Source organism: Muntiacus reevesi, chromosome 5 (genome assembly GCF_963930625.1).
Source record: "Muntiacus reevesi chromosome 5, mMunRee1.1, whole genome shotgun sequence".
NCBI lineage: Eukaryota > Metazoa > Chordata > Mammalia > Artiodactyla > Cervidae > Muntiacus > Muntiacus reevesi.
The window spans coordinates 17,575,728-17,677,586 of NC_089253.1; the positions used below are offsets into that span (position 1 = coordinate 17,575,728).

General features: G+C 39.4%; 1 protein-coding gene, 1 non-coding gene and 2 pseudogenes across 2 annotated transcripts; 2 read left to right on the forward strand and 2 right to left on the reverse strand.

The window, feature by feature from the left end:
* Positions 1-2,038: 2,038 nt before the first annotated feature.
* Positions 2,039-100,382, forward strand: INTS4 (integrator complex subunit 4). Its single transcript, XM_065937194.1, has 23 exons — positions 2,039-2,192; positions 5,856-6,050; positions 14,987-15,104; positions 24,222-24,328; positions 38,707-38,892; positions 39,553-39,603; positions 43,525-43,613; positions 44,723-44,843; positions 47,891-47,962; positions 50,783-50,957; positions 56,242-56,447; positions 59,473-59,615; positions 63,730-63,845; positions 67,489-67,622; positions 68,845-69,002; positions 73,658-73,751; positions 76,298-76,378; positions 78,898-79,028; positions 86,262-86,321; positions 88,565-88,724; positions 88,941-89,084; positions 94,081-94,201; positions 98,006-100,382. Exons 1-23 carry the CDS (start codon positions 2,139-2,141, stop codon positions 98,182-98,184), a joined length of 2,895 nt encoding a protein of 964 aa, XP_065793266.1. The 5' UTR covers positions 2,039-2,138; the 3' UTR covers positions 98,185-100,382.
* Positions 17,412-18,030, forward strand: LOC136168764 (peptidyl-prolyl cis-trans isomerase A pseudogene; annotated as a pseudogene).
* LOC136169439 (proteasome activator complex subunit 1 pseudogene) lies at positions 63,903-66,212 on the reverse strand (annotated as a pseudogene).
* LOC136170041 (U6 spliceosomal RNA) lies at positions 66,660-66,766 on the reverse strand. The gene has a single exon (XR_010663501.1). It is a non-coding gene; the product is annotated as a U6 spliceosomal RNA (small nuclear RNA).
* Positions 100,383-101,859: the final 1,477 nt, after the last annotated feature.

The window sequence follows — 101,859 nt, forward strand, 5'->3', positions numbered from 1 at the left end:
CATTGTAGTACATTAGCATATGCTAAATGACACCCCTACTAGCACCATGACAGTTCTGAGCCCAACCATAAAAGGCCAGAAAGTGGGTGGTGGCCCAGTTCCTGGAAATTCCATCCCTGCCCCCAAATAGTTGGAGTAATCCTCCCACTCATTAGTCTATGAGATTACTTAGGCCATAAAAACTAATCACCTCATATTTCAGGGATTCTCATCTTATGAGTTGACACCCACTCTGTCTGTGGAGGCTGTTCCTCCCAGGGTTGCTCTTGCCTTTTGAGAAAGACCACATTCTGTTTATGGGATGTGTATTTCTCTAAATAAATCCACTGCTTACCTATCACTTTGCTTCTTGCTGAAATCTTTCTATGCTGAGACATAAAGAACCTGAGCTTCAGTAAGTTCTGATACAAGGTGAGCAATTTTAACTGAAAGACAGTGGGTTCAAGTCCCACCTCATGGGTTCACGTCCCCATCAGAGTTTTGGCTGAGTTCAAATCTCATCTGAGTTGTGTGATCTGAAGCTTTGTTGCTTGATCCTTGGCCTCAGAATTCTTTCCACTCTCCCCTAGCTATCAGATGATGGCTTGATTCCTTAAAGGATAGTTAGCTTTTCAACAACTGGAGTGAAAGAGCAGGAAGAAGTACCCTACACCAGGAGAGGTTTGGAGGGGTGGCATACAACTTTGTAAGCAGATAGGGTGGCGGGGGGGGGGGGGGTCCCTAGAAAAAGATGTAAGAAAAGCCATTTTGGGCTTAAGCCATTGTTTGATCTAAGCCTGACCACAATGCTTGTCCTTGAACAGGTCTCAGTAATTAATTATCTTGAGAGAAGTGAGGGAATGCAGGAACAAAAGAAACAAGTTTTCTTGTTCCTTGCAGTCAAAACCCAGCTTTTTCCTTAAAAGATATATGTAACAATCTGATATATGTCTTTGAGTTCTCTAAGAACTAATGTTCCCCACTCACGTGTTAGATGGAATGCCGATGTCGACCCTCCTGACTTCAATCAACTAAAGCTTGGGCCCTGTAGACCTCTGCCCCAATCCAATGCTGAATTCTCCTCTGCTCAAGCCCCTTCATGAATGAATATGCATGCACCCTTAGGCTTCTGAGGTAGGTCAGAATCTGCCTACAGTGCAGGAGACCTGAGCTGGATCCCTGGATCAGGAAGATCCCCTGGAGAAGGGGACAGCAATCCACTTCAGTATTCTTGCCTGGAGGATTACATGGATGGAGTGGCCTGGTGGGCTACAATCCATGGTGTCTCAAAGAGCTGGACACCACCAAGCGACTAACACTTAGCTTAAAGCGTCCCCAATTTTGCTGTTTGGAGACACTGCTTTGGGGGAAGATTGCTTGTGCTCTCCTTAATTGCTGCAAGTAATATGTCTTTACTTCTTTGGAACTTTGGTTAGTTGGGTCTTCAGGCTTGACACCAACCAGAAGGCAAACTCAGTTTTTGAGCAACAGCTCGATCAAAAGGCGAGCACAGGGGACAGATAGCAAACACTGAGAACAGCAATGGATGATGGAGCTGTCAGTTTGACCTCTTTATGTTATCTTCTGAGTCAGAATCCTCACACTGCTACTGCTAAGTCGCTTCAGTCGTGTCCGACTCCGTGCGACCCCATGGACTGCAGCCTACCAGGCTCCTCCAGCCATGGGATTTTTCAGGCAAGTGTACTGGAGTGGGTTGCCATTGCCTTCTCGAATCCTCATACAGCTCCAGGTTTTCTCTCTAGCTCTGGATAGCTCCACCTCTGCCCTTTACACTGTAGAACTCACCCCCCTCCCTCCACCCCGGCTCCGTTTCCAAACACTGTTATTTTCTCCGTCACTCAAACCCAACAGAAAGCTCCCGTTGGCTCCTCCAGCCTTTCCGGCCCGCCTCCTTCTGCCAGAAGCCCCGCCCCCTGTGCTACGCTCCGGCTCCGGTTTCCGTTCCTCCCGCGCAGCAGGCGTAGGTCGCTAAATCCGGACGCACAGCCACAAGGCAGTCGAGCGGCCGGAAGCGGCCTCTCTTTCCCGGAACCCCACTGCCTTGTGGGACAGCGGCTGGTTCCTCCCTTCTGGGCAAGTTTTTCCGTATCCTCTGCCCCCGCTAGCCTCGTCGGGTACGGAAGCTGAGAAGGACAACCATGGCGGCCCATCTGAAGAAGCGGGTTTATGAGGAGTTCACTAAGGTGGTTCAGGTAAGCTCTAGAAGGAAAGGTCCCAGGACTGGTCTGGGAAAGGGGAAGGTTATCCACGCCCCAGACACTTTGCCAGAACTGGCGCCACAAAGCTGGGTAGAGTGCCCGTGTTACCAGAGCTTCGGTAGGCTGCCTCTCTGACTACACTGTAGTGGGCGTGTTCGTTGGCCGCTGCTGTTGTCAGTATTAACATGTGCAGTCTGACACTAAAAAAAACTATTAGAAGAAGCAAACAGCACCTTACAATTTACCAAAGTATCTTATCTGTTATCTCATTTTATTCATGTTTCATTCAGTTCAGCAGCTCAGTCGTGTCTGACTCTCTGCGACCGCATGGACTGTAGCACGCCAGGCCTCCCTGCCCATCACCAACTCCCGGAGTTTACTCAAACTCGTCCATAGAGTGGGTGATGCCATCCAAGCATCTCATCCTCTGTCGTCCCCTTCTCCTCCTACCTTCAGTCTTTCCCAACATCAGGGTCTTTTCCACTGAGTCAGTTCTTCGCGCCAGGTGGCCAAAGTATTTGAGTTTCAGCTTCTGCATTAGTCTTTCCAATGGATATTCAGGACTGATTTTCTTTAGGTTTGACTGGTTTAATCTCCTTGCTGTCCAAGGAAGTTTCAAGAGGCTTCCCCAAACGCTACAGTTCATTAGCATTTTTCTTTTACAAATGAGGTCTTTGAGACTTCTAGTAGGGTATTGACAAATTTCCTCCCAACTCTCATTACCAAAAAAGCGTCCAAAGCCAAGTTGGCTGTGTGCAGCGCTCTAAGGGGTTGGAGAGGAGTCTTTAGGAATCCTCAAGACCCAGTCACAGCAGGCAAGGGTCACAGGCATCATAGGGGTTGAAATGTTCTTTGGTGGAACAGCTCACCACCAACCTTTTATAGCTCACCTGTAAAGGAGGGCAGTACCATCCTTCCTCCTTTGGAGTTGTTTCAGGACTGAGGGGCCCAAACTGTGTCCACAGTCAGCGATTCTCTATGTATTTCCTCAGAGAGATCGCCAAAGTAGAGGTTGATCCCAAGTCATACCTTGTGTCCTGCTTCCCTGACTTTGTGTATCCAAATCACCTGGGCTCTTGTGAAAATGTAGATTCTACTTAGTAAATGAATTGGCTGGGGGAGGCAAGGCAATAATCTGCATTTCTGAAAAGCCCCCGGTTAATGCCAGCCAATAGCAGGTTTCCATCCATAGACTTGTGGCCTAGCAAGATTTAGACCATGCAGCAGGACGCTTGATCCTTAAGTATTTCATTTAGTATTTAGTATTTCATTCTTCAACAAGAGTTTATTGAATTAGAGTGGTTATTATGTTTCAATATTAGGTATGGTGAAAGGTGCTGAGCTATAAAATCCAATACACATTAAGGGTCCCTGTCCTTTTGGAACTCACAGGCGAGTGGGAGATGTGGAGCACCATGTATGAGAGTGTAGTATAGAGAGATAATTACATCGACAAACCAAGTCTCTGTTACTCTTTTACAACTACTTTTTGTGAAAACTAGCCAAACTCCCTTGCCCTTCATGATTTAACAGTTTTCCTTCACTGCCTTTTTTGTTTTTTTGTTTTGTGTGTGGCATATTTCCATTGTGTGTAGGGAAGTTAGTTGGCTTCTTATTCTTGTTTTTTTTCCTGAAAATAACTTTTATACTTACCTTGTCACTCTTGTTGCTCCTTTTTATGTGAAATTCGTTTTCTTGAACTTTTAGAATGAGTCAAGATTCAGGAAAGCTTTACAGAGCTCCCTCTTCCGTGGCTTGCTTTTAAGTGTGGAGTTCAGTGACATTAAGTACATTCACTTTGTTGGGCAGTGTCACTTCTTTTCTTTATTCTGTTGTTCCCTCTTACCAAGACTACTCATCCCTCCTCCAGCACGCCGTGTGTTTGGACCTTTTCAAACATTTGTATCTGTTGTCTCTTTTACGTAGAACGGATGTCATTCTTCGCTCTCTTTTTGTTCTCCACCCAGTGGACTTACATTTTTGCTTTAGTCTCTCCTCCCCTCCTTCTGTAGCACTCATCTATTTGTACTTATCACTCAGTGCTACTGGAGTTACTAGTATTTGTTTCTCCCTACCAGTTTGGGCTCCTTGAGGGCAGAGGTAACGCTTGGTTCATCTGTGTTCCCTGGATAGACCATAGGACCTGGCGCACTAAAATATTGATGGTTGAATGATAGCAGATGTTGGTTTCTCCTTCTCCTTATGTGCTCCTTAGGGGAAAAAATCTTATAGTTTTTTGGCCTAACTGCTGATAACACTGAAGAATGAATTTGTGTGGAATAGGATGGAAATGGGTAAGGATTTTAAGAGCTCATTTTTTCTCTTCATTGCTTGTGAATGGTTACCACAGAGTAATGAAATGAGATCTTAGTGCTTCTGTTATTTTTCCTGTGCCATGAAGATGAGAGAGAGAATTGATATGAATGTGGTGGATATGATGTGTTTGTACAATAAAGCCATTGTAGTTTAGACTTCTCAGGTATATCTGTGATGTAAGTATTGTATTCCTTTTTATAGAAGGAGAAGACCTCTAGCTACCAAGTGATAATTTAACTCAAATTTGTTTGATTTCAGAGCCCTTAGTCTTATTATCATGCTGTGCCATGTTCCCGTCTAGAATAATCCGACTCTTTAGTCTTTGTGGAGGTGTAATTTTATAAAGAGATGATTCTTCAAGGTATCATTATGATGCATCAAGTGTTAAGGAAAGTTATTGATTACGACTTTGATCTTATGTTGTGATCCTCTCTATGTTTACCCACCAGGGCCTTACTTAAGCCCTGGAGTGAAGGTTCCCTTTTACATGAACTTTTGGACACTCATATGTAACAGATGTGTCTGAAATAGTTCTAGTTATGCACTATCCTTGAGAGAATCAAGAAAATAGTTACTCAGCTAATTTTGTGTGTTCTGTGGTTCAGATGAGGCTTAAGAAAGGCTAGCGGTAGGTCATCATTCCTATTTTATAGATGATGAAACTGGGAATTATGACATCCTTAGAAGAGAGCAGCAGAGTTGGATCTCACGTAATTCCACATCAGTCATTTAGTAAACATTTATTAAGTAGCTGCAGTTAGCTAGGCATATGGCAATGCGTTTTTTCCCTACACGGTCCATTCTTCTGATAAACGTAGAATGATTTGGGTGAAAATAGTCATCTGTTGTGAGAAGACTTTTTCCCTTAGTGTAAGCTATAGGCTGTTCCTGTCAGTTCTGGGTTTCTCAGGAGGGAAGGTGAGCCTAGTAAGTGCTTTAGTACAATCTGAATATATTTGTTGAATTGAGATTTCTCTTCTAATAAAGAGTGGAACAGATCCTCTGTGTCCTCTTAACCCCGAAGCTACAGCAATCCTAAGAGATAGGCAGAACAAAATATTATCGATCTACCTTATGGAGAAAGAAACTGGGACTTGAAGAAATGAAATGACTTGCCCAAAGCCACTGGAGCTAGTGAAAAGCAAAATTGGGACTCAACTTTGTCTCCAGTTGGCTCTTTTCCCGGTTCATAACGCTGCTTTTTTGGTTAGACTAGGTCTATTTCCCAAATACATTATTTGGTGTAGGAAAAGTTAATTTTCATCAGATGAGGCAAAGTTAGATTTGCAGACTCTGTTTTCAGCCAGGTTTTCATGTTTTATCTTCCTCATCCTCTTGCAGCAACAACAGGAGGAGGTTGCTACTAAGAAGCTCCGACTGACAAAACCAAGCAAATCTGCAGCGCTGCACATAGATCTGTGTAAGGCCACCTCCCCAGCAGATGCTCTGCAGTACCTGCTGCAGTTTGCCAGGAAGCCTGTTGAGGCAGAAAGCGTGGAGGGAGTCGTCAGGATTCTCCTGGAACATTATTACAAGGTAAGAAAGTCTTGGGGCCTGATGGCAGTATGTATGAGAGTTGTATTCTGTCTGCAGAATGAATTAAAATGCACAATAAATAAGGTGTTCATTCAGCAATCTTTTTCTGAGTATCTTCCATATGCTAGGCACTGTGGATACCGAGATAAAAAAGGTCCAAAAGATCCACAAAGATCCTATCCTTAGAAGCTTAGAGCAGCTAGATGGAAACAGTTGTGAATGATAAAATGCCTCAAATTGCTGAGGGTACTGAGAGTGCTTTGGAGCAGAGAGGAGGAGTTAACTTCAACCAGGACTCTTCTGTAACCAGATTTGCCTCTGGTATACGGTCCTCTCTCTGCTGTTACTGCTTTAATTCAGGGCCCCAATATCTTAATTGCAGTAGCCCCTCTTTTTTTTTTTTTTTTAAAGTTACATATCATTTTATTTCTCTGTTTTCATAGGCTAGAAAAAAGCATCAACTCTTGCATGATTAAATACAGAAAATAGTTTAAAGAGAAAATGAAATTCACCAAATGCATTTCTTTTTCAGTTTTTGTTTGTGAGATCTGAGGTAAAAGAAGAAATGATTTGTAAATATTTGAATCACAGATGACTTAGAATTTGAAACTTTAGTATGAAAATTATTAAGCTTATAGAAAAGTACAGACAGTACTATAGTGAACTCCTAAATAACCCATCTTTGGGGTTTAATAGTTATTAATATTTTGTCAAATTTACTTTATTTGCTTTCCTGAAGTTTTTGTTAAAGTATCATAATATTTTCCCCTGAACAGTTCATTAAATATCTCTTAAAAAGGTACATTGAAAAAAGATATAACCATCTAACCACCTCAGTATAATTCAGTTATTCCTTAATGTCATCTAACAAATAGCTCATATTCAAATTTCTCTGGTGGTGATGGTTTAGTCACTAAGTTGTCTCCAACTCTTGTGACCCTATGGGCCGTAACCCACAAGGCTCCTCTGTCCATGGAATTTCCCTTCCACAGAGGATAGTGGAGTGGGTTGTCCTTTTCTTCTCCAGGGAATCTTCCCAGGGATTAGTCCCACATCTCCCACATTGGCAGGCAGATTCCATGCCACTGAGCCACCAAGGAAGCCCCAAATTTCTCTAGTTGTTCCCAGAATATCTTGTTATAGTTGATTTGTTGAAATCAGAATGCAAACTGTGTCCACACATGGCATTTGCTTTTTGTAAAATTTGGAACAGTTTTTATTATTTTGGTGATATGACCTGTTAAAGAAATTTGCTCAGTTGTTTTGCAAGCTGTCTTGTTTTCTGAATTTGTTTACTTCCTTGGTTAACTTGCTCCTCTATCTCCTATATTTACTCTGAACTGGAAGTTAGATCAATAGACTTTGTTAGATTTTTTGAAATTTTTTGAAAAATTTTTGAAATTTTTAAAGTTAAAAAATTTTAAATTTTAATTTAAAAATCTTAATTAAAAAATTAAAAATTAAATTTTAATTAAAAATTAAAATTTTTATTATTTTAAAATTTAAATTAATTAAAATTTAAATTTTAATTAATTTTAATTATTTAAAAATTAATTAAAATTTTAATGATTTAATGAATTAAAAATATTAAAATTTAATTTAAAATTTAAAATTTTTAAAATTTTTTGAAAATTTTGAGAATACTTATAGATGATTTGTACTTCATATTTGCATCAGTCAGGATGTGTATGTACTGAAGATCCTCCTTGCTTCTTATCTTTTTCCCTTTAGTCTCTTCTTTTTATAAACTATTTTTATTTAAATCTTTTATGTGTGACCTAAAAAGTCCTTTTCTTCATGTATATAATGTTCTAGCTTAAGAAGAATGGTTGCAGTTTTCCAAAAACCTTATGTGTTTTCAGAAGTCAGTGTCTTTTCCCATGTTGTTACTTCAGCCTAGAACCCCTCTCCTTGACACGACCCTGGTCTGGTCTGCCATTTTCTCTGTCAAGCATATTCCTTTCTCAGTCTTTCCACTTATCTTTCCTTCTGCTTGGAACACTTCCCTCAGGTGTTCATATATGTCTATTTCCCACACTCCATTCAAGTATTTGCTCAAATGTTACTTTTTCATTAAGGTCCTCTTTTATCCCTCTAGTTGAAATTGAAACTGCATATCCCACTTCTAGCAGTTTTCTAGCCCCTTCCTTGATTTTGTTTCCTCCAGAGTACTTACCATCTTCTAATATTGTATTTAATTTTCTCATTTATTTTGTTCCTTGTCCATTTCCTTGTATGAGGATGTAAGCTTCTCTTGAACAATATGGGACTTTTTTTTCCCCACTTTATTGCAATATAATGGACATACAGCACTATTTACATTTAACATTGCAGCATAATGATTTGACTTGCGTAAGTCATAAAATGATTACCACAGTACATTTAATGAATATCTGTCATCTCATATAGATACAAAATTAAAGAAATAGACAAAATTTTTTTTTCTTGTGTTGAGAACACTTGGGATTTACTCTGCTAACAGCTTTCATATGTAACATACAGCAGTGTTAATTATATTTATCATGTTATTCATTACAACCCTAATAACTTACTTATCTTATAACTAAAAGTTTGTACCTTTTGACTACCTTCATCTAGTTCCCTTCTGCCCACCTCTGCTTCTGGTAACCACAAATCTGATCCCCTTTTCTATCGATTCTTTTTTTTTTTTTTTTAAGTATAATTAAGGGCTTCCCTGGTAGCTCAGCTGATAAAAAATCCACCTGCAATGCAGGAGACCCCGGTTCAATTCATGGGTCGGGAAGATCCCCAGGAGACGGGAAAGGCTACCCACTCCAGTATTCTTGGGCTTCCCTGGTGGCTCAGCTGGTAAGGAATCCGCCTGCAATGCAGGAGACCTGGATTCGATCCTTGGGTTATTATCTTGCCCGCCCCTCCCCCGCTTCTAGTAACCACAAATCTGATCTCCTTTTCTATGAATTTGTTTGTTTTTAAAGTGTAACTGACCTGCAACCTTATGTTAGGTCCTGCTACACAGTATAGTGATTCAGTATTTCTGTGCATTTCAAAATGACCACAATAAATCGAGTTATGATCTGTCACAATACAAAGATGTTAGTTATTGACTATGTTCCCAATGCTGTACATTATTCTGTATCTTGGCTATTGTTATAATGCTGCAACAAACAGGGGTGCTCATATCTTTTGGAATTAGTATTTTCGTTTTCTTCTGATAAATTCCCAGGGGTAGAAACTCCGGATTGTATGGAATATTTTTTCAACTTTTTGTTATGGAAGAAATCTATATACAGTTAGAGAGAATAGTTTAATTAACTCACATGTAATTATTATCCAGCTTCAGCAGTTATCATTTCATGTCCAGATTTGTTTATTCTCACCCCCACCCCAACTCCTACTGTCCACCTCCATTTCTTCCACTTTCACCCTCTGCACCAGATTCTTGTGAAAACAAATTCCTAGCATCATATCATTTTACTCTTAAATTTCAGTTTATGTCTCTTAACAGTAAAGACTCTTTTTAGGGATGTCCCTGTTGGTCCAGTGGTTAAGACTGTGCTTCTACTGCAGGGGTCGTGGGTTTGGGCCCTGGTTGGGGAACAACCTGCATGCCTTGTGGTATGGCCAAAAATTAATAATAAAAAGATTCCTTTTAAAAAATTACTGATACCATCTCTAGAAGAAGTGTTCTTATATCAGACCCTAAGCTGTTTAACGAGGCCATGCTGCTTACCTTAGTCTAGTAGATTCTAGCCCCAAAGGTCTAGCATATTCTATCGATTCTAACGAGCGAAAACAAGTCGGTCCAGATATAGATTGATGACCATAGTGTTTTATTTATCTTTCTTCTATTTTATTCAGAAATGTGGTATCTTGTATTTTAATGGATAACTACTTTGGCTTCTGCTTTTGTACTACAAGTTTTTCTGTGGCCAGGTAGCAGTATCTGAACTTATTTCATATGAGGGATTCTTCCATTTATTCTACTGTATTTATTAGTTACTTTGGAGGATGTTATAGAACTGTGAGACATGTTCTTTGTCCTTTAAGGACTAGTAGTTTAGTTGGTAAACCAAATAATACATGTGATATATAGATAGTTAAGGGCTAGAGTTATTAATTTAGTCATTTTTTTCATTCATTCAAAATGTTCTGGATAGTAATTCTGCCAGGCATTTGCTTTATATTAGTGATACAGAGATTAACATACGATTCCTGATCTGAGTCTGATTGGGTAGATTAGATAATAAATGGATAATTACACACTGATTTCCCAGGCAAGACTACTGGAGTGGATTGCCATTTCCTTCTCCAGGGGATCTTCCCGACCCAGGGATCGAACCATGTTGCCTGCCTTGGCAGGTGGATTCTTTACCACTTAGCCACCAGGGAAACCCAATACAGTGTTACAGGTATATGAAACCTGGGACAGGTTATGATGTAACTTTTAAAGAAGAAGGTAATCAGTTTTACGTGGGAGCATAGATCTAGAAGGGCATCATAGAGTAGTGATGCTTGATGGTGGTTTAGTCACTAAGTCGTGTCCAATTCTTGTGACCCCATGGACTGTAGCCTGCCAGGCTCCTCTGTCCATGGGATTCTCCAGGCAAGATACTGAAGTGGGTTGCCATTTCCTTCTCCAGGGAATCTTCCTGACCCAGGGATTGAACCTGGGTCTCCTGCATTGCAGGCAGATTCTTTACCGACTGAGCTAGGGTGATGCTTGAGGTGCATCTTAAAAAACAGATTTTGACTAGTTGGAAAACAAGAGGAAAGGCGTTTTAGAAAGAAGGAAGAATTGTGAGCAAAGACTTGGAGATGTGAAATAATCTGTCACATTAGAAGAGATACAGATAGTTGGGCTGGTGTCGATTTTAAATTGAGAGCTCTTTAAGAGATAAGACTAGAAATCTTATCTTATGGAAGGTTCTTGAATTCTGCCTTGTGGGTTTTTGTTTCAGATGGATCACTCTGGGGGTGGTATGGTGGATGGAGGAATTGAATGAGGGCCAGGTAAGAAAGGAGTTAGAGTGACCAGCTAGGAGACTCCTAAGTCTATAGCAAGATGAGAAAAGCCTGAACAAGGACAATTTTAATGGTGAGAAGAGCAGTTATTAGAGAGGCTTTTGACAGAGGCAGTTGTAAGCTTAGTTATGGGGATAATTTCAGAAAGTAGAAAAACTTGAGTGAAGTATCCAGATGAAGAAAGAATGTTACTGGGTCAGATACTCTCATTCTTTTTTGTTTCGTTCTTGCCTTCCTCTTATTTGCTAGATTTAGTATTTCTGCTTTCTCAGCTGCTCCCTATGTTTGGAGGTCTGTGACTCCATTCCAGACTGTAGAAAGACTATGTAGCTTTTCTGTCCTCTCTTACTACAAAATTAGGGTATTTGACTAGTGCATTGTCTCTGAAAGACAATTACTTGATTTGATGATGTTATTTCAGTGATTTGAAGTCCATAAAGAATTGACTTTTATTTGTATTCAGAACTGAACTTGGTATCTCCATTCATTCTCCAGTCTGCCTTATAGTAAGAAATGTACCACCATCAATATAGACCCTTACATTAGAAACCCAAGAAAGGTACCACCCTCACCCTTTGCTCTCCCCATATTCCCTTCCTACCAACTCATGTTGATTTTACCTTCTAAATATCTCCTGAGTCCATCTCCCTCCCTGTTTCCACTATTACCCTAGTAATCTAAGTAACTGTCATATTTTTAGAACTTTATTATGAACTGTAACACAAAGACTATGTAGAAAAAATTCATATAGCCTATTGATCAACATGAAAACAGTATGTGACTGCCATCCAGCTTAAGAAATGCAATATAATCAGCCTCTCATAGGTCCCCAAAACACTTTCTGATTATTTTTCCTCACTTTTCTAAAGATAACCATCACTCTCTTGACTTTAAGGGTAAAAGCTTCCTTTAAAATTTTCTTTCTTTTTTAAAAATCATTTAAACCTGTACTAAATGCAACCCACCCTTCCTTCCTTCCTCCTTCCCGCCTTTACTTTCTGTGTGTATCTTTTTATGTGTAACTCTTGCTCAAAATTGTATCTTGAGATTTATCTTTGTTGTTAACTAGCTATAGTTCATTTATTTTTACCATAGTGTAAGATTTCATTGTATGAATATACCATTATTTATTTATTCATTCTATTATTGATGGACATTTAGATTGTCTCCAGTTTTTAGTTACTAAAAGAAGTATTCCCATGAACATTTTTGTACAAATCTTAGTATGCATTGTTTGTGTTTCTGCCTAGTGTATTTGTCTATTTTTATGCCAGTACTATGCTGTCTTAGCATCAGTTCAATTCAGTTGCTCAGTCGTCTCCGACTCTTTGCGACCCCATGAATCGCAGCACGCCAGGCCTCCCTGTCCATCACAAACTCCCGGAGTTTACTCCGACTCATGCCCATCGAGTCGGTGATGCCATCCAGCCATCCCATCCTCTGTTGTCCCCTTCTCCTCCTGCCCCCAATCCCTCCCAGCATTAGGGTCTTTTCCAGTGAGTCAACTCTTCGCATGAGGTGGCCAAAGTATTGGAGTTGCAGCTTCAGCATCAGTCCTTCCAGTGAACACCCAGGACTGATCTCCTTTAGGATGGACTGGTTGGATCTCCTTGCAGTCCAAGGGACTCTCAAGAGTCTTCTCCAACACTATGCTATGTGTTAGCATAGCATAGACACTATGCTATGTCTTAGCATAGCATTATAATAAATTCTGACATCTGATAGGGTAACTTCTCCTACTTTGTTCTTCTTTAAGAATATATTAATTATTATTGGTCTTTTAATTTATTGATAAATTTTGAAATCAGCTTGTGAAAATCTGCCTGAAAATAAAATTTCTTATCAGAATTTTGATTGCTGCTGCCGCTGCTAAGTTGCTTCAGTCATGTCTGACTCTGTGCGACCCCATAGACAGCAGCCCACCAGGCTCCCCCATCCCTGGGATTCTCCAGGCAAGAATACTGGAGTGGGTTGCCATTGCCTTCTCCGGAATTTTGATTAGGGTTGCATTAATTCTGTAATTAAGATGCAATTTGCTGATTGACATTTTATAACATTGAGTCTTACAGTCAATGGACATGGTATGTCCGTTATTTAAATGCTGTTTCCTGCGTAGAAGTTTTGTACATCTTTTTGTTAGTTATTCCTAGATAGTTAATATTTTGTTATCATAAATGATACATTTAAAAATTCTTATTTTTAAGTCGTACATAGAGGATATTCAGAAATTCAGTTGCTTTTTGTTTATTAAACCCTGTATCAACAACTTTGCTAAGCTCATTTAACAATTTTAATAAATTATGTGTAGGTTCTTTTAGATTCTTTACGAATAACCTTGTCAGCATATAATGGCTTTGTCTAATATATGATGATACCAGCTATCTCTTTTTTTTTTTTCCAATTATTTTTATTAGTTGGAGGCTAATTACTTCGCAACATTGCAGTGGGTTTTGTCATACATTGACATGAATCAGCCACCAGCTATCTCTTGATTAAAGATTTCATGATATACCTATTTCTACCTTTTATTTTCAAATCTTTTTTTAATCACTTTTTATTTTGTGACCCAACAGCGTATAGTTAGTTTTTTGAGAAATTTCACTTAACAGTGTTTAGTTTTTAATTGGAACATTTAGTTCTTTATAATATGTGTTTATTGAAAGATATGATTTTAAATTATCCTCTTATGAAATGCCTTCTATTTATCTTACCTGCTTAATGTTCTTTTTTTCCTCTCAGTTCTCACTGTCTTTTTCATCGGCTCTTTTAAAAAAATTCTCTCCTTCACTGCTTTTTATTAGCTTGGGAATTATACATTTTTTTATACCTCTTTTACTGGTTAACCTAGATATTACGTTAATTCTTTTTAAAAATTAATTTTATTTTTGACTGCTGTAGGTCTTCATTTCTGTGCATGAGTTTTCTCCAGTTGTGGCACGTGGGGGCTACTCCCAAGTTGCAATGTGTGGGTCTCTCATTGTGGTGGCTTCCCTCGTTGCAGAGCACAGGTTCTGGGTGATTGGACTTCAGTAGTTGTGGCACATGGACTCAGTAGCTGCTGCTCGCAGGCCCTAGAGCACAAGCTCAGTAGTTGGGGTTGCATGGGCTTAGCTGCTCTGCACCATGTGGGGGTCTTCCTGGACAAGGGATTGAACCTGTGTCCCCTGCATTGGCAAGTGGGTTCTTAACCCCTGAACCACCATTCACTCAGTTGTGTCCCCATAGCCTATAGCCCGCCAGGCTCTTCTGCCCATGGAATTCTTGCCCATGGAATTCTCCAGGCAAGAATCCTGGATTGGGTTGCCATATCCTTCTTTTAGGAGATCTTCCTGACCCAGGGATCTAACATGGGTCTCTTGATTGCAGGTGGATTCTTTACCATCTGGGCCACCAGGGAAGCCCAATAAATCATTTCTTAGTCTCTTTTGCCCTGGTACCGCGATCCAGGCCCAGGCCTCAGACCTACACTCAGACAATTAGATCTACCTGCCTTGGACTTCTGATCCGGATCTAGTGATCCAAAAACACAGAGCAAAAATTTTCTGGTGATAGCAGCGGTAGCTGCAGCACCCAATTTCTGGAGGCTCCAAAAACAGTGGCGCTGACATCAGTGTTGGTGCAAGTTGTTGCAGCTCATGCCAAATGTGACTGTACAGTGGAAGAAAGGTTCTTTTAATCCCAGAAGCATACATCTGGTTAGAAATTAATGACATCGAGAAGGCATGAAAATATTCTCATTCACGTTGCATTATTTGGATGTAACATACAGATTGAGAAAAACTTTCTCCCCCAAAGCATATATAGCTAATTTTTCAGAAATAAAACTTGAGAATACTTGGATCATTGAATCTTTTTTGAGATATTTCCCATGTTCCTGTTTTTGGTTAGCGGAGAGCAGAGCATCAAGGTAACAATAGCTTCTTTTGTTGCAGGAGAATGATCCATCTGTGAGACTGAAAATTGCATCATTGTTGGGTTTACTGTCAAAGACTGCAGGATTTTCACCAGACTGCATTATGGACGATGCCATTAATATCCTGCAGAATGAAAGTAAGTTGCAGTTTAAAAGCTGCAGAGGGAATTCCCAGGTGATCCAGTGATTAGGACTGTGCACTTCCATTGAAGGGGCAGGAGTTCCAGCCCCGGTTGGGAAACTAAGATCCTCTATGCCTCGCTGTGCAACCAAATAAATAAATAAAAGTTGTATAATTAGAGCAGAAATCTTTAGTTCCTTTTATATATAGTGTGGAGCAAAGTTTTGTTGTTTTGGTGGTTATTGAAAAGAAATTTGAGGATGATTCAGTAAAACCATGTACATATATTTACCTTAGAGTTAAAATACAGGTTTGTCCCTTAATAGCTATCATTTATTGACCTCTTGCTAACAGCCATATACCTAAGGTAGTTTACATATGACATAAAATAGATACTATTGTCCTTATTTTATAGGTGGGGAAACTGAAGCTCAGAGAAGTTAACTGACTTGTTAAAGGTTAGGAGTCTGTAACAGAGTTGATGTTTTGTTGACTGTGCCTCCCATCCCAGCAGGGGGTTCCTGGGTGGCTCAGTGGTAAAGAACCTGCCTTTACCGGCAGAGATGCAGGAGGCACAGATTCGATCCCTGAGTTGGGAGGATCCCCTGGAGAAGGGAATGGCTGCCCACTTCAGTACTCTTGCCTGGAGAATCTAACTTTTTTGATATTTATTGAAAGGCCAATGTAGTGATATTAAGGGAAAAATTTAAAAATATTCCTACTGCTACCATAAAACTGTTTTACATATTACCTTTTACTTACATAAGTTTTATATGGTTGTACTTACAGTGAGTGTATTATTTTATCTTTTAGTATATTTACTTAATATTATATATAATTTTCCCATTTTTATTCATTACCTTCATAAAAATTAGGGTGTTGATAGTATATTAAATACTAATAGATATTTCTTTGCTCTTGTAGGTAGTGGCAAAAAAAATACTTTTAAAAGCACCAAAGCAATTACATTGCCTCAATATCCTTTTTTTCCCGTGGAAAGTTCTTATATGAGCTATCCTTGGAAGAATTTCTTACTTTATGATTGGGGATTTAATAGAGTCATAGACTATTTGAGATATAAATGGCCTTCTAGTGATCATCTTTTCTAATTGCTGCAGTTTGCAGATGATAAGACTGTTAAGTCCCAGAGAACTGAGATGAGTTGAAGTGAGTTGATCTAGCTAAAAGCAGTAGCAGAACTGAGAGCTTAGTGTGGTGCTCTTTTATGGGCTGAGATTTAACTAAAAACTCTCTACCTCTAAGACAGAAACATTATGACAGAGGCTTAGTTTTAAATCAGAACTCATTATAGCCAAACTATGCAGTATTCATGGAAAGAGCTGTTTTACTTTAAGTATTCTAATGTTTCTTACTTAATTGTCTCTAAGAGATCTGGTCTAGGACTCTCCCTGGTTTCCTGTTCCTGGCCCACCTAGAGTCATAGAAGATAGAATTGGAAGGGGCCATAAGTTTCATCTAGTTCAAGCCCTTTGTTTCAAGGCTGAGGAAGATGAACTCCAGGGAATTAAAGTGACTGCTGAAGTCACTTTGTATTTTCGGCTTAAAATTAAGAGTTTCCCAATTATCAGTCTTAATATTACCAAATCCAAGACTGTGGTCTGCACTTTGGACCAGAAGTCTTTAAGTTAAGTTCATCAAATGCCTGAATTTTATAACTCTTTGGCAAGCATTGCTTCTCTAGTACATGCTACACCACTAGTGATAACGTCAAGCTTGTTTTAGAGGAGGTTAATTAACATACTGTGGGAGCAGAGGAGAGAATGGGATCAGTGCTGACTAGTGGGCTCAAGAAAGGCTTAGTGAAAAGGTAGGTTTGGAAAGTCCAAATCCTCCAAATTTGGGGAAGAGTGGTACCGAGAAGGAACATGTTGATAGAAGATAAAAGACTGGCAAAGTATAAGAGATGTTTGAAGAACTGAGTTGTTTGAGAGATCAATAGGAAGTAAGTAAGGGGCTTTTGGAAGAAAAACATTGGTAAAATGTTCTGAAGCCAAAGGGTAGCAGTCTTGAGTGCTGAGAATTTTAAATGTTATTTTGTAGGCAGTGGGTACCTAGTTCTCCTTGAACATGGCATGAAGTGATCAAGTCTAGTTTTATAAGGATAATTTAGTGGTTGTGTGGAATTTGCTTTGATGAACTGGGTGGTTTAGAGAAGAAATGTGGAAGATTCATTTATTCTTGTGGCATTGTCCATCTAACCTGAAGTTACAATGTAGGCCTGGAACTCAGCAGAGAGACCAGGATTTAAGATTTAGATTAGATTTGTGATTTATTAGAGTCAAGAGTTAAGTTCAGGCCTTGCAGACGCCACCACCCCGGAGCCTTCCTTGCTGTCTTGCCATGGTCAACCCCACTGTGTTCTTTGACATTGCTGTCGACGGCGAGCCCTTGGGCCGCGTCTCTTTTGAGCTGTTTGCAGACAAAGTTCCAAAGACAGCAGAAGACTTTCGTGCTCTGAGCGCTGTGGAGAAAGGATTTGGTTATAAAGGTTCCTGCTTTCACAGAATAATTCCGGGATTTATGTGCCAGGGTGGTGACTTCACATGCCATAATGGTACTGGTGGCAAGTCCATCTATGGCGAGAAATTTGATGATGAGAATTTCATCCTGAAGCATACAGGTCCTGGCATCTTGTCCATGGCAAATGCTGGCCCCAGTACAAACGGTTCCCAGTTTTGCATCTGCACTGCCAAGACTGAGTGGTTGGTTGGCAAGCATGTGGTCTTTGGCAAGGTGAAAGAGGGCATGAATATTGTGGAAGCTATGGAACACTTTGGGTCCAGGAATGGCAAGACCAGCAAGAAGATCACCATTGCTGACTGTGGACAAATCTAATAAATTTGACTTGTGTTTTACTTAACCACCAGACCATTCCTCTATAGCCCAGGAGAGCACCCCTTCACCCCCATCTGCTCGAAATATCCCATAATCTTTGTGCTCTCGTTACAGTTCTTTCGGTTCCATATTTTCCTTATCCCCCTCCAAATTAGCTGGATTGCAAAGTTAAATTTATGATTATGAAATAAAAACTAAACAATTAAAAAAAAAGTTAAGTTCAGAAAGGTCTAGCTGTCTTTTTATGAGTGTCATGCAGAATCATCTTTTTGAAGAAATAAATTTTAGAGCAGTATGGTGGTATTGATTTCTTCACCTCTCTTCTGTTTTCTCTTAGTACCTTTTTTTCTCTTTGTGACCTCTTTCATATTGGAGACTTACCTTTCCTTTTTTAATCTATTCAACTTAAAAAAATTCTTATTGGAATATAATTGATTTACAGTGTTGTGCTCGTTTTGTTTTGTTTTTCCATATTACTTGTTTGACTGGGCGGGATCTTGGTTGCTGCCCGCAGAATCTTCAGTCTTTGTCGAGGCATGCCCCATCTTTTAGTTGCAGCATGTGGGATTTAGTTCCCTGACCAGGGGTTGGACCAGGCCCTGTGCTTTGGAAGCATGGAGGACCACCAGGGAAGTCCCCTACAGTGTTGTGTTTGTGGAGACTTTTCTTAATGATCTTTGGCTTTGCATTGAAGTTTAGGATGAGGCACTAAAAAGCTGATTGGGAGTTCTTTGTGAATGGATGGGGCTGGTCAGCTGGTAGGCTCCACTCTAACATGTGTCTTTGGAGGACTATTAAATAGTAGTGCCTCCTGCTGTTTTTTGTGGGCCTGTCAACTTTTGACTCTCCTGCTGGGAGGACAGTTGCCTGACTGCCATGTTTTTTTTTAACCAAAGCAGCCAAAGAGTATTAGGGAGGGAGTCTCATTTTCAGTATGTTGATTATCTCTTAAGTTCTTTATTATCAGTTCAGTTCATTCCCTCAGTCGTGTCCAACACTTCACGACCCCATGGACTGCAGTACGTCAGGCTTCCCTGTCCATCAACTCCCAGAGCTCACTCAGACTCATGTCCATTAAGTCAGTGGTGCCATCCAACCATTTCATCCTCTGTTATCCCCTTCTCCTCCCACCTTCAATCTCTCCCAGCATCAGGGTCTTTTCCAGTGAGTCAGTCACATCAGGTGGCCAAAGTATTGGAGTTTCAGCTTCAACATCAGTCCTTCCAATGAATATTCAGGACTAATTTCCTTTAGGGTGGACTGGTTGGATCTCCTTGCAGTCCAGGGGACTCTCAAGAGTCTTCTCCAATACCACAGTTCAAAAGCATCAATTCTTCCTCACTCAACTTTCTTCATAAACTGTCACATCCATACATGACTACTGGAAAAACCATAGCCTTGACTAGACGGACCTTTGTTGGCAAAGTAATGTCTCTGCTTTTCAATATGCTGTCTAGGTTGGTCATAGCTTTTCTTCCAAGGAGCAAGCATCTTTTAATTTCATGGATGCAGTCACCACCTGCAGTGATTTTGGAGCCCCCCAAAATAAGGATTGTCACTGTTTCCATTATTTCCCCATCTATTTGTGATGGGGCCAGATGCCATGATCTTAGTTTTCTGAATGTTGAGTTTTAAGCCAACTTTTTCACTCTCCTCTTTCACTTTCATCAAGAGGCTCTTTAGTTCTTCATTTTCTGCCATAGGGTGGTATCATCTGCATATCTGAGATGACATTATTAATATTTCTCCTGGCAATCTTGATTCCAGTTTGTGCTTCATCCAGCCTGGCATTTCTCATGATGTACTCTACATAGAAGTTAAATAAGCAGGGTGACAATATACAGCCTTGACATACTCCTTTCCCGATTTGGAACCAGTCTGTTGTTCCATGTCCAGTTCTAACTGTTGCTTCTTGACCTGTATACGGATTTCTCAGGAGGCAGGTCAGATGGTCTGGTATTCCCGTCTCTTTAGAATATTCTACACAGGTCAAAGGCTTTGGCATAGTCAGTTAAGCAGACATAGATGTTTTTCTGGAACTCTCTTGCTTTTTCGATGATTCAACGGATCTTGGCAATTTGATCTCTGGTTCCTCTGCCTTTTCTAAATCCAACTTGAACATCTGAAGTTCATGGTTCATGTACTGTTGAAGCCTGGCTTAGAGAATTTTGAATATTACTTTGCTAGTGTATGAGATGAGTGCAGTTGTGCAGTAGCTTGAGCATTCTTTGCCATTGCATTTCTTAGGGATTGGAATGAAAACTGACCTTTTCCAGTCCTGTGGCCACTGCTGGGTTTTCCAAATTTGCTGGCATATTGAGTGCAGCACTTTCACAGCATCATCTTTCAGGATTTGAAATAGCTCAACTGGAATTCCATCACTTCCACTAGCTTTGTTCATAGAGATGCTTCCTAACGCCCACTCGACTTCACATTCCAGGATGTCTGCTCTAGGTGAGTGATCACATCATCGTGATTATCTGGCTCATGAAGATCTTTTCTGTATAGTTCTTCTGTGTATTCTTGCCACCTCTTCTTAATATCTTCTGCTTCTGTTAGGTCCATATCATTTCTGTCCTTTATTGTGCCCATCTTTGCATGAAATGTTCCCTTGGTATCTCTAATTTTCTTGAAGAGATCTCTAGTCTTTCCCATTCTGTTATTTTCCCTTATTTCTTTGCACTGATCAGTAAGGAAGCTTTTCTTATCTCTCCTTGCTATTCTTTGGAACTCTGCATTCAAATGGGTATATCTTTTCTTTTCTTGTTTGCCTTTCACTTGTCTTCTTTTCATAGCTATCTGTAGGACCTCCTCAGACTACCATTTTGCATTTCTTTTTCTTGGGGACGGTCTTGATCCCTGTCTCCTGTGCAATGTCATGAACCTCTATCCACAGTTCTTCAGGCACTCTATCAGATCTAATCCCTTGAATCTATTTGTCATTTCCACTGTATAATCGTAAGGAATTAGATTTAGGTCACACCTAAATGGTCTAGTGGCTTTCCTTACTTTCTTCAATTTAAGTCTGAATTTGGCAATAAGGAGCTCATGATCTGAGCCACAGTCAACTCCTGGTTTTGTTTTTGCTGACTGTATAGAGCTTCTCTATGTTTGGCTGCAAAGAATATAATCAGTCTGATTTTGGTGTTGACCATCTGGTGATGTCCATGTGTAGAGTCTTCTCTTGTGTTGTTGGAAGAGGGTGTTTGCTGTGACCAGTGCGTTCTCATGGCAAAGCTCTGTTAGCCTTTGTCCTGCTTCATTCTGTACTCCAAGGCCAAATTTGCCTGTTACTCCAGGTATTTCTTGACTTCCTACTTGTGCATCCTAGTCCTCTGTAATGAAAAAGACATCTTTTTTGGATGTTAGTTTAAGAAGGTGTTTTAGATCTTCATAGAACTCTTCAACCTCAGCTTCTTCAGCATTACTGGTCGGGGCATAGGCTTGGATTAGTGTAATTTGAATGGTTTGCCTTGGAAACGATCAGAGATCATTCTGTCGTTTTTGAAATTGCATCCAAGTACTACATTTCAGACTCTTTTGTTGACTGTGATGGCTACTCCATTTCTTCTAAGAGATTCTTGTCCATAGTAGTAGATAAAATGGTCATCTGAATTAAATTCATCCATTCCAGGCCAGTTTAGTTTGCTGATTATTCCCAAAATGCCTATGTTCATTCTTGCCATCTCCTCTTTGGGCATTTCCAGTTTGCCTTGATTCATGGACCTAACATTCCAGGTTCCTATGCAGTATTGCTCTTTACAGCATCGGACTTCACTTCCATCACCAGTCTCATCCACAACTGGGTGCTGTTTTTGCTTTGGCTCCGTGTCTTCATTGTTTCTCGTTATTTTTCCACTGATCTCCAGTAGCATATTGGGCACCTACCGACCTGGGTAGTTCATCTTTCAGTGTCCTATCTTTTTGCCTTTTTATACTATTCGTGGGGTTCTCGAGGCAAGGATACTGAAGGCCCTTCTCCAGTGGGCCACATTTTGTCAGAACTCTCCTCCATGACCCATCCATCTTGGGTAGTCCTACACGACATGGCTCATAGTTTGATTGAGTTAGACAAGGCTGTGATCAATGTGGTCAGATTGGTTATATTTATATTTATTATATATTATCTTTATTATATTTCCTTCCTTTCCTCACCTAGCATCTGCCAGATTAGATCCTTTCTGTCTTAATTTTTGGAGGGAAAAAAACCTCTACTTCAGTGGTTGATTAACCTGTTGTGTAGCATAGGGAAGGAGGTGGAGGTCCAGCTACTTCTTATAGAAACTTTAAACAAATTCATGCCTCACCCCATTTTGGGGTGTTTTGTGGTTGTTTTTTTTTTCTTTTCTTTTAAATCTATGATTCCTGAATCTTGCTTGGCATATGGCTGGAATTTATTTGCTCTGTTGTGACGCCCTCCTCAGTAGGCATTTAGTGTTAGATTTCTCAGTTTTGCATAGACTTTCATTTGCTTGCCATCTCTGAAAAAATTTGTTGACTTTTCTCATCTGCTTACTATTCTCCTTCTGTTTTCTTAGTCCTTGTAAGTTTATACTTTTACGGTTTCTTTATATGTTAATGAGGTTTTAAGAAAGAATTAGTGATAAAGAGAGGTGTTCAATCTAGGGTATCTTACTGGAAGTGTTTTTAAGAGGTGATTTTCCCAGTGTTTTATAAGGTTTTTTTTTGGTTTGTTTTAAGCTTTTTTTTTTTAAGCTTTAGTTGTTTATATATCATTATCATTTTTGACATTTGTTTCACATCTATATTATGGATTTCTTAATGTTTTTCTTAAGTGGACAGTTATTTTTTTTAGTTAAATAAAATTAATTTAAAGAGACTATATTAGTAATAGTAAAAGGAAATTAATGTCATCAACATAGTAACTATAATTTTTATTTTGTTCTTAGTAAAACATATACATGCATACCTCTGAGATATTGCAAATTCTGTTCCAGATGATCACAGTAAATTAAATATTGCAGTAAAGCGAGTAACCTGAGTTTTTGATTTCCTGCTGCAGATAAAAGTAATGTCTATACTACACTATAGTTTATTGTGTGCAATAGCATTATGTCTAAAAAGAACGTACTACCTTAATACTGTACTGTTTAAAAATGTTAACCATAATCTGAGCCTTTAGCAAGTAGTAATCTTTTTGCAATAGTAACATCAAAGATCATTGACTACAAATCACCATAGCAAGTATAGTAATGAAAATTTGACATACTGCAAGAATTACCAAAAGGTGACAGAAACATGAAGTGAGCAATGCTGTTGAAAAGTGGTGCAGAAGACTTGCTTAATCAGCAGGATTGAGGCAAATCTTCAATTTATAAAAAGCATGGTATAGTATCTACAAAGTGCAGTAAACGAAGCACAGTAAAACAAAGTATGTCTGGACAAGGTTGTCATCATAGAAATTACTTTCTGCATGCCTCCTCGATCCGCTTGTATACCACTAGGGTAGAACCATAGAACCGTATTTTGGAACAAAGAAGAGAATCTGGTTAAGGTGATTGATAGTGATTTACTTGGAATTGTCTGTTTTTCCGTTTATTAAGCATCCGTTGAGCATATAATGAGGCATACTAGATTCTGAGAATACAAAGGTGAATAAAACATAGTCCTTGCCCTTAAGGATCTTTCAGTTTCCTGATTTTGTCTGATATTCAAATAAGTATCATCAAGTTACAGTTTATGTAAAGGGTTCAGTGGAAACATGAACGAAGAAATGGTCAATATTTTTAGGGGAGGAGTGAAAAGCACCATATAAGAGGTGACATTTCAAGATTAGGAGGTGCTCTCTGGGGAGTAGGGCTGAGGATGGAGCAGGATGTAGATGAAAGCATTCTCGGTAGGGAAGTGGGCCTGAGCAAAGATAGGGGGACGTGGAATCGTAAGTAATTGGGGAAAAGGCAGCTAGGGAAACCTGAAAGAGATGAGGCTAATAAAGTAGGGCGAACTAGGCATCGTGGAGGGACTAGTATGTATGTGTGTCCTGCTAAGGAATTTAGACTTTAATTTGAAGGCAGTGAAAAGCCTTTGAATTAGTCAAGCACTGAACATTTTTGGAGCACTATGTCACATCCTGTGGAGGACTCAAATTTTTAGACATGATCCCTTTAGGAACTTAGCTTTCAGTTGAGGAAAATCAAGAATCAAACAGCAGAACTCAGCTGACAAAAATCTGCATTCTTTATACCCAAGTAAATTTAGTTTCTATAGTAATCTCCTTTTGAAATTCTAAAACCTAACTTTCCATCTTCCTTTCTAGAGTCTCATCAAGTCCTTGCTCAACTGTTGGACACTTTGCTTGCAATTGGCACTAAACTCCCAGAGAATCAAGCTATCCAGATGCGATTAGTTGATGTAGCCTGCAAGGTAAGAATATAATGGTTAGACACAGGATTGCCTCTTTATTGAACAGTTTTGCATTATCTGGAGAAGTGACCTGAGCTGTCAGATCTGCTTACCTCCATCCTAAGTCTATAACTGAGAATTGCCAAAGACTCTTAAATAGCTTTAAGAACTGCTTCATTTTTTGTTTGTTTCTTGATGTTGGATTAGGAATAAAGTTGAGTAACTTGTTATAAAATGAACTTCCTCACTGTCCCAAAAGAAATGAAAATAATTACAGGAACTACCATGTATTCCATGCCTAACATATGCTCTCTGCTTATTATGGTACTATTTTTTACTTTTTTGAAAGAAAAGTAATTTTATTCCTATGGTGTATGCTCATTGTTAAAAACAAAGTTAACTAATACAGAAATAAAATAAGTGAAAGCCACTCCATTTTTCCCTCCTAGTCCCTCTTCTCAGGCATAACACCTGTCAACAGTTAGGAATTATGATACTTTCATTTGTTCCTCATAGAACTGCTGTTATATCTGTTTTACTAACATGGGAACTGAGGTTGAAGGAGTTTAGTTTGTCCATGTTTTCATACTTAGGAAGTTGCAGAACCAGGGCATAAACTCTTTTCTGATTCCAAAGCCAAATTCTTTTTAATTTGGAACTTTTAATTAGCTTCTTTTTGTGCATAGCACCAGCTCCTAAACCTTGTAGAATTGGCTTTACTTTTAATCTTTTTGATAAATTTGTTTTGAGAATATAAGGAGACAATATGTTTGAATTGTGGAAGGGTTACATTCATGGAATTAGAAAACTATTTCTGAACCCCAGGAAAGAGTATTTCATTTATCTTAATAAACAGTGACAACAATGAAAAAACCTGCAACACTTTGAGAAGTACAGTATTAAAAACTTAAGTGGAAGAAAACTAGGAATTACATGTTTGAGAGAGTAATCACATTTTCCATGTGAGAGAATATTTGTATCTGGGAGGTTGTGCTTATGAGAGAGGTGTTTTACTTAGTGGATTAATCTGCTTGAAGCAATAGTTTCTTAAATTTGTTCTAAAGAAATCTTTAATTGTAAAAATTTATACTCATGGAAATTTGGAAAGAAGTATGAAAGAAAGAACTACACTCATAATTCACTATGTAAAGGCAACCGTTTTTATTAGCCTTTTGGTGTATCCTTTCTGACATTTTTTCTGTATACAGATTGTTTGCTTTCTTTTTCCTCATGTAGCTATAATCATATTCTGTATTCAGTTTTGCTTTTTGACTAACATAACAGAAGTATTTTCTTTATATTGTAACTGTTTTATAAATATTTTTAATGGATGCATGATATTTTGTCCAGTAATCAAGCCATAGTTTGGCCTAACCATTCTCTTAATAGTGGACATTTATATTGTAGCCATTTTTTAAAATAGTAAATAATACCACATAGTGAATGTGATTAGTCTAAAGTATTTCCTGTATCTAGGGTTATTTCCTAAACATACATTGTCACAGTAGAATTACTGGATGAAAGCATTTAGAATTTTTGTTTTTAAGGCTTTTGATACTTTTGGCAAATTATTTTCTACAGTATGCTAAGTTTAAGCCTATCCACAGTATATGAGAGTGCATAATTTCACATATTATTCTAGCATTTGGATATTAATGTTTTAAAAGCAAGATATAAACCTGTTAATTTGATAAGAAGGAAATGGTATGTCCTGTCTTCAGTTCAGTTCAGTTCAGTCGCTCAGTTGTGTCTGACTGTTTGCAACCTCATGGCCTGCAACACTCCAGGCCTCCCTGTCCATCACCAACTCCCAGAGTTTACTCAAACTCATGTCCATCGAGTTAGTGATGCCATCCAGCCATCTCATCCTCTGTCGTCCCCTTCTCCTCTCACCTTCAATCTTGCCCAGCATCAGGATCTTTTCAGATGAGTCAATTCTTCTCATTAGGTGGCCAAAGCATTGGAGTTTCAGCTTTAGCATCAGTCCTTCCGATGAATATTCAGAACTGATTTCCTTTAGGTTGGACTGGTTGGATCTCCTTGCAGTCCAAGGGACTCTCAAGAGTCTTCTCCAACACCACAGTTCAAAAGCATCAATTCTTTGGCATTCAGCTTTCTTTATAGTCCAACTCTCACATCTATATATGACTACTGGAAGAACCATAACTTTGACTAGACGGACCTTTGCTGACAAAGTAATGTCTCTGTTTTCAATATGCTCTGTAGGTTGGTCATAGCTTTTCTTCCAAGGAGCAAGCGTCTTTTAGTTTCATGGCTGTAGTCACTACCTGTAGGGATTTTGGAGCCCCCCAAAATAAAGACTCTCACTGTTTCCATTATTTCCCCATTTATTTGCCATGAAGTGATGGGACCGGATGCCATGATCTTAGTTTTCTGAATGTTGAGTTTTAAGCCAGCTTTTTCACTCTCTTCTTTCACTTTCTTCAAGAGGCTCTTTAGTTCTTCACTTCCTGCCATAGGGGTGGTGTCATCTGCATGTCTAAAGTTATTGATATTTCTCCTGGCAATCTTGATTCCAGTTTGTGCTTCATCCAGCCTGGCATTTCTCATGATGTCCTCTTCCTGGAAGTTAAATAAGATACAGCCTTGATGTACTCCTTTCCCGTTTTGGAACCAGTCTGTTGTTCCATATCCAGTTCTAACTGTTGCTTCTTGACCTGCATACATATTTCTCAGGAGGCAGGTCAGGTGGTCTGGTATTCCCATCTCTTTAAGAATTTTCCACAGTTGTTGTGATCCACATAGTCAAAGATTTTGGCGTAGTCAGTAAAGCAGATGTTTTTTCTGGAACTCTTGTGCTTTTTCGATGATCCAACGGATGTTGGCAGTTTGATCTCTGGTTCTGTCTTGGGAATGAACTTTGCGTATTCTTTTCTAGTTTCTCATATGGATTTTTTGTGCATTTCTTCACCATTTGTAGAGGCTCATAACTGGGTAGAAATCTGCCACAAGCTTTTGCAAATTCAAGTAAATAAAGGCTGTCTATGATTCATAACTATAGTTACTGTTTCTATTGCTTAATGCTATTTTGTCTGTGATTTTTGGCATACAGTGAACTTTGAGATATGATTCACATTAAAATAACATTCCTCCTTTTAATAGAAATAATGCAGAGTATGTTTTCCAACTATAATGGAATTAAATTAGATGAGTAACAAAGAAATTAGGAAAATCACAAATATGTGGAAATTAAACAACATGCTCCTGTTTAACCAGTGAGTCAGAGAGGAAATCAGCACGTAAATTAGTAAATACTTTGCGTACCAAAACTGGGCTGCAGCTACTGCATGCTTAGAGGGAAATTTATGGCAATTAGTGTCCATAGTAAAAAAAGAAGAAAGATCTCATTCTAGTACCTTATTATTTTACCTAAGATGCTGGGTAAAAAAGAGCACATTAAATATAAAAGCATGCAGAAGGAAGGAAATAAGAAAGACTAGAGTGGAAATGAATGAAATCAAGAGTAGAAAAACAGTAGAGAAAAATCAAAGAAGCAAATGCTTGTTCTTTGTAAAGATCAACAAAATTGAGAAACCTTTATTTTTGGAAAGGAAAAAATGAGGGCTCAAAGTGCTAGAATCATAAATGAAAAGAGGCTATTTCTGCTGACCTGATAGAAATGAAAAGGATTATAAAAAAAATACTATGAACAATTTTATGCCAATAAATTAATGCATGTAAAATGCACAAATTCCTACTAATTCCAACAAAGATACAAACTGCGAAAACTATCTCAAGAAGGAGTAGACAATCCAAATATACTTATAACAAGTAATTAAATTAGTAATGAAAAGAACAAAAACTTCCTACAAAAAGCAGCTCAGGCCCAGATGGCTTTGAATCAAACATTTTAAATAAGAATTCATACTAATTCTTCACAGATTTTCCTAAGAAGTAGAAGAGAAGCAGCATTTCTCAACTGATTCTATGAGACTAGTATAACCTTAGTACCAAAACCAAACAGAAACATTTTAAGAAAAGCCAGATATGTTCTAGAGAACTTATTGGACAAGAAGCCAGTTAGGTTGTTATTGCACTGGGCTTCCCTTGTGGCTCAGATAGTAAAGGATGTTATTGTAGTAGCCTACATGAAAGGTTATTGTAGTTTGAATTAAAGTGATAGAAAGATGGGAAGATATGGATAGATTTGAGAAATATTTAGGAAGTAAGATTGGCAGGACTTGATAATTGGTGAAGGAATTGCTGAGGATATTTTCCATTTCCAGCTTATGTGCCAGATTAGATGGTGGTGCCTTTCACTCAGAGAATTCCGGGAAAGCATTTGGTTGGGTGTGGGAGAAAGTCCAAATAACCCAACAATTTCAAACTTACTAAAAAAAATTGTGAAAATAGTACAAGAGATTTCCATATACCCTTCTTTTTGATTCATCAGTCATTAACATTCTCCTGCATTTGCTTTATCATTCTCGCTCTGTGTTGGGGGCTTCCCTGATAGCTCAGTTGGTAAAGAATCCGCCTGCATTGAGGGAGACTGGTTCGATCCCTGAGTTAGGAAGATCCCCTGGAGAAGGGAAAGGCTACCCACTCCAGTGTTCTGGCCTGGAGAATTCCAAGGACTGTATAGTCCTGGCAAAGAGTTGGACACAACTGAGCAACTTTCACTTTCACTCTCTCTGTATATATTTTACCAAACCATTTAAGAGTAAATTGCAGACATTATGCTTCTTGTCCACTAAATACTTAAATTTTTATTTCTTAAGAAGGAAGAAGTCATTTTTATAAACCCAGTTTTCAAAATCATGAAATTTAACTCTGGATTTTGTCTGTTTGTTTTTTTGACTGCGTGGTCTGTGAGATCTTAGTTCCCCAACCAGGGATTGAGCTCATGCGCCCTGCACTGGAAACCTGGAATCCTACACTGGACTGCCAGAGAATTCCCAGGAAATTTAACTTTGATATAATGCTAATCTGTAGTAATATTAGTCTATTCAAATTCTACCTATTGTCTTTCATATTATATTTTATATAAATTTTTCTTTTCTGGTCCAGAATCACACATTGCATTTAGTTTTCATGTCCCTGTTTTCTTTAATCTGGAAAGGTCCCTCAGGCTCTCTTTGTCTTTCATGACCTTAACTTGAGTATAAGGTGTTTACTTTATAGAATGTCTTTTTAAGATATTTATTTATTTATTTTATTTTTTGGCTGCACTGGGTCTTCATTGCTGAGTGTGGGCTTTCTCCAGTTGCAGCTTTCAGGCTCTAGAGCGCAAACTCAGTAGTTGTGGCACACACGCTTAGCCGCTCCACAGTATGTAAGATCTTCCCAGACCAGGAATCAAACTGGTGTCCCTTGCATTGCAAGGCAGATTCTTAACCACTGGAGCACCAGGAAATCCCTAGAATGTCTTTCAACCTGGATGTATCTGGTATTTCCTCTGTTTAGATTCAAATTACGTATTTTGGTGGGAATAATACATAAATAATACTGTGTCCTCAGTGGATCATATCATAAGGCACACGCGAGGTCTGACTCATTGGTGTTAACTTTGATACTTGGTTAAGGTAGTGTCTGCCAGGTTTTTCATTGTAGAGTTATTTCCTCCTGTGATTAATGAGTAATTTGCGGGGAGATACTGTGAGATAATGTAAATGTCCTCTTCCCCATCACACTTTTATTCTCTATTTTAGCAACTATTAATAAATCTTGCTGAGTCATTTATAACTCTGATTATTGCAAAATGGTGATATTCTAGCACTGTTATTCCATCTATATTTTTTACTTGGCATGCTATTGTAAGAAAGTTTTCCTTCCCTCTCTTTCCCTCCCTCCCTTTTTAGCAATCTCCTATTTATTCAAAATATTATAATCTGTTCTATCCTTGTTATTTTTTGAAGTTCATATTGTTCCTTTGTATATTTTTAAAATATGAGATATGAATCTTTCATTGTTTTGTTTCATAGTAGGAAGAAAGTCATACTTTGGGTATTCTTAACATCTCAAAATTCATCTCTGTCAATAATTATCATTCTGTCAGTAATCCTTTGAGGTACTGTGTGCCGTATTATGCTTAGTCACTCAGTGGTGTCTGACTCTTTGCAACCCCATGGACTGTAGCCCACCAGGCTCCTCTGTCCGTGGGATTCTCCAGGCAAGAATACTGGAGTGGGTTGCTGTGCCCTCCTCCAGGGATTTTCCTAACTCAAGGCTCGAACCTAGGTCTCCCACACTGCAGGTGGATTCTTTACCGTCTGAGTCACTAAGGAAGCCTAAGAATACTGGAGTGGGTAGCCTGTCCCTTCTCCGGGGGATCTTCCTGACCCAGGAGTTGAACAGGGGTCTCCTGCATTGCAGGCATATTCTTCAGCAGCTGAGCTGTTGTACAGCTAATCCTCATTTGATAGATGATGAGATTTAAATTTGGCCAGGAAATTACTAAGTCTTCTATAGAATCTGCATAACTGAAATTGGAGGTCTTCTACTTTTTGTGAAGATTTTTCTAGGAAATAAATGTCTTGTCATTTTTGTGTGTATGGCTTCCTTAGAACCTAGTTTAATTCTTTGTTTCTCTTTTTCTGTCTCACCTCTTCTGGTCTCTCTGTTTCTCTTTTGTTCCTTTAATTCTGTGGCAAAAGTACATTAAGCTCTTCAGGCAACAGAAGCACGGCAACATTTTAACATTTATCAAATACTACCTGAGCAAATACTGTGTGTTCTTTGTTAGGAGAGGTTGTCTCTTAGAATAATTTCCATTGCTTGGTATGTTAAATTTTTATTTGTGCTTAAAAATAATCCATGTTGATGGGAATTCCTTGATGGTCCAGTGGTTAGAACTCAGCGCTTTCACTGTTGTGGCCCAGCTTCAATCCCTGGTTGGGTACTAAGAGTATCACAAGCTGTGCAGTGCTCAGCCACCGCCCTCCCCAACCCCCCCAAAAAAGGAAGAAAAAAATCCATTTTGAAACTGAATAAGTCAGTCAGTTATTTTTGTCTTATTTAACCTCATTCTTGGATTTTCTTGATATACTTAATCATTGATTTTTTGTTCTTTAACAGTACTTTTAAACTGATTGGTTTAGCTTATTTTTGACGTGGATTAGTCTTATGGGTTATGTAGTTTGCTTACTCCATTAATATAGAAATGATGGTATTTTAATGGCCTAGGTATAGCACCAAAATAGCATCATCTGCAGAGCAGGCACTAGACATCTATTAGTGATGATATCCGTGATGTAAGTAGTGACCTGTGGGGGAAGGATATCATAAAACTAATTGCTGCCCTAAGGGTGTGATTTAGACTTACCGTTTCTTTGAGGCTAACATTCAGTGTGTGGTAACAGGCTGGTTATGCGTCAGTGTTGCCTTGGTTACCTTAATAGGAACTAGAAGACTTTAGTTTGTTGTTTGAAAATCAAATAAAGGATTTGTAATAATGGTAGCAACCTTCTAGGGGATGGTGATTCAGTTGACTGTTCAGTTATGACAAATGATGCTTCCATACTAAATAAAAATAGTTTATTAAACAAATAAACAACATTGCTGTATTAACTGTGACAGTGTCACTGTCAGCTTCATATCTGGAAATTTCTCTTCTCACTTTCACTGTGTCATTGTGTTGGATAATTTTGAGCATTGTGAACACTTGAGAGTGTTTATGTTTCACATTTCTTTAACCTAAATAACTTGGAAACATCAATTAACTCTGATCTCAAATGTTCTATTGAGTCATTTTTATAAGGAGACAGTCCCTCTCTGAGAGCCCCACCTTTCCGCAGCTGCACTTCCTTACTGGGTTTCCTTTGTTCTCTCCTCTTGGTAAGCCTGCCTGCCCTGCCCACCCTCTTATAGAACATAGCTTCTATGAGAATGTCTAGGTCCCATTTAGTTCAGGAGTCTTCTAGAGCATTCTGGTGTGAACCATCAACAGATGCTCAGTACCTCTCTGGACAGATTGCCTCTTGTTGACAGCTATCACTAGAAAACCCATGCTTGTGTATTCCAGATCAGCGGACCTGTTTCATCCAGGTGGCCCACTTTTACCTCTGATTCTTCTGTTTTCTATTTTTTGCCACCACCTGCCCTTTTCCCCACCTGCTTCCCTTTTCTTAAGCAGGCTGGGTTTGTTTTACTTTAATTTTGGCTGCACTGGGTTTTCGTCTTTGTGTTGAGGCTTTCTCTAGTTGTGGCACGCAACTCCTTACTGTTGGTTGTGGCGTGTGGGCTTTTCATTGCGGTGGCTTCTCTTATGGCAGAGCATGGACTCTAGGCAGGCTCAGCAGTTGCCACACGCAGGTCCTCGAGTGTGTTGGCTTCCAAGTACAGCGCAGGGGCTCGGTAGTCGTGGTGTGTGGGCCCTGGAGTGTAGACTGGGCTTAGTTGCCGTGCAGCCTGTGGAATCTTCTGGCCAGGTATCGAACCCATGTCCCCTGCATTGACAGATGGATTCTTTTTTTTTAATTGTTTATTTGGTTGTGTTGGGTCTTAGTTGAAGCAGGTGGGATCTTTTCGTTGCGGCACGTGGAACCTACCCTTGTGATGTCTGGTCTTGGTAGTTATGGTACATGGGCTTAATTCCCCCTCAATATGTGGGATCTTAGATCCCCAACCAGGGATTGAACCCACATCCTTTGCGTTGCAAGGTAGATTCTTAACCACTGGACCACCAGGGAAGTACTATTATTCCTTCTTTATAAATGAAGAAACTTAGACTCTTGAGAGGTCCAGTGACTTGATCAATATTACACATATAGGGTCAGAACTGAAATTTGAAGCTAGGTCTTGTTTTTCAACTTATATATATTTTATAATATGGAAATTTTCAAATTATTCTTTGCAGTTTTTGGTGTAAATTTGACAATTATTTATATTTTGCAATCTTTTTCATCTGTTTTTTTCTCTCACTTTCTGTTGTAGCCTGCTGTAATATTTTAAAGTAAATCCCTGATATGTTATTTAAATCATACATAGTTCAGTATGTATCTCTAACTAATAATAACTAATATTTTTTAATATAGCCATGATGGAATTATTAAGTTATTCCACATCATCTCATATCAATTCATATTAAAATTTTCTTAACTGCATTAAGTATCTTTTTTCATTTTTATTTATTTATTTTTTTGATTTAGCATATGTTATATTTGGAGAGTCTCTTAAATTTCTTTTAATCAATATCAGTGCCCCGTTTTTTTTTTTCTTTAAATACCATAGTTTTATTGAAGAAACCAGATTGTCTTGTCGAATATCCTACATTCTGGATTTGTTTGATTGCTTACTTTTGATAAAAATGTTGACAGTGGGAACCCCTACAGATTGGTTTCTTTGTCTTTTTGATCTGACTGTTAGTCCTTGATATTTTCTTGCTTTTTGGCACAAGATGTCCCAACTTCTTACGTTATTTCTTGCCTAGTTTTGAGACTAGTCATTTCACTAAAGTCTTTTCAGTTCTTGTTACTGCATTATGCAAATAGTTTATTTCAATAGCAGTGGGATGATGAGAAGTGCTAAAAAAAGATGGACAGTACTAAGTGTTGACAAAGGTGTATCATATCTGGAACATTTACATATGACTGGTGAAAGTGTAAATTACTTAAATTAGTGCAGCCACTTTGGAATAGTATTTGGCAGTATCTTCTTAAGCTGAACATATATATTTTCTGTGACCCAGCAGTTTTACTTCCAACTGTATATTCAACAGAAATGTGAAAAAGTATACCAAAAACCACATTCGAGAATAATTATAATAACATTATATTTAGAATAACCCCAAACTGGAAATAGCCCAAATATCTATCAACAGTAGAAAGGATAAATGGATTATGGGGTATACACAAATGGAATACTTTATAGTAATGAGAATGAACCAACCATTGCTATATGCCGTACTATGGATGATTCTCACCAACATAATAGTAAGCAAAGGAAGCATAGCACTATTTGATTTTATAAATTAAAAAAATAGGCAAAATTTTGTGTTAGAAGTCAAGATAATGGTTACTTTAGTTGTTTTTTAATATTGCATTAGTATATCTCAATATTATAATTGATTTGCAGTATTATATTAGTTTCAGGTATACAACACAGTGATTCAGTATTTTTATAGTTGGTTGTTGCTGTTCAGTCACTAAGTCGTGTCTGACTGTTTGTGACCCCATGTGAACTGCCGCATGCCAGACTTCCTTGTCCTTCACCATCTCCCAGAGTTTGCTCAAACTCATGTCCATCGAGTCAGTGATGCCATCCAACCATATCTTCCTCGAGTCAGTGATGCCATCCAACCATATCTTCCTATGTCATAACCTTCTCCTGCCCTCAGTCTTTCCCAGCATCAGGTTCTTTCCCAATGGGTCAGCTCTTTGCATCAGGTGGCCAAAGTATTGGAGCTTCAGCTTCAGCATCAGTCCTTCCAATGAATATTCAGAACTGATTTCCTTTAGGATGGACTGGTTGGATCTCCTTGCAGTCCAAGGTACTCTCAAGAGTCTTCTCCAGCACCACAGTTCAAAAACATCACTTCTTTGGTGCTCAGCTTTCTTTATAGTCCAACTCTGACATCCATACATGACTACTGGAAAAACCATAGCTTTGACTATGTGCTAAGTCGCTTCAGTCATGTCCGACTCTTTGCAACCCCATGGACTGTAGCCCACTAGGCTTGTCTGTCCATGGGGTTCTCCAGGCATGAATACTGGAGTGGGTTACCATTTCCTTCTCCAGGGACCTTTGTTGGCAAAGTTATGTCTCTGCTTTTTAATATGCTGTCTAGGTTTGTCATTGCTTTTCTTCCAGGGAGCAAGCATCTTCTAATTTCATGGCTGTAGTTACTTTCCACAGTGGTTTTGGAGCCCAAGAAAATAAAATTTGTTACCTTTTTCACTTTTCCCCCTTCTGTTTTCCATAAAGTGATGGATGCCATGATCTTAGTTTTTTGAATGCTAAGTTTTAAGCCAGCTTTTTCACTCTCCTTTTCCACCCTCATCAAGAGGTTCTTTAGTTCCTCTTCACTTTCTGCCATTAGAGTGGTATCATTCGCATATTTGAGGTTGTTAATATTTCTCCTGGCTATCTTGATTCCAACTTGTGAGCCATCTAGCTTGGCATTTTGCATGATATACTCTGCATATAAGTTCAATAAGCAGGGTGATAGTATACAGCCTTGATGTATTCCTTTCCCAATTTGAACCAATCCATTGTTCCATATCCAGTCCTAACTGTTGCTTCTTGTCCTGCATACAGGTTTCTCAGGAGACAAGTAAGGTGGTCTGGTATTCCCTTCTCTTTAAGAATTTTCCATAGTTTGTTGTAATCCACACAGTCGAAGGCTTTAGTGTAGTCAATGAACCAGAAGTAGGTGGTTTCTTGGGAATTCCCTTGCTTTTTCTGTCATCCAACTGATATTGGCAACTTGATCTCTAATTCTTCTGCCTTTTCTAAATCCAGCTTGAACATCTGGAAGTTCTTGGTTCACATACTTTTGGAGCCTAGCTTGAAGGATTTTGGACATTACCTTGCCTAGCATGTGAAATGAGTTCATTTGTACGATAGTTGGAGCATTCTTTGGCAGTGCCTTTCTTTGGAATTGCAATGAAGATTGACCTTTTCCAGTCCTGTGGCTACTGCTGAGTTTTTCAAATTTTCTGGCATATTGAGTGCAACACTTTTACAGCATCATCTATTGAGGATTTGGAATAACTCAGCTGGAATTCCATCACCTCCACTAGCTTTATTTGTAGTAGTGCTTCCAAAGGCCCACTTGACTTCACACTCCAGGATGTCTGGCTCTAGGTGTGTGACCACACCATAGTGGTTATGGAGGTCATTAAAGTCATTAAGACCTTTTTTGTGAAGTTCTTCTATGTGTTTTTGACACATCTTCTCAATCTCTTCTGCTTCTGTTGTGTGCATTCGTGCCAAGTTGCCTCAGTTGGGTCCACCTCTTTGCAACCCCACGGACTGTAACCCCCCAGCCTCCTCTGTCATGGGATTTCCTAGGCCAGAATGCTGGAGTGGGTTGCCATACCCTCCTGCAGGGGATCTTCCTGACCCAGAGATTGAACCAGCATCTCTTATGTCTCCTGCATTAGCAGGCAGATTCTTTGCCACTAGCCTCACCTGGGAAGTCCCCTTCTTCTGATAGTTATCCTTATATTATCTTTGGCTTCCCTGGTATCTCACCTTGTGAAGAATTCGCCTGCAATGCAGTTGACCCAGTTTGATTCCCGGGTCAGGAAGATCCACTAAAGAAGGAAACGGTTACCCATTCCAGTATTCTGGCCTGGAGAATTCCACGGACTGTATAGTCCATGGGGTCACAAAGAGTTGGACACAACTGAGCAACTTTCACTTTCACTTTATCTTTGTAGCTTATTCATTTTATACATAGTAGTTTGTACTTCTTAATCTCATACTCCTCTTTTGCTTCTCCTTTTCTTCCCATTGATTCCCACTAATTTGCTCTCTGTAAGTCTGTTTCTGTTTTGTTATATTAATTTATTTTTTTAGATTCCATTATAAGCAATAATATCCAATATTTGTCTTTCTCTGTGTGACTTATTTCACTAAGCATAATACCCTCCAAGATCATCCATGTTGTTGCAAATGGCAAAATTTGGTACTTTCTTACAGTTGAGTAATATCCCATTATGTGTATATGTGTTTGTGTGTGTTCATTGTGTGTGTATATATGTGTACACACAAACACATACACTAGGTCTTCTTTTTCCATTTTTCTGTTGATGGACACTTGAAATTGCTTCCATATCTTGGGTCTTGTATCTAATGCTGCTATGAATATTGGATGCATGTGTCTTCTCCAAGGTGTGTTTTTGTTTTATTCAAATATTTACCCAGTAATGGAATCGCTGGATCATACGGTAGTTCTATTTTTAATATTTTGAAAAATACTGTTTTCCATAGTGGGTGTGCCAATTTTCATTCCCACCAATAGTGTAGAAGGGTTCCTGTTTATCCACATCCTCGCCAACATTTGTTATTTGTATTCTTTTTGATGATTGCCATTCTGACAAATGTGTGGTGATATTTCATGATGGTTTTGATTTGCTTGTCTCTGGTAGTTAGCTCATTTGAGCATCTTTTCATGTGCCTATTGGCCATTTGTAGGTCTTTGGAAAAATGTGTATTCAGGTCTTCTGCTCAGTTTGTATCAGGTTGTTTGAGTTTGTTTTTTGTTTGTTTTTGATATTGAGGTATATAAGCTGTTTACTGTTCACAAATATTTTCTCTCATTTGCTTGGTTGTCTTTTCATTTTGTCAATGGTTTCCTTTGCTGTGCAAAGGCTTTTAAGTTTAGATAGGTCCTATTTGTTTATTGTTGCTTTTGTTTCCTTTGCCTTGGGGGAGAGATCCAGCAACAACAAAAAAAGCTGTGATTTATGTCAAAGAGTGTTCTGCCTGTATTTTCTTCTGGGATTTTTATGGTTTCTGGTCTTATGTTTATATATTTAATCCATTTTGAGTTTACTTTTGTATATGGTATGAGGAAATGTTCTGATTTCATGAAACACCTGATTTACATGTAGCTGTACAGTTTCCCCAGTACCACTTACTGAAGAGACTGTCTTTTCCACATTGTATATTTTTTCTTCGTTTGTTGTAGATTAATTGACTGTAAGTTTGTGCGTTCGTTTCTTGGCTCTCCTTTCTGTTCCCTTGAACTCTGTGACTGTTTTTGTGCCATTAATATACTGTTTTGATCATGGGAGCTTTGTAATATGGTCTAAAGGCAGGGAGCACGATTCCTCCAACTTTGTTCTTTTTTCTCAAGATTGCTTTGGTGATGGTGGCTATTTTTGATGGTGGTAGAGTAGTTACTGGGGTGGGACATCAGCATTTTTCATGTTTACTTCTTTATCTAGATGCTTATCTGTGTGTGTTCTGTGAAAATTTATTGAACTGTACATTTAATATTTTTCCATGTTTCTGTATGGATATTAAAATTAAAAAATTTTTGTTCTGTTTTTAGATTGATAGTAAATAAAATGCAGTTTAAGGGATCACATTTAAAGTAACCTATTGTTTACAAGGCCAGGTGCTTGCTGTTGGGAGTATGATGTTGAATAACTGGGAGTCTTGAGGACTCCTGCTTCTTTTTGGAAGATATATACTCAAAGAACATGAAGGGAATTCACTGGCAGTCCAGTGGTCAGATTTGCCACTTTTACTGCTGGGGCCTGGGTTCAATCTTTGGTTGAGGAACTAAGATCCCACAAACTACACAGCATGACCAAAACAAACAACCCCTCCCTCAAAAAAAAAAAAAAAAAGGAAGAAAATGAGACCTGACTAGTGAGAATGTAGTGTTTGAAGTCATTCCTAAAGTTGATGCAGTGCTTTTGTTTCTGTGTTTTGTTTATTTTTAAGATATCTTGATCACGTCCTTTTGTTCTCTCTTTTCATAGCACCTGACAGATACCTCTCATGGTGTAAGAAATAAGTGTCTGCAGTTACTTGGAAATCTAGGTTCTTTGGAGAAAAATGTCACAAAAGATGCAGAAGGCCTAGCTGTCAGAGATGTCCAGAAGATTATAGGGGATTACTTTAATGACCAGGACCCACGTGTCAGAACAGCAGCTATAAAAGCCATGGTAAACATGTTGATGGAAACTAAATGGAGTCTGTTTTTTTATTTGTACTTTTCTTTTTTCTTTTTTTCTTTTTTTTAAGTTAATGGCTAATACCCCCTGGATAGATACATTCTGAATCTCCCCAGGATAACACTTTATCCACACTCTCAGGAAGGTGTTAGTGGCATCACAGAACTCAAAGACACACATTCCTTTATAACAATTGCTTATCTTGTGGGCTTCTATGGCAGCTTTACCTGCATTTATGAAACCTGGAAGGTACAGCTTGTATCCAAGGTCCATGGGAGGGATGTTACTTGGTACTGTGGTACAATAGGTACATATTGTACCCTTGTATTTCAAGAGTATAGGTGAAAGTTATGGGGGAGGAATGCTCCTTAGGGAGAGATGGTGTCAACCGTTTCTTCCTCAGCCTCCTTATTATTTCATATTCTTCCTGGTATCCCCTTGGGACAGCCCATGGGTTAGATTTATTAAGCATTTGAGCGTTTCTGTGGAAAAGTCCAGGTTTCAAATTTCTTATTTATATAGCACTGACTTTGGCCAAAGGGAACCATGTTAATGGGATGTGATGGGGAAAAATATGTGAGATTGAGGGGAGACTTTGGAAATATTGACTTTCCCCTTCCAAGTACTTAAACTGTTATCTTTATTGTGTAGTTGCAGCTCCATGAAAGAGGACTGAAGTTACACCAGGCAATTTACAATCAGGTACCTTAAATGCTTGCTGTCTGAAAGGAGGGAGGTGAAGATATTGTGAAATTGAGAGGGGTCACAGTGGTTGTCAGAATTTGAAAACATAGAGCTTCATCTGGCTAACAGTGGCAGTATTAGTTGTGATGATGTATCCACAACATACATTCTAAGAAGAGAATGGAGATGTGTAATGAATAGCACTGGTATGTGTGAGGAGGACATTTAGGAGGATTTCAGTAGCTTAGTGTGAATACCAGAGTATACAGAGCTCAGAGTAAGGAAAGTGGTAGTCGTGCTGATGTCTGGTTCATTGAAATTGACTTCAAACCTGAAGTCAATTCTGGGCACCACGCTTGAGAAACTGAAGTACTTCTGGAGGAGGATGACCAAGACCATGGGATCAGATGAAAAGATATCACATGATTATTGTAGCATTGACAAGGAAAAGCACAATAAAATTATAGTATCATTAGGACAAGCTGATTGAGTGCCAGCTAAAAGGCCTTACAGTTATTCTTGTAGAATAATTGAATGTATCCAGAGACAAGAAGTCTAAATCTGTGCTCACAGTCCAGATTTTGTTAGCCTATTGAGTGGTTTTAAGCCTTTAGCGGTAGCTGATAATAAACCCAACCAGTATGACTGCAGTGTAAACCAAGTATGTTCTTTTACAAATGAAATAGAATGAGTTCAGAATGGTTATGATGGTGTGACCTATAGGAAAACTGTGAGGGAAACCAAATAATTAAAGGAAACTTGTAAAGACACAGAGGAAGAAGAGTTAGTCAGATGATTCAGGTGTTTAGTGACGTAAGACTGTGTTGGTTAATTAGGCAGGCAATGCTGAGGGCCTCAAGAGAGTGAGGGTAGAATGCTGGGGGAGGTTCTGAGATATGAGGCAGCAGTAGTTGCTATACTGAGTTCCCTTTTGATTATGTTGAATTTGAGAAGTTGATGGGATACTCATGAGGAGGATTTCAGGTCTGGAACTCAGGAAAGATCAGAGCTGGAGGTGAATATTTGGAGTCATCAGTATTCAGGGAGAGGAAGAAAATTGGAAGAAATGAAGGATGGAGCCAGGGACAAGGCCAGACATTTAAGGAAGGAGCCCTAGAATGGAACTGAGGAGCAGCTTGATGGGGGAAGAGGAAAAACATATTCCGGAAGAGAAAGGAGGGCATTCTCGTAGTCAACAGTGTTAAAATGCTGGTGAAAGGGCATTTAGGATAAGGCTGAAATCTGGTCATTAGACTAAGCAACAAAGTGGCCATTAGTGAGTTTAAAGAGAGCAATTTCAGTAGAGTGGTGGGATTGGGGAGCGCCAGATCAGGGTCTGTTGAGGTGAGGCAGTTTAAAGTGATTATTGACTATGAGTAAGAAAATTGACTGATGTTAACGTGGGGTGGAAGTTGGTAGAAGGGAGCACAGGATTAAGGTTTTTTGTTGTTTTCGTTGTATTTTTTTTTCCATTTATTTTTATTAGTTGGAGGCTAATTACTTTACAATATTGTAGTGGTTTTTGTCATACATTGACATGAATCAGCCATGGATTTACATGTATTCCCCATCCCGATCCCCCCTCCCACCTCCCTCTCTACCCAATCCCTCTGGGTCTTCCCAGTGCACCAGACCCGAGCGCTTGTCATTGTATTTTAAAGATAGTTGCTAAGTATATTTATATGTTGGAAAGGGAACTAGTGTTTTGGGAGAACTAGTTTATGGTGGTCTTCACTGGTGACTCAGTGGTAAAGAATCTGCCTGCCAATGTAGGAGACTTGGGTTCGATCCCTGGGTCAGGAAGATCCCCTGGAGAAGGAAATGGTAACCCACTCCAGTATTCTTGCCTAGGAAACCCAATGGATAGAGAAGCCTGGTGGGCTGTAGTCCATGGAATCACAAAAGAGTCAGATGCTACTTAGCAACTAAACAGCAGCAACAGCAAGTGTTATGATGAAAGAGGCAAAGGGGAGTAAATGATAGAGTAAGTTCCTTGAGGCAGAAATTCATGAGCTGATTCATCAACAAATGTTACTGAGAACCTAATGCTGGCTGTGTAATGCCAAGCATGTTAGATGGGACCTGTGCCCTTCCCAGTCTCGTAGGTAAGACGGCAATTAATAAATAAGCAAGCACAGTTATAGCATATGAGTATTGCTGTGAGGTAAAGCTATAGGATGCTATCATAGAGAAACACAAGGAAGATCTTTTTGGAGGATGGTAAGGGGTGGTCGTGTGAGGAAGTGATGGGATCCATAGCAAAAACAGGATCAGGAACTAGAAAGGACCCTTTTCCCTCAGATGTTGAGAAAACAAGGTGTGGGAGAATACAGGAATAAATGAGCTTGTAACTGGTATGGAGAAGCTGAGTGGGTTTGTGCCTGAGAACCTTGATTTTTCTCAAATACACAGGCCGCCTTATGGCTGTTAGTGGGATAGAAGTCCTGAGGGGAAGGTTAAGAAAAGCTGCCTTGGGAAATGGAAGTTGAAAGCCAGAGTGTAAGCGATTTCAGAGTACAGCTAATAAGGTTTGAGGTCATGAGTCACCCATCCCCTAGAGAGTGTGGTCTTCTTTGCCAGGGCTCTTCCGCCCTTATAAAGTCCTAGGTTTGTGGAGCGGCTGTAGCACAAGTGAAGAGGGCATCCTATGTGATGACGCAGGCAATGCTCTCAGGAGACCGAAGTAAGAAAGAGTATAGAGCAAGGAGAAGGCGGTTTATTTGGACAGAAAAGATGGAATTAAAGCAGTGGTTTTCAGCCAAGGTCATTTTGCCCCCCAGGGAATATTTGGTGATGTGTGGAGGTATTTTTTATTCTAATGATTTTATTTATTTATTTTTGGCTGTGCTGGGCCTTCGTTTCTTCATGGAATTTTCTCTGGCTGCAGTGAGCGGGGGCTACTTGCTAGTTGCGGTGCGCAGACTTCTCATTGCAGTGGCTTCTCTTGTTGCAGAGCATGGGCTCTAGGGCCTGTGGGCTTCAGTATTCGTGGCTCCTGGACCCCAGAGCACAGGCTCAGTTGTTGTGGCGCACGGGACTTCACTGCTCCACGGGCGCGTGGGACCTTACTGGGTCAGGGATCAAACCCGTGTCTCTTGCGTTGATTCTTTAGTGTAGAAGTTTTTTTTTGTTTTTGGAGGTATTTTTGAGTATTGCAGTTGCTGGGGAGAGGAAGAGGGTGCAGTGCTATGACTATCTAATGGCTAGAGGCCCAGGGATGCTACTAAACATATTGCACAGGTCAGCCCCTCACAACAAAGAATTATCCAATCCAAAATGTCGGTAGTAGCAAGATTGAGAGACCTTGCTTAAACAGATAGGTAGCTCGAGTGGGATGAAGAGCAGGGACGATGGGTAAGTTATGACCTTGGAAGAACCGATAGAGTAGCATGTTACAGTCAGAGCATGGAGTATAACATTTTAAAATTTCAAAAGCCATAGCTCTAGGTGTTGCTGCAGTCTAAGGTGTTGCTTTGACTGTGGGTGGAGTAAGGGTATTCCATTTCAGAACAAAGTAAAACAGGAAAATTTGGCCACTTTTTGGCAGCTTAGCATTAAAATTGTACATTTATTTAGAGTGCTTGAGTTTTCATGTGGGCTGTCAGTCAGAAACTTGTGCTCTGAATTTACAGGTAGGGGAAAAACTCACCTTTGGTGTTTGAGCCTATAAGAGTAGCACTGTGGGCTCTGACCAAGCTTTGCTAGGATTGATGCTATTCTAATTGTCTTTTGGGCTGTCAGTCTCTGGTTCTCCTTTCAGACATGGGGTGGGAGGGTACACATTTTTTTTTTACTGTGCAAAGGTTGAAGAAGTTAAAGCCATATGTACATATTTTGATTGGCATCCTGGTCCAGCTGCTTTATCTTCATTTTGAAAGTAGTCTGAACATCACCTGGGAGGACACAGAACTGACAGACTTCTGGAATCCTTGTTTGCAGGCTTGTAAACTGCTCTCTGATGACTATGAACAAGTGCGCAGTGCTGCAGTCCAGCTTATCTGGGTTGTCAGTCAGCTCTATCCTGAAAGGTCAGTATGGGTGTCAGCCAGCTTCTGTTCATTGCTAAGCCATTTTCTTTCCTCCCACTATGTAAAAAGCCTACCTCCAGAAAAGGAATGTTGGAAGGCAGTGTGGAATAGGAGAAAAGCATGGACCCTGAAAATCAGGATGCCTGGGCCTTGCTTTTCAGCTCTGCCTTGAACTTTCTGTGTATGTTAGGAAAGATACTTCATCTCTCTTGGTCCCAGCTTCCTCAACTATAGATGAAGAGATAGATGACTGTTCTTAAATGCTATCTCCTCCACCTCTGCCACCCCTTAAAAAAGTCTTTAAAATGCTTTGGGGCCCATTTCAGCTAATACAAAAGTCAGCTAAAGATACCAGGTAAGTTTGAGAATAATGATCCCTTATGTACTGTTGTCCTGGTTAAAAATATTTTTATAGGGAATTCCCTGATTGTCCAGTGGTTAGGACTTGACGCTTTCACTGCTGGGACCTGGGTTCAGTCTCTTGATTGAGGGAGTTAGGATCCCACAAGCTGTGTAGTTTGGTTAAAAAAATTTTTTTCACAGTAATTAAATAATTTATTCTTATAGTGATTCTTTGAGGTAGAGAAATAGGTATTATTTATTCTGTTTTATAGAAGAACTCCTTTTATAGGAAAAAACAGTGTTTTTTTCTTCTTCATTAAACACATTGAAATTGAAAAAACAGAATGAGTTAATAAAGCTATAGACCCCTCACCCCCCCAAAAAAAGACTGCTATTTGGAAATTGTCTTTTTATTTAGGACTAGATATATAAATATGTTTTATATTGGTTTAAACTTAAAGATATAAAATACTCTGTGGTAGCTGTTACCACATAAAATACGTTTTGGTAGCTGATACTATGTGGTTTCTCATAAATATTTGAATTTTTGGTGTGAAATACTTTTTATTTAAGACACAGATTTGCAGTGCAAATAAAAATTAAGAAATCCTAGAGAGATTTGTTTACTCTGCAATGTATTTCATCATTCTAGGTTTTGAATTATTAAGTTATTTCTATTTGTGTGTCAGTTGTCATTGGTCATTCTCAGCTTTTGAACCTGTAATTTTAGGTTCATGTTTTATCATTTTTGGTTTCTTTTAATATAGCATTGTCCCAATCCCTTCTTCTAATGAAGAAATTCGCTTAGTTGATGATGCGTTTGGAAAAATTTGTCACATGGTCAGTGATGGCTCCTGGATGGTTCGAGTTCAAGCTGCTAAGCTATTGGTAAGTTGCATCTTATTTAATGAACATATTACCTGTTACACTTGTACAGACATTTTGAGAAGCTAGATAGGGACAAGTGGAATACACTTTTATAAAGCTTCATGTTTCTTAAAATAGAAAGAAAAAACTCATTTCCCCATAGAGAGTCTTTTAGAACTAGAAAGAATTTTAAAGATAATCCTATTTAATCTCATTAGCATATTAGACAGCCAAAGTCTAGAGAAAAAGGACCATAATAGTAAAAATAACTGCCACTGCTACTAAGCACCTGGTACTGCCTACGTACTTTGCTATAAGGCCACTTACATTATATCCTGTATTCTTATTATTCTTATTCTTATCTCGTTAATTTCTGAGAGCCTAAGTAAATATTTAACTTAGACAGATGGGAAGTTATAGAAGGAGATTCAGATGCTAATCTGACTTTTAGCCTCGCTCTTTCCTACTGTTTTGGCTTTGGGGATCCTAGTACATTTATAAAAAATTTTTTTTAACTTTTCAGAGATAGAGCCGTTTTACAGAAGGAGTGTTGGTGTAACACTCAGCTTTATTTTACACCTGTGTTGTCTCGGACATGTCACTTAGTTTCTTCATCTGTCAAGTGGCTTATCATATTTCTCAGGTTTACTTCACAGGGCTGTCATGACACTCAAATGAGATCCTGTCTGTGACAATGTGTATAACTTGTAAAATACTACCCTATGCAAGGTGGTGGGATGGTTACAATGTATAAACATATATATAACCATCTATAAAACTTTATATTAGTGTCACAGCAAGAAAGCCTGAGATTATTTTCGATCACTTCTCTTTTGAGTGCCTCCAGCTCTGCCAGTCTTAGTAAGATTGTTGGCCAAAAAGTTTGGACCTGACTGTACTGGACACAAATACTGTCCTTCAATCAGTATTTTGGGGGTAACTGCTAAGACGTTTGTGAAGCATTTTCATGGAAAGATAAAGAATTTGGATGATTTCATTTTTTTCCTGCTTATATTTTATGTTGCTTGTCCATAATAAACAAGCCAGCTTTTAGTGATTTTATTTTTGAATTCACATTTTAAAGCGTTCTTTTGATTTGTGGATATTTTAACATTCAGAACAATTCAGTCATTCATCAGATTCTTTCAGTTAGCATGTACTGAGCATCTGCAGTGTGCTATGTGTGTGTGAGGAGATGTTTAAGAGGAATAATTCAATAATATATTGTCATCTGAGTAGTCAGGTTAGAAAAGTAGTCCTTAAAGCAGAGTCATTCAGATTTTTGGTTTTATACCCTATAGAATCTAAAATGTATGTAAAGCTATATGAATAATGAATTATAGTGGTGAGTTAAAAGGTTTTCACTTAGAGTCTAGTTTGAGTTAAGTGCTTTATGTTATTTTAGTAATTTCAAATCCAAACAACTCTAAATTATGTTTATACTTCAAAAGTAATTAATAGTCTAATTTTGCTAATAATTGTTACTGTTTATTGAGTTCCTAGCCTACTAAGCTTTTAGTAATAAAAGCATATCCATATATACATGCATATACACCCACTTCCTTATACACAAGCACACGTGAATAGATGCCTACATACTTACACTCATATATATTCATGTTTTGCAAATAAGTTTTAGTTTTTTAAGACTCTGAGGTAGATATTATATTATTCATTTTATAAATAATAAAACTAAGGTTTAGGAAAGTGTAATTTTTCCAAGGCCATGTAGGTAGTAATGATACTTGATGCTATAAAGCGCATGTAGAATTTCTTCCTCGTGGGGGTCCAGTTATATATTGGGAGCTGTGGTTGTACAGCTGAGGTCCTGCTGGTTTACTAGTTCCTCTGTGCAAGCCAAGAGGTAAACTCTGCTGCTCCAACTCTTGAGTAGACAAACCCATAATCAGTAAACTGTATTTAGTCTTTAGACTACATGTTCATTAATTCAACAAACTGAGCATAATGTGTGTCTTCAAAAGAGTGGATGGTCAGGTAGATTGACATAGGCAATCAATCATTTATAATATTGGTACTTCTAGGAAAGAGCATCTAACACTTGCGCAGAAAGCTTCTTGGAGGAGGTAATTTCTTAGTTGACTTTGAAAGGTGAGTATGGGTTAGCTAGGTAAAGAAGTAGGGAAGGAGAAAATGTGAGCAGAAATATATGAGTACACTATCATGCATACTAACATCATGCTGAACTGTAATATCATACTAAACTACAATATCATGTTAAACCGCAAGCAGTTTGGTACGTTTTGGTAAGAGGGAGTGTTCAACTTGGGTGATGTGTGACAAGAGTAAGCTTTAGAGGAAAGCAGAAGCCAGGCTTTCAAGAACATAAATGAAATGATAGGCTTTAGACTTAAGTCCATCTTGTACAAAAAGCGAATAGAGTCCATTCTGCTTGACTTATGGCAGGATGAAAACTTTCAGATATTTTATAAAATTTCATACCATAATGCAGTTATCTCTTGTCAGTTTTCCTCACTACTATGTGAAATTGTTGAGTGCAGAATTGATACCTTTTGTATTTGTACTCCTCTTCATGGTAACTTTAGGCATATGAAGAAATGGTTGCTAAATATGTATTTGTTTAAGGAATGAATGGACAAATGAATGATTAGAATGCAATGAAAAGGAAAGTAATAGTTAAGGCAAAGGATTCTGGAGCCTGGGTTTATAGCGCAGCTCTATAATTTACACTCTTTATCACCTTGAATGAGTTGCTTCATCTTTTTGTGCCTTCTTTTCACCTTATATAAGTTGTGACTAATAATAGTATTTACTTCATAGAGTTGTAGTGAGTATTAAATGAGTTAATATGTGTATTATGTAATATGTGGATTTAGAGCAATGCATGACATCTAGTAGCTCTGTATTGGTGCTGCTGCTGCTGCTGCTAATGGTTTTATTATTTTCCTGATGGTTCAAAATCCATAGGGATCTTTACTATCAAGAATAATGTTATCTTTATGCTCTTAAGTTGGCAGCAAACTGAACTTTAAGATAATATTTGGGTCTTAATAGTTGTTTAATTTGCTCTGGATTTTTCCTTTTTATAGGGCTCTATGGAGCAAGTCAGTTCTCATTTCTTGGAACAGACGCTTGACAAGAAACTGATGTCAGATCTGAGGGTAACTTGAATTCTCTGTTGTTTAAACTGGGTTTCTGAAACCAAAATCAGTTGGAGCTGTATGTCAGGTTGTGTTGATTCAATTTTACAGCCCATGAATTTGTTAAGTTAATGTAGGGTGACTAGATTACATTTTAATTTAAAAATCTTAGTGCTGGGTGCTAAGTCGCTTTAGTCGTGACCGACTGCGATCCTATGGACTGTAGCCTGCCAGGCTCTGTCCTTGGGATTCTTCAGGCAAGAACATTGGAGTGGGTTGCTCTGCCCTCCTGCAAATTCTTAGTAACTTGATCCAAATCACAAGTTACTTCATTACATTTTAAATTATCTTAATGAGGTACTTTTCATGGGTTGTGTTTTACAAAGAAGAGGCAAGATTAACTTTCTGTTTTAGAAACTACAAAGATCTGGTCTTATTTTGTTAGATTGTATGACATCTTAGAACTTCTTTCAATAGCAATTCTCATGGAAGAGTTTACATGAGAATACAGTAGCAGCATCCTGTTACTCTGAACAGTAACAGAATGCCCTTAAACTAACTGATGGTTCTCTGACATAGTTGCCAGGAACAGATATGAGTCTGAAAATATGATAGGATCATTTATTGTCAGTATCTTAAGTTTTAAGTTATAGAAGTGTTAAAAAGGAATCAGAATCTTTGACAAGTAGAAGGAAAAGAGAAACAGTTTACCCGTATTCCCACTACTCTTAACACATCATTTTGAGGTATTTGTATTCAGCTGTTTCTTATGCATGTTTTAAACATTGAATCATTATATACAGATAATTTTGTAGTCTACTTTTTACCTTTACCACTACATTCCTTTTTCATTTTGTTAGCTTATAGTTTTTACTGATTGTGTAATATCCCATTGGAAAAGACCCTGATGCTGGGAAGGATTGAGGGCAGGAGGAGAAGGGGACGAGATGGTTGGATGGCATCATCGACTCAATGGACATAGGTTTGGGTGGACTCTGGGAGTTGGTGATGGACAGGGAGGCCTGGCGTGCTGCAGTTCATGGGGTTGCAAAGAGTCGGACATGACTGAGCAACTGAACTGAATATCCCATTAAGTAGATGTATCATCATTTTGTAGCCCTTTGTTATACATTTATAGTTTCTCCTAAATTTTTCCACCATTACAAATCATATAGAGAGTATTATCTCCGTGGATTTTAAATCTTTTCTTTTGATTTATTCCATAAGATAAATTCTTAGGAATGGTTGAAGAGTTGATATCTTTGCTTCATGAAACATTGCCGTATGGCCTTCTTGAAGGGCATTCCCTTCATTTGAGGTCAGTGACTGTGTCAGTGTTCTTTGTGTATACTGGAGTGGAAGTGCAAAGAAGGACATGCTCATGGTGAATGATGAAGGATGGGTAATTCAAGGGATCCTAAGATACATTGCAAGATACAAATGGGTCCAAACCACATCCCTGTAGGCTTAGGTGCTGTATTTCATCAGTGCCTTTGAGATGATCAGCCGTGAGGGTGTGGTCTCACTCCAGCAAGATTCATAGAACCTGATATCTAAAGCAGATTGCCAGGGACTTCCCTGGTGGTCCAGTGGATAAGAGTCCGAGCTCTCAGTGCAGGGGGCCAGGGTTCAATCCCTGTCGGGGAACTGGATTCTACATGCTGCAGCAAAGATCAAACATGGCACAACTAAGACCCAGTGCAAACAAATAAAAATATATATAAAAGACCTGGTGAACCCAAATAAATTAAAAAAATAAAGCAGAATGCCAGTTTATTCATTTATGAAGGTAACTGTAACTGTCAAGTAGACTCAATATTTACTTTAGCCAACTAGTATATCTCCCCTTAAGCAACCTGTGTAGGAAGTAAATTTACTAGAGGCTTGCTTGGTGAGCATAATGTTGCTCAAATAAAGCATAGTCCTATGGTTTGAAAACAGTTCTTTTCTAGGGCTAGAGTATTGTCTACGCGGGATGATGCTTAGAAGGATACTGCCATTATTTAACCTCTCTAGTTCTCCCTTCCCTGTGTTGCCATGACAAACATACATACCTCTCTGATGAATATTCTTGTGTTCTCTTTAATAAAGCTGTGGGTGTGTGTCTTCAGTCACTCAGTCATGTTGGACTTCTTTGTGACCCCATGAACTGTAAACCCTCCAGGCTTCTGTCCATGGGATTATCCCAGCAAAAATACAGGCGTGGTTAGCCATTTCCCCCTCCTAGGAATATTCCCAACCCTGGTATTGAACCAAGTCTCCTGCGCTCCTGCATTGGCAGGCAGATTCTTTACCAAGTGAGACACTTGGGAAGCCCCTTAATAAAGTTACTATCTTTGATAAGATTGCTATCAACTATGATAGACCGGAGAGTCTTTGTCTTTGCTTCAAGTTGAATTTGCATATCTCTGCTCTGATAACTATTGAATGTTTTTTTTTTTTTTTTTACTGTAACTTTCAGAGAGCAGTCTTTTTTTTTTTAAAGATATGTTTATTTACTTTAAAATTTTTATTTTTTCGTTGTGCTGGGTCTTCATTGCTACACAGGCTTTCTCTAGTTGTGGAGAGCAGGGGCTTCTCTTGTTGCAGCTCATGGGCTCTAGGTGTGTGGGCTGCAGTACAGTGTGGGCTTAGTAGGTGCACGGGCTTAGTGGCATGTGGGATCTTCCCAGACCAGGGATTGAACCCATGTCCTCTGCATTGACAGGCAGATTCTTAACCACTAGGCGACCAGGGAAGCCCCCGAGAGCAGTCTTTATTTCCCACTTTCTCATGTTCTTGGTGTGCAACTTAACTGTTGTCTCATGAATCTCAGCAAGTGGTAATTGTTCTCTTCTACAGAGGAAACGCACTGCACATGAACGTGCCAAGGAACTTTACAGTTCGGGAGAGTTTTCCAGCGGCCGGAAGTGGGGAGATGATGCTCCCAAGGAAGAGATAGATACGGGGGCTGTGAACTTGATTGAGTCAGGAGCTTGTGGAGCCTTTGTTCATGGATTGGAAGATGAGATGTACGGTAAGAATGACTTCATAATAATACCAGTGCCCACTTACTGAGTGACTGCTATGCCACTGGCATTGTATTGAGCGATACAGATTGTCTCACTTGATCTTCACAGTCACTCAGTGAAGACTTTATTTCACCTTCATTTTTTAAAAATAATTCTTTTATTATTTATTTGCATATTTTTGCTTGTGCTGGCTCTTCATTGCTGCACTTGGGCTTTCTGTAGTTGCGGTGAGCAGGGGCTACTCTTCGTTGCAGTGCCCCAGCTTCTCATTGCAGTGGCTTCTCTTGTCGTGGAATACAGGCTCTGGGCACACAGGCTTCAGTAGTTGCAGCACATGGGATCAGTAGTTGTGGCTCACGGGCTCTGGAGAGCAGCCTCAGTAATTGTGGTGCACGGGCCTAGTTGTTCCTTGGCATGTGGAATCTTCCCAGACCAGGGACGGAACCTGTGTCCCCTGCATTGGCAGGAGGATTCTTATCCATTGTACCACCAGGGAAGTCCCATTTCATTTTTGAAAGATATTTCCCTGGGAATCCAATTCTAGATTAATAGTGGTTTATTTATTTGTTGTTTTTTTGGTCCTTTAAAGATCTTGTTCCACAGTTTTTCAGTTCTGTTGAGAAGTCTGCTGTCATCTTTTTTTTTTTAACTTATTTATATTTTTGACTGTTGGATCTTCGTTGCTGTGCAGAGGCTTTTCTGTAGTTGTGGTGCACAGGCTCCTGTTACAGTGGCTTCTCTTGTTTTGAAGCATGGACTCTAGGCACATGGGCTCATTAATTGCAGCTTGAGGGCTTAGTTGTTCTAGAGCATGTGGGATTTTCCTGGACCCTGCATTGCAAGGTGCATTCTTAACCAGGGAAGCCCTACTGTAATTTAAAATTTCTGTTTTTCTGTACATAGAGTATCTTTTTTTACTGTCTGCTTTTAAGGTTTTATATTACTGGTTTTAAATGATTTAATTATGATATGCCTTGGTATAATTTTCTTCATATTTCATATGCTTGGAGTTTGTTGAGCTTCTTGGATCTATGGGTTTGTAGTTTTTATCAAATTTGAAAAATCTTTGGTTATTTCTTTAAATATTTTTCTGAACCCATGCTCCTTTGGGGTCTCCCAGTTACATATATATTAGGCTACTGAGTTTATCCTGCAACTCACAGGTACTCTGTTCTTTTTTTTCACTTTTTAGTCTTTTTTCTCTTTGTTTCATTTTGAATAATGTTTATTGTTTTGTCTTACCTAATCTTTTCTTCCGCAGTGTCTAATCTGATATTGATACCATCTGGTATATTTTTCACCTCAGACATTTTAATTGTCACCCCTAGAAGTTTGATTAGAATTTAAGTTTCTTTTCTTTAGTGTCTTCTATGTCGCTACTTAATATGTTTACTCTTTCCTGTAGCTTTGTCAACAGAGAATGTATTTACAGTAACTGTTCTAATGTCATTGTCTTCTAGCTCTATTACTTTTGTGATTGCTGGGTTGATTTTGATTGGTTGATTTTTCTCTTCATTATGGATTATATTTTCCTGCTTCTATGCTTTCCTGGTAATTTGTGATTGGATGCCAGACACCCTGAATTTTACTTTATTGGGTGCTGAACATTGTTATATTCCTGTAAGTATTCTTGAGCTTTGTTCTAGAATGCAGTTAGCTCAGGTTTTATTTTTAAGCTTTTTTAGGTGGGTTGGAGTAGCACTAAGCCTCAGGGTTATTTTTCTCCACTAGTAAAACAAACCCTTCTCAAAAAACTTGTTGACTATGTGTGAATTTTGGAGATTGTTTCCTCAAATCCTCGAGAGGTTCTTTCTCAGGCCTTGGGTAGTTTCTTCACAGATCAGAAATTGACTGAAGACTTAGGAGGACCCTCTGCAGGTCTCCCAAGCTTGCTCTGTCTGTGCCCTTCTTTCCATTCTGTACTTTGCCCTCTAACTCTAGTCACAGCTCTGTCTTCTGAACTCCCAGCTCTGTCTTCTGAACTCAGGGAGACCTACAACCTGGGAACTCTACAGACAGTAAACTGGTATAATCACAGAGCTCGCCTCATTTTATTTCCTGTCTCTCAGAGATCACTCCCTTTTACTGCCTGACATATGGTATGTTGAATACTTTTGTTTCATATATTTTGTCTGTTTTTAGTTGTTTAGTTGTTTCAGAAAGAAGGATTAATCTGGCTTTGTTACTCCATTTTAACCAGTAATAGAAGCCCTTGCAAAGCTCTTAGCATTTCCAAGTATGATGCTGTCCATGTCACATATATCACAGATAGTGCTTTGAGTTGAGTGACTCCAACATCATATTTTCAGTTAGGCTAACATACCTAAGGAGATAATGTTGATTGTCCAAATTTTACAGTAAAATTGTGTAGAGGATTAGAACTAAGGTCTTTAAAATGCCTACAAAAATGATAACCTTAGAACAGAATTTCTTAGAAGGACAAGAAAATTACTTTGGAAAGACAGTTTTTCTGTTAATAGATAGAAGAATTGGGTTACTCTATTCAGTTTGCTATAAGGCTTTCTATATACATGGAAATTAAAGCTGCCTCTGCTTTTTTTCCCCATGAACTTGATATATGAATGAAAAATTTAAATAGTGTTAGATAATAAGGAATTCCAGTTATTAAAACCCAGTTTATCCTAAGGCAGATAGCTAGAATCTATCTTGTTTCTACTAGCATTTTTGCTTTGTTTAGTTTCTACAAATGAATTTAATCACAGTTAATGTTTATGTGGTTTATTTCTACAGTTTTTAGTTTGTCACTAAGGTCTAATTAAAGGCACTTGACTTTGGAAAATGAGGAGATCATAACCAGCATCAGGTACAGCAGCTCTCTAATCATATTTACAAAATTCTGAGCCAGTCAGGGTCTTAGGGATACATTTGCTGGGTGAAATGGAGCCTGTTTCATTGGCTGTAGCCTCTAGTGTATCAATAGTATCACACAGTTCTAGTCCTCTTGTTGCATGTTCTCCTTCCTTCTTGGGCCTTTACATGTGCTTCCTCTGTGTAGGAAGGCCCTTTTTTCTTTCTTCTGGCCCAGCAACTCCATCTGGTATTATTTTAGGGGTCACTTTCCAGAATGCTACCTGTGATCCTGTTCAGTAGGCTGTGTGCCTCTTCTGTGTTTTCTTAATATGACCTGTGCGTTTCCGTTGTACCATTCATCACTGTGTGAGGCAGTAGACTACTCTAGTCTTTGGTGGCTAAGAGATGGTATATGAAGCTGGTAAGTAACAAAACTAGAACCTGATTACGCGTGTTAAGATACCAGAGGATCAACCTTTTTTTTTTTCCCTTGAGCAAGCTAGTTCCTTTTCTCTGCCCTGGATCCTTAAGAAGACTGTTACGTATTTTCAACATTCCAAAAGGTCCAGTAGGAAATGTTAATTTAGCTACCTGTAGCTGAGCTGTGCATGGCAAAGTAGAAAGCCAAGTGTCTTTGCTTCTGCTTGGAATTTCATCAGGTCAGGTCATACTGATTACCTCATGTTGATCAGAAGTTTCTCTGTGATTCCCTTGATAACACTTGCTGGACTTACATATGAGTCAGTGCAGGGTCAGCATTTAAAATATTTGGGTCCATCTCTGTCTTGTTTTGTAATTATTAGGAATTTCATGTTTAAATTATATTATTGTGATGCAGAGCAAATCCTTCCCTTCTGATGAAAAGGAGGAATTTATAAGTACCAAGAAAAATCTGAGTCATCTCCCTTTAATGTAGTGATTCTGTTTTTAAGTGTCTGTAAAACCTTTCTTTCTTCCCAGTCCAACTCTCACATTCATACATGACCACTGGAAAAACCATAGCCTTGACTTGATGGACCTTTGTTGGCAAAGTAATGTCTCTGCTTTTTAATATGCTATCTAGGTTGGTCATAAATTTCTTTCCAAGGAGTAAGCGTCTTTTAATTTCATAACTGCAATCACCATCTGCAGTGATATTGGAGCCCCAAAAAATAAAGTCTGACACTGCTTCCTGAAACTCCAATATTTTGGCCACCTCATGCGAAGAGTTGACTCATTGGAAAAGACCCTAATGCTGGGAGGGATTGGGGGCAGGAGGAGAAGGGGACGACAGGATGAGATGGCTGGATGGCATCACCGACTCGATGGACATGAGTTTGAGTAAACTCCGGGAGTTGGTGATGGATAGGGAGGCCTGGCGTACTGCGATTCACGGAGTCGCAAAGAGTCGGACACGACTGAGCGACTGAATTAAACTGAACTGAAAACCTTTCTTATACAAAAAACCGAACTATATTTGAGGGTTTAACCACAGTTGAAGGCTTTTTTGAAATTGTACATTATGTTATAGAACCCAGTGGGAATCATTGGAATGAAACAGGCATGTGTGGAAGCCTTGTGAGCATGGTCTGTAACTTACTCATCTCTCATCTCTATATCCCAACACTCAGCACAGGGCCTTGGCATATAGTGCATGTTCAGGATGCATTGTCAATGAATGAATGAAGGGCTTCCTGGACTCGGTGGCCTCAGTGTTACATGTTCTGAGCATATAAAGAGATAGGGGACATGCCTCGGTTTTCAAGGTGCTTACAAGATCTGTACCTATATCATTGTTAATATTTATTGAGCCTTTAACATATGCCAGACAGTGTGCTATGTGCTTTCCCCACATTATATCATTTATTCCTTCTAACTACTCTGTAAGAAAATGAGTATTCTCTTGATGTGCTATGAAGTTAAGTTACTTACTCAAGATCACCGTCCAAGTTAGTGGATGGATTACTTTTTGCAATTCACTGTGAGACCGCTGTCATTCCAGAGCCAGTACCCTTAACCCCTACATGACACTAGTCTAGAATTAGCAGACCAGAGTACTAGTCTTATCTCTGCTCTCACTTTGAGGCAAGTTTATCCACTTTGCTGAGTCTTATCTCTAGATTGAGAATAATGATACTTGAGCCTATTTTAATCTTAATAATGCTGTTTGAAAAGTGCTTTTTAAAAAAGTACTGTGGTTGGAATACTGAGATAAGACAACTGAGTTTTCAAGAAATTTAAATTAATGGAGATAGGCATGTGACTTGATCACATGTCTGTGGATTTAAGATCTAAACCTCAGTTCTTGTGGTACCAGCATCCTTGTTTGTAGGTCCATATGAAGGTAGTGGCAGAATCTACAGGCTTGGAGGAGATCTCCCAGAGAGTTTGCAGAGTGAGAGGAGTAAAGGGGGAAACACAAGCCTGAATGAGGAGTCCTTGCATTTCATCCATGGGTCTTAACTTGACGTACAATTGTGTTTGTTCCCTTCTCTCTAGAGGTCCGCATTGCTGCTGTGGAGGCACTCTGCATGCTGGCCCAGTCTTCACCCTCTTTTGCTGAGAAGTGCCTTGATTTCCTGGTTGACATGTTTAATGATGAAATTGAGGAAGTACGTCTACAGTCCATACATACCATGAGAAAAATCTCTAACAATATCACCCTTCGAGAGGATCAGCTTGACACTGTCCTGGCTGTGTTAGAGGTGAATGATCACAGTTTGTTACGCATTTCTTCATCAGTACCTACTGAGTGCTGCTTTTCTTTCTTTCTTTTTTTTTTGCCAGACCAAAAAAAAATTTTATTGGTGATAAAGTAGTGAAGAGGTAGCACAATTCTGCTTTCTGATCACACAGCTCCTTCATGATGGAGGAGATTGTTAAACAGGAAATTTGAATAAAGCTTGGCAATGCTATGATCAGGAAAGGATGGCTTGCCCTGGGAATACAGCGTATCTAATCTGAGTTAGCTGAGGTAAGGTTGGGAAGGTAGGGAAGAAAGAAGGAACGCTGTAGTGGATACTTGAAGGAGTAGGACTTACTGAGGAATTTTCTTTCTTATTTTTTAAATGAAAGTATAGTTGACTCACTATATTATATTAGATTCAGGTATATAAAGAATTTTCTTGGGAAGGCGTGGCACTGATGGTAGTGGGGTGGAAGGGTACCAAGAGGGAGCAGTGTTTTAAGGATCCAGAGGTAAAAGTGGATATGATATATCCAAGGAATTTGGAGGAGCCAAATAAATACATAAAGTTAAAAAAAAAACAACCCACAAAAAAATCACTTAGCACCCATGCAGTCATTCTGGTTAAAATGAATAAATAAAATTAAAAATGAATAGCTGCTGATACATGTAACAACATGGATACATTATGGTAAGTGAAAGTAACCAGGCAGGAGAAGCAGCATGCTCTGTGATTTCATTTATATGACATTTTGGAAAGACAAAAGTGTAGCAGAAAATGCATCAGTGATTGCTAGAAACTGGGGTGAGGGGTAGACTACAGAGGGACACTAGGAAGGTGTTTGAGTGATGCAGGTGTTTTATATCGTGATTGTGATGGTGGTTACATAACTATATGGATTTGTTAGACTCATGGAAGTGTGCACTAAAAAGGATGAATTTTATTATAGAATGTAAAACATATATCAATAAACCTGACTTTAAAAAAAATTGCTTTGGAGATCCCATTTCCTGCTAAAAGTAACCAAAATGCAGAAGAGAAATGGCTGATTCCAGGTGTGGTGCAGGAAACATAACAAGATAACCTTGCACTGCCTTGTCATACAGAAAGCAGATACTAGCTGTCAAACACCTTTAGGCCCCTATCAAAAGACCCAGGAGATGACTTAAATAGTCTCTCACTGGCCAAAGGTGAAACATCTCATTAAGATTACAACTGCAAATATGATGAAACCCATGATTTTATAATAATTAAGTAAAGCAAGTCACTAGTCACATTGGAAGATGCATAGTAATCAACTCATTATTTTGAAAACTGGTAAATTAAGGAATCAAGCATTTATCCTTCCTTTTCCTATACAAATGGAACTTCAAGACAACCAGCTAGGTGATAAAGGGAAGTTTCTCTTGTAGAAGTATTCCAGTTAATAAATCAAGAATGATAGAATTTACATATCATTGTTTTACAACTTTAATGAATTACTAGATCTAGGCAGTGATCTTCAGTGGTTAGTAATATCACAAAGGAGAAATATATAGTTGCTGAGGGAAGTATACGGTACCACCTGTGAAGTGGTCTTATAAAAAAATTGAACCTGATTCTGATCAAGCCTGTAAATCAAACTACCATCTCGAGATATACAGGGGAGAAATTGCAAGGGGTAAAAAATGTGAGATGTAAAGAGATTTTACACATTAAAAGATACTTAAGGGGCATGTTACCCAACTGCAATGGGTGAACATTCTTGGAGCCTGATTAGAACAAGTAAAACCTTTTTGAGTAGGAGAAATTTGATTATTGGGTGAATATTTGATATTAAAGAATTATTAAAACTTTAGGCATTGTATTGGTTTTATGGATTTTTTTAAAAAATAAAGATTCGTTTTTAAAAAGAAGTATTATGGCAATATTTAACAACAGAATGCTATGATTTCTCTGACTGGATTCAAAATAATTTGGGAGGGGTGGTTTAAGGTATAGATGAAGCATGATTGGCTGTGAGTTAATTGTTGAGACTGGGGGGTTTCTTGTCTCTACTTATTTATACATGCTTCAAATTGTCTGTTAAAAAGTTTCAAAGAACTGGCAAAAAATGCTATGAAGATATCAATAAGAGTAAAACTGATACGTGTCCGTTTACGTTAGCATTAAGAAGTTGTTGGTGAACTTTTCTAATCATTTTAGTGAGGTTGAGCAGAAGGTATTAGGGAGGGAAGAGGCCACTTTCTGACATACCTGGTACCTCCTCTTTTTTTGTTTATCTGCCCTAGCCACACTGCTATTTTTTCCACATGTTTTTGCCTTTCAAACATAGCCTTTATGTTTGCTGTTCCCTTTGATCATGCCACGTAAAATAACCCTCCAGTCCTAGCACTCTTATCCTTAACCTTCTTTATAGTTTTTTCTCATATCTTATTTACTTAGAATGTGCTAGGTCCTTGTTGCTGCACATGGGCTTTCTCTAGTTGCAGCAAGCAGGGGCTGCTCTCTAGTTGCGGTGTTTGGGCTACCCATTGCCGTGGCTTCTCGTTGCAGAACACTGACTCTAGGACATGCATGCTTCAGTAGTTGTCATGCATGGACTTAGTTGCCCTGAGGTATGTGGAATCTTCCCAGACCAGAGATGGAACCTGTGTCCCTTGCATTGGCAGGTGGATTCTTTCCACTGGATCACCAGGGCAGTCCTTTAGCTGTTTATTTTTGTCTTTTCACTGGAAGGAAGCTCCTGAGAGCAGGGATTCGATTTTACTTATGGCCGTATCCCTTACACTTGGTACATAGTAAGTACTGATAAATGTTGACTGTATAATAAAGTATTCTGTAAATGTTGAGTGTACAAATGAATGAATGAACAAATGAATGAATTCTTCAAATATCATTTCAGATTTTACCTCCTCTGTGAAGTCTTTTCAACTACTAGCCTCTCCCCTTTGAGAGGGGCTGTTTGCCTTATACTGCCACTTTAACTTGTACAGTCCTCCATAAATAGCTAATCCATAGTGATTGCTTTTATTATTATTGTTACCTTTTTTTTTTTTTTAAGGATTCATCTAGAGATATTAGAGAGGCTCTTCATGAACTCCTATGCTGTACTAATGTTTCAACCAAAGAAGGGATTCATCTTGCACTGGTGGAGCTGCTAAAAAATTTAACCAAGTACCCTACTGATAGGGACTCTATATGGAAGTAAGGATTTTTTTTTTCTCATTTCCTTGCTGAGTCTGATAATGTGTTAAATGTACAGTGTTGACATTATTCAGTAGATCATCATGGATTGAGATATGGCCTTCAATTTTGCCTTCACTTTAGAAACCTGATTCAACTTAGCCATACCGTTAAGAGTCTGGTTCCTAAACTGAATATCCTGTTTTAGGTTATTCATTTGTCCATCTGCCACCTAGCAAATACAATATGCCTGCAATGTGCTTACTATGTGCCAAGCCCTATGGTAACTTTTGGAGATACAGAGATGAGTCTGTAGATTCCCTTTTCCTCCTATATGATGTTAGTCACTCCTTTGTCTATTACCATCATTGTGAAGACTAGAGGGAGGGTAAGTACTTGATTTTCAGATGGAAAATCATGATTCCCCGGATTACCTCTAGTTTAGAATAAGGCTTAACTCTGTTCATGAATTGCTGTTTGAAGAATTACTTGCATCAGTTCAGTTCAGTTGCTCAGTCGTGTAAAACTCTTTGCAACCCCATGAATCGCAGCATGCCAGGCCTCCCTGTCCATCACCAACTCCCAGAGTCCACTCAAACCCATGTCCATCAAGTCGGTGATGCCATCCAACCATCTCATCCTCTGTCGTCCCCTTGTCTTCCTGCCCCCAATCCTTCCCAGCATTAGGGTATTTTCCAGTGAGTCAACTCTTCGCATGAGGTGGCCAAAGTATTGGAGTTTCAGCTTCAACATCAGTCCTTCCAATGAACACCCAGGACTGATCTCCTTTAGGATGGACTGGGTGGATCTTCTTGCAGTCCAAGGGACTCTCAAGAGTCTTCTCCAACACCAGAGTTCAAAAGCATCAATTCTTCGGCACTCAGCTTTCTTCACAGTCCAACTCTCACATCCATACATGACTACTGGAAAAACCATAGCCTTGACCAGATGGACCTTTGTTGGCACAGTAATGTCTCTGCTTTTAAATATGCTATCCAGGATGGTCATAACTTTCCTTCCAAGGAGTAAGCATCTTTTAATTTCATGGCTGCAATCACCATCTGCAGTGATTTTTGGAGCCCCCCAAAATAAAGTCTGACACTGTTTCCACTGGTCCCCCATCTATTTGCCATGAAGTGATGGGACCAGATGCCATGATCTTAGTTTTATGAATGTTGAGTTTTAAGCCAACTTTTTCACTCTGCTTCACTTTCATCAAGAGGCTTTTTAGTTCCTCTTCACTTTCTGCCATAAGGGTGGTGTCATCTGCAAATCTGAGATTATTGATATTTCTCCCGGCAATCTTGATTCCAGCTTGTGCTTCCTCCAGCCCAGCATTTCTCATCATGTACTCTGCATATAAGTTAAATAAGCAAGGTGACGATATACAGCCTTGACATACTCCTTTTCCTATTTGGAACATTTACTATGTTCATTGTTGTACTGCACATATTTCAACGAATTTACATGATGAGATCACTCCAAATATATGATTTATTTTAAAAAATTATTACCAAAATTAGAAAAACTATGGGCCCAATCAGGTACAAATTAGGCCAAATCAAGATATACTAAAAGTTAAAAATACCAGGAAATCTTGCTCTAGGTAATATTTGTATTATCTGGTTTTCTGTTTCGCATTTCTTTATGTTTTTGCAGCTCAATTCGTTGTGCGTTTCTTGATTGCCTTCAGGGAGCACTCAGTCATTTGGGATGTGGGGATACAATGTCCCCTGAGGCATAGCGAGTTAAAGGGCTGAGAGAGGTCAGAAAACTAGTGACTTAAGTTCTTTCCACACAGAAGGAAATCAAGACTGGGGAAAAGTGTACTTTGCTAAGAGTATCAAGTGTTTGAATGCGATGCCTTTCATACCCCATACTCCTATCAGTTTGTTCATGGGGTTTGTTTTCTCTCTTTCACTGATCTTACTTTCCAGTCCTTGGTGAAGACTTATCTCCTTTGTGAAACTTTCTCTGGTCACGGTGATCCCCTGCCTTTGACAGGTGGAAAGAAAATGATATCAAACTGTCATTTAGTAGTTCATTACCTTGTAGTGTTAGTTATCGTCGCCTCAGATTATAAACTCAATGAGAGCATTAAATTAAGTTCTGTGTTTCTTTTTAATTCACACCTCCTACACTGGAAATTTATTAAAAATAAGAAAAATGCCTAAATACCAGCACGTATGTAGTTTTTTATGTCTTATAAAGGGCATTCATGTAATCATAGTAGTTAACTAATAGCCAATTAATAATAGCTAAACTAATAGTTAATTGAGTTCTTATTATATAATGGCAGACACTTTGCTAATACTTTTCATTATTTAATCCTTATAGCAACTGTATGAGGTAATTATATTTTATCTCATTTGTAGGTAAGAAATATATTTGTTCAAGGCCACATAGTTATTAAGTTTCTTGTTTCAGATCAGGTCTCTTCTGATTTTAGAACTTCACCTAGTAAATCAGTTAGAATGCTTTTGTCTACAAGTAACAGAAAATCTGATTAAAAGGGGCTTAAATACTGTCTAGTTTTTTTGCTTAACAAAAAAGTCAGAGAGTTGATTTCAGGGTTAGTCATTCAACAGTTTAACACAACTAGTACTCTGGCTGATTTTTTTTGTTTGTTATTCTGTTGGCTTTTCATAGTTGCAAAATGGCTGTCTCATAAGACAGTATCTTTAGAAAGAAAGAAAAGGGCATTCCCTCTATGCATTTTTTTCTCTCTCTCTTCTTAGAAAAATTTATTGAATTATAGTTGCTTTATAATGTTGTGTTACTTTCTGCTATATAGCAAAGTGATTTAGTTATATTCGTATGTTATTTTTCATATTCTTTTCCATTATGATTTATCACTGGATATTGAATATAGTTGCCTGTGCTATACAGTAGAACCTTGTTGTTTATCCATCCTATATATAATAGTTTCCACTTGCTAATCTCAAACTCAGAATCCTTTCCTCCCCCACCTATGTCCCCTTTTGGCAACCACAAATCTGTCCTCTATCTCTGTAAGTTTGTTTGTTTCATAGATATGTTCATTTGCATGCACTTTTTTTCATTTGGTTAGAAAAACATTCCTGAGAAATTCCCCAGCAGAGTTGACCTCCTGTTCCATTGACCAGAACTAGGTTACTTGACTACTTGCGAACCAGTCACTGTAAAATGGGATTGGGATTGCCATGATGTTGTTGTTGTTCAGACACTAAGTAGGGTCTGACTCTTTGCGACCCCATGAACTGCGGCATACCAGGCTCCCCTGTCCTTCACTGTCTTCCAGAGTTTGCTCAAATTCATGTCCATTTGAGTCGGTGATGCTATCTAACCATCTCATCCTCTGCCTCTCTCTTCTCCTTTTGCCTTCAGTCTTTCCCAGCATCAGGGTCTTTTCCAATGAGTTGGCTCTTGCCATCAGGTGGCCAAAGTATTGGAGCTTCAGCATCAGTCCTCCCAGTGAATATTCAGGGTTGGTTTCCTTTAGGATTGACTAGTTTGATCTCCTTGCAGTCCAAGGAACTCTCCAGAGCCTTCTCCAGCACCACAATTCGAAAACATCAATTCTTTGGCACTCAGCCGTCTTTAAGGTCCAACTTTCACATCCGTACACGACAGCCAGAAAAACCATAGCTTTGACTATATGAACCTTTGTTGGCAAAGTGATGTCTCTGCTTTTTAATACATTGTCTAGATTTGTCATACCTTTCCTTCCAAAGAGCAAGCATCTTTTTATTTTGTAGCTATCATCACCATCCTCAGTCACTTTGCCCTGATGAGTTTAGCCCAGTTATGGTTGAGCCCTAGGGCTGAGCCTCCCTTCATTGAGTACTTTACTACCTACCTGATGCCTGAGCGAAATCAGGGTCTCTTGGCAGTGAAGTTGGGGGAAATGGTTATTAGTTAAATAACTTTGAGAAATATCTGCTATGTCAGCTCTTTTATCTCTGTAATAACCAAGTTTTTAGATGAATTAATTGAGTTCCAGAATAATTGAATGACTTATCAGAAGTCACAGAAGTCACAAAAGTAGATGGCTGAAAATTTGTAATTCCGATTCATGTTTTCTGATTCCAGTTCCTGGTGCTTTTTAAAGCATTTATTAACTTACTAAAGAGGGCTCTCATTGTGTTTCTTTCAGATGCTTAAAGTTTCTGGGAAGTCGGCATCCAACCCTGGTGCTTCCCTTGGTGCCTGAGCTGCTGAGCACCCACCCGTTTTTTGACACGGCTGAACCAGACATGGATGATCCAGCTTGTATCCTCTGCTGACTTAGCAGGAAATTTTGGCCTCTTTTTCTGCAGTGTAGCTTTGGTGGTCTGAAGGTCTTGGATTTTGTTTTCTCTTTCTCATTTCTTTTAGTTAAAAGTATATCCTGAGGAAACCTAGTGATTATTATTTTCCTCAGCTTTCGTTTCTGTATTCACAGTAATTCATCTTTGCCATTGAATACTACTACTAATTTTTTAGCCATTTATTGAATACCTGTATTCCACATATATATATTCCACCTACTGTTTAAATATACTATATTCCACATGCTGTTTAAATACTTCATATATTTTATCATTGATCTTCCAAACAACCCTGGAAGGAGGTTATTATTCCCTGCTTACAGATGAGGAAACTGAGATCCAGAGAGGTTAAATAACTCATAAATAGCAAATCTGGGATAGAGAGTCAGGCATATTTGCTTTTAAAGGCTGTGGACTTTTCCCCTTCTTATTCCATGTTTCATTTGATTTGCAGCCTGAAGGAGAGGATGGGCTGAGTTAGGGTACATGAATTCTCTAGCTCTAATACAAGCTCAGGGGTGTTGTGATAGCTTTGGGCAGCATGGTATGTAGTCAGGTTGTTTTCCACTAATGGGAATATGTTTACATCAATGCATCCATACTCTTCCACGCTTCTTTTCACTCTGTAGCACACCTTTGGTGAGGTTTAAGGAGGTTAAGAGATGTGAGCCAGCCAAATAACTGGCTGTTGGGGATGACCATTGTTTTCTCTTAATTCTGTTTTTAAATTTTCATAGGGCATTTGGACAATTTTTTAAAAGATCTCTGTAATTGATGTGCTAACAAATGCCTGACTCTAAGAAAGGTACCTCCCTGACGTTACCTCTAAAGGTGCAATGCTATGGCTGTTTGAAATTCAGCTCATCTGACTTGTGGGCTAGGAGTTACTACAAATTACACAGGATGTATTAAAGTGCCCTGAAATTTGAAGCCCCCTTCACATTAAAAAAAAAAAAGCTAAACATTTTTGAAAGTATAATGTTAGTATGTTTGGCTTCGAATAACAGAGATTTCCTCAAATGTAGCTTAAATGTTAATTACAGGTTTGTTTGTTTGTTTTTCTCTCAATGTAAAAGAAGTCTGGATGTAAGCAGTCTGCTGCTGATATAGTAGCTGTACATTCTTCTTCTTCTTCTTTTTAATTTTGGCCACTCTGAGAGGCATGTGGGATCTTAGTTCCTGAACCAGGGATTAAACCCATGCCCCCTGCCTTGGGAGCTCAGAGTCTTAACCACTGGACCACCAGGGAAGTCCTATCTTGTATTTTTAATTTCTGATTTTCCCTCTGTTACAAAATTAATACACATAGAAAAAATTTTAAAGTGGAAAAAAATTCATATTTAACAGCCAGAGTCTTACCAGCTAAAGTAGTTGTTAATATTTTGGTGTGCTTCCTTCTCCCTTTTTGTTTTTTTATTTATTTTTTTTGGCAATGGTATGACTGTATTTATTGTGCCTAGGAAGCAAGGTGAGGAAGCAACCTCAACATGCAGAGGGTAGGGAAAGTGTGGAGTTCCCTGTAAAATTCAGAAGGTCTCTGCTAGCCCATCCCAGAATGAGATGAAGCTCTCAATAGATCATTCCGTTCATTTCTTCCCTGGGCTTTTCGAAATTCATCAGGATGATGTTGTATAACACAGCGTAAGCATTGCAGAGCTCCATGGCCATCAGTCAGATATCCTGGTACTCTGCCTCCTCCAGCCCCTGCACCAGTTGTCGAGAAGACCCACGTGGGGCTGCTTAGCTGCTTTGGTCACGGCATCACCATGCTCAGAGAAGTACTTGGAGATTTGTGTGCGAAAGCCTTCCAGTTTGGTGTGAAGGGCAATTATCAGCTCAAACACCTTCTGAACAGCCACTCCAAAATTATTCCCATCCTCAGTCTGAGGTATCTGCAGCTGCAACCAAGTGGTAACCAGGTTTAGCTTCTCAGTGACATCCTTGATTTCAGGCTTCACACGCTGCAGGAGGACCCCAGTCTTCTCATTTCTGCTTACTAGGCTACATCATGGAAGACCTTTGTCTTCATCTTCCCCTTTGTTCTTTTCATCTTGTTCTTTTTCTCCTGCTGTTTTTTCCCCTCCTCCTCCTCTTTCTCTTTGATTGGATCAGGCCTGCCCACCAGGGCCTTCAGATTGCTCTAGTTGGCTTCATTGAGAGTTAGCTCCTTTAAAAATGCATAAAATAAAAAAAATGCATCCAACTCAGAAATCTTCTTGGGGAAATAGCTCCCAAGCAGGTTCTCTGTCTTAATACACAGGTCTTCATTTAACACATCCACCTTGGCTTGGCTTCAGACAGGACCCTGCAGGACCCTGAGCCTGGCCATGGCTGAGGTGGGGGCCTAGCGCTGCGGATGGACGGAGGAGTGGGTATGGGAAAGGGAAAGAGAAAGCAGCAATTACTCCCCACACGGCCTTCCTGGGTAGTGGGAGTGGATGTACTAGAGGAGGCTGGGACAGACCAGAGGGAGGCGGGGAGGCAGCCTCTCTGCAACCAGGTGGTGATCAGGTTGAGCTTAGAGCCCTAGAGCCCAAGAGGTGCCTTCCTGCCTCCCCACCTACCCTTCTCCCTTTTTAAAAGCTTGGATTTGGGATTTTGCTGTTATTTTTTTAAACCTTTTGTTTCATCAAAAAACATTTGATGACAGCTGCTATCATATCCCCTATACATTTTGGAGCCTACTTTTTTCAGTTATAGTAAAACGCTTCTGATACAATATTAAACATCTTTTTTTTTTTTCATTGCCATGAAATTTTATCAGAAGGAACTTAAAAAAAATATGGAATGCTTCATGAATTTGCGTGTCATCCTTGCGCAGGGGCCATACTAATCTTCTCTGTATCATTCCAATTTTAGTATATGTGCTGCCGAAGCGAACACTAAACATCTTTAATAAATGTAATTTTTAATGATTACATGAGACTCAAATAGATGAAACAGAAGTATAATCGTTCTCCTGGTTTCGGACATTTAGATTGTTTCTGATTATTTGCTATTATTTGAATGATTCTCTATTTGACTTTGAGATGTGGCATCACTCAGCATGCATAAGTCTCTTAGGGTGGTGGTTTAGTCGCTAAGCTGTGTCCAACTCTTGCAACCCCTTGAACTATAGCCCACCAGGCTCCTCTGTCCATGGGATTTCCCAGTAAGATTACTGGAATGAGCTGCCATTTCTTTCTCCAGGGGATCTTCCCGACCCAGGGCTTGAACCCAAGTCTCTTGCACTCAGGCGGGTCTCCTGCGTTGCAGGCAGATTTTTTTACTGACTGAGCTACCAGGGAAACCTATAATCTTGTATCAAGTTATTATTCTAAGAGATTGTGCTAGTATATACTTTAGTAGGCATTGTACCAAAGTTTGTATTTGTTAGTATTCTCATCAACAGACATAATTTAAAATAACCTTTCTTTGGTAATTGGGGGGGGCAGTAATTGGGAAAATTTGGTGTGAGGTTGTGTAGCTCTTTGAATCTGCATTTGTTTGTTAGAAAAATTGTAGTCATTTAGTAGGAATTTGAGGGGTTAGAAGTAGAGGCACAAAATTCTGACCAGACTCAACCTTCAATACTTCCAAGTTTACTTAACCCACATACTTATCAGACATTGCAGTTTTGGTTCTTATTTTCAATGCTGCTAAAACCTGTCCAACGATGCCTGCATTGTTCTCAGATCATACCTTCAGGCACTATGCCTACCTTCGAGACAGTCTTTCTCATCTTGTTCCTGCCTTGAGGGTATGTTGAAAACATCTTTTCTCCGTGTTGTTGCTTTTTTTGATTTTTAGTCCTTTGTGATAAATAGCAGAAAGCAGACTATATATTTTCTGAAAACACATTCATTAATTCTCTTTCTCTCTTATTTTGTACTCCTGCTTCTGAATCCTTTACGTTTTAAGAAGATTCATTTTTTGATTGTACCTGAGTTATTGACTGTGTTATATTAGGCAAGAAGAAGCCTGGAACATTTCTTATGTTATTTATTTATTTTTTAATTTTTTGGCCACCTCATACAGTATGTGGGATCTTAGACCCCTGACCAGGGATCGAACCCATGCCCCCCGCTTTGGAAGCATGGACTGCCAGGGAAGTTTCTGGAACAGCGTATTTTATTTTTTTATTTTTTGGAACAGCGTATTTTATATCAAGGATTAGATCCTATTACATTTTAGTAATTACATAAAGCTATGATTCTCAAGTTTATTTTTTAATAATAAAATGTTATTTTAAAAACCTAAGAGTTACAGAAAGAAAAAATTATCAGTATCAGAACCATACTAATGATGATAGCAAACACCGAGTGCTGTGTGCAGGCACTTTGTTAAGCCCTTTATTTGAATTTACTCATCCCTACTTAAATAACTCTAAGTGACTTAAATTAGAATAATATATGTATATGGTTAGAAAATTTAAACTATATAGAAGATATTAAGTTAAAATTGAAATTCTTGCTCTCTTTCTCATCCCTTTCTTGAAAGGTAGCCACTTTTAACAGTAAGAACAAGAATTATAATTATCAATTATCATAATATAAAACATTTTTATAGCATGCTATAAATGTTTTTTAATACAAAAATTTCCTTGGGAATAAATCATCGGTGTTCTATGAAGTGAATGATCACTAAAGGTTAAAAATAAATGTGGCATTAATTTTTATTCTCATTTGTGTGGTTAGCCCATTTATTTCAGTTAACAATAGAAAATAATATTATACCATTCTCTTTTCTTTTTCTCCTTGCAGCTTGTGGCTGGCTGTATTGGGTAGACTATGTTCATTTTCTCTCTCTCTTTCGCTTTCTCCCACTTAAGCTGAGGAAGGAGAAAAAGATTATTTACAGAACTACCTAGCTCTTTTTTCCTTTTCTTTGTTTGACTCACACTTTTTCTCCTGGTTTCTTTGTGTTACCAGACCTTGAGCCACAGAGTTTGATGGTGCTGTAACCCCACTGTGTTTGCTTAGTTACCAGGTAGAAAACTAGTGTCATCAGGTCTTTCTCCCAATATCACACCTCATGAGGATCCTTCCCATCAGTTCCTGCAGCAGAGCCTTGAAAGGGTATACAGTCTTCAGCACCTCGACCCTCAGGGAACCCAGGAGCTGCTGGAGTTCACCATCAGGTGAGGTGACTGATCATCCCTTTCCTTTAACAGAGTTAATGTCGTTATGCTTGGCTTAACCCTTGTGATTTCTACTGTTGGTCATAGGCTGGTTTTTCTGACTCTGTTGACATGATTTTATGATGTTTTTATTTTGGATTAGATTGTGGTTTAAGCATATTACAAAAAAAAGGTTTGTGTTCATGACTAGATTGATGATTAGTACAAAACTAGAAAGAGTTAGCAAAGAAGCTGTTTTCAGCTTTTCCTACCTTTATATATATATTAGTTTGAGTAGCAGAAAATGCAACTAATAGTGGTTTAAACAAGAGGAAAAGTTAATTCTTTCTCATAGGCAGACAGCTGAGGTGGCTGATAACCTAGACTCATTCTTTCTTGTTTCTCCATCTTCGGCATCAAGTGGGCTTTGCCTGAAGATCCAGACTTTAACTGTCTCCTTTATAATCCAGCCTCGAGAAAACAGGAAAGAGTAGAGGGGCATCATTTCTACAAGCATTCCCTTTAAAGACCACTTCCCGCAAAGTTGCATGTTCTAATTTTCCTTGTGTCTCATTGAGTAGAACTTAAGTCACATAGGTATATCTAGCTGCAAGGAGCTAGGAAAGGTAGTTTTTGTTCCAAGTGACCAGTGCTTAGTTAGCACATGGTGACTGAGGAAGAAGGGAAGGATATTGATAACAATCAGCAGACTGTCAGGCTCTGTTGGAATGTCCTGCATGATCTGAAAAGAAATGAAACCCGTTTGCTTTCAGCAAAGGCAGTATCTGTCTGTCTCTAAATAGGATTTGATTGAGATACAGCATTTAGCAGCTGCTTTCCTGCTGCAGTGGTCGAGTTGAGTAGTTACCATGGAGACACTATGGATGGCAAAGCCTAAAATATTTACTATCTGATCCTTTATGGAAAAAGTTTGCTGACCCTGAAGTGCTGCCTCAGTCACATTTGCTTTCTCATCTGCTTCCTCACCAAGGTGATTAAATTTAGAGGCTGCTACTGAAGTTGTTGGCGCTGATCCTCGGAAAATAAACTCTGCTTCCGACTTAGCCACACCTAAATAAACATTTGTTTTATCCTTGACACTTTACTAACCAGTTGGCATTAAGAAATTACAGAATGTACGAAAGTGAGCTAGTTTGGTCATCAGCTGCAATGCTGGCTTTTTTTTTTTTAAGCTAATGAAACTTTATTAAACAATATTTGGAAAAAACCAAAGGAAAAAAAAAGATAAATCTCCGAATCACCCATATACAACAGAAACACAAAGATGCTATACAGTATTCCTTTCAGATGCACCCTGGCCCTCCACTAGGTAGACCACTGGCATTTGACTTCAGTAAACACCCTGGTTGGAGTCACCCTCATGATCTGGGTTTTATGAGGTGGCAGTCCTGCTGTGCTTTGGGCTGGTCAGATGACCGTTCTACTGCTGTGGTCCGTCCTGGGCACTGTGTTTTTTGTTAAGTGCATTCTTGAGAAAGGTGGCCAGGATGGTGAAAAATTTGTAAAGAAAAGCAGATGGTACAATAGTTAGCTGATCACCTACTATGTTTTACAAACATCATTGCAGTTAGATGTTGTAAACCATTTCACGAAGAAGTAGAAATTTGGGGAAACGAAGCAATTTGTTAGGAAGTAGAACTGAGATTTAAGTCTAGCTTTGTTTGGCTCTAATACTGATGCTCCCTGATATGCATCAGTGAAGGGGATTCTTATATCCATGAAGAATAGATCAGATGACCCCTGGGATTCTTCAGAATTTGCATTTTCTATAGTTGTTGAAAAGTGAACTATTAGTCCAAATTTCATACAGAAGTTTCTGTGATTAGGATTGTGGTCATTTACTTCTTAGTGCTAGTATCAAACAAATAAAATTCACCATCGTACACATTGTCGTTTGTTGTAATCTAAACAGCCATGTCGCCCAAATAAGATTTCACCTCACTACTATAGTTCAGTGATGGTCCTGGGGGATGAATTTTTGATTTGTTTTTAGAATTTGACATAACTTTGAGTTCACCACTGTATTTTGGGTGCTTTATAGGAGCTTAGTAAGTATTTGTTGAAAACTTTATTTATGGTGGCTTAACCAGGAAGGTAAACTTCTAAGATTTTTATAGATGGCATTTTCTTCTGGTCATACCTCATCTTCAGTCTCATGGATTTGATCCTTTGTAGGGCTCTACTATCCTTGTTCATAACAAGAGCTGTTTTCTATTAAGTGCCCACTATGTATGCACTCTTCTAAGTGTTTTATGTACATTGTTTCATTGAATTTGAAAACAATCTTATGAGAATTAGCCAACTTTTACAATGAGTGGGGGAGCCTGGGTTCATTAGTTTGTTATATGGTTTTTCAGCACCCATCGTATGTCAAGCGTTGTGCTGGGCAAAAGGGACACAGTCGTAACAAGACATAGTCTCTGTTGCTGGGGATCTTACAGCCTGGTTGGGTATATAAGGCAGGCAGTATTGTGCTTCCCACACAATGCATTAAGTACAGGGTGTTCTGTACTTACTGTGCTGGAAGAAGATGATGGAAGAGGGGACTTAGCCCTTCCATCCATAGTCTCCTGATGAATGTCTGAGCTGAGGCTTCCTAAGGATTGTGGGCATAAAAAGATACAGGGAGGAAACACTGGGACACAGAATGTTTTGAGCAGGGCTAGAAAATTTCTATTTTTGTTTGTATAATAGTTCAGATTTCCTGTAGCTAGTTGGGTAGCATCTTGTTTTGTGCAACTCAGAATAATCGTTACGGTCCAAGGATGGTAGAATGACTTAAGACTTGGGAATGGTCAGCTAATGTGTAGTCAGCTTGTCAGTGTTCTCTGTAATGTAAGAGAAGGCAGAATCTGTCTGTAGATGATATGGTTCCAAAGTAGAATGATTCGGGGCCATCTTTTGCAAGATAGGTATTAGTGGTGCAAAAAGGGAGAGACCAGCTGGCCACCAAAGTACCATTTTACAGGTGTGGTTAGCTAGTACAGGGTCTTGCCATTTATTGTGATAGATTTCCCACACATGAGCAGGTTCTCCAGGATCAGCTCAAACCACCAAAACTCAGAGACAATAGTGTAAGCCACAGACCTCAATTTATTCAGTCACTTTGGAAATAATTCCCTCTTCGCCCCTTTCCGGGGCATCTCCTTTTTGGTACCAAGGTCCTCAGGAGGCAGCACTAGCTATCAGAAAGTTGCCCGAGATAAGAGGACAGTGGACAGTTTTGTACAGATTGCTCTGAAACTTGATGTATTATGGCAGCCCTGAAAGAGTTAACTTCTCTCATTAGCCAAATCTTTAGGTTTCCCACAGTTACGATTACTATATGAAATCTTGATATGGATCTTAAAAAACCAGGCAGCTTTCTATGAATTTTCTTGAGATGGATTGTTAGTTCTAAGTATGCTATGGTTAAGTACTTCATTTATATCATTAAGGATCCAGTTTCTCTCTGCCTCTTTGGATTTTCCTTGTCCTCAACATTTGCTTTATCCCAGGGCTTTTTTCTTTTAGAGTTACAGTATGGCTGCCATTGGCAATCAGGACTATAAAACATTCTTATTCAGTTTAGTAAGAGAGAAAGCAGGAACATGAGTGATTCGGAGACCGCCATCAAACCTGCTTCAAGTTTCAAATATGAGTGCTTCCAGGGGATTCCCTGGGGTCCCAGTGGTTAGGGCTCCACGCTTCCACTGCAGGAGGCACAGGTTTGATCCCTGGTCAGGAACTAAGATTGTTGTGTGCCACACATCACAGCCAAAAAAAAAAAAAAAAAAAGAATAAAACCTTTCCTTCCAAATAGGACTGATAAGGTCACACAACCAGGGAGATGACATGTACCAATTGGTTTAATCCAGTTGGACTCTACCTAGAACTAGGTTTGGGGACATCTCTTGAACAAAATCAGGGTTCACTTAGTAGGAAGTAGGAAGGGTTCACATTATTAGGAAGAAGTAGAGCATAAATTAGGTAGGCAGCCAATAGAGCCCACTACAGTACTTAAAAAATTTTTTTCTGATGATATAAAACATACCTGTCTATTGTATAAAACATTTGGAAAATAAAGCACAGTTGGGAGAAGGCAACAAAAACACCCTAATTCCTCTATCCAGAAAACAGTTTGCTGTCTTTTTCTTATGTGTGTGTGTGTGTATGTTTATATATATAGTTTTTATATAATTGAGATCATATACCTTATTACCATATTATATTTTAATGCTTGTAGAATATTCCATTGACTGGATATACAGTAATTTATTTAATAATTCCTCTACCATTAAATATTTAAATAATTACTGGGTTTTGCTATAATAGTCCATACAACAGTGAATATTGTGGGGCATAAAACACTTCATTTGTTTTGAATATTTCCCTGCTATCTCTCAGGATAAAACTACTTATCAAATTACTTGATTATATGTGTGCCTTTGTAGTGTATTACAGTTTTACTTTCCAGAAGAATTATATCAACTTAAACTGATATCAAAACATAAATGAACCAGTTTCATTATAACCACTTCAGCACTGGGTTCTGTCATTTAAATTTTTTTTTAAACCAATTTGCTAGGTATAAAATGGTAAATGCTTTTGACATGATCTTTAATTGTTGTCATTATCTTCATTCTCTGTTTGACTTGGGATTTTATTTATGGCAGGGATCTGCAAAGGCTTGGAGAACTTCAGTCTGAATTGGCAGGAGTAGCTGACTTCTCTGCTACCTATCTTAGGTGTCAACTGCTTCTCATTAAGGTTGGTTTGAATCCATTTTGTTCTTGAATATGATGCTAAGCAGCACTTTAATGGATTCAGCAGTGTTTGAGGCCTTAAGTGGAAAAATATATGGTCTTATGCAACTGCTTAGCAATGGGGAAATTATGTACTCTGAAGTATAATTACATTTGTCTCTAATTAAAGAATTGTTAACTCATATAGGAATTTTAATTTTTTAATTTGGGAGAATTCTTTTATTATATAATTGGAGCAGATTGGATAATCAGTTGCATTAGAATCCCAAGGATTTTAACTGTTTTTTAATCATTTGATTAGCAAAGATCTTATATAAACATATATATATTTGTAATGCTAATTTCATTTTGTCAAAAGTCAAATTAGTCAAAAGTTGATTTCATTGCTCTTAAAAGGGCCAACTTGCTGGCATTTCATACTAGGTAGGTAGATTACATGTATATATATGTATGTGTGTGTGTGTACCAAATTAGTACCAAAATTAGTACCAAAAAGCTGTTTCAGTTTACTGAGTTGAAAACCAATTAAACTAGCTCAATAGCTGTCAGCTTCTGCAGCAGAGTTCTGCTATTAATTCAGACTTCTGATTTAGGAGAGCCCTCTCACTTGATAAGACTTTATCTTGGCTTAAGTTCTAAGTGTTGTTAGTCTTCAAAGCTGTTAGTGATATTTGACCAAAGTCAGAATAAATGGAGGAGTCAGAAATTATTATACACTGTAAGATATGTGATTTTAGGGTGATGTAGGTGTATATATACATGTAAAGATGGATGTGTACACTGAAGTAGGTTGGGATTTAAACAGTCCTAAATTGGCTAGATAGATTCATTCAAATATATATACCTTTGTAACCACTAGCGCAGTTAAGATGTAGAACATTTCCATTACACCCGAAAGTTCCTTTATGCCCCTTTACACAGTTATTGGGCTTTTCCAAGTTTCTATAAAACAAGGCTAATAATTACTCTACCCAGGTAAGAATTGGTAGCAAGCAGCTTGTGAAAACCCTTGGTCTGTTGTCTGGTACATAGTGAGTGCCATGTCATCATTGATCTTCTTCCTTCTTCCTTGGCTTGCTATCTTCTGCATTGAAATACAAAAAGGCCTTTGAAAAGAATCTACTTTTCTTTAGTAGGAAAAGAGAAGAGATTACTTCAAAATGTGATATAATGTTACGTACTCGAATGCTTCTCAGGTGGCGCTAGTAGTAAAGAACCCACCTGCCAATGTGGGAGTCCTAAGAGGCGCGGGTTTGATCCCTAGGTCAGGAAGATCCTCTTGAGGAGGAAATGGCAACCCACTTCAGTATTCTTGCCTGGAAAATTCCACGGACAGAGAAGCCTGGTGGGCTACAGTCCATAGGATTACAACGAGTCAGAACTGACTGAAGTGACTTAGTGCACACACACCCCAAAAAGCATACAAAGTTACTCTGATTTCTGACTACAACTATATAAAAAATATGTATATGAGAAATTATTGGAAGCAAATATTTGGAAACAGTAACTCTGTTAGTGGTAGTATAATTTAAAAATTTCTATTTTTTTACTCCAGACTCGCCACTGTCTGATAGTCACTAGGTACCTGTAACTGTTGAGCACTTTAAACGTTCATATTGAGATGTGCTGTAAGTGTAAATACACATTGAATTTCTTAGATTTAGTATGAAAAATGTGAACTATCTCGTTAATAATTTTTAAAATATTGATTGCATAGTGATATGATAAACTGGGTTAAATAAACTATTGTTAAATTAATTTCACCTGTCTCTTTTTACTTTTTTTGGTTATTGTTATTTTTCTGTCTTTTTTTAAAATTTCATAGATGTAACTACTAGAAAATGTAAAATCACATCCATGGCTTATGTTATTATATTTCTATTGTACACTGTAAGTCTAGGTTTTCTGAACTGTCATTATGTCTATAATTAAGAAGGACTGTGAAAATAAGAGACTATAGCAGAGGTTTAGATGAGACGCCATATGGATGGATAGGAGAGAAGAGAGATGAAAGGTAAAATTCATGGCTCTAAGTGATAGTTTTGAATATAGAGAGTTAGAGAGCAAGGAATCTAGGAAAGCTTCTTCATTTTTTGAGTATGTTGGTCAGGTGATGGGGCTGTTCACAGATAGTGGGCATAGAGCAAAGAAAAAGGAATCAAGTCAAGGGGTCTGGGCTGTCAGGGTAGTCTATGGGCTTTGAGATTAGGAGTCCCAGAGCCTCAGAAGCCTAGCCTGCCTGGACATTGTGATGAGGCCTTCATGTCTCCTGCACTCTGCTTGCATTCTCTGGTCTGGGGCATGGGGACTTAGAGCCAAGAATTGAACGGGGAGGATTGCATTTGACCCAAATCATTGGTTTCCACTCTGTCATAACAGGTAAGGCTTATTGGCTTAAAAGAGTAAGACTGAAAAAAAAAAAAAAAAAAAGAGTAAGACTGAGAGAAAGTCTTGATCACAGTAAAATTTCAAAGCAAAACAAACACCTAAGTCTCAAATGATATGGCAGTCTTTCTGACCTCTGTGTCCTATCCTCTGCTGACTTGTCAGGCGCTACAGGAAAAGCTGTGGAATGTGGCTGCCCCTTTATATTTGAAGCAGAGTGATTTGGCCTCAGCAGCAGCAAAACAGGTAAGCTTATTGAGACCTTCTCCTCAGATAGGTATTTGTCCAGAAATTGTGTTCTCTAAGTTAGTTAGGGTCAGAGGACTTCACAAGGCTCTGCTGGGCTCCCCACTTTCAGCCTGTGGCAGAAGTTAGTGGTACGAGGAGCAGCATAACTAGGGGACACGGCACTGGCTTTCCAGTCAGAGGGCTTTGGTTCTGTTCCCTTGTCTGCCTCTGATTTGCTGGGCGATATAGAGCAGGTTACTTAATCTCCCCGATTTCAAGATTTCTTTTGTGTTCTAAAATATTATCAATTTGTATTTCAGAAATGGGGGCTTCCCTGTTGGCTCAGTGGTAAAGCATCTGCCTGCCAGTGAAGGCGATGCAGGTTTGATCCCTGGGTTGGGAAGATCCCCTGGAGAAGGAAACGGCAACCTACTCCAGTATTTTTGCGTGGGCAATCCCACGGATAGAGGAGCTTGGTGGGCTATAGGAGCCTGGTAGTCCATGGGGTTGCAAAAGAGTTGGACACAATTTAGTGGCTAAACAACAACAAATTTCAGATATACTAAAATTAAATTATAATATTCAGAATAAATAAATATTTATATATTATATATATATATTATATATATAAATATTCAGAATCTTTCATCTGAAAATATAGCTGCACTCAGTTTGAGGTTGTTTATATTTTCAGCCTGTACCATCTCTCTCATTTCTTTAACCATCTTTTGAATATTTAAAGGTCCTTATGTTTCTCCTCAGTTCATTAAGTAGAATTTAATTTTACTTGCCTTAAGTGTCTTTCTTTCTAGAGTTGAACAATTTCCCTTCATTTTTGGATATTGGCATTTGGGAACTCTTCTGGGTTATATCTTCCTAATAGTAAGTTTATATATGACTAATTATGACCCAGTAGGAAGCTAATGATGGTGACTATAATTGTTACATTATAGTTCACGAAATGATTTCAAGTCTGTTTTACTTAATCCTCATAATAATCCCATTAGGTGGAACTTCCTGGCAGTCCAGTGGTTAGGACTCTGTGCTTTCACTGAAGAGGGCGCGGGTTCAGTCCCTGTCAGAGAACTAAGATCTTGAAAGGGGCATGGCATAGCTGCTGCTGCTGCTAAGTCGCTTCAGTCGTGTCTGACTCTGTGCGACAGCAGCCCACCAGGCTCCACCGTCCCTGGGATTCTCCAGGCAAGAACACTGGAGTGGGTTGCCATTGCCTTCTCTGATGGCACAGCTACACACACACAGATCCCATTGGGTAGCAATAAGTATTGAGTCCATTTTACAGATGAAACAGCATTCAGCAAGGTTGTAATCAGAGAGCTATAGGTAGTAAATCAGAGACTTGACCTCCGATCCTCTGATACCCAGAGTCTGTTTTCTTTCCACTAGTCTGCTTGATCTCTAGTCCGCCTCTCAGACCTGCCATGTGGCTTATAGGGGAGTAGAACTTAATGACTACAGACTGGAGATGGAGATGGGCCATGTTGGGAGGGATTGGACCAGGGAGCAGTATTCTGGAAGACAGAAAGGAATTACCATTGCTATGTGACAGTTGGGCTTCCCTGGTTGCTCAGATGGTAAAGAGTCTGCCTGCAAGATGGGAACTTAGGTTCGATCCTTGGATCAAGAAGATCCCCTGGAGAAGGAAATGGCAACCCACTCCAGTATTCTTGCCTGGAAAATCCCATGGATGGAGGAGCCTGGCGGGCTATAGTTCATGGGTCATAAAGAGTCAGACACGACTGAATGACTAATACTTCACTTTCATGTGACAGTTACTGTTAATCACCTTCCATGCCCCGTTTAATCCTTTAAATTTTATTATGTTGGTGCTGTGTCTTCTGCATTTACAGTTAAGGAAACTGAAGCACCATGTCATTAGGAAATATATCTTACTGTCAGTTGTAGGAGAACCTGGAGTCATTTCTCTGACTCAGTGCCTTCAAAAAACACAGGAAGGAAAGAGAAACATCATTAGAGGGGAGTCGCTACCTTGGATAGAATGGAACAAGAGCTTAAGATGCATTGGGCTTGAGCTGAGATCATTGATACTGTTTTCTGCACTGATTCCCTCCCTAAAATCCCTCTGACAGACCCAGCTCATGGAGCAGACTAAATGACTAACAGCTGGGTCATGGTTCCTGACACTAAATTCTTGAGGGCTTTTCTTGAGGTTTATGTTTCTATACATATCCATTTGCTGCCACGCACAGTGAGTTTGCTTTAGAGTTGCAAGCAGTGCTTTATAGTTTTATCAGTATGTAAACTTTCATATCTGTCTGTCATCAACTGAATAATATTACCAGATGAGTTTATTTTAACTGACAAAATAATTTATTCTCTTTTCACGACTTACTAATTTCTCTCAATATATATATTAATTTCTCTCAAATTATATCAATTTCTGTCAACATAGGCACTTAAAAATCTCAGCTCAGAATTAAAGCAGAGGCCTTAAAAAAAAAAAACCTCTGTTCAGATCTAGTTTCACTTAGAATTCTGTGCTGCTGTTTTCCTTATAGATCATGGAAGAAACCTATAAAATGGAGTTCATGTATAGTGGCGTGGAGAACAAGCAGGTGGTGATTATCCATCACATGAGGCTGCAGGCCAAAGCCTTGCAACTTATAGTAACAGCACGGACTGCTCGAGGGTAAGATGTGTGGTTGGCAAAACAAGGGTGGCCCAGTCCTTTTAAAGACACCTAAAAATGCATTCAGAGATCTCACCAAGGTTAATGATGCATGAACTTATATTTAGGAAAGATTACCTAAGAGATGGACTTCCCTGGTGGCTCAGAGAGTAAAGATTCCGTCTGCAATGAGAGAGACCTGAGTTTGATCCCTGAGTCAGGAAGAACCCCTGGAGAAGAAAATGGCAACTCACTCCAGTAATCTTGCCTGGGAAATCCCATGGACAGAGGAGTCTGGGGAGCTACAGTCCATGGGGTCACAGAGTCAGACATGACTGAGGGACTAACACTTTCTGTGTTACTTTTCACCTAAGGGATATTGCAAGCTCTTCATTTCTTGAGATATTCCAAATTCCACTCTTAGATCAGATTAGATCCCAGGCAAAACCCTTCAGTGGTTCTCCATTGCCTACAGCAGAGCATAGGATTTCATCTGGCAACAAAGTGTACTATATGATCCCTAATAGATTTCTTTAAGAATTTAATGCCTGAACCATTTTGTTTTCTCTTATGAAGGGACTAGTGCTTTGACTCAGGCAAAGACAAATTTTGAGACTGTCTGGTGCTGTGAGACTACTTTGTTCAAATCTTGACCTTTCTACTTACACATTGTTTGATTACAGGCAGGTTTTTTTTTTTTTTTTTTTCCTTCGGAGCCTCTCTGTTCTTTGTTTCCCTGTCTGTAAAATGAGAATGATGACAGCATCTATCTCATAAGGTTTCCATGAAGAATCAGTCAGTTCAGTTGCTCAGTCATGTCCAACTCTTTGCGACCCCATGAACTGCAGTACACCAGGCCTCCTTGTCCATAACCAACTCCTGGAGTTTACTCAAACTCAAGTTCATTGAGTCGGTGATACCATCCAGCCATCTCATCCTCTGTCATCCCCTTCTCCTCTCTCCTTCAATCTTTCCCAGCATCAGGGTCTTTTCAAATGACTCAGTTCTTCACATCAGGTGGCCAAAGTATTGGAGTTTCAACTTCAGCATCAGTCCTTCCAAAGAATATTCAGGACTGATTTCCTTTAGGATGGACTGGTTGGATTTCCTTGCAGTCCAAAGGACTCTCAAGAGTCTTCTCCAATACCACAGTTCAAAAGCATCAACTCTTCGGCACTGAGCTTTGTTTATAGTCCAACACCCACATCCGTACATGACTACTAGAAAAACCATAGCTTTGACTAGACAGACCTTTGGTGGCAAAGGAATGTCTCTGCTTTTGAATATGCTGTCTAGGTTGGTCATAACTTTTCTTCCAAGGAGTGAGCGTCTTTTCATTTCATGGCTGCAGTCACCATCTGTGGTGATTTTGGAGCCCAAAAAAATAGACTGTCACTGTTTCCACTGTTTCCCCATTTGTTTGCCATGAAGTGATGGGACCAGATGCCATGATCTTAGTTTTCTGAATGTTGAGTTTTAAGCCTACTTTTTCACTCTCCTCCTTCACTTTCATCAAGAGGCTCTTTAGTTCTGCTTTACTTTCTGCCATAAGGGTGGTATCGTCCGCATATCTGAGGTTATTGATATTTCTCCCAGCAATCTTGATTCCAGCTTGTGCTTCATCTAGCCCAGTGTTTCTCATGATGTACTCTGGATAGAAGTTAAATAAGCAGGGTGACAATATACAGCCTTGACATCCTCCTTTCCCAATTTGGACCCAGTCTGTTGTTGCATGTCCAGTTCTAACTGTTGCTTCCTAACCTGCATACAGATTTCTCAAGAGGCAGTTAAGGTGGTCTGGTATTCCCATCTCTTTAAGATTTTTCTACAGTTTATTGTGATCCACACAGTCAAAGGCTTTGGCATAGTCAGTAAAGCAGAAGTAGATGTTTTTCTGGAACTCTCTTGCTTTTTCGATGATCCAACAGATGTTGGCAATTTGATCTCTGGTTCCTTTGCCTTTTATAAATCCAGCTTGAACATCTGGAAGTTCATGGTTCACGTACCTTTGAATCCTGGCTTGGAGAATTTTGAGCATTACTTTGCTTGAGTGTGAGGTGAGTGCAATTGTGCAGTAGTTTGGGCATTCTTTGGCATTGCCTTTCTTTGGAGTTGGAATGAAAACTGACCTTTTCCAGTCCTGTGGCCACTGCTCAGTTTTCCAAATTTGCTGACATATTGAGTGCAGCACTTTCACAGCATCATCTTTTAGGATTTGAAATAGTTCAACTGGAATGCCATCACCTCCACTGGCTTTGTTCATAGTGATGCTTCCTAAGGCCCACTTGACTTCGCATTCCAGGATGTCTGGCTCTAGGTGAGTGATTACACCATTGTGATTATGTGGGTTGTGAAGATCTTTTTTGTATAGTTCTTCTGTGTATTCTTGCCACCTCTTCTTAATGTCTTCTGCCATGAAGAATGAATGGGGTAAGATGTGTAAAAGCATTAACATGGTACTTGGTACATAGTTAGACTTCATTATAATGGTAGCTGTTAGACTTTCTGAGAATGAGAATGGCTATGTTGCTGTATTTCATTGATTCTGAAATGTTAGTTTAAAAAATTTAAATTCTCTGAAATCAGATATTTTGATGATGTTCTATAGTTTGATCGAAAGTCTTTTTTGTTTCTTGGTGTTTATGAAAGTGCACCTTAAGAGTGATGGCACCAAAGATTTCATATATATAATATGAACTTAGGGAACTTGTTATCAGACAGAAGACACATTTAATGCTCAGTCTACTAGTTGTGTTAGACTAAAAATAATGTAGAGAAACAAATAAATGAGTGTTTAAGTAAGCACCTAAAAACACATTAGGAAGAACATTCTTTTTTTTTTTTTTAAGAAGAACATTCTGAGTGTTGTTTTATTTCTTTGCTTATCTTGATGGTGACCTGATAAGGTCAGGTGGTACCTTAATCATAGAGATAGCCATACATTCATTTAGCAAATGTTAAATCCCTGCTATGTGCCAGTTGAGGCTGAGAAAATATAAGTGCTTGTGATAGCATCTACACTTTTTTATTAAAGAAAATGAATCTCCTTTTCAGCTTATATAGAATTATTGTAAACATTCAAATATTGCAGATTAAGCGAACATTTTATTCTCTAGTAATCTACCCCTTGTAAAACACCTAAGTATCCGTTTAGATTATAAATATATATGTTTAATATAGATTGAATCATAACATACTTGTCTGTTGTGCCTTATTTTTACTTCATCCAGCAGTATGATATTTCGTGTTTCCATGTTGTTAATAAGATTCCAATATATTAGGCCTTTACTCATTTTTTTTTTTTTTTTGGCTGTGCTGCTGCTGCTGTGGCATGTAAAATCCAGGAATGAAACCCATGCCACCTGCTTTGGACCGCCAGAGAAGTCCCTCATGCTATATTATTTTATATTTTCCATTTGTACGCATTTCTGCTTCTTTTTCTCTTCCCTTGATTTTTTGCTGGATTGATTTGTTTCTCTCTTCTTACAGGGGTTTGGAGGTTTTACAGTATTCAAGTTTTAAACTATTCAAATTAGAGACAGTAGAACATAATAATGGTTCAGAGGGCTGGGGTGCCTCATAGCTTAGATTCAGATCTTAACTCCACCATTTGCAAACTTAGTAACCTTGGGCAAGGTACTTAAGAGTGTCTCAATTTGTTTCCTGTAAGTTAAACTGGGACAATGTTAGTACCTGAATCTCTGTCATAAAGTAATTGTAAGGATTATTGAACTATTATATGTAAAGCCCTTAAAATACTGCCTGACACATTAAGAATAAACACTTAATAAATGTTAGCTCTTTTTAGTTGAATAAATAGTATTTTTAGTAAATTTATTGACCTTATATTTATTAGCATTAAAAATAGAATTTATGATCACCTTTATCAAAACCATATTTAACCAAAATACAAGTTTAAGTATATTTTTATTTTCTAGTTTCACATTGTTAAATAATTTAGAATTTAGTTTCAGATTAACCTTTTTTTAAATTGTAGCTGATTTACAATATTAGTTTCAGGTATTCACTATATTTACAGATCATACTTCATTAAAAGTTATTACAAGATAATGGCTATAGTTCCTTATGCTGTCCAATATGTTGAATTACAGTTTTTCATGTATGTCTTATTTTATGAATTCTTTCTTAAAATCTGCATCAATCTTTATAAGTACATTGTCAAAATTATTCAGCTCCAACTTGCCCACCACTGCTGTTTTTGTCCTACAATTGTCTTTTTTTTAATTATTTATCTGGTTGTTTGGTCTTAGTTGCTGCACACAGGGTCTTTAAATTCTAGCATGTAGGATCTAGTTCCCTCACCAGGGTTGGAACCCAGGCCCCCTACATTGGGAGTTCAGAATCTTAGCCACTGGACTACCAGGGAAATCCCCACAGTTGCCTTTTAAAATTCCCTGTTCTAATTCACTGTGTATCTGACTGGAACACATTGACTAGTAATTGTTTTTCAGAATAAGGACATAAGTAGTGTACTCATTGAGACTTTGCATATCTAAAACTTTCTTTTGCTCTCGTATGTGAATGGAGTGCTTTCAGAACTAAATATTACTATATCTGTTTTGTTCTCCTTCCTTTGAAGTTAGCTTATTTTTCTCAAAGCTGCAAACTTTTCTTTTTAGAATTCAGAAATTTCTGACTATGTCTGTGTTTTCTTTGCTTGTTCTTACTGACCTTTAGTGGGACTTTGAAGTCTTGGCTCTGTTTTATTTCAGAGTTTTTTTTCCCTCTATCGTTTCTTTAATTACTTCTTCTTCTATCCACTTCAATCTGTCATACTGGATATTGTATCATCTGGCTCTATTTTTCCTACATTGTATTTTTTCTCTCATAATTTCAGTTTCTTTTTCTACTTTATATTCTGAGTAAATTCCTCAGCATACTCTCTTAATTTACCATTTCAGTTTTCATCATTTTTCCTTCTCGTGTTCAATTGTTGAATTGATTTCAGTATTATTGTTTATTTCTGTATCTTTTTTGCAGCAGTTTTTCTTGCTTTATCATTGCAATATTGTTTCAAATCTTCTCTTCAGTCTTACTGAGATTGTTTATTAGAATTTTTAAAAAAGGTTTCTGTTCCTTGATATTATCTCATTGAGGTCTTCTTGGTTTCTTTGACAGCTCCTGATCATCCTTATAACATCTAGTAATTTTTCATTGTGTTTTTATACTTATAAGTGAAAGTTTAGACCAGTTTAAATTGGTAATTGGTATCGGCTTACCTAACAGTTACAGGTCAGTGTTTGGTTTTCCCTAGTGGGCCTTGCTCTTACACTGAAAATGGGGGGTTCTTAGTGGTAGAGGCCTATTTCATGTACCATGTAGGTGAGGCTACCTACTCTGTCTGGGAGTTTGGAACGAGTTCTCAAATCTTTTCATATTTTACTGCTTGGAAATTCTCCAAACTGGTTGTATGTAAGCAGGCCAAAAAATGTACTACATGGCTAACTTGCTTTCAGGTGAGCCTCTACTTAGCTGGAGTTGTCCTCTCTAGCCCTCTCATCCTTGGTGGTCTTTGGTTGGTTAACCTCACTAGCAAATTTCAGTTCCACTTCTGGTAGTTTTTCAGAGTTAAGGAAGATTCAAGTGCTACACACTTTTTAGGAAAATAATTCAGATTAATGTTGCTTTTAGAATACATTTCCATTTGCCATTTATCATTTATATATCCATTCAACAAATAGTTATTGAAGAGCTGCCTGTTTCAGGAGATGCTGGATTATTAAGAACCTTGGTCCCACACTCCCTTTTCTTTACTTGCACTGGGCCTTTGTTGCTGCGCGGGGGCTTTCTCTAGTTGTGGTGGCTTCTCGTGGCGTGGAGCGCAGGCCCGAGGCGTCCGGGCCCCAGTGGTTGCAGCACAGCACGTGGGCCTCAGTAGTTGTGGCTTGAGGTCTGTAGGGCACAGACTCAGTAGTTGTGCACGTCGCCTGCGTAGGCAGGTGGCTTCTTATCCACTGTACCGCCAGGGGAGTTCCTCTTACATGTTTTTAATAAGGAAAGAGTGTTCGTTTTTATTCACTGGAGCTGTATTCCTTCAATTAATGATGTATTAATGAAAATAAATGGAACATCCCATGCAGAAATTACAAGAAATAAAATGCACAAAGATCAAAGGAAAAATCTATTCTTTGATTAGTAATTTACATTGACCTGGCATGGTGCCTGGGCTAAATTAGGTATACATTTAACTTCAAAGTACTGTGAGGCCAAAGAAGCCAAGATAGAGAGGAAAGAATATAGTCTGTGTCTGTGTGCAAAGTAGTAACAAAATCTTTTTCCATTTTGCATGAGAATGTGACCTTTGGTTTCCAAGTCTGTTTCCTGGAAACCTGATCACATCATCTCTATTACTAGATGACTCGGTAAAAATGCTGTGGTAAAAATAATCTCTAAGAATATTACATATAGACTAGAAGGAACTACTGGACTTCTCAGATGGCTCCGTGGTAAGGAATCCACCTGCTAATGTAGGAGACTCAGGTTTGATCCCTGGGTTGGGAAGATCCTCTAGAGAAGGAAGTGGCAGTCCATTCCAGTGTGCTTGCCTGGAGAATTCCATGCACAGGGGAGTCTGGTGGCTACAGTACATGGGTTTGCCAAGGAGTCAGACATAACATAGCGACTGAACAGCAACAGCAAGAAGGAACTATTAGTGAACTCTAATTACCTGATGCAGATGCCAAAGCTTTGGCCTTCACTGAGTGCAGTGATTCTTGCAACTGAGCATATCCCTTTAGGTACCCTGGAAGGTATAATTGTGGGTTACTTCAAGAGATATTAGCACCTATGAGGCATGAGGGTTCTCCGTGAAAATGGCCTCCACATTGGCCTGATGTAGATCTCATCTCCTTGAACCTGAGCTGTCAAAACTCCCAGAGAGCTCTGTGGATTGCTGCCTGGGCTGCTGCACGGAGGCATGTGACATTGGACTGCCCTGTCCTATATCTGAGCCCAATCTGGTGCCCAGTGTGCCTGTGATAGTCTTTGATTTTGAATATTCATTGAGTCTAAAGAGCACTGCACTGTTTTAATTGGGTCTTGAGTTGCTGACAAGTGTTTCCCTGTAGGTCCTTTAAGAGTCTTTTAAGAGAAATAGAATTTTTAGTGTAATATGCTCATTGTCTTTCCATGTAGGTTCAGTTTCTGGGACTTTGGTCTTTACTACTCAGTTCTCAGATTTCACATAACATGGGTTTTTATTTGTTTGTTTTGTTGTTTTTTTCTCTTCTACAGAGTTGACCCCTTATTTGGAATGTGTGAAAAATTTTTACAGGAAGTAGACTTTTTTCAGAGGTAAGTGTTTGATCACCTTCTAGCTTATTAAATCTTGCTTATATAGAGAATTGCATTTATAGGGAAACAAGAGTGATCATAACCAGAATCCTTGGTTTAGCCCTTGTAGCCAGTGTGCCTTAATTTGTATGCAGTTAGCTGTCAGTATCAGCGGCTTCTGCATTCATGGATATGGAGGGCCTGACTACAATTCCATTTTATGTAAAGGACTTGAGCATCCATGGATTTTGGTATGTACTAGGGGTCCTAGAACCAATCTGCCACAAACACTGAGAGATAATTGTATTTTCTTTACTGGTATGTAAACTTCCTAAGTTAGCTAAATATATAGCATAATAATAAAAACATCAGAAATTATTGAATGTTTTGATTCAGCACTCAGCTGGGCCAGAAAAAGACAAATATTATGTGGAAAAACTCAAAAGTTAACAACTTGCCTATTTTTTTCACTGTGGTTCTGAAAGTTGCAGTGTTTCTCTCTTATCTACAAAATATTGTTCCATAGTTCTGTAGGTAGCTTTTATTTTATAGCCTAGATATGTTTTCTGAGGATTCTTTGTGAAGTTAATTGGCTAGAACTGATGCAGTCAATGAGTGGAAGGCTTGGTGAAACAGTAGGAGTTAAAGTAGTGACCAAACGTGTGGTATGCTGGCTATTCAATACTGGGAAGAAGGATTTATAAGAATTTAAAATGTAATACTTTTGAAATCTAATGTTTCATTCTTCCACTCCTTGTTCCTACCCCCTTGAACTTTACCAAACCTGACTCTACAGGTTTGAAAGACTCTGCTTTTCTGGCTTTTTTCATTTGTATGATGATAGCTTCCTACAGGGCTAGGTTGCAGTACTACCCTCACCACTAGGGGCTATGCTGTCCTGTTCTGTGTTTAGTCGCTCAGTCGTGTCTGACTCCAGAGAAGGCAATGGCAGCCCACTCCAGCACTCTTACCTGGAAAATCCCATGGACGGAGAAGCCTGGTAGGCTGCAGTCCATGGGGTCACTAATAGTCGGACTCGACTGAGCGACTTCACTTTCACTTTTCACTTTCTTGTATTGGAGAAGGAAATGACAACCCACTCCAGTGTTCTTGCCTGGAGAATCCCAGGGACAGGGGAGCCTGGTCGGCTGCCATCTGTGGGGTCACACAGAGTTGGACACGAGTGAAGCAACTTAGCAGCAGCAGCAGCATGTCTGACTCTTTGTGATCCCATGTACTGTAGCCCGATGGGCTTCTCTGTCCATGGGGATTCTCCAGGCAAGAATACTGGAGTGGGTTGCCATGCCCTTCTTCAGGGTATCTTCCCCACCCAGGGATCAAACCCACGTCTCCTCTGTTGCAGGCAGACTCTTCTTCACTAGCTGAGCTATCAGGGAAGCCCTGTTCTCTAGTAAATAATACAGTCTAGGTTGACTCTTCAGATCCTGACTTCAAATCTCTACGAAGTCCCTGCTTTACTTTTGGTTTTAGATTTTTATTTTTAATTAAAGTATAGTTGGTTTATAATGTTGTATAAATTTCTGGCGTACAGCAAACTGATTTAGTTAAACATAGCTTTAGATTCTTTAAGGTGGAGTCTGTTTATGCACAGTTGGATTGAAGAGGTTTTTGGAAAGATGACAGCTCTGATTTGCCACAGAGGAGAATGTGTTAAGAGCTGTACATTCTTCCTTAATTCAGCCTCTGAGTCTCAGTATTGATGTCACCCCCTCAGTGAAATATTTTTAAACTATCTCCTTTTACAAAGCAAAGTACCATGGAATCATTCAGAACTGGGAGTAAGTTACTTAACTTTTTTAAGCCTCAGTACAACATTATCCTCTCTGAGTCTCAGTATTCTTATCAGTGGTTATAAGCTGCATTAAAACAGACTTTTTCTTCTCTTTGGCTCGGTGTTTATGTTCCCAGTGTCTAGAATAGTACCTACCACCTGGTAAGGCCTAAACATATTTTTTTATATTAATTAATGAATATATGATAGGAAAATAATATTTCTAACAATACACAGGATTGCTAGATTAAATAAGATGGTATAAAACACTCAAGAGGTTGCCTGGCACATTTTAATAAACACGGCTATTATGATGACTTTGTCACTGCAGCTTAATTATATAGGTACGTGGCTTTCCTCGGGAACCATGAACTCCTCCAGTTCATCACTTTTCCTACCTCAGGGCCTGGCAGAAGTTCAGGAGTCAGCCTGTGGTGAATGAATTCCTAGTTGCTTCTGTTTGCTCCTTCAGGTGTTTCATCGCTGATTTGCCCCACCTGCAGGACAGCTTTGTGGACAAACTTCTTGACCTCATGCCCCGACTCATGACATCCAAACCTGCAGAAGTGGTCAAAATTCTGCAGACCATGCTGCGGCAGAGTGCCTTCCTACACCTCCCCCTTCCAGAGCAGGTCAGTGTCTGTGTCGGTATCTTGACCCCTGCAGCACAGGTCTGTCCAGAGAATCACAACTGCTCACCTTGGGGATCTTCTTTGCCTTAGTGGAGCAGCTGAGTTCAGGCCTTGCTTCTGCTTGACTAACATATGTCCATCCATTGGATAAGGAGATCCTTTTTCGTTGCCCAGGGATGACCTGGCTTTAGAACTGTCTTTCCTTCTCGTTTACAGATCCACAAAGCCTCTGCCACCATTATTGAGCCAGCAGGCGAATCAGACAACCCTTTGAGGTTTACGTCTGGGTTGGTGGTGGCCCTGGATGTTGATGCAACCCTGGAACACGTGCAGGATCCTCAGAACACTGTGAAGGTCCAGGTCTGTCAGGTCTTGGTTCCCATGGAGAACTGACTTTGTGTTGAAACTTCTCACTTTAGCACCCCCTGTAATCTCTGCCTAAGGGACAGAAGCTGGGGAGAGGGAAGAGATGCTTTTATGGACAAGAATGTGGGCACATTTCCCAACTCTACTGCTGAATATGGTTTGGAGCAAGTTACATTAAACTCTGCATCTCAGTCAGGTTCTACAACTGACAAGTAGGAATGGAACGTTGAAATGAAGTGATGTATTAATGTGAAAAGTCCTTGGTCCCCACTATGGGTTCATTAAATGGCAGGGCCCCTTCTGTTCTTACAATGTAAAGTTAAGACTTGTTATTTTTAGTACTATAAGCAAATTGTAATAAGCAAATTCATGCAGGCTGTGGTTAGGTCAGCTTGGTGAATAAAATTTATGGGTGGGAAAAAAGCTGTCCGAGGGAGTATTTCTCCCAAGTTAGATAGATGTACTAGAGAGATGGGAGAGATTCAGTATAGACACTAATCAGTTTATAACATTCTGTAGTTGAGCCCCAAAGGAGTCCTACCCATTTACCATTTCCCTCCTTTCTTCCTTCCCTCCTTTTTTTCCTTTTTTCCATCCATGCAGTAATGTTTACTCTGTTGCACATGCTAAGTGCTTGGCAAGTGAATTAGAATTCCTGCCCTCAGGATGTTTAGTTTCAGTGAGAGACAGACAAGTGGACAGGCAGTTGTAAAACAGAAGTTCAGCCATCAGTTCAGACAGGTGCAGGATGAATTAAGAATATTTTGGTTTCTTTTTAAATACCAGATTGCTCCCACAACACAGATCTAGTTTTGGGAGCCACTTGCAACACAGCCTCCTGAAATGAGACACAACTTTAAAATGACCTGTTCTCAAGACTAAGACTGATTCAGTAAGATAATGAACTAACTTAACAGACTCAGTTTCTGGATTGTGAAGCTCCTTAGAAGATTCAAAGGTGGGAATGAAGGTGGACAGAATATACCACCCCAAAATAAGTCTTATAGGCCCAAAGATTCTTTGTAGTGATTATTTTTGAGAGTCTGTAGACACAGGTGAATCTCTGGAAACAGACTAGAATTGCCCTTTTTGAGAGGAAAATTTACGTTTGTAAGGGAAATCTCCATTTGTAAGTTGTCTCCCTCTTAGTATCTGGAAGGCTAATCTCTAGAAGCTCATATCAGTGGAGAGTATGCCAACTTAAATTTGCCTGACAACCTTACCCTTGTTCATTGTGTTTTATTTGATGGCCTCCTGTAACAGGCTTTCTTTCTCTTCAGCATCTTTCTTTTGTTTTTCGCTGAAGATGGTATTTAAGGTGATGGCTTGGGCAGTTTTAAGGAGTGACTCAGTTTTCTTAGGTCTCTTCTTTATATATAAAGATGTATTTATATATATATGTTTTTATATATATATATATGTATGTATTTGTTATTAAGCTTCTGTTTTTCTCCTGTTAATCCGCCTTTATTATAGAAGGGTCTCAGACAAGAACCTAAAAGGTTAGAGAGGAAATTATTTTTCCTTTCCTACAGGGTTATTTTCAATTTTTGGCTTCTATAAAAAATTCATCAGTATACTTAAAAAATACATATGTTACCGAGTCCAAGCTCGCTCTGTTGCAAGGAGGGGGACCCCTTCCAGGGCCCAAAACTGGGCTTTTGTCTAGCACTTGGAAATGAATTGTCTGAGGAGACACATGCACTGACAAAGCAAGAGATTTTGTTGGAAAAGGGCGCCCGGTGGAGAGCAGGAGGGTGAGGGAACCCAGGAGAACAGCTCTGCATGTAACTTGCAGTCTCAGGTTTTTGGTGATGGGATTAAATTCCGGACTCTTTAGCCAGTCATTCTGACTCAGAGTCCTTCCTGGTGGTGCCCGCCTTGTTCAGCCATGATGGATGCCATGGAGGATTCTGGGAGGTGGTCAGACATGTGGTGTCTCCTTTTGATCTTTCCCCAGCTCTTCCGGTTGGTGGTGACTTATTAGTTCCGTGTTCCTTACCAGGACCTCCTGTCCTAAAACAGCTCATGCAAATGGTTACTATGGTGCCTGGCCAGGGTGGGCGGTTTCAGTCAGTGTGCTTCCCCTAACAGCTCTGCTCGCTGCAGGACAGGCCAGTGAATCTGAGAGATGAGGTGTTGAGGCAAAGAAGAGACTTTAATCAGAGAGCTGGCTGACCAAGAAGGTAGCAGGCTAATGCCTGGAGATAACCATCTTATTAAGGTCTGGATGCCAGATTCTTTCAAAAATTGAGAGAAAGAAGCAATGAGGAACTAAAGTTAAAAGGCAGAATAGAGAGGGAGATGCAGTGGGGAAGTAAAGTGAAAGGGTCTCCAGTCTTGCAAAGCATCTCCAATGGAATGGCCAGCCTTCAGAAGGGTGTGTTATTCTCTCCTATTCACAGGTGAACAAGGACAAAGTATCTCTCCATGAGCTGAACAAAAGTACTTTAGTTTACAGTCAAGCAGAAGGCCAGGGTCCTCCAGGCAAGCCACTGAATATAATTATAATAATAAAAGCAAGTCAAAGAAACAGTTTCCAACATGGAGTCAGAATTGGCTTCTTCCCTGCAACATATATATGTATATACATATATACATATCTGTGTATATATGTATATATAAGTTATTCAGATAAGGAATACTATGGGAGAAACCCTTAATTTGTGGCTGAAGAAAAGAAAGACCTTGTGGAGATACTGTGGCATGGATTAGGTCTGAAAGGATGATTAAGAGCAAAGGATAGAGGTATTCCAGGCAGAGGGAATATGAATAAACACTGGCAGTAAGTACAGAAAAGTAGCTTGGAGCAGGCAGGGTCGGCTTCCTGGAAGAGAGTAAGGATGAATCAGGCCCTGGAGATGGTAATATTTGCCTACGGTGACAGTAGAGGAAAAATATCTTCTGGCTTTCCATCCGGAATTATTATAAATTATGAGACCTACAGAGAACTAATTCAGAGCTGCCTGTGAAGTTGTGTTGCAGCTTTTTTTGTCTTGCCCTGTCGACTGAAAAAATAATGCACAGCCTAGAATTGGAGAGTTAGGTTTGTTTTTTTAAGCGGATGTTCTTAGGGCTTCAAGCCTGGGAGATAGCATCTCAGATTAATGCTGAGAAAACTGTTCTGAAGAGGAAGTGGGGGAAACTAGGTTATACAGGAATTTTTACTGCGACACCAGGTAGTCACAATGAAAGATTACTGTTCGTAAAAGAAAACTAGATATCTCAAGGAGTTTAGTGCTTTTCTGTGTCTGGGAAGATGGACTCGCTGAAATCATTCCTTTGATATGCACCTCGGCTATCTGGGGCCAGTATCCTGTTTTCTCATCCTGAGTTTCCTCAAGCTGTACCATGGGTGTGACTGCAGTCCGATGACTGCTAGATGATGGGCATTCCTTGTTTCTGCCCTATGTTCTCCCAGGGCTCACGGGTGGAGGGTGGCTGCTGTCCCTGATGGCTCAAAATCCTTTGCTTACTGAAATGGCAGGCAGTATTTTATTTCTCACTCCCAACATTAGCTTCACCCTAGCTCCACATTCGAATTACTCAGAATGTGTTAAAAAAAATACTGATGCACAGGCTTCCAGTTTAAGTCAGAATCTTGAGTAGAACTCATGAGTGCCAGTATTTTTTATCTAAGAGCTCATAGGTTCCAATTAAAAAGGAAAAAAAAGAGCCCATAGGTGATTCTAATGTGCAGCCAGGGTTGAGAACCACTGTTTCACATTGTTCCTGGAAAAAGTTCACTGACCAGTTGTGCATAAATAAGATCACAGGTAGATTGTTTAAGGTTCATCTGCTAGACTCTACTGAAAAATCACCTTCAGAGTAGCTTTACTACATGCATGGCCAAACTGTTTGAATGCCATCATAGGTTGGAAGATGGGGAACTCGCTGCTCAGTCGTTGGACAGCTCTGACAGTAAGAAAGCGTTGTCCAGCTCAGCTGCCATGCCCCAACACTTCTGTACAGTTGAGATTATGGGGCAAGTGGGCTGAGACATGCCTTCCCAGAGTTTCATAGTTGAAAGACTTGTGCAGTCCCTACTTGACCCCATCAGTACATTCCCAAAGCCCAGGTCCTGTGTGTTTCTAAGATGTGCTTCATTTGCTCCATCAGCTCACTTGTGCACTGTGCAGTGTGATAGGCCCTCTACACAGATAACTGTGAAGCTCCCCTCGGTGTTGAGGAGAGCTCTTTGGCAGCTTGTGAGACTTGAAGAACTGGCCCATGATTTGAGCAGACCCCTCATGAAGCACTACCTCTGTAGAAAGAGATAAACAGCTTTCTGGCTGCTTATGATCTAGTGAAAAGTTACAGAATTGTTCTTTTTAAAAATATGTATGTATGTACTTAATTTTGGCTATGCTGGGTCTTTGTTGCTGTGGGCTGGCTTTCTCTAGTTGCAGCAAGCAGGGACTACTTTCTGGTTGTGGTGCATGGGTTTCTCGTTGTGATGGCTTCTCTTGTTGCAGAGCACGGGCTTCATTAGTTGTGGTGCACAGGTTTAGTTTGTGCCACAACCTGTGGGATCTTCCTGGACCAAGGATTGCACCCATGTCCCCTGCATAGGCAGGCGGATTCTTAACTGCTGGACCTCCAGCAAGGTTCCAGAATTATTCTTAATACTTGATAGTTGATGATGGATGGTGGGCCATGATATGACTCAGAGCCAGAAGAAGCAGGGAGTGCCTGCAAAGGCTCTTCACTTCAGGATTAATATTTTAACTTAGCCATGTACTTCATAGAGGCACCTTATTTCTGTCACTCATTCACCATAAATTTGGGAAAGATTTATCACACACTGGCTTGTACTAGGGGGAGGATAGAGAGTTTTTGACAGTATTGTCCTCCCCACAAGGAGCAGTTTCTTACAAAGGATGGTGTCATCTTTTCCTCCTGTTGTGGGGTTCACAGCAGATGTCACCAGCAATTTTGTTAAAAGTTCATGGCTCTTCTGGCTCTTTTTCTCATGTCTGTCACTTCTTAGGTCTTATATCCAGATGGCCAGGCTCAGATGATCCACCCTAAGCCGGCAGACTTTCGGAATCCTGGCCCAGGGCGGCACCGGCTCATCACTCAGGTGTTCCTCTCCCACACTGCCTGGACAGGTAAGGAGTCCGTGGGGGGCAAGGCATTTGTTTTTTATAGTATGAAAAATATGTGATTGAACCAGGCCTGCTGAGGGTTGAACTTGATTTCCTAAGGCGCTTACAAGCTCACGCTGGGCATATTTAGACTAATTTGCTGCATTGCTTTGATTATACACAGCACAAAATTTTTTCAAAAGATTACGATAGAATGGAGTCTCATGGAAAGAACTATGGGCTAGACATCTGGAGACTATTTTCTTATCGTAACTTTGTAATTGACCTGCTGCAAAACCTTGGACAGGCTACTCTCCCTTCTGAATCTTGTCTCCTCACCTTCTAAATTAAGATGACAGTTCTTAATCTACTACTTAATTCTGAGGACTAGTCTTTCTGGAAATTAAGCAGTTTTATTTTTTTTTAACCAGTAATTTAAAATCACTCTTTTTGTTATATGAACAGTTCATTTCATTCCCCCAGAAGAGGTACAGTGACAACTGTTACTGCCTTCCCTTCCCACATGGGCTGGTTTGTGGTGTAGTGCAAAGATGATCTATTCATACTTCGCCCTACAGCATCTGAGTAGAAACTTGTTAATTTGAGAAAATAACATGGAAGCTACATAAGTATTTTTCTTTAATTTGTAAAGGATAAAATGAGAGAATACAAATGCAATGACATTCCATTTCGACAGTCTGTAAGGCGGTTTGGAAACTTTAGAAAGAGACTCAGTCTGCAGAACCTAAAATGTGGGAGAGAATTGGTCTCGGTGGTGTTGCCTAAATTGTTGAAGATGATTCAGAAGTATGGTTGTTACTGGAGATGGTGTTCAATACCAGCAGATTTGGTTTATTTTAGAAATAGATGAATGCCTTCTGGAATTTTCTTTCACTGTATTTTTGAATACATGCATAATTGTTTATTGCCATTATTAGTGGTTCCCCCAGTTAAGGGTGTTAGGTGGGTGTAGATGACTTTAAAAAGTTTTCACAAAGAGGAAACAGTGCTATTGAATGTCAGAGCAGCCCTTTTGGAGATCCAGTGGGCCTGTCACAATTGAGGGAGCTTCTAGCCAGGAAGCTTTTCCCAAGATCTGCCTCCCTGAACGTCCCTCGCTCCATATCCTTGCTGTTGGAATGTTCTGCACTGTTTGCCACAGTGCAAGTCTACGGGAAGTTAGAGTTCCTTATTCTAATCTCGTTTGGTGAAGGGATCCTAGATATGGGGAAAGAAATGCTGTGGGACAGCACTGTTTTGCAGGGACCAAGGCTGAGGGAGGCAAGACAGCGTATTACAGCTCAGAAGAGCTTGAAAGGTTTAAGGGGTGTATTGACTTGTCCCTGGTCATACAGCAGCTCACTGCATGAACCAGGCGTACAATTTGGGCTGTCCTGAGCCTGAAAAATTATAATTCACTCAGGGTTACCTCCTTTGAGAGGCTGCTACCTAGTCATAATTAGAAATCTGTTTTAATTCTCTGCTCAGCACTTACTCATGTCAGATGTTTCCTCATTCATTTATTGACTTTATCTCCAATTATATTGTGGGCTGCTTGAGAACAGGAAACTTGCTCATCACCTTTACCTTTGTGTTCCCAGTACCTCTATATCTTATGTCCCTAGTCCCTGACATGTAGTAAATGCTCAACAAATAATGAAAACGGAATGTAGGGTTTCAGGTTTGCAATAAAAATTCATTTAATTCTTAGATAACTCTGTGGTGGGAGTTAGTATTCTGCTCTTAATTTTATAGATGCATAAGTGGAGGCCCACATAACTGATTAATAGTGGCTTGGAGGCCTGCATGCAGATTTCCTAAGTGCCTTGTTTTTTTCACTATACCATCCTAACGTGAAATGTGTTCTCATTCTGAATGTGCCAGCACTTTCTTCTTCCTAACCCAGGAGATGAGGCCTGGTGTTGGGAAGGGGCTCCTCCATCTGGTCCCTCAGCTCCCTACCTAGGGCCTGTCTTTTGGGAGACAGGATGCTGCCAGGCCTGGAGTCACATAGACAAGTTTCCAAATTCTGCCTTACTTGCTGTGATCCTGAGAAAGTTATTTAACCTGTCTGTCTCATTTTCCTTTAAGACTGTGGAGTGGTAATATATACCTCATAAAGACATACTCTTCCAAGCGTGATAAACAGGTTGCATGATTGGCCCCAGACGATCTTTTGTTTGTTTTTCCCACTGTCTTCCCCTCTTGTTTTTTCTCTCTGCTCCCTTCCTCTAATGGCAGGGGCTTGAATTGCCACTCTTCACATGTGCTGGTGAGGGAAGGCTTAATGACCAGGTAGGGTTCAGTCGTCTGACCTTACCAGCGTTTGGCTCCTGAACGTACTGTGGGAGCCAGGGCTGGGTTGTGGTTCAAGGGTTGGCAGTAGCCATCTAGGACAAAAGAGGAGAGCCTGTTGGGAGAGCTGATACTGGAGCCTCGGACCAGAGAGCAGTGCTGGTTTCATTACAGGGACATGAAGGCTGGTGAAAGGGCCCGTGGTAAATGGTCCTGCTGAAGTTACTGTCTGGGCTTGGCTGGGTTGCTCTGGCTGGCTGCCAGCCCTCCCTTCCTGGAAGACAGTGATCTCGTCTCTATTTTGATCCCTAGGGAGAAGTCTGGAAATAACAAGGAACATGTCTGGGGAGGCATTGAGAAGTCCTGGGACCTCTGCCCTTGTTCATTTTCTGTTCCATCAGCCCTTGTTGCTGCCCTTTAAACCCCTTACCCTTGGGCTCATCTTTGAAACTTGCACCTTTCATGAAGTAAGGAGGTTACCCAGTCACACAAGATCGAGGAGGACACCCAAGCTAGCAGTGTTCTTGTCCTCTGCACCTGCCGTTAGGTCTTTCTGAAATCCTCTCCCTCTTCTTTATTGAAGCCACATGGTTAATAGAAAGATTAGTGTTTCAGTTTATGAACTGAGCTCAAATTCTGTCACTAGTGTGGATTTGGGCAGTCACTTAGAACCTCTCAGAACCTTGGGACTTTTTTGGGATCGTGACGATCTTTCTTCCATGGTGTGGCAGGGTAAGATCTCTTGGAGTTATGTGCTTGGCACAGAGTAGGTGTTCCATTGCAAAGCCTTCCTGGGCTCCTTTCTCAGTACTTTTTACAGACTCGAGTGTGCACTGTGCTCTACACAACTGTCTCTGTCTCCTCAGCCAAACAGCAACTTAAGCGCGGTCTTTTTTATTTTTGCTGGGCCTGCCAGGTGCAGACACCAGATCAGTGTTATAATGTCATGTCATGAAAGAATGGAGGGTTCAGTGACATGATTTTAGGTCCCTGAAATGTGTTCCTATTCAGTAATGAGTGTTTTCTGTCCGAACTGTTTCCAGATGAATGGCTTCTTCTCCGCTAATGCAGCAGAGTGCACTCTGCACGCAGCCCTCAGGTCTGAGATCAGCTGCCCAGAAAGAGCGTGGTTATCTGGGCACAAGAACTGGCCACATGCACATACCTTGTGACCTCTGTCTTTGAGGCTGGAAGGCCTCTGTGCAAGAGGGTTTTTCACTTGCTCTCTGAGTATCTCAGGAGCCATGGCTCTGAGCTGCAGGGAGCCCAACAGACCTGAGGAGGAGGTGGCGGTGGCAGAGATGCAGCAGCACATCTGTAGCTTAGGAAGAGCCTCACGGAAAATTGTTTTTGTTTTGCAGATGGGGGAAGGGAGGGATGCAGACAGGTGAAAAATGTTCTTGAAACCCTGCTGCAAAAAAAAAAAAAAAAAGAAACCCTGCTGCCTCCATCTTTGATCTTGCTCTTACTTGACATTTCATCTCAATTCCTGGTCGTTGCCCCATCATTGAGGATTTTTGTCTTTTTTTCTAGAACCCTGCCAGGTGGAAGTGAGGCTGCTGCTGGCCTACAACTCCAGTTCACGCATTCCAAAATCCCCCTGGATTGAAGGTGGTGAGATGTCACCCCAGGTGGAAACCAGCATCGAGGGCACCATCCCCTTCAGCAAGTCTGTAAAAGTTTACATAATGCCCAAACCCGCAAGACGCTGAATCAGAAGCAGTCTTTACAGCTGTGGCCTAGAAGGCCCTTCTTGGGATCAGAGTGAGCCAGAAGCCTGGAGCATTTCACCTGGAAATGGTATATAGGCATAAGGAGGAACATGTGACCCATGCAGTCTCATCTGTATCAAGCATTGGATAAATTATTTTGCATTAATTAAGAACACAGAAACCTTCAAGGTTATCTTGCCCTCCACCCCCAACCTCCATAGCCCTGTCCCCAATAAAGTTGAGACACCAAGCTGCTCTAGTCCCTGGTCCTTCAGGGAATCTGTGTGGCTATAGGTTCAGCATTTATACTACATGTCTACATTCTTCAGGTGTGAAACAAAAAGATCCAATTTTCTAGTCACTTCCAAAGAACCAGTTATTGGAGCCATAATCTTACTTCTTAAAGCAACAGTCTGTTTGTCAGAGCCAACTTCAAAGCAGCTTTCACAGCTTTGCCTTTTCACCATCGACAGTTCCTGAATGGCCCCAGACTTCATTATCTTGCTGAGAGTCTCCTTCTTTAACTCAGGCAATGGCTGGCCAAGAAATGAATGGACATTCATTCTTCAGGAAAATTTTTGATCTTGCCTGCCATTATCCTTAGGACCAAAATATGAGAGATGGGCCGTAGTTTAGAAAAGAAACCAGCATTGTAGGAAAGAGGGATCTAGTGTAAGAAGCACAGTCATTTTCCAGTACTTCTCTGATGACTCCAGTGTTGGAGCTGCATGTGAGTTAAAGATGCAGCTGGGGTGTAAGGACAGTAAAGGCTGTGAACCATGTGAGGGCCTGTGATGTGTTCTTTACCTGTCATTTAATCCTTGTAACAGCAAAGTGAGTCTGACAGGTTAGGTCATTGGTAGGAATACTGTAATAACACTTGTGTTCATTCAAATCCAAAATGAGTCCAAAGGTCTGAGCTATACCACATCAGGAGAGGTATATGGAAAAGAACCTACAAATCTCTCTTGTGCCTTAATTTTCTTATCTGTAAAATAGAGATAATTATACTTTATGGGTTGTTGAATGGGTTTAATTAAATAATGCTTGGCAGAATCTTAATCTCTGGCCAGTCTCGATCATATTTAGTGCTTGGAAAGCTAATAAAAATAACAAGAGCATACAGTTACTGAGAGCCAGAGCTGGAATTTGAATTCAAAGCACGTTTGACTTTTAGTTTAACACACCTAATGTGTGCCCAGCAGTGTTGCAAACCCTTTAATGAATTAATTCATTTAATCCTCAAAACTACAGTATGAAGTAGGTGCTATTATAATAAACCTAATAGTAGGTGCTATTATTATTATTAAAGCAGTTGAAGTTGAGATAATTTAAAGAAGCCAGGATTATGGGAAAGAGAGATCCACTCTAAGAAACAGCACTTTCAGCTCCATCTGTGATGGCTACAGTGTTGGAGCTGCCTTATTGGCCTAGGTCACAGAGCTGGTAAATGACAGAGCTGGAATTAGAACCTGGGTGGTCTGGCTCCTGGAGGTCATAACTGCTATGGAGAGACTAAAAGAAGATCACCTCAGTGGCATTTACTTTTCTTGTGTGCTCACTTACTTAGTACATCTCAGTGATGTGCCATCAGTATCAACAGGAAGTCCTAAAGAAAATTGCCTGCCTTGGAGATAAAGTAAAGCTTAAAGCCAGGCTGAGTCATCCCATGGCCCCGACACAAGCACCTGATGATGATTACTGAGTTGAAGCACGAATGAAAACATCAAGAACCGTTGCTGCTAACTGAGCTTTCCATGCCATAGCTATAGAAAGCCTTCCAAGGGAAAAATATGCTGAATCCTTTTCAGGTATACTACTCCTTTTATAAAAATCTTTCTCAGTTATTCCCGATTTTATAGGTGGGGAAACTGAGAGTTTGAGTCATGTCTTTCTCCTAAGGGGCGAGGGCAGAATTTGATGCTAGGTCTTAAGACCCGAAATAGTACTTTTCACATCAAAGGTGAAGAGACACAAAGGGGCAAATTTTGCCTTAGTAGCAGGATGAGTTTTTAAAAACTGTTAAGAGTTGAATGGGTTATCTTAGGAGATCAGGAATTTTCCATGCTGAATGTGTTCAATCTGAGGTTGAACAAGCTCCTGATAAGTGTGTCCTAAAAGAATTCAAGTTATCACATGAGGGGTAGAGCTCAGCCTTTTAAATTCTTCTTTCCCCAAATTCTCTGTAAATTATGAGGATCTTGATCTTTCTGACAAAGACCTGGGAAGGGGGCATAAAGATGGCTCTCGTGTGGCACCCTCATTTATAAGTGACCGTGCAACCAGAGAGACTGAGTTAGTAGAAGCAAGTCTGGAAATCAGGCCACTACAGGGGTCTGTTCTGCATTTTCAGTGGCCAACCATGTACCTGGTCAAAGCTGGAAACTGTCACACTGGACTCTATCCTTACACTTCATATAAAACTAGCCATCACGTCCTTGAGATTCTGCCGCTTTAAATGTTTCAGTCCTCTCTACTCAATGTGTCTGTCTGGATGCAGCCTACATCATCACTCTAGAAGTGTGAGATTAGTTTCCTAACAAACTGCTTGCCTCAAATCTTTTCCCCTTCAGCCCACTCTCCACACAGGTGCCAGAGTAATCTTTTCCAAAATCCAGATCTGATCACATTCATTCACCTGCTTAAACCTCCTTAAGTGGGTCACTTCTTGGCTCCAGGATAAAGTTTAATCAGTCCTTGAAGAATCTTTATCCCCTGCTGTCCTCTCCAGCCTCATACTCCGTGTCCCCAACATTCTCTGTAGTTCTCCTGCTGTAGAGGATTATCTGTAGTTATTCCTGATTGTCACCACGCAGTCTCTTGCCTCACACCTGGACCTTGGAATGTGCTCTTCAGATTGTCTCCTGTGGTCCCTTTCTTTTCTTTCTTCAGGAGTGAGCCTCATTCTGGAACCTGTCTGTGTCTCTTGTGAGCTTGATGCATCACCTTTATGTTCCCACAGCCTTCTATACATTCTTCAACCATTGTGTTTATTGCAGGTTCACAAATGCCAACCCCTGAAGCAGGTAGGCAGGGGAAAAATAAAGGTAAGTGGCTTTGTAAAGCTAATAAATACCTCCTCTTTTTCAAAGTAATGAAAAAGAATAATACTCATGCAATTTTTAAAAAGGAGTGGGTCAGTGGCTGTAGGAAAATGATAGACTGAAGAATCAGCAGATTCTCTGTCTGACGAAGGCTGTTCAGCTCCACTCAGCTGTTCAGTTGTCCATAGGTATGGGCCTGGTCAGATTTTCTGATTCCTCCAGAAAAGCCAGTAACCTGCATTTTCACGTTAAAAAAAAATATATCCATGTAAAAAGTTTTGGTAAGTCAAGTAAATGTTCAGATTACTCTGAGACCAACAAAACCTGTCTCCAGGTAGATTTGTGACAGTGTGCAACTTCTGCATCATCCCTCTGTTTGTATGTCTGTTTCTCCCAACCAGTCTGAGAAGAGCAGGGCAGTAAGAATGTGTTGTATCCCCAGCGTAGCACCTGGCACATACCAAGCAAGGAAAGAATGAATGAGTCCATGAGTCCAGAGCAAGGTTGACAGTACCATGACATGCCTGCAGAAGCCAGCCCTGAGAGTCGGACTTGTGAAAGGACTGTATGTTTGTCTTTGACATAATTGACCTCAGCAAACAGAATTGAGGAGAAGGTACACACCTAGCAC

Coding starts and splice junctions, on each gene's coding strand:
- INTS4 (XM_065937194.1), top strand. CDS start 2,139: ATGGCGGCCCATCTGAAGAAGCGGGTTTATGAGGAGTTCACTAAGGTG. Junction 69,003..73,657: donor CTGCTGGAGTTCACCATCAG/GTGAGGTGACTG, acceptor TATTTATGGCAG/GGATCTGCAAAGGCTTGGAG. Junction 79,029..86,261: donor ACAGCACGGACTGCTCGAGG/GTAAGATGTGTG, acceptor TCTCTTCTACAG/AGTTGACCCCTTATTTGGAA.